Genomic DNA, 139,018 nt, shown 5'->3' on the forward strand with positions numbered 1-139,018 from the left:
CTGTTCTTAATTTCATTTCACCCTATCAAATTCTGTTTCACAGTCTTCCTCTCTATTCAACTTTGAAAGTGTTTGGATGCACCTGTTATCCATATCTAAGAGATTATAATCAACATAAGTTTAGTTTTCATTCTGAAAAATGTGTTTTCATAGGCTATAGTTTAGTTCACAAAGGGTTTAAATGTTTAAGTTCAACAGGTAAAGTTTACATAACTCCTAATGTCAAATTCAATGAGTTAGAATTCCCTTTTGCTCATCAGTTTAGTGTCTCTAGTTCTACTCAAACAAATTCAAACTATTCTACATCTACCAACCTCATTAGGAGTTTTCCCTTTGTGTCTGTCAAATCATCAAGGTCTTTTGATACAAATCCTGCTGATGGAAGTGTACCTACTGTAGTTTCCTGTGGTAATAACAGTCCCTGCTCAACAATTGGTCAGAATCATTTGACCTTATATTCTGCATCCTCAGAAACCTGAATTTCACCTTAATACACTGATTCATCAGCCACATTATAGAAATCAGCACCATCTTGTCCCTTAGTTATTGATTTTACCTCTTACCCAATGCTGTCCTCTCAATCTGCAAACAACTGTATTCCTGAAGTTGTTCCTGATCTATCACAGCAGTCTACTGCTCTTAATATTCCAAAAATAACTCAAAACACTCATCCAATGGTGACTAGAACCAAGTCTAACTGTCTTCCTCAGCCTAAAACCATTCTTACCTCTAGTTCACTTGTCAACCCATCCATCTCTTTAGTTGTTGCTGAACCAAGGTCTGTTAAAGAAGCATTAAGTACTGTTGAATGGCAGGCTGCAATGGAGAGTGAATTTACTACTCTACTCAAGAATAAAACTTGGTTTCTTGTACCCCCTACTGATGATATGAACATAGTGGGAAATAAATGGGTTTTTAGGATTTAACCCAGATGGCTCCCTCCAAAAGTACAAAGCAAGGCTGGTGGCAAAGGGTTTTCAGCAAACTCCAAGTCTTGACTACTTCGAGACCTTTAGCCAAGTAGTTAAGTCATCCACCATTCGCATAATTATTACTTTGGCTATCACTAATGGGTGGGATATTCAGCAAATTGACATAAACAATGCTTTTCTGAATGGTACTCTAAATGAGACAGTGTTTATGAAACAACCAGAGGGTTTTGAGCATCCTGAAATTTCTGGACATGTTTGTAAATTGGAGAAGGCTTTGTATGGGCTCAAACAAGCTCCTAGGGCATGGTTTGACAAATTAAAGGCTGCCTTGGTTGATAAAGGATTTAGAAACTCAGTGGCAGACTCTAGCCTGTTTATTTTTCAAGAAGGAAGCCAAATGACTTATCTTCTCATTTATGTAGATGATATTCTGATTACTTGAGGTAACAAGGAGTTTATTCATACTTTGGTTAGAGATCTTGATGCTCAATTCTCTTTAAAAGTTTTAGGATCAGTTCACTACTTTCTTGGAATGGAGGCCACTTGAATTGATCAAGGTTTGCATCTCAAACAAACCAAATATATTCTTAACTTACTTGCTAAAACAAGAATGGTCGATGCACACCCTTGTCCAACACCTCTTGCTATTGGGACCAATTGTTTTCTGGAGACAGTGCATGCTTTCAAGACCCTACTTTGTATAGGAGCATAATTGGTGCCTTACAGTATCTTACACTCACTAGACCTGATATAAGCTTTGTTGTTAACAAGCTTAGTCAATATTTGCAACCTCCCACAGAAATTCAATGGCAAACTTGTAAAAGAGTCCTTCGATATCTCAAAGGGACTTCAAATCATGGTATTCAATTTAGACCAGCAACATCAATGAGTTTTGAATGCTATGCTGATGCAAATTGGGGCAGTAACATTAATGATAGGAGGTCAACTAGTGGATTTTTCATTTTCTTAGGTCCAAATCTGATTCATTGGAGTTCTAGAAAGCAAAAGGTTGTTGCTTTGTCATCAACCGAAGCTTAATATAGAGCTCTAGCCAATACAGCAACTGAAGTTTCCTGGTTAAAAAGTCTTTTCTCAGAATTAGGCTTAAGTTTTCCAAAGTCCCCCATCATATGGTGTGACAATCTTAGTGTAGGAGCCCTAGCATCTAATCCTGTATTTCATGCTAGAACTAAACATATTGAAATAGATGCCCATTACATAAGAGATCAAGTTTTAGCCAAGCAACTTCTTGTTCAATATGTTCCTACTAAGCTGCAAATTGCAAATGTCTTAACAAAAGCTCTCTCCACTGCTCAGTTTCTTGAGTTAAAGGCTAAACTTAATGTTGTTGATCTGCACTTTTCCAATTAAAAGGTTATCTAAAGTGTTCAGATGTGGTGGTAGCTGCAATGTCAAAAGTTCTGTTCTTTTCTGCTTTAGTTTGATGACAATCTGCAATGCTCATTTCTGCTTTAGTTTGACGGCAATCTGCAATGCTCTGATATGGTGCTTTCTGTTTTATTGATAAACTGTTGTTCTTATGATTAGAAGTGTTCTGCTTCAATGGTGACTACCATGTAGTTTTATGGATTATGGATTGTGTGTGTGGGAATACTAATGTTGAAAGTTGTTGTGTGAGCTAAAGGTTGCTGCGTGTGTTGATTCATTTGGAAAATGGTGAATTACTATATGATGGAGGTTGTTGTGTAAACTGCAGGTTGATTGTGGCATCTGTCGACAGTTTTATGAAGTTTTATGATTTCCGGAGATTGTTGTGTAAAATGCAACTTGATTGTGTGATGATTTGTTTGTGAAATAGTGAGTTGGTAAAGTGTATTGGTGGTGAAATCTGTTGGCAGTTTTGTATCTTCTGCAGTCTTGTAGTGGTGCAGTTTGTGTATTGGTGGCGAAATCTGTCGGCAGTTTTTTTTTTTTTTTTTTTTTTGTGATTTCTGGTGACATGCTATCTTCTGCAATCTTCTGGTTGCACAATGGTGTTTGTAGTTTTACAGTTTACATCTTTGTGGACTGCATTAACAGTGAAGTACTGCTGAATGTGCTCTGTCTTGTATAGTGGAGTACTGCTGAATGTACTCTGTCTTGTAGTGGTGCAATTGTCTGTTGTGCAGATTGTAGTAGTGCAGTTTTCTGGTAGTATAGTGGTGTTTGTAGTCTTATAGTTTACAGCTTTGGTGACTACATTAACAGTGGAGTACTGATGAATGTAATCTAGTGAAAAACTGCTATTTGCAGTTTTACAGTTTGCAGTTTTACAGTTTGCAGTTTTGTGGTTTATGACTGAATTTTAAAGAGAATGGAAATGGTGAATGTAATCTGATGAAGACATGACCTGCTATTGTACTTGCTGCTGCTGAAGTTTTATTTTTTTGAAGGAGATTCATGTTTGAGTGGGCATGTGGATTAAAATGTCAGAATTCAGAAATCTGGACTAGGGAGTTCATTTTGAGTGGGCATGTGGATTAAAGTATCAGAATTCAGAAGATGAGGACTTAGTTGATATTTAGCTAAGTAACAACAAAACAGAGTCTTTTTGTGTCTCTCTTAAACAAAATACGCGAGCTTTCTTCTCCACTTTCCCCTTTTTCTCTTTACTTCATTCAGCTGCTGTCGTTACTTAAAAGTAGCTGCAAACCCTTATTGTGATTCATTCACTCATTTACTCAATTGAATATAGTAATTGAAGCTAAATTTGTTTCTCTTTTTCTTTCAATTTACAAATCTCTCAATTTAAACGTCTATTTTTGTCGGTAATCTGTCATTGTTGTAAGGAATAATTAATTCGATTAATATTTCTCAACCCACTTGTTGATAACTTTGGCATTAGCCTGTCAACCTCATTACTAATCCTGATTAGTTAAACATTATGAAATTATATTTTATTCATAATCAGTAATGATATAGATGAAGTGGGGCAAAATCTAGTTGATCGGGTTGGTATGATGCACCTGGAGGATTAAAAAAAGATGCTAATTAAATAGAGTAAGTAAGCTACTTTTTCTACTCAAATAATGACTTACTGACCATTTTCACTCATAGATTTTTAAAATATAATTTTATTATCCAAATTTATATTTTATTTTGATTTTGGTATCGTTGTAATCGTACACCACCACCATTCTCTTTCTTGATCATCACTCACCAAAACCTTTCAAACCCTATTTTCGTTGACCCCATCAATCACGGACAATCGAGCAATTAAGGTTTGCACAACCGCCCCTTTCAAGTCATATTTCGGTCAATCTCAACTATCAAAATCTAACTTTCTACCATTAAAAGACTCATCGACCTCTCCTCTTAAAAAATCTCAACTGTCTGGACTAAGTTTGCTCCATATTCGCTACTAAAAAATAAATTTAAGTAAGTATTTTTAAAGTTTATGGATAAGAAAGTACCATTAAACCATTATAGTGAAAAAAAATCGTTAACTCAATTAAATAAGCCGCAAGGTTCAAACAAAATTTAGTCCTGATTATTGTTTTGAAATAGGCACCGCGATATAAGCCTGTGAGAGAATGACGATAAATGAAAAAATAATTAGATTTTGTAAAAATATTCCAAGAAACAAAAATCTGGAATCTGGATATCTACTAGCACTAGCAGTAATAAATAATAATAAAGTATTAGTGTACAAATTATTGTTTTTGGGTTAGTTGGGTTATTAAATTCCAAATCCATAAAGCCTGTCAACCTCATGACTAATCCGATTAGTTAAACATTATTGAAATATATTTTATTCATAATCAATAATGATATGCAAAATCTAGTTGACCGGGTTGGTTTAGATGCAAAAAATCTATCACCATAAAAATATGGTCTCATCTCATGAGGTTGAGACCGCTGACAATTCATTAGACCTACACACATAAAAAAATAAGCGTAAAGCTTACAGAAAATATCGGGATGGTGTTTACTGTAAGCACTCCGACGCTCAAGTTAGCAAGACTGAAAAGATTATTTGATAAGAGTTAAGGAGAAGACGGATTATCAGGAGTCTTGTCGAAGGCTAGGACTACGGCGGAGGCATCAGGTTCTTGGAAACAAGAACTTTAGGAGCATATAGATGGTTTTAAGTAGTCTAGATTGACTATGGGAGATTTCCCCTTTTATGAGAGGGCAGACCTTTGTTTATATAGTGAACCCAAGGGATTGGAATCCTAGTAGGACACTAAGTCCTATTTTTGGAGATAATCCCTATAAAAAAAGAAATACGATTTCTTGACTTTATCAGATTTAGTTTAATAGTTTGAGTAAGATTTAGAATCTTAGTAGAAGAGGAGATCGAATGGGATTGTGATGTCCTATTTATGGACTGTTGTAGGCTAATGGGTTGAAACACAGTTTAACTTAACTTATAGGATAGCCCAACTCATAGAGTGGGTAGTTCACAAGGTGATTTTAAGCGTAGACCCAATCGGGATTAGGTTAAGGCTTTGGGCCGTAACATGTTTATTTTGTTATTAGGCCTCGTCAGGCTCAAGACGATTTTTGGCCCTAACAGTTGGTATGATACACCTGGAGGATTAAAAAAAGATACTAATTAAATAGAGTAAGTAAACGACTTTTTCCTACTCAAATAATGACTTAATGACCATTTTTCATCCACAGATTTTTAAAATGTTTATTACTCAAATTTATATGTGGCATCGTTGTAATTATATACCACCACCATTCCCTTCCTTAATCATCACTCACCAAAACCTCTCAAACCCTACTTTCGTCGACGCCATCAATCACGGACAATCGAGCGATTAGGGTTTGCACAATCGTCCCCCCTCAAGTCAAATTTCGGTCAATCTCAACCACCAAAATCCAATATTCTACCATCAACAAACTCACCGGTCTCTCCTCTTCAAAAATCTCAGCTATCTAGACCAAGTTTGCTCTATATTCGCTACTGAAAAATAAATTTAAGTAAGTATTTTAAAAGTCTATGTGTGAGAAAGTATCATTAAGCTATTATAGTGGAAAAAAGTCGTTAACTCATTAAATAAGCCAAAAAAAAAAAAAAAATGGGTTCAAACAAAATCTAGTCCTGATTATTGTTTTGATTAGAAAAATAGGCACCGCGATATAAGCTTGCGAGAGAAAATGACGATAAATGAAAAAATAATTAGATTTTGTAAAAATATTCCAAGAAACAAAAATCTGGAATCTGGATATGTACTAGCACTTGCAGTAATAAATAATAATAAAGTATTAGTGTACAAATTATTGTTTATGGGTTCGTTGGGTTATTAAATTCCAAATCCATAAAGCAAAAATATTCATATTTAATGATAAAAGCAGCATCAAGTGCTTTCTCACAATATTGCCGTAATTGTCACCGAAAGTATCATTTTGATTAAGAATTCTATACTAAATCGAACAACTACCAGTATTTCAACAATAATGGATAAAAATGCAAGGGCTAAAGATAACAAAAATTTTCTTGCCGTTAATAAACTATTAATAAACTCTTAAAATTTATGCTATTATAAGTTAATAAATTTTGCCAAAGTGTTCTCATACTATTTATTTTGACACTTAAAACTTATTATTAGGGGGGTTTTTGTTATTTCCAAAACCTCAGAGAAATCTATATTATTTTATCATACCTCAATATTGGAATTTATGTCACTAAACCATATAAATATAGGTTTAATTCGTAAATTCATGTTAATGAAAAAATTTAATCACAACAATCCCCCTAAGGTATATGATATAATAACAAAATTCTTCTGCGATTTCTGAAATGATAGAAATTCTCTTATCATTCAGTTTTAAGTATTAAAATAAAATGGTAGTAGGACAATTTGATAATATTTATTAATTTATAATACTAAAAAATATAACGGATCACTAACAGTTCATTAATAGTAGGAGGATTTTAATTATTTTGTAAATTTTAGGAGGATTTTTGTTTTTATATAATATCTTAAAGGATTACTCATTGACTCAAATTAAAATTGTTATTAAACAGCGTGCGCATGTTTTGAAATATTTATAAGTGACGTAAGATCAAGATCCCACTCTTCTATTAAAAAAAAATATATATTTGTCTTTTAGTGATAGAAAATGATAACGATGAAATCTTCCGTTTAGAGATTAAATCTACGTGTTAAAAAAAAAAATTGGTGCTATTTATCTTTTATTTTTATCTTATTAAACCTCATCTCTGAATATCCTATTAAGAGTTTTAGAGATATACTATACAACTTCAAAAGATCCAACCAACTAAATTGAAAAATACTGTTATTCTCTTCTTTATATCAAAGCAATAACCTACAACACTTACATACAACCGCGGATGCGGTACTAGTAGCCCACTCTCAAAATTAAAAAAAAAAATATTAATATGTACAATTTTTAGATTTTGACCCATCTTAACAGAAATATTAATAGACAAAAATATCAATGTGTAATTAGTTTTTATTTTGATCCACTATAACAAAAATTTTTGGATCCACCCTTGCTTACATATGAGTTAATTTCACATCAAATTTTATCAACACCCACCCAATTTCTCATCTTTTTTTCTTCTTTATATCCTCTTCTTACTTTTGACTTACTTTGCTTCCTTTACATGTTACAATTCATTATAACAGATAGATTTTTTATTCTTACAAGTTAATCCCCATCTATCTCAATTTTTTTCTAAATCATCCTCACTCCAATTACCATTCACCCCATAACAAAGAGATCTTACCCTTTTAACCTTTCTAATTTAAGGATCCATGGTTTAGCAAGCAAAAACAATATATTATATAACACAAATTCAAATTATATCAACTTAATTTGTAACTTAACCTCTTGACACATTTGTTTAGCCTTTGATCCATTGCAATCCAATGGTTGTTACTTGTTATGTCAACTCAATAGATTTTAAACTAGCTATATTATATTGAAGTAAATTGATGATTCTAACTTACTATCAAATTTTTAATTACAAATTTAAACTGATGTAACCTAACCTTAATAAGAAATTAACCATGTATCACATTGTCTATAAAAATATGTACAAATCAAAACAATTGATATAATTTTAGGAGTGGAAATTGTCGCGTCAAACCGTAAGGTTAGTTTAAGACATATAAATAGCATTAATTGTATATGAACTCAAATCTAATGGTATATATTCATGGTCCTGACGAGTATATATTAAAACATTTTGACTAGAGAATCAGCATCATCATCATCATCATCATTATTATTTGTGAAATTGTTATCCCACCTAAAAGGTTAAGTTAGTAAATGGGCTCAACAAATATAAGATCAATAGCTCCCTCACATCAAAAATGATTTTTTTATTTTTTATTTTCTTTATCCAATTTGTATATAAGAGTTCGAATTTGAAATCTTTGGCTTTAATACCATGTTAAATTGTCATTCCATTTAAAATCTTAAGCTAATAAGTGTGGACTCAACATATATTATATCAATATTCAATGCTTCTTTTCTATTCTTATTTATTTATTGTGCGAACAATTTACCGATGGGGTTACTGATACTGCAAAGGATATAATTGAATCCATAGATGATGAGACAAAACAACCACTTTTAAAATTATCGAAGGCCATCTTTTGGAGAAGTACAAGAACTTCCATACAGTGGTTCAAGCCATTCCAAAAGGAGAGGGAAGCTTGGTGCATTGGACTCTCACTTTTGAGAAGCTGAATGAAAATGATCCGGAGCCTCATGGAATTGTTCAGTTGGTGACTGGAATGACTAAAGATATTGATGCTCATCTTACCGAGTAGGCTTAGATCTATCTTGATGCGATCATAATCCAAGTTTCTTCCTTTGTGTTTTGCTTCACATAAGAGCTACTTTATTAATAAGTGGTTGGGGTTATGACTGTTCAATATTTATCATTAATGAAATTTATGTTGTCTGTTGTCTCCAACCTTTAAAATTTCTTTCCATCATTTTTAAATTTCTTATCCTTGATTAAGTTCAAACGGCATGGCATGCTTATCTATATTGGAGCAACATGAATGTTATGTCTAAATGAATTCGATTCGTATGAATACAACATGATTTAAAGTCAGAAAATGGGGGAACAACATTTTCACGTTGAGTAATCGAAGTACAATGTCACCCAACACTATGTGACACTAACAAATTGACCCAATTTTGTCACACACGTTAGTGAACCACATGTAAGAAAATTAAACATGAATTTTATCAACATTTAATCAATCAAGAAGAACATGATCTATTCATAATCAACAATATGTTTTAAGATCAACATATAAATTATAGAATACAAAATCAATAATTAAAGGTTATAAACAAATCTGTTTGTGCTATTATTTCTAATTCTTGAATTCCTTACATAAGAAGTGACAAGTTTTCCAAAAGCGACAAAAAGCGTATGCCTTTTTTTCTAATAAATCGCACTAAATGACGACTTACAATGGGTTAAATTGTTCTGATGCGTTTGGAAAGAGGACCTAACTAATTTTAATTTTGGTTAATTGGGCCTTCTCATTAAATGCTCAATAAACTCTAAAATCCATTAAAGGCACAATCTCACACTAATCTGTCCACCCAAATTATTATGATGAAGTGTATTAAGCAATCTTGGAATGATCACATAAAACTAGGGGTGCATACGAGCCGAGCCGAGCCGAGCCGAGTAGTGGCTAGTCGAGCTCGACTCAAATGTATTAGGAGCAGGCTCGAGCTCGAGCTTGGCTCGTTTAAAAAATAAATGGCTCGAGCTCAGCTCGGCTATTTATAAGGATTTAACAAAACGACGTTGTTTTGAACCCCTCTTCTTCTTCTTCTTCCACCGCCCTTCCCATTAACTTCTCAGTCGAATCTGCTGAGACCAAAATCCAACTCCTCATCTCCACCCAGTCATAATCTTCAGTCGATTTACGTCATGAGGAAACTACTCACCACCATCGGAGCCCACCCCACCGTCATCGAACTCGTCAGATCTTAGCTTTACCTCCGACCTCCTCTCCTGCGGCACCTATGTCAGTGGCCTTGACTCATGAGCTGAAACCTTACCGATCGATCTCACGAGCTCTCCTACTCGAATGACGTCTCGAGTGATTCGAACAGTTCGCGAACAGTTTGAATCGAGCTTGAAAAGCTTGACATTTTTCACGAGCTTGAAGTTGAGCTCGAACTCGTGAAATACTCGTTCTCCGACGAGTCGAGGCTGAGCTCGTCACGAGTCGAATCCGAGTAGCTCACGAGCTACTCAGTTCGACTACACCCCTACATAAAACTCATTTGAATATCTTATTTGGACTATACTTTAACCTGATTTTAAATAAAACAGAATTATAATTAATGTTAGCTTGCATTTATGAAAATTTCTAACAATTTATTGATGGACAAATGGTAAATACCCAAATATATATTTTTGCTTTTTCTTTATTCTCTCGTCCTTTCTCTATCTGTTGGCGACATGGTGGCAGCAGCAAGTCTTGGTAGCACATGGTGGCGAGGCCACGTGGCTCGTTGCATTCTCGTATGGCCAGCCTGGCTTGATCATAAGCCAACTGGTCGGCGGTGATCTCCAAAAGTGATGTTATTGAGTTTGATTATTTTCTTTATTGTTTTTTGTTTTGAGTTGGGTGATTTGTTTTGCTTTACAGCTTTAGGTTGAAGAATGGCAACCGAAAGTGACTTTTGGTAGTACGTGTTTGATGGAATGCCACGTTGAATTAATGTAGATAATGTGTTGTTTATGCGTTTAATGAAGTGGGCCTTTTGTTCAGATTTTGGAACTTGAGTTTAGGAAACAAACCTTTTTATTGGATTTTGAAGGTTGTCTTATATTTTTATAATAAATTTTTAAATGATCGACGGTTGGTGAGTGAGAATGCCCGATAAAACGAAGAAAGAGGGACAGTAGTTTTTCAATTCGTGCAGAACTTTTACATTGGTAAAATGGTAGAAGGCTAAAATTGAAGTTGACTGAGAGATTCTAAATTTGTCGTTAATTTCAGTACCGTCCGTTTTAGAAAATTGTGTTGATTTGTTACTATCGGATAGTCTTCGGTGAGATTGTTAATTAAGATAAACCCATGGGTGAAATTTTAATTCCCCCTCAGAAAGACAATGAAATATAAATAAAGAAAATAATGACAATATGATAGTTGAGAAAAAGAGAGAGAAAAAAAAAGTCAAGTATATCTAAGAAGGCATCACTTGATTTTGTATGATGTAACTAGATTGATTCTTTGAAGAGATAGACAAATTTTAAATATTACAGTCACCACCGAAACAAACCTTCGACAATTTTGAAAGTGGTCTTGAAGTTCTCATCATCTATGTCTTCTATTATCTGCTTAGAACTCTGAGATATCCCATCTATGGTTCACACACAAAAGTTAGGTAAACTCATAATTAAAATCTCATATATATATTTTGAGATGTAAGACTCTGTCTCTACTTCTGAAACATGATAGAGCGTCTCTGAAGGATAATTACCATAAGCAAAGAAAAAATCTTCCGCCCAACGAATATTGCCATCTATGCTAGACGGACTGTCGAGGAGAGAGGGTAAAGCAGTAAAGCGCAAAAGAGTTTCACTGCTCTAAACCCCGTCTAATTTATCGATAACTGATGGAATAGACTGTTGCAATTATGGCTTGATCACAGAATGCCTTGATTGAGCCTTGATTCCAGACAATTATGTTTCAATCAATCTCAAATCAATCACCCTAAAGCTATGTAATTAGGACTTTATTACAAGATTGCATTTCTATTCTTACACTCATAGATGGTAAAATCTAAGGTCAAATTTAGAGGGATTGGTCCTGTACGAAATGAGCCGTTGACAACCTGATAGACCTACACAAAGAGCACAAAAAGAGAACACGAAGGCTAGATAGACATTGGTGTGGTGCCTACCATAGACACTGTGACGCTCAAGTTAGTGAGACTGAAAAAAGGCTATTTGGTGAGGGCTAAAGGGAGACAATACTAAAATAATGCGCTAGTTCTTGGGTGCAAGAACTTCTAGAGCTTAGGTATTGCGGGTGATTTCTCAATGAATAATGAGGGAATTTGCCCTTGCTTATATAGTGAATTCAAGAGATTCGAATCCTAGTAGGACTCTGAGTCTCACTAGGTAGTTCTTAGGAAAGAGATAGGATCTCATTTCCTTATTTGGTTAAGCTTAACATTTATGATTGTAATCCAGGATCCTGATAAAAGTGGAAACAAAATAGGATTCTGCTTCCTATTTTGGATTGCTATGGGTTAGTGGGCTTGACCCAGCTTTGCTTAGCTTGCAAGATAGCCCAACTCATAGAGAGGGTAGTTCACAAGGTGGATTTAAGCGTAGGCCCAACCGGAATTGGGCTTAGGCCTTAGGCCGTTATTTGTATATCTTGTATGTTGGGCCTCGTCAAGCCCAACATGATTTTTGGTCCATACAATTTTTCCCCCACTCTCCAAGTTAAGGGGTACTTAACTTTGGAGAGTAGATTCAATTAGTCGCACATAAGATGCGAATGACCCGATATCCCTGTGTGTTGGATTGGACTTGGAATACTTGCCAATGCCCCTAGGACATAGACGGTTTGGTTCGTCCATGGTAGTCGAATCTAGCCGAACAAAGATCGTATACATATTCTGATGTTGAACCAGATATGGCCCAATTAGGCGATCGTTCGACTCGGCAACTTTTCCCGAAGGAATTTCATCAACTAGATCGTTTGAAGCACGAGACAACCTATTCGGATGCCTAAAAATGGGGGCATATGATGCTGTAACATCTATTGGGTTGGGAGAATTGGCCGCGTGGAGGGAGAGAGTCAACTGGCGCTATAACAATTTGCCTGAAACGAACCAGATGACTTCATATTTAAAAACATCAATCTTACTAGATTGTTGCTGGCATCTCTTGGAAGGATAGAGTGGTGCCGTGGGGCTCCTTGACTAATCATAGCCGAGCCGAATGGAGAAGCTAAGAAGATCTGGGAGTTGCAAGTTAGATGATCGGTAGTATCATACGGAACACGCATATATGTTGTTTGAGTCTCAAAGTAATGACAGTAAGGGTTTCAGATCCTCGAATGTACTAAAAGTGATGATTGCTCGAGTTGTGCCGTGTAGTGAAGGCCATGAGTTTCTCAAGGTAGGGTAAAAAATGTGCCACATGTTTCATCTCAGAAGTAGTACTTTCTTGTGCAAGAGGCGGGAAACAAAAAGTTTCTGCCTTCTGACTTCCAATCAAAACTTGCCACCTGTCTTCCTATGGAATTACTAGTATTTAAGGCAATGTTTCTTCATTTTGCACCCTATTTCAATTTATGTCACGTTCAAGAGAGAGAAGACCGAGAAACTCTTCGTTTTCAGGAAGCTTTGTGTTTTTTCCAGCCATTCTTCACGGTAAATGCTCTTTCCTTCTTCAATTTTTACTTGTTCTTCGTTTCATTTGTGCTTTCCGATGAGTTCTGGGCATTTAGGCATTGTTTCAGAAGTGTTTTGGTTTGCGTTGAGTGTAAAGGCTGAGGTTTTATAGAAAAAGTGGTTTTTGGGAAATTTTCGGTGGTTCTTAAGGAAGAGGATGGTTTTGGAGAAAAAAAGGTGGTCTCCAGTTTTGATCTAAAGTAAGAAGAAGAGGGGCACATTGGTATTTGAGGTTTAGGTTCATTGTTATAGTAGCGTTGAGTCGAGTTATGAGTTTCTTGATAATGTTGGAAGGGATACAATGTCCGAGTCGAGCGAAGATGTCTAGGGGTGACATATATGAAAACGCGCCCACCATGGTGGTTCTCCCTAAAGATGGTGAGGCGACTCCAATTGGAGGAGTGAATTTTGCTTTTCACATGGGGCACATGTCGAGCGGTCGCAATGCAGAGCCAAACATCGATGAGTCTAGCAACGAAGGCTCAGATAGCGAATCCGAATGGGAGAATGCAGTCAATATGGATCGTGCAGATGGGAGCGAAGCTCCCTTGACTAGTGGTGGTCATAGGGACAAGCAAAGCCGTTCCGGAGTTGGGATGCTATTTGATAATCTACCATCTAGGCTCGAGCCGGTGGAGATGACGAAGCTTAGGTATCTTGATTCCCTAGAGATGCAAGTGCTGACCAAACACGAGAGGGTGGACTGGTCCGTGTCGGGCTAAGTCAGTATCTATGAGGAGACCTTGGTAAAAGGGATGGGAAAAGATTGGTGCGTGAAATGCTAAGCCATTAGGGTGTTGCTCCGAGCCAATTGATGTCGAATGTCTGGCGACTGCTCATATCCATCGAATGTCTATGTGTGCGGCTCCGTATAGAATTTAGAGCCATAGATCTGCTCAATTAGTATTATTTGGAGGAGCACGACAATGAGAGAGGTAGATACCTATTTTTGTTACGGCACGACTAGAAGCATTTAATGATGTAGTTGAAGACGTATGACAAGAAGTGGAAGGAAGACTGCTTCTTTGTGAGGGGTGATTTAGTTTTCGACGAAGGTGGAGTGGAGGGTATTCCGTTCTTTTGGCAGACAACAGCTGAGTAAACTTTGTTTTCTATAAGTGTTGGTGTATTGAATCTCATTGTTTTTTCTTTTGTAAACTTGAACTACAACAAGGCGTTGCCAAGACTTCGTGCTGAGGAGAAGAACGGAGCCATTCTCGCATTTTCAAAAGAAGAGATGAATTATCGCCAAGTGTTGGACAAAGCAAATCTGAGAAGGAGCCACTTGTGGGGGTACGTCTCTGAAGTGCAGTAATGTACCTTGCTTCCACTTAGGAACCTATTGCTTACGTCCTGTTGGTCTGGCACAACAGCCTCATCATCTTTGGTAGGTCCATTCAACCCACTAACCTGCGAAGAATTTTTTCTTGCAGAGGAAAGGATGACGAGAGAGTTCAGAGTCCCGACTGTGAATGAGATCAATAAGAGGCACCGAGCCAAGTCGGCTAGGAAGAGAAAAAGACCAAAACTAGGTGGACCTTCCTCGGTTGCAGTCAATGCGAGTTTGAGCCGTACGTTTCACCCACTCAAAAGGTGGTGTCGACTCCAACGGTTGTAGTGTTGGATGGCGATAGTGTTAAAATCATCATCCAGTCCGATGTTTGGGCCTATTTTGACACTTTTTTTGTCAGAGCTGTGTTGGAATCTTTCATGCTGCCTGAAGATGAGCGTTAGCTTAGGAGGATCGGTGTAGCTAGCGTAGACAGATAAACGGACCATGACTCTTCTCTGCCAGGTATCCAAGAGTTTGTTCTATTCCCGCATTTCTTATTTTTACACTTGATTTAATTTCTTGCTTTCTCTTTGGTTGTAGGCTCTTTTTAGGGGTGTCCATCTTCAAAAGTTGGTCATCTTGCTAAAAAAGATGAATAGAGACCTGGAGAGGCATAATAGGGAGTTTGCTGATTCCAACTCTAAGTTGGAAGGTAAGTTGCACATCAAATAAGAGAGGGAGAGAGAGTCCGAGAGGGTCCATGCATATCTTATGCACCATCTATAGAAGACCTAAGCCGAGTGAGAGGCCGAGGGGCTTCTTTGATTAGGAGGTTGGAAATAAATTCTGTAGAAGCGGTGTTGAAGACTCGCTCGGAGCTAATGGAAGAGTTTAAAGAAGGAAGGCAGGCGAATGGGAACCGGATGAAGACATTACAGAGTACAAAGCCTTCCTTATCGAGTAGGGAATTGGATTCGAGCTGGACGTCGGAGTTGTCAAGCCTGTCATGTCTGAGGCCAAACAAGGGGAGCAAGGAAATGGGTCGAAGGAGCAGCAGGATATGTTGGCCATGCAGGAGACTCACTCTACTATGGAGCACGCTGAGCTGAACAACAAAACTACTAAAGACGCTCAGCCTTAGTTGAGTTTAAGTTAGTAATTTTTTGTGACAAATGTTATTCCAACTTTTGTAAGTGTCGAGTACACTATTTTTTAAGTGTTTAGTGCCTAAATGATGAATTCAGCCGTTGAGGCATTTAGTTTTTTCAATGATAGGGGCTCGACCCTGTTTTTTTCTTCTTTTGATTTTTTGTTTTAACTAAGTGTTGTGGATGTCTGCGATTTGACTGTTTGAGGCCTTGATTGCATGTTACGGGAATGTTCCCTATAGCCCTTGGGGCGTTTATTGTGAACAAACATTTAAAACACTTTGAAAATATTGAATAATACCTCGATTTATTGATGAATAAAGAGAAAACAAGTTTTCCTTGGGGTAGACTTTAAGTTAAATAAAAAAATTAGGGGGAATGGACAGGCCCACCTTGACCCCTATTTGAATGTTCCCTAAGTACTATGGGTGATGGGCTGAGCTGAGACGAGACTATCATAAGTGATAGGCTTTCAAGTGTGTTGCGTTCCAACTGTTGGTGATGTTTTTGCCTTCTGGTGATTGTAGCCAATACGCTTATTTCCCAACAACTTTGGTGATCTTGTATGGTCCTACCCACGTGGGGCCGAGCTTGCCAACTCCTAACTCTTTTGTGTTTTGATACACTTGGCGTAGGACCCAGTTGACAACCTTGAAGACCTTGGCTCATACATTCTTATTGTAGTTCTGAGCCATCTTTTGTCGGTAGACAACACTACGGATGAGTACTTGGTCTCTTAACTCATCAGCGGTGTTGAGGTTTTGACAGAGTTGTTGTCTATTGGAATCTTCATCCATCCACTAGAGCAGAGCCGAGGGACCAACACTTCTATTGGTATTACTGCTTCTGAACCATAAGCTAAAGAGAAAGGTGTTTCTCCCGTGGAAGACCAAGCCATAGTGTGGTAAGACCATAGTACACCTAGGAGCTCATCTGCCCAAGCTCTTTTGGCTTTCTAGAGCCTTCTTTCATTGTTTAGAGGATGGTCTTGTTAGACGATTCAGCTTGCCCATTCGCTTGGGGGTAGCATGGCGTGGAGAAGCTTAGTTTGATCCCTTACATCTTGCAAAAGTCTTAGAAGCCGAAGCTTATGAACTATGAGCTGTTGTCGGTGAAAATCTCCTTCGCCAGCCCAAATCGACCAATAATGTTCTTCCACAAAAAAAATTTTTACTTCTCGGTCTCTGATTTTGGTGAAGGCCTCGGCCTCAATCCACTTAGTGAAGTAGTTTGTCACCACGAGCATGTAGACTCATTGCCCTGATATGGTTGGCAGCTTACCCATTATGTCCATTCCCCACTTCATAAAAGGCCAAGGGGTAAGAACGAAGTTGAGTCGTTTTGAGGGCTAGTATGATATTGGAGCAAAATGTTGGTAGCTATCACAATGCTTGGAGAATTTGGCTAAGTCGGAACGCATTGTGGGCCAATAGTATCCCATTATGAGAGCTCGATTGGTGAGGTTGCGTTGCCCGACGTGGTTGCCACACTCGCCTTCTTGGAGCTCTGTGAGCGAATACTTTGCTTTTATCGGGGTGAAGCATTTAAGGTATAGACCCGAGAAAGATCTTCTGAGTAGGCGACTGTCATAGACTAGTAATGATATCTCCTTCGGGAGAAGTTAAGACCAGCTCTAGACTGCTACCATTAACATTACTTGAGTTGTCTACCGAGAGGACCTACTTGGATGAGATTTTGTTTGTCAGGCATAAGAGCTCTCTCTCCACCTGAATGGAAGTGATAGGTGCAAAGTTGGCGATAAAGTCAACTAGTACTTGAGATTTGATAGTAGTGTGGGGTTGGAAGGAAATGTCAAACTTGCTCAGCTTTACTGTCTATTGGATAAGCCTACCCAAAAGATCTAGTTTGTGGAGGATCTTCTTAAGGGGGTAGGAAGTCAATACTACGATCGAGTGGCATTGGAAGTACGGTCTCAACTCCTTTGGGGCGGTGATAAGAGTGAGTGCGAGCTTCTCGAGTTGACTATATCGTGTTTTGGCATCAAGTAGAGACTTGTTGGTGTAGTAGATTGACACTTGCTTTCCTTCCTCTTCTCGAATCAGTATGGCGGAGATGGCACATAAAGACATGACTAAGGAGGTGTAGAGTTGTTCCCATGTTTTAGGTTTAGAGAGTAAATGAGGTGATATTAGGTACTTTTTTAGATGAGTTAATGCTTCTTCACATGTTGAGGTCCGCTCGAACTTTTTGGACTTTTAAAGGAAGCAAAGAAGAGGTAGCACTTCTCTATCGACTTGGAGATGAATCGAGTTAGAGCGGTTATTCTTCTAGTGAGGCGTTGAACATATTTGATGTATGTAGGAGATTTGATGTTCAAGACCGCCCTAATATGATCTGGATTGGCTTCGATCTCGCATTGTGTCACCATGTAGCCGAGAAACTTATCAGATGAGATGCCAAAAGAGCATTTGGTTGAGTTCAGCATCATGTTGTATTTCCGTAGCACCTCAAAGGCTTGTCTGAGGTTGTCGAGGTGTTGCTTGGCGATCAATGACTTCACCAACATATCGTTGATGGACACTTCCATGGAGTCCCCTAGCAAGATGGCGAACATCTTGTTCAAGAGATGCTGGTAGGTAGAGCCGATGTTCTTCAAGCTGAATGACATTACTTTGTAATAGTAAATACCTCTCTTGGTGATCAAGGCAGTCTTTTCCTGGTTGTCTGAGTGCATCAGAATCTGATTATAGCTCGAGAAAGCGTCCATGAAGCTTAATAGCTCATGCCCAACGATCGTGTCCACTAACATATCTATGTAGGGGAGAAGGAATGAGTCATTTGGGCAAGCCTTGTTCAGCTCAGTGAAATCGATGTAGACCCTCCACTTCTCGTTCTTATTTTTAACAACCATCACGTTCGCCAACTAGTTTGGATAGTGAACCTTTCGAATTGAGCCATTTCCTAACAGCTTATTTACCTCCTCATTAATTACTTTGTTCCTCTCGGGGCGAATTTCCTTCTCTTCTGCTTCATAGGAGGATGGTTTAGGTCGGCGTTTAGCTGATAGATAATAGCTTTAGGATTGTTCCCGTCATGTCAGTGTGGGACCATGCAAAACAATCTTGGTTTTGTTTAAGGAAGTCAACTAACTTCTCTCAGATATCAAGTTGGAGTTGTGCCTCTATTTGAGTCTTGTAATCTAGGTGATCGGGGTGTATCTACACTTCGTCTAGCTCCTTAATGGTCGGCTCGTCCCGCTTAGCTCCTCCAGCCATATGGGTCTATAATTGCTACATGTTTCCCCATTTAGTCTTGAAGATGTTCTGATAGCAATCTCTAAAAGCCTTTCGACCCCCTTTTATCTCCTTAATGCTCCACTTGGTGGGGAACCGAATGGTTTGGAAAGCCTTTCGACCCCCTTTTATCTCTTTAATGCTCCACTTGGTGGGGAACCGAATGGTTTGGTAGAAAGTGAATGGGATGGACCGCATGCCGTGGATCCATGGTCGGCCTAGTATCACGTTGTACTGAGAAGGTGTGTTTACTATCATAAAGGTAGTATGGAGATTGATTCCCTTGGCGTAGACTGGCAGGGCTATCTCCCTTGTAGTATACTTCTACTCTAAACTGAAACCAACGAGGAGAGTGGATCACCTGTTTATACTAGACTCCTCTAATCCTATAACTGTAACTCCCACATTGAGGTACGTAACTTAACTTATGCCCTTATACCCTTAGTTGATTTTTTTTTTTTTTTTTTTGTTAAAGTTATTTTGAGAAATGTGAAGAAAATGCCTTAAAATTTCATTAGGGGTAAAATGGTCTTTTCACTCATAATTAGTTGAAAAAGTGGAGAGTGAAAAGAGATAGAATATCATGGAGAAGTTAATAAAAATGAGGGCATTATTATAATTGACTAAGGGATATAAATGGAATTTCATAGAAAGTGCAAGGGCAAAATGGGGAAGTAGAAGTAATAAATGAGATATCTTGGGTTCATTCTTGAAAACCCTATCATTCTTTACTCCCTCACATGCCACTTTCATCTCCAAATTCTCTCATTTTCTTCATCAAATTTCCAAGGAAATTTAAAGGATTTTTGGTTGGATTTTGGTAGATATTCAATCCTAAGCATCCAAAGGTAAGAGTTTTTGCAATATGATTTGAGATTAATTTTTAAAGTGTTGAATTCTTATAGTTATATGCTTAGGGTTTAAGAAGGAGAGGAGATCTACCCAAAGAGAGAGTTTCTAGTGTGGAACTACCTAAGATCAAGGTAAGTAAATCCAACCCTAAGTTTGATTTGAGTAATTGTAGGGATTTGTACATATATGTATGTGCTTATGTTTTTGAGAAGTTTTGATGAGATTGATGCTTGATGATAATTAAAATGTAGCCATAAGAATGTAGACTTTGCCTATATGGTGATTGATGGAAGTTTGGTTGAATTTAGAAAGAGTTTGAGTAGACTTTATGGAGTGTATTTTCCTGTTCAGGTTTAGTTTTGATTTAATTTAGTTTTTTTCCGAACATTGGTGGCTTGAGAAAGAAGTAGAAGTGTAGCCAAATTAGAGTTTTGAGTATGCATGCAATTTGTTTGATGAAAATCCTAAGAGAAAACATGTTACCATGGTTGCCCTGTCACAGCCGTGACCTTCTGAGTGATTTTTAGACATTGAATTGGGTTGAGACCTAAACATAAAAGTTGTATCACTTTTTCTAAGCTTTAAAACGAGACCAAGATCGTAGCAATCCGATGTGTATAACTCAAGATATGTCTTCTTGAATATTACATGTGCAGAATGACTACCTCAAAATATTTTTAGTCTAATAATCTATGATTGATTTCAAGTATGAGAATGTTGTTGGTAAAAAATACTAGTTCTCTAATGATATTTTTATATGCCATAATGCATTCTCACATTCTCACATTTGCATTTAGAAAGAATAGCAAAGAATGAGCATAGTTCCATGCACATACACATGGATGAGAATAGTAAAGAATAAAGAAAAAGAAAGAAAAGAATTAAAGGTAGAAGTATTATCTAAAGAAAGATACTTAAAGAAGAATTCAAATCTGAAATTTTACTTAAAGAAATGTAAAAAGAAAAGAGAAGTGAAGGTTGTTGTGATGGGGAACCCGTGAGTGACTGAGAAGAATAGTCCCACATACACGCCGCCTTTAGTGAGCAGCCTCAGAATCAAAAAGAAGTAAGTGTACAATTCGTTAGAAGTGTATGTGGATGAGAACTGTACCAAAGAATTTACCTAAATGCACGTCGCCTTTAGTGAGCAACCTCAGAATCAGAAAGAAGAGTTGTACAGTCTGATAGAAGTGCATGTAGATGAGGATTGTACCCACTCACATGGCTAGGATTCCGAATCCATGCCTCCATCGAGTCCAATCAGCATAGAAAGAAAGAATAGAAAGAAAGAATAGAACAGAAAGAACAAAACAGAACAGAAAAAAAGAAAGAAAGAACAGAACATAAAGAAAGAACAAAACAGAAAGAAAGAACAGAACATAAAGAAATAAAGAACAGAACAGAAAGAAAGAAAGAGTAGAACATAGAAAGAAAGAACAGAATAGAAAGAAAGAAGAGAAACAGAAAACAGAAAAGAAATTGCATTCTTTATGCATTTATGCAAATGCATCATGGCATTCATATTATTCAGAATTAGTTTCTCCAGTTCTGCTTACTTGTTAGTAAGTGAGAAACAAGAATATAGAAAGAACAGAGAGAAAGAAAAAGAGTATAGAAAAAGAAAGAAATGTGTTGTAAGGAAAGAAATTCATAAGTTGAACAACGGAGAGAAAGGAGTAGCCTAGTGGGTTTACTTACTGAGCAATTAGTGCTCACCCCATTGTTTTCAATGTTTTTGCAGGTAGTAGATGAGAGGCGGTCGAAAGGAGTGTCAAGAAGCGGAAGGAGCAAGCAACACTGTCAAGACTATTTCGAGAAGTTTTGTTACATGATGTAAAGTTTTGTTTAAAAAACAAATTGGGCCCATTATTTTAAACTCATCTACATGTATATTTTCTTATATATATTTAGTGAGTTTTACTATTATTTTACGAGTATTCTAGCTAGAAAGAAAGCATAACAATGACCTTTGAAGGCATCTAGGAACATAATGTTCGCTAAGGAGCCAATATCTACGAGGATTCTCTTCATTAGTATGTTTGCGATCAGTAAGGTGATGACAAGTGCATCATGATGGGAGTTCAAGAGCAGTGTGTTGTTGATTTTCGCAAGTGTATGAAATCGTACAAGTAATAAAGTGTAAAATTACAGATATCAAACCCAAGGGAATTACTATTATCAATTACCAATTAAACTATCCTATTACTATTTGATCAATCCAAATTGTATCAAGGAAAATCTAAACTAAATTAACAATTGAATTTAAAAAGAAAACTGAAAAGAGAACAATTAAAACAAACCTTTGGGTTAAAACAAGATGACTAGACCTAGGGCATAGATTTCACGCCAACTCTTATTCATATGTATTAATCACTTATGCTAATTTTATTAAGCTTTTCCTACAGGTCAAACTCCCTAAATTTCCAATAACTTTCTCTCGAACAATTATCAAATTAACCCCTAATTACTAACCCAAATTATCTCTAATCAAATTTAAGCAATTGGAGATCATTACGCTATATGGAGTTGACCAAAACCTCACAAATCGCGGTAACCTATCTCTAGCCTTCGCTCAACCTATGGTTTTATTACTATAGACCAACTAAGTATCATCTCTCGATCTCAACCTAGTCCATTAGTTCATTTAATTCTTGGGCCCTTAAGAATCAAAAGCATTAGGTATAATAGTAAAACTTAGGAAGAATTCTTAATAAAAATTAACAATCAAAGATCAATACATAATCAAGAGATTGGGCTACATCTTAGTACTAGAGAATAAATTTAGTTCATAATAAACATGAAAGAAACAATCATCGATCTTTATTAAAACAATCATCATGAGTTTACAAGAAAAGAACAAGGAAAACTTCTCTATATTATGAATCAAAGCTGCAGAACTTCTGTTACTTCTCTTCTCTGTAGATTTTTCTCTCCTTTTTCTCACCAAAGAATCCCCCAAATAATGCTAAAAGACTTCTATTTATATCCTACAAGGGTTAGGGTTTTATTTTTTTTTAATTCTATCTGGTTTAGGACTCTTAGCCCTATTCTCCTACCTAAAAACAGATAACCAGTTTTTAACTTCTGTGACTATGCCCCGACACTGTGTTGCGGCATAGTAGCTACTAGAAAAAGTGTGCCGTGGCACTGTGCTATGGCACAACAGCTAGTGGCCAGAGTGTACAGCGGCATTATGCTGCAGCACAATAATTTCTTCTTCTTCCCGTATCATTCCAATGTTCTTTAGAGATGGTGATTTTTAAACTTGATAACGATGAAATTTGGAAAATTGGTAAATATATTTAATGTATCCCTCTGAATCATATTTCCAACAATACAAGAATTGTCTTAATCCAATTTCTACAGCTCAAGATATTCTCAAAAGACCGAGGCATGCTCAAGCTGTAACGTAATCTAGAATCTTCTCTTTACTTCAACTTCCATAACTTCTTCAATTCAACTCAAATTCTCGATCCGTTTGTTTCCACTCATCACTTTTCCATTGCCAACATGATTCTTCATCCGAGCATAACATTTAAGTACTAGTAGCCTTAAAAACACTCAAAAACACCCCTGATCCCGTAAAAGACAATTATGAAAATATTAAGCGATTTTACCAAATTAAGCCTAATTTCCCACAATTAATCCCCATAAACCTCTAACTAAATGTGTATTTTCAAACTCTTATCATAGTGTTGTTTCATCATCAATGAATTTGATAGTTAAATTTGTTGGTCTCTGAATGGATGATCGGGGATGATGATGTTCAGGCTTTGCTGCAGCTCTTGCATGGCGCTTGGTTAAGGAGTAACTTACATCACTTACTTCTGACCCTCCAGAGATCATACTACACATCTTGTCGGTAGGTGGCTATCGGTGGCTGTGTAACCGGATGGTTCTTACTTGTGAAGGTGGCCTTTCCTTTATTTGTTAGAAAATCTTATAGGTGACTTCTCTTTAGTAGCTCCACAACTTCGAGGAGAAAGGCGATGCAATTGGCGGTGACATGCTCGTGGTCTCTGTGGTATTCACACCACTTGGTAGTATCTCACTTGGTCTCGGAGTGTGGCAACTTTGCCGGCCATCTGACGACCTTCCCCATCTCTTTCATCATCGCCACTATTTATGCGGGCTCAATGTTTAAGTTATAATCCGACATCTTATACTTGTTGGTCTGGACGTTGGCTCTATCGATGTGTCAAGCTGGTTGGCGCTCCTGTTGGCGTCTACTGTCGCAGACCGGACCTCTCCTGACTCGATATGGCTTGGTTGGTTTATAATCATAACGCCTATCAAGTTGGCAAGGGTGACGGTCATCAGTGTTGCTAAGCTTGATTTGATGGGCCTCATCCTCCTGCCATCTTATTTCTAACTAGGTGCAAGCCAACACATCCTCCATAGTGTTACAATTGAACTTGGTGAGTTCCTTGTACAACTCACCGTCGGGGAGGAATCCTTTTCTAAATGCATCCACTACGGTTTCTTGATTGTAGTAAGGGAAATAGACTTTCTCACGGTTGAAGCATCCTATATATTCTCAGAGGGGTTCCTTGCAGCGTTGGCGAATCAGGTAAAGGTTGTCGGATAATTTTTCCACCTTTTTGCTGTTGGTGAATTGTTCCATGAAAGTGTCCGTGAGTTGGGTGAAGGATGAATTGGAGCTGTTAGGAAGGTTGGTGTACCATTGGAGTGCTGGTCCCATAAGGCTAGAGTCGAAGCTCCTGCACATGCATGCTTCGCAGAGATCTTATGGTATGGCTGCAACGAACATGCGTTGCTTATAGGATGCTATGTGGTCTTCTGGGTCAGTGGTTCCATCATAGAGCCTCATACTGGGGAAGGTGAATTTCCGTTTTATCTCTATGACGGCTATAGTGTCTATGAGTGGTGAATTAGCATAGCTTTGGAGTTAACTCTTCTTAAAGGGTGTGGGTATGTCAGGAATACGTTGGATCATGACTTCCATATCAGCAAGCCGATTGGTTAGTGTTTGTTTAAGGGGGGTCGACATTGGGTTGTATAGGTTATTGAGGAACTGAGGGAAAATATTAGGGTTGCCATGTATGGTGGAGCTGAGTGAGGCGGTTTGGGTAGTGGTGTCGGCTAATGATTGCATTGAATATGTTTGCGAGATAAAAAGGGCTTTTAGTTGTTGGATTGGGGTAGCTTGTGTGCATGTTTCAGTGGAGGAGAGGTTGATGGGTTGAATACTATCGGCTCGGCTTGGCTCGTCTTGGCTCAGCTCGGCTATGGGTGTTGTGGTGGTTAGAGTCGTATTGTGGTAGGAAGGTTTCATGATGATGCCATGATCTAGGGTGGAGAATAGTTGTCGGGGATGAATGGGCAGCCGAGAAGAGGTTGCACGATGCTGATTTAAAGACCAATCCAAAGAATAGAATTAGGCTACCTGTTCTTGGAGAGCTTGATTCTCCACTTGGACAACAACGTTTTAAGCCTCTAGGGCCTGATACTTTTCGTTGCTTTTTTGCACTAGCGTGGTGAGAGTTGCAATTTGAGCCGTGATGTCGGGCGTGGGGGTTTCAATGTCGTCAGTCATCATGGCTGAATGGAGGAAAGGCAGAGATAGCAGGTCATTTTGAATCGAACGATTGTCAAGGCCCCACATTGGGCACCAAACTGTAGACGGTAAAATCTATGGTCAAATCAAGAGGGACTGATCTTGTACGAAGTGAGCCATTGACAACCTGGTAGGCCTGCACAAGCGCACAAAAAGAGAACACGAAGTCTAGATAAAGACTGGTGTGGTGCTTGCCGTAAATACTCTGATGCTCAAGTCAACAAGGCTGAACAAAGGCTATTTGGTGGGGGCTAAAGGGAGAGAATACCAAAATAATGCGCTAGTTCTTAGGAGAAAGAACTTCTAGAGCTTAGGTATTGTGAGTGATTTCTCAATAAATAATAAGAGAATTTGTCCCTGCTTATGTAGTGAACCCAAGACGTTCGAATCCTAGTAGGACTCTGAGTCCTACAAAGTAAAGGAGTCGTTCTTAGGAAAAAGATATGATCTCTTTTTCTTATTGGGTTAAGCTTAACATTTATGATTGTAATCTAGGATCCCGATGAAAGTGGAAAAAGAATAGGATTCCGTTTCCTATTTTGGATTGTTGTGGGCCAGTGGGTTTGACCCAGCTTAGCTTAGCTTGCAGGATAGCCCAACTCATAGAGAGGGCAATTCGCAAGATGGATTTAAGCGTAAGCCCAATCAGAATTGGGCTTAGGCCTTAGGTAGTCATTTGTATATCTTGTATGTTGGGCCTTGTCAGACCCAACACGATTTTTGACCCATACAACACTCACACTTTTTGTATAAATTGAACAATGTACAAGCGTACAAATGAGTATACTGAAAATACTTTCTCCTGCAATCTCTTCTTGGCATACTCTCTCTTCTCTGCCACTCTTGCCATCTTTTTCTTCAAACTCTGACAATAATCCTCTCTTACCATTAAAAATGAGAGTAAAACTTAAAAATGGGAACAAATTAATAAATTTACTGAATATTCTCACGATTTCCCTTTCACTCCAAAGTGACCTTTCTTTGGCTGCGAAAACTGATTTGTTTAATGACTAGTAACACATGAAGATTCATCAGTTTTGGCTAATATGGAAGATCCTAATGTAAAGCTGTCAAAAAGATATGAGTGCAGAAAATCATATCCAAAGACCAATTCAAAACTGCATGATTTTGGAGGATAACGCCAACTGCAAATCTGAGAAACCGCATGATTTTAGAGGATAACGCCAACTGCAGGACCATTTGTATCAGATTTTATGGGATTCATTTCTTTAATTTTACTTCTTTAAAAACTCCTCTTGTAATGCCTAAGGTTCACGTTGCCTATCATTGAATAAGAGACGTATCAATTTACACTTTCTTCTTCCTCTGTTTTATCTTTTTTCTTCTTGGTATCAGAGCCAGAGTGAACCTTAGGCAACAAACCACAACTCTTTCTTCCGCTCATCATGGCTACACTATCTCTCAATGTTGGCAACTTCATCACTCTAAGACTCACTCCAAATAACTACCCCTTGTGGCGTGAGCAAGCATTAGCTCTTGCCGAAAGCCAAGAATTAGTGGGACATCTCACAAATGAAGATCCTGCACCAAACAAATGTGTCATACCAGACCCAAGCAACTCTTCAGATGCAGAAAAAACAAATCCTCAATTAACAAATGCTTTCATTACATGGCGAAAGTCTGATCATCTTCTTCGAGGGTGGATCATTGGAACACTCTCTGAGGAAGCTCTCAGCCTCGTCGTTGGTCTTGATACATCACATGCAGTTTGGGAGGCTCTCAAAAATGCATATGCCCAAGAATCACAAGAACGTGAATTCACTTTGTGCCAACAGCTTACCTACCTTCGAAAAGAAGACCACACAACAATCATAGATCACATCCTAACCTTTAAAGGTCTCTGTGACAATTTAGCAGCAATTGGGAAGCCAATTCCAGACCAAGAAAAGGTATTCTGTCTTCTTACCAGTCTTGGTCCGCAATATGAAACATTCACAATAACCATGTTAAAACCTCCACGACCATCCTATTCTGAGTTGGTTTCTCAACTCCAAAATTATGATCAAAGGCGAAATTGGTTTTCTAACCACATCGACGTTCAGGCATCAACACTCACACATCCAGTAGCATTTTATGGTAAAAAACAGCAACGTTCTTAATCAAACAACTCAGGATATCGTGGACCAGCACAAACATTTACGTCAACTGGACGTGGATTCCAAGCACAGCAAATCAATGATTCAAGGCAAGCCTATAACTCCTCTCCTTCAAGTGCACAACGCCGACCTCCACCACCAGGTGAATGTCGCATGACACCTTCCGAAAGGGAGAAATATCGTGATCAGCAATGTCAATACTATGGAATGATGGGCCATATTGCGAAGATATGCTGGTGGGTACCAAAAAAATCAACTCCTGAAAATGAAATCCCACAAGCACTAGCGGCATTGACATTGGACAATACCATAGCAGACACAGAATGGACTACCAACACCGGAGCTTCTAATCACATGACAGGTAAGTCAGGTATGTTAACTAACATTTGTCATTACTCTGGTTCCGATTCAGTGTTAATAGGAGATGGATCTTCCATGCCAATTCTTGCGATTGGAGACTCTTATATAAAACAAAAAAAATCAGCCTTACCTTTAAATGATGTGTTATTAGTTCCTAATCTAAAAAAGAATCTGCTCTCTATAAGTCAGCTAACCACTCAGTTTCCTATTAACTGTGAATTTTCTAATGTGGATTTTTGTGTTAAGGAATGGGAAACAGGACAAGCAATGATGACAGGGAAACGCAAGGGTGATCTCTATGTCCTATCTACTTCACCAGAACTTTATTTTTCTAATCGCTTCAAGTCAGTCACAGCATAGGTTTGGCATCAACGCCTCGGCCACCCTCAATCTTCAGCTTTGCAAATGTTAAAAAATAAAGGGTTAATTGATGTTGTAGGGACAACAAAATCACAACATCTTTGTGATAGTTGTCAACTAGGAAAGCTTAGTCGTTTACCTTTTTCTTGTTCGGAACATTCGAGTACAAGTATTTTTGAAAAAATTCATTGTGATTTGTGGGGACCTGCTCCTATTCTTTCTATTGCTAAATTCAGATATTATGCTTGTTTGGTTGATGATTTTTCAAAGTATACATGGATTATTCCTTTACGGCAAAAATCTGATTTTTTCAATGCATATCTAACCTTTGAAAAATATGTTGCTAGACAATTCAACAAGCAGATAAAAATCTTTCATTCCGATGGAGGAGGTGAGTTCGTTAATTCCAAACTATCAACTCATTTTCTTTCCACGGGCATTGTTCACCAAATATCAGCTCCATATACTCCCGAGCAAACTGGTATGGTTGAAAGACGACATAGAATTATAAGAGAATTAGGTATGACTATGTTGTTTCATTGTGGTGCTCCTTTATTTTTATGGGTAGAAGCTTTTTCTACAGCGGTATATCTCATGAATCGACTACCATCATCAACTCTCAATTTTGAAACCCCATATTTTGCATTGCATGGAAAATATCCGATTTATTCATCACTTCGCGCCTTTGGATCTAAGTGTTTTCCCTACACTTGGGACACAAGGCGTCACAAGTTTGATCCTAAAACTCTTCTTTGCATCTTTGTAGGCTACAGTGAAAAACATAAGGCTTATAAATGTTTTCATCCATCAAGCAAAAAATTTTTTATCTCCCGGCATGTTGTCTTTGATGAGCAAATTTTTCCTTATAGGCCTACAAATAATTCTTGTAAGTCAACGGCAAAGCCATTGGCTATAAATATTTTTGACACTTGGTTACCACATACTGATATTCCTCTTTATGCAGGGACACATTCAGCCTCCTCCACAGCTCCATGTTTAAGTCCCTTACCACAACTTCAAGACACAACAACAATCCCACAAAATTCCATGTCACCCGAACCCTCACCACAACCTCTCCTCAATGTAGTCCCTCAAACCACCACAGGAAATTTTGAAAATGACCTTCCCGAAATTGATAACAGCATTGACACATTTGAAAATCCATCCCCACATGAGACACAAACACTAGGAACCTTAGAAATACCACATATTGTAGCCCCACAGCCAACAACCACATCAACAGGATCACCAAATCCAACATCTGCCTCTTCAGGAAACATACATCCCATGGTCACTAGAGCAAAACTAGGTGTGGTAAAACCCAACCCTAAGTATGCTTTGACCACAATCACCTCTGACAATGTACCACGTGAGCCACAAAATATCAAAACAGCCTTAGCACACCCTGGTTGGAAAGCAGCAATGGATGAAGAGCTTGCTGCTCTTCATCAAAACAAAACATGGATACTCGTTCCTTGCACATCTAACATGAATGTCATTGGTTCAAAATGGGTATTCAAGTCAAAACTCAAGCCTGATGGAACTTTAGATCGACTCAAAGCACGTTTGGTTGCAAAAGGATATCATCAAGTTGGTGGAGTAGACTACACTGAAACTTTTTCTCCTGTGATCAAACCAGGAACAATTCGGATGATTATAACTATTGCTCTTGTTAAGCAGTGGTCTATTCGACAACTAGATGTAAAAATGCCTTTTTGCATGGCCAAATTTCTGAAGATCTTTATATGCGGCAACCACCAGGAATGGTAGACCTGGAACATCCAACATATGTTTGTAAACTACAAAAAGCACTCTATGGGTTAAAACAAGCACCACGTGCTTGGTTTGATCGATTTAGTGCTTTTCTTCTTAAATTTGGATTTTTTTGTAGTTTAGCTGATCCTTCATTATTTGTTTTTCACTCTGAATTTGGTTCACTAATCTTACTACTTTATGTGGATGACATATTGCTTACAGGATCTACACCAGAACTTGTTGAAAGGTTCATTATGTTATTAAGCAGTGAGTTCGCGATGAAAGATTTGGGACCAATTCACCACTTTCTTGGAATGGAAATCACGACAACAAATAGGGGGCTTCATCTATCTCAGTCCCACTACACCCTTACCATACTTGAACGCTCCAATATGGTAGATTGCAAGCCAATGAGTACACCTCTTGAAGCTAAAACCAAAACTTCTTCCAATGAAATTCTTATAGAAGACCCAAGTTACTATCGAGGTCTTGTTGGAGCATTACAATATCTTACACTCACTCGCCCAGATATTTCATTCAGTGTTAATTATGTATCCCAATTCATGCATACTCCCACAATGACACACTTAAAAATGGTTCGACGTATCCTATGATATGTCAAAGGAACAATTGAAATGGGATTACATTTTTCTTCACATAGTAAACTTGATCTTTTTGCTTTCTCAGATGCAGATTGGGCACGGTGTCCTACTACAAGACGATCAACTACAGGCTACTGTACATTCCTTGGAGGAAACCTCATCTCGTGGTGTGCAAAAAAACAACACACCATTTCGCGATCAAGCACGGAAGCAAAGTACCGCGCCATGGCTAACACAGCAGCCGAACTCCCATGGCCAACACAGCAGCCGAACTCACTTGGATGACATTCATTCTCAAAGATCTTAGAATTACAATAACATCTCCTCCCATACTCTATTGTGACAACCTCGGTGCTCTTTATATGACAGTTAACCCTGTATTCCATGCCCGAAGCAAACACATAGAGTTAGATTATCATTTTGTGCGCGAACGAGTTGCACGTGGACTGCTTATCACTCAACATATCTCCACTGATAACCAAGTTGTTGACCTCTTCACAAAGTCAATGTCAAAAGTAGCCCTTCAATATTTTCGAAACAAACTTTGCCTCCAACCCCGGCAAAGTTTGAGGGAGGGTATTAGTAACAAACCAAAACCACAGCTCGGCACACTCAACATTAGTGAGAGTCAATGGAGCAATAAGGAAGCACAAGATTCTTGGAGAAAAAAGGGGGAAGACTCTCACAATGTTGCCGAAATCAGTGGAGAGACGTTGATGGGTATTGGAGCTCTGACGGCAATAAGTTTAAACCAAAATGATGATCCAGCAAATCCAAAAAATCAGGAAAAATCATATCAACATGAAGATTCATCAGTTTCGACTAATATGGAAGATCCTAATGTAAAGTTGTCAAAAAGATATGAGTGCAGAAAATCCTATCCAAAGACCAATTCAAAACTGCATGATTTTGGAGGATAACGCCAACTGCAAATCTGAGAAACTGCATGATTTTTGGAGGATAACGCCAACTGCAGGACCATTTGTATCAGATTTTATGGGATTCATTTCTTTAATTTTACTTCTTTAAAAACTCCTCTTGTAATTCCTAAGGTTCACGTTGCCTATCATTGAATAAGAGACGTATCAATTTACACTTTCTTCTTCCTCTGTTTTATCTTTTTTCTTCTATAACCACCTAATAAGTAAATCCGTAAACTGATTTTGTGGCAAGATTGTGGGATGCACTATTTTTTGCTGTCATAATGTATCTAAGTAAAATTTCTTTTCCAAATTTAGATAAAAGGATCCTACAATTAATAGAAAGATAGAATTTCAAATAATAATTAACTTCATACCGGTTGAACTGGTAATCAATTAAAAGAATCGACAATTAACGCAATTAGATACGAAACCATCGACCATTAGCACAAATAAATAAAAATAAAAAATACAAATAGACAATTAATCTCAATTAAATAAAAATAATATTCATGATCAACCACTATACTCATTCCTTTTTACTTTGTGCTCATTACAGGTGAAGGATATTATTAAGGATTACAACAAACAATGACAACGACATTATTCATGAACGCAACTAAAAGAATATATTTGAATCATTTTATTCATTGATATATCAATACTTTATTAGATCATGTAGAGAAGTCATATGTTGGTCGTACCTCATACCTATTGTCAAACATAATTTCTTAAGCTATACTATAAACCACTAGGTCTAGTGGGTATTACTATTAGTGAGGTTTGCTTTCTTTTTGTTTTTTTAATTTAATTATGTCCAAATTCAAAGGGTTCATTCTACATGCAAACATTTTTGTATTCATATATATATATATAGATTCAATTGAATATTAATAAAACTATATTAGAAAAAAAAAATATAAAGCAAAATAGTTGTTATCGTTGTTATGGGATAATTACAAATGATTTTGTGTCGCCGTTGAAGAATATATGATTAAATTGATGAGAGAATATAAATTTTAAAAATGATTTAAATTCATTTATTTGTGGTATAAATGATGAAGTAGTCGCATGCTATTCTAGATTTTTTCTTGAAGGGATAGAAGTTGTGATCTGGTTAAAGTTGTAGCAATACCTTGTGAATTAATTTGTAATAATTAGGTGAGAAAGGAAACAAGAACAAAGTAATTATGAAATTAAGGATGGCAGCTTAAAAATCGTGGTCAAATTAGACATATGTCTAAGTCAAAGGGTCAGTTTGTTAGTTATCAAAGAAATGTGGACCAGCTGTAATATTAATGAATGATGTCGTTCTGTAAAAGTAGTTAGAATTGGCTAAAGTACATAGTTCATCACTAAGCAGTTTATCTTGTTAGTCTGTTTACTCTTTAGGGGGCGTTTGGATCATATAATGTTTTATTATAAGGGTAAGTTATTTTATCAAAAATAAAGATCACCTTGAAGATTACTGGAAATATTTAGAAAATGTATTTGGTTGGTTTGAATAAATTGGTGAATCATATGTTTGGTTGGGGGGATGAATGTGTAGGTATGTTATATAGATTACTAAATTGCCCTCCTTTTAAATATTAATGCAATAGTATTTTTTGTTATTGATTTTAAATCAATTTTTTAAAATTGAAATTTTGCGAAAACACCCTAGCCATATAAAGCTTTAATTTATGACAAAATCACCTCTACCTAGCCCAAGCCACTACCGATAGCAAGCACCATCGCCAGCCGCCACCAGCAGTCAATAGAATGGCGTACGATTGGCCGTATATGGCTGATTAATTACGCCCTGCCACGTTAGCATTGTGAGAAAAAGTTTGTGAGCTAGGGTTGTTGGTGTAGTAATTGTGAATCTTAAAGAGAAAGATAATTTTTGAGAGAAAAATTCTGATATTTACTTCTCAGTAACTGAACTTATTACAATTAATGAAGCTCAGCTCACCTTTATACAAAGAATATTTGGTGAGTGAGAGAAACAGAAAACCGTGAGTGAGTGAAACAGAATTTAGTAAAGTAGAGTTGGTAAAGGCAGAGTAAGACGATGGGCAGAGAGAGACGACACCGTTTCTGCTCAGGTGGAGAAGAAAAGGTGAAGGCAGAAACGGTTTACAATAAATGGTCAACATGCTCCCTCAAACTAGATTGCTACTTCCCACTGTTATTTCCAGCATCATGTACTAACATTCCCCCTCAAAGTAAACACCTCTGGTACTGCTTATACTTCTGGGAAAAGAATGCCACTTCTGGGAAAAGAATGTCACTGTGTTCTGGACTTCAGCCTTTTAACTCGATTAAGTAGTTCAGCAATTTAATACCAATACAAGAGCCAACCAAACAATCTTGCTTCTTGCTAAGAACATCAAACACCATTGCAACCCAAAAATCAAAAGCACATCAAACACTGTTGCTCCAATCTGTTACACCAAACACCATTGCTCCAATCTGCATTTTCAAACACCATTGCAACCCAAATACCAAATGCACATCAAACACCATTGCTTCAATCTGTGTCATCAAACACCATTGCTCCAATCTGTTGCATTCTACACTATTTTGCATTGTCAACATTCACAATTCTACATTTTCAACATGCACAACTCTTGCAATTTCAACACCAAATATCAGTACACCAATCTGCATTTTTATCATACACAATTTCTTGTATTTTCAACATACACAACTCTTGCATTTTCAACATGCACAACTCTGCATTTTCAACCCCAAATATCAGTACACCAATCTGCATTTTCAACATACACAACTCTTGCATTTTCAACATGCACAACTCTGCATTTTTAACACCAAACACTAGTGTACTACTCATTGCACCATTCTACAGCATGTTAAACACCACTTTTTTCTGCAACATCAAAACCATTGTAACATTCTGCAGCATCAAACACTTCTGAAATATAGCTAGAATTGCCAACTTTGACTGGGACTACAACTGTATTGCTATCAGCACTGTTGGTTACAGCAACAACATTGAGTTTGTCCCTTAAAGTATTAAATTGAGAGATTGACAAGGCCTTAGTTAAAGCATCTGCAATTTGCAATTTAGAAGGCACATATTGCACAACAATGTTCTTGGCAAGCACTTGATCTCTAATATAGTGAGCATCAATTTCGATGTGCTTGGTTCATGCATGAAAAACAGGATTAGCAGCGAGGGCTCCAGCACTTACATTATCACACCAAATAATCGGGGAAGAAGACAAGCTTATGCCCAACTCTGAGAACATACTTTTCAGCCATGCAACTTTAGTGGCAGTATGAGCAAGAGCTCTATATTCAGCTTTGGTGGAAGATAATGCAACTATTTTTTGTTTTTGGGAACTCCATTGAATAAGGTTAGGTCCTAAGAATACACAATAGCCACTTGTAGACCTCTTATCATCAAGGCTACTTCCCCAATCAGCATCAGCACAGCATTCAACACCTAATGTTACAGCAGGTCTGAACTGTAAACCATAATTTTAAGTGCCCTTGATGTACCTTAACACTTTCTTACAGGCCTACCACTGTAGTTCTGTTGGGGCTTGCAAGAATTGGCTAAGTTTGTTGACAAGGAAGCTGATATCTGGCCTTGTTAACGTCAAGTACTGCAGGGCTCCAATGGTGCTCCTATATAGTCTAGGATCATTAAAAGGAGCACTATCAGTGGCAAATAATTTTACTCCAATAGCCATGGGTGTAGAGCAAGAGTGAGCATCCAACATTTTTGTCTTGATTAACAGATCATTGATGTATTTGGACTGTTTCAGGTGAAGTCTTTCATTTGTTCGAGTAGCTTTAAGACCAAGAAAGTACTTCATTGACCTAAGAGTCTTTAAAGCAAATTTGTCATTCAAATCCTTCACAAGTTTATTGGTAAATGACCCATTTGAACCAGTGATGAGTATATCATCCACATAGACAAGAATATAGGTTACTTGAGTGTTATTCTTAAGAATAAAGAGGCTGGAATCTGAGACTGAATTCTGAAATCCATGAGACAAAAGGGCTTGTTTTAACTTGTCAAACCAGGCTCTTGGTGCTTGTTTAAGGCCATAAAGAGCCTTTTGAAGTTTGCACACATGAGAAGGATGGTGTAGGCTTGCAAACCCTTCAGGTTGATGCATATAAACTACCTCATTCAACTCTCCATTGAGGAAAGCATTGTTGACATCAACTTGTTGGATGTCCCAACCATAGGTGATAGCAAGACTTAAAATGATTCTAATAGTGGAAGGCTTAATAACAGGGCTAAAGGTCTCAAAGTAGTCCAAACCAGGAGTTTGCTGGAATCCTTTGGCTACTAACCTAGCCTTATACCTTTGTAAAGAGCCATCAGCATTAAATTTGGTCCTGAATACCCATTTACTGCCAACTACATTCATATCAGGAGTCATAGGAACAAGGGACCAGGTATTATTCTTAACCAATGCATCAAATTCACCTTGCATGGCCTCTTTCCATTCTGGACAACATAGGGCCTCTTTCAGTGAAGATGGTTCAGGATGCACAGTAGACTGTCCTGAAATGATAAGAATAGTTTTGTTGGAGGCTGCAGTAGCTTTGGCCCTTGTTATCATTGGGTGTGCATTACCAGAAACTTGAGTACCAGTAGGAACAGTAGAGAACTGTGATGATTCCAAGTCAACCTCAAGTAAACAAGTGGGTAAAGTGGAGCTAGTGGTAGAAGGGTGAGAATCTGAAAGTTGAAACCTAGCTAAATCTACTTCAAGTGAGCAGTTTGGTACTGAACTATTGGGTTCATATAGGGTGTTAGATACGTGTTTAGATATTGGACCTGTATTAGAAGAAGGAGTAGAATCTATGATGTGTAATGATTCTGAGGAATGTTGTGATTGAAGATCAATAATAGGTTCAGGACAAGGATTAGGTGCTGCTGTAGAAGTCTCTTTCCTAAAAGTTGTGATGGGAATGGTTGGAGGACAATTCCGTGCTGGAGAACTTTCAACAGGAGCTGGAATGCTTGTATCAGCTGAGGAAGAAGGAATATGAATAGGTACAAAGGGAAAAATAGTTCCAGTGGGCATGTTTACAGCAACTGAGTGACTAGGAGAGACATTTTTGGAAGGACTAGATGAAGAACAAAAATCAAGAGAGAATGGAAACTCAAATTCATTAAAATGAACATTTGGAGTAATAAAGACCTGTCCATCAGCCCTAAGACATTTGTATCTTTTGTGGACAACACTATATCCTAGGAAGACACACTTGGTAGAATGAAAATTGAATTTGTGTCAGTTATAGTCTCTAAGAAAAGGAAAACATGCACAGCCGAAGACTTTAAGAGAGGAATACAAAGGAGTAAAACAAAATAACTTTTGGTAAGGAGAAACAAAATTTAAAACAGCTGTAGGCATTCTATTTATTAAGTAAACAGCTGTGTCAAAGGCATTCCACCAATATTGTAAAGGCATTGAAGCATGAGCAAGTAATGTTAAGCCAGTCTCGACTACATGCCTATGTTTTCTCTCACTTTTCCCATTTTGTTGATGCACATATGCACATGAATGTCTATATTGAATTCCTGTTTTGTTAAGATAAGGAATTAACCCTTTGTATTCACCCCCTTGGTCAGATTGAAGACATTTGAGCTTAAGACTAAACTGCCGTTCTACTAAATGATGAAATTTAATGAAAACTGATTGAACTTCAGCTTTTGTATGCAAAGGAAACAACCAAGTAAAACGACTAAAATCATCAATGAACTGAAGATAATACTTAAAACCCTCAACTGAAGCAATGGGTGTAGGACCCCAGACATCACTATGGACAAGTTCAAGAGGTTGAGTAGTTTTAGAAGAGGAGATAGGAAAATGATTTCTTTGTAGTTTTCCAATTTTGCATGCATCACAATAGGGAAGAGTTGAAACAGATTTTGATTTATGAATTTGTGACATAATTTTAGAAAAGACCTCAAGATGTGGATGTCCTAGACGTTTATGCCATGTTAAACTGGAATTATCAATATTATAATTGATGTGATGAGCTAAGGGAGAACAGTTTGACATACTAGGTGATGAACCAATGACATTGTTTTTATGACTGAGATGTTCATATTCATGTGAACTAGTTAACAAGCCATGCTTAGGAAGCACTGAATCAGAAACAATGTTATCATTAGGTGAAATAGTTGACAAATTATGCTTATTAACTACAGAATCAGAGACATATAAGCTGGTTGATGCATTATGTTTATCAAGCACAGAATTAGAAGCATATAAATTAGTGGATGCAGCATGTTTATCAAATGCAGAATCAGGAACATGAGTAACATTAGCATTATCACAACTAGAAATATTGGTAGAATTATTGGTGATTTTATACTCAGAGAAGTGATTACAAGTATTTAACTCAGGTTGCTTGAGTTTGCACAATTTACAATTTGAATCACAAGATAGTGATGCAACCTGACTTGAAGAAGACATAGACAGTGATGATGACTCTGTTGACCATGCAAAGATCAGATCAGTAGGTTAAACTGTCAGAAGTAAAAGCTAGGAGGTGTAGACGGCTCTTTTACAAACGACGTAGTTTTGAATCTAAAACTGAAATCTGTTATATCAGTTCACTGAGTTCAGCTCGTGTATTTTGAGCTAAGTATAAATTGAGAACTTGTTGTAAAGATGAATTAAGTTTTCAATACAAAATACAATTGAAAGCAGTTACGCTTTTCATTCATTTTGCTTTGAATTTGCTCTCTCTGAATCTTTTTCACATGGTATCAGAGCCTTTGATTCATGTCAATGGCTAGCGATTCTTCATCAATTCCATCGCCTCACAGCGTAGAAGGAATGATGCGTGACTCTGTAAATCGAACCATCTCGGTTTTTGCTTCAAGCTTACAGGTCATAAATCCCAAATTAACACGGAATAACTACCGTTTTTGGAGCTCACAAGTACTCTTCACAGTTGGATCGCATGAATTGGAAGATCATTTGCTAGGTAGGTTTCCTTGCCCTTCGCCACTTATATCATGTAATTCTGCTGTTGGTAATGATCAAACTTCAATTGGTACTGAGTCTAGGGCAAGTGATGAGTCAATTAATGAAAGAATTAACCCAGCATATGTTCAGTGGAAGAAAACTGATAAATGCTTAGTGAGTTGGTTGTTGGCGTCCATTTCATAAGACATGTTCAGATATGTCTCTAAATGTAGGTTTTCTACTGAAATTTGGTTAGCTCTAGAGAGTGAATTCATTACTGATTCAAAGGCAAGAGCCTTACATCTCAAAAACTTACTTCAAACAACACAAAAAGGGAATCTTACTATAGGAGATTATGTGAAGAAAATGAAGGGGATTGCAGAAAGCTTGGCTGCTAGTAGCTTAGTTATATCAGATGAAGACTCGATACAATTTGTTTTAGATGGTTTAGGGCCTAAGTACGATGCTGTGGTGGTTAATCTCACTTCTAGACTTGAGTCTAAAGTTGACTCTATTACCTTACAAGAAGCCCAATTCCTGCTCCAAAAGTATGAAATACGCCTGGAAAAATTTAACTCCATTGATCTATACAACAGTTCTGCAAATGTAGCTCTGACCAAAAATTCTGGTGGTTTTGGTTCTTTGATCAGTAATTCTGGTGGTTTTGGTGGTACTAATTCAGTTGCTCAGGTTAATCATAGTAATCCTAAGCCAGTATCTGATAACTTCCTTGGAATTGAGTCTTCACTAAACTCGTTGAGTAGTCCTCACTATCCTCAAAACTATACTGTCCCATCTGCACAGTCTTTTGTTCCAGCTATGCAACAACCATTTGTTTACCATGGAGCTACTAATTTTGGTCCCAGATATCCTAGTCAAGTGGCTTATGGAAGAGGAAGAGGAAGAAACAATGGAAGAAATAGGTTAATTTGCCAGGTCTGTAATAAAGTAGGGCATTCAGCAATCCAATGTTACCACAGATTCAATTCAACCTATAATGGTAATCTGCAGACAACTATGAACTCTTCTCAAAGCTATCAGAATCCTTATCGCTCTGGTCAACCATCTCAGCTTCCTACCAACATCTTGCATGGTCAATTAACTCAGCAGACTAGTTCTAACTATCATCCNTGGTTTAGGTCTGAGGTAACGTGATCAGTTGCACCTGAATCCATATACCAAGCTGGATCCTAAGTATTGACTGAAGAAGCAGTCACAGAAGCTGGAGGATTGTTGTGAGCTGAAGAAGAAGTTTGATAAGAAGCCAAATGAGCTTGGTTTGCAGGACACATTTGCTGACTTGGAACAGTATTAGTAAAAGTAGGTGAAGTAGGTTGTTGGAGGTTCTGAGGAGGACCAGCAAATGTCTGATGCTGATGTTGAACTCCAGTAAAGGTGTTATGTTGCTGCTGTATCCCATAGTCAGGATGACCAGAGAATGGAGCAAAATTGGGAAAATGACTTCCAAAATTTGCAGAAGCACCTGAGTATTGGTAACTTGCAGAAGGATTAGCTGGATGACCACCATAAGAACTAGCATATGAAGGCAGATGTTGTGGTGTTGAGTTACTGAAGAACTTAGCTCCAAAAGGGTGACTAGAAACTCCATATTGAGGAGGAGCTCCATTATAGGTAGAATTATACCTATGATAACATTGAACTGCTGTGTGACCAACTTTACTACAGACTTGACAAATTGGTTTTCCTCTACCATAACCACGACCTCTGCCTCTTCCAAAATTGTTGAAACCAGTAGTCTGAATTTGATTCATAGGAAATGCAGTGTTGTACTGATTGACTTGACCAGTAAGAGGTGTTGCATCTGCTGAAAAGTGTTGATGTGGTGTTGAATTGACAACAGCATGGAGAATAGGAGGAAAGCTATTAACTGAAGCAGGAGCTCTCAACGAATTGACTGGACCAGTGGCTGAATTAGTAGGATGAGGAACTTGAAGAGCAGAGTTACCAGTGGAGGCAACATGTATAGATCCTCCTTGAAAGTCAATTGTATTAAATTTATCCAGTCGCATTTCATACTTTTGTAACAGATACTGTGCTTCTTGCAGTGTGACTGAGTCAAATTTTGACTCTAATCTTGAAGTCAGATTTACTACTACTGCGTCAAACTCAGGTCCTAAACCATCTAGCACATGTTGAAGTAGTTCCTCATCAGAAACAACCTGACCACTGGCAGAAAGACTTTCAGCTATTCCTTTCATTTTCTTGATGTATTCACTGACATCTAAGTTTCCTTTCTGAGTATTCTGGAGAAGATTCTTTAAATGTAAAGCTCTTGCTTTGGAATCACTTAAGAATTCTCGCTCAAGTGTGAACCAAATATCCGTCACAAACTGACATTTAGACACATAACTGAACATACATTCTGATATCAAAGCTAGCAACCAAGTAACTAAGAACTTATCAGTTCTTTTCCAAGCTATATAGGATGGATTGATTTTTTCCTTGGTTAGGGTTTCCTTTGAGCTAACTTCTTCAAGATCAGAGGGATTATCAGAATCTGAAGTAATTAAAGGTGAAGGACAGGGAATTAAACCTATGAGATGATCTTCAAGTTCGTGAGCTCCAACCACGAAGAGAACTTGCGATCTCCAGAATCGATAATTATCGCGATAATTCTCTTGTAAGCTTCGGATGAACAACTTGAAGACTTGAAGGGAACGCTGAAGTGTATGAATTGAACAAATTAGGTGTTCCATGTTGCATTGAGCTGGTAAAGTTACTTGATCCAGGAACTTTAGCCATTGACGCTAGTCAAGAGCTCTGATACCATGTAAATCTTAAAGAGAAAGATGAAAAATCCTGATATTTTCTTCTCATTAACTGAAGAAGTTACAATTAATGAAGCTCAACTCACCTTTATACAAAGAATATTTGGTGAGTGAGAGAAACAGAAAAACCGTGAGTGAGTGAAAACAGAATTTAGTAAAGTAGAGTTGGTAAAGGCAGAGTAAGACGATGGGCAGAGAGAGACGACACCGTTTCTGCTCAGATGAAGAAGAAGTTATAAAGGCAGAAACGACACCGTTTCTGCCTTTTACAACAAATGGTCAACAGTTTCAAGGGTAAAATGATTAATTGCTACTTCTTTTGTAGAAAGGACAATAAAAGTGTGTAGAGGTCTAGAGGAGAAGGTCATTTTGCGGAAAAAAGGAATATAATATGCTTTGAAATTATTGAAGAACTAGTTGAAAGTCCTATGCACTGCGCAAGTTTGCTTATGATATTGGTTTTGACACTTGTTTGAACAATTAGATGTTTCAACTGGTTGATATCTAATATTGAGGTATATATATTATATAGGTCTATCAAATTAAAGATTTTAATTATATATAGCTTTACATTATGATTTCATTGTGTGTGGTCATTTCTTAGCATCAAAATCTCTAACGTTTAGAAATGATGTCATTTCATATATTGTTTTAAACAACTTATCATTTTTTTTAAATGTGGTTCAACCACAATTGGAAAGGTCTACAGTTATCTAAATTCATCGTATAATATATCAAATTAAAGTCATGTCTGTCTAATTTTCAAAAATTAAAACCACTCATCAATTGGATCTTCACTGAGCAAGTTATGGCCCATCTATTATTGACTATTCAATAGAAACCAAGAAACAGGGGAAACCAAAATGTGTGCGATAATAAAATGAATGATTCAAAAATAGCTCTACAGTTATTCAAATTCAATGTATAATATATCAAATTAAAGCCCTTTCTGTCTAGTTTCCAAATATTCAAACTGTTTGTCAATTGGATTTTATTGAGCAATTATAGTCGATTTCCTACTAACTGTTTAGTGGAAACGGAGAAACGGGGGAAATAGAAATGTATGTGATGATAAAATGAACTATTCAGAAATTGGTCTACAGTTATCCAAATTCAACGTATAATATATCAAATTAAAGACCTATCTGGCTAGTTTTCAAAGATTCAAACTGTTTGTCAATTGGATTTTTATTGACCAAGTTATGGTCAATTGACTACTGACTGTTCAGTGGAAAATGAGAAACAAGGGAAACCAAAATGTGTGTGATGATAAAATGAATGGTTCAGATGTGGGCCCATAGTTATCCAAATTCAATATATTATATTCAAATTAAAGGCTTGTCTGTGTAGTTTCTAAATATTTAAACTGTTTGTAAATTGGATTTTTATGGCGAAAGTTATAGCCAATTTACTACTGACTGTTCAATAGAAACCAAGAAACAGGAGAAACCGAAATGTATGTGATGATAAAATGAATAGTTCAATAGTTGGTCTATAGTTATTCAAATTTAGCATATAACATAATAAATAAAAGCCTTGTCTGTCTAGTTTCCAAATATTCAAACCGTTCGTCAATTGGATCTTTATTGAGCAAGTTATGGTTAATTTACCAACAAGGGAAACCAAAATGTGTGTGATGATAAAATGAATAGTTCGGTAGTGGGTCTATAGTTATCCAATTTCAGCGTATAATATATCAAATTAAAAAGTTCTATCTGTCTAGTTTTCAAAGATTAAAACTGTTCGTCAATTGGATTTTAAATAAGCATGTTATGGTCAATTTAATACTGACTGCTCAGTGGAAACCGGGAAACATGAGAAATAGAAATGTGTGTGATGATAAAATAAATTGTTCAGAAATTGGTCTATATTTATCCGAATTCAACGTATAATATATCAAATTAAAGTCATGTCTGTCAAGATTCCAAAAATTCATACTGTTTATTAATTGGATTTTTATTGAGCAAGTTATGGTCAATTTATTACTGACTATTCAATGAAAACCAAAAAATAGGGGAAACCGGAATGTGTGTGATGATAAAATGAATGGTTCGGCTTTGAGTCTACAGTTATCCAAATTCATCATATAATATATCAAATTAAATCCATGTTTGTCTAGTTTTCAAAGATTAAAATCACTCATCAATTGCATTTTCAATGAGCAAGTTATGGCCCATCTATTACTAACTGTTCAATGGAAACTAAGAAATAGGGGAAACCAAAATGTGTGTAATGATAAAATGAATGGTTCAGAAATGATTCTACAGCTATCCAAATTCAACGTATAATATATCAAATTAAAGCTCTGTCTATCTAGTTTCCAAATATTCAAACTGTTTGTCAATTGGATTTTTATTGAGTAAGTTATGGTCAAGTTCCTACTGACTGTTGAGTGGAAACCGAGAAACGGGAGAAACCAAAATGTGTGTGATGCTAAAATGCATAGTTCGGCAGTGGGTTTATAATTATCCAAATTCAACATATAATATATCAAATTAAAGGCCTGTCTATTTAGTTTCTAAATATTCAAACCGTTCGTCAATTGGATTTTTATTGAGCAAGTTATGGTCAGTTGACTACTGATTTTTAGTGGAAACTGAGAAACTGGGGAAACAGAAATGTATGTGTGATAAAATGAATGGTTCAGCAATCGATCTACAGGTATCCGAATTCAGCATATAATATATCAAATTAAAGTCTTATTTATCTAGTTTCCAAATAGTCAAACCGTTTGTCAATTAGATTTTTATTGGGTAAGTTATGGTCAATTGATTACTGACTATTCAGTGAAAACCGAGAAACGGGGGAAACCGAAATGTGTGTGATGATAAAATAAATGGTTCAGTTGTGGGTCCACAATTATCCAAATTCAGTGTATTATATATCAAATTAAATTCCTGTCTATCTAGTTTCCAAATATTTAAACCGTTATCAATTGGATCTTTATTGAGCAAGTTATAGTCAATTTAATACTGACTGTCTGGTGGAAACCAATAAATGGGAGAAATCGAAATATGTGTGGTGATAAAATGAATCATTCGAAAGTGCGTTTATAGTTATCCAAATACAGCGTATAATATATCAAATTAAAGTCATGTCTATCTAGTTTCCAAAGATTCAAACCGTTCATCAATTGGATGTTTAGTGAGCAAGTTATTATCAATTTACAACTGACTGTTTAATGGAAACAGAGAAACGGGAGAAACCGAAATGTGTGTGATGATTAATGAATAGTTCAGTAATGGATCTACAATTATCCAAATTTAACGTATAACATATCAAATTAAAGCCCTGTATGTCTAGTTTCCAAATATTCAAACCGTTGGTCAAGTGGGTCTTTATTGAGTAAGTTATGATCAATTTATTACTGACTGTTCAATGGAAATCGAGAAACGAGGAAAACCAAAATGTGTGTGATGATAAAATGAATGGTTTGATAGGGGGCCTACAATTATCCAAATTCAGCATATAATATATCCAATAAAATCCCTGTAATGATATAGTATAATCTAAATAGAGTTACATCTTTCATCTTACAATAAAATAGAACGGTTCAACTTATGGATACAATTCTATAATACAATTGTAAAAGACTTATTGATAATGAATAATGGTTCAACATCTGATCAAAACGGTATTGTATTCACTAAAAAGAACATTACAATATTACAATTGTTAATGAATAATTGTTTGGCATCTGGTCTCTTGTAATTCTATAGTACAATCTAAAAAGATTTGCATCCTCTTACAATTAAACAAATGGTTCGACTACTTGCTATAATTCTATAGGTCAATGAATAATTGGTCAACAACTGGACTCTTGTAATGCTATAGTAACATGTAAATAGAGTTACATCTTCCCTCTTACACTAAAACAGTATAGTTCGACAGCTGCCTCAAAATGGTTCCAATGAATAAAAATGGTTCAACATCTAACTACAATAACATATTAGTCAATAAATTGCAACAACACCTGAAATTTTTTCATTTCTAACAAAACATATACAGCAATAATAAACCACATTTACAGAGGCATAGATAACTAAATACATTAACCTTGGTAGCATATAATTTGCAACACCGGCAACAAATATTATGATTCGACTAAAAGTATATACCTAGATTAAAAAAAAAAAAAAGGTTTAATAATACACTGGCCAAACCAAAAGAAAACAATTACAAATAGCAATTAAAAGTCCAATACCTCTCTTTCTTCACATAAATCATGTAACAAGTGATAATATATCCAAATATATATATTATTCAAATAAATGTGTCCTTTTAAGTGATACAACGTATCTCTTCAAATTCAGAAAATTCAACAATATACCTTATCAATTTATTATTGTTCGCATTGATTCATGCATAGTAATTATAACCAATATTAATTATACATCTACCCTTTCAAATTTTGTGCCCTTTCACATCAATTTATTATTGTTGGCATTTATTCATGCATAGTAATTGTAACCAATATTAATTATACATCTACCCTTTCAAATTTTATGTCCTTTCACATTCTGTACCCTCCACAATCAATTAGAGCGAAATAATAAAGCCAATGTATAATTAGAAATAAGTTATCATGAATGTAAACATATAATCATAAATCATTTATTATGAATGTGAAGAGTTTCTATTGATCTATTTAATATAATAATAATAAAACATTTAACATCCACAAAATATTGAATGTATCTGTTATTAATAGTAATAATACAAAACAACATAAACCAACAACATGGTGACCTTTGGAGCAAATATAGCCTGAACCAATAACATGCTGACACTTGTAGTAGTTATAAAGTCCTATATGATGTTCAAACAATAACTGCTTCGGGATTATATAGATATATAAATATAGATAGATAGATGATTGTTATGTGTGACGAGGGTCTATTGAAATGTTTTAATCTTTTTTGGATGTTTGGAAATAAAAGATGGGCCGACTTGCATCTACTCATAATTTACCGTAAAGACAATTTGGTATCTAAAAGTGTAGAAATGACAAACAATCACTTTCCATTGGGTTTCGTTAGGAATTTCTGTCAGCTAAAGCATTAAAATGTCCTTGAAAATCTTCTCTGAATTTAGGAATTTAGGCCATTAAAATGTTAAAGAGAACAAAAAAAAAAAAAAAACACACACACACACCCGGTCACCCCCAGTAACAATCGTTTCTTTCTCGCCTCTTCTCTGCCGATTCCTCACCCACACCGCCGCTCCTTTCTCCCAACATCTTTTCCACAATCGTCGGTCCTGTCTCTCCCACCGTTAACCCACAACCCCACCCTCTATCCCTCCCTAAGCAGCAGCCGCCCCTTTCTCCGTCCCTAATCCACAGCCACCGTTCCATTCAAATTCTTATGAGCAACACAAATTCGACATTTTTGGCAAGAAACTGAAGGACAAAGAGTTAAATTTTGATATGGTGTCTCTTTTCGTTAAGAGATCTCATGACCTTCAACGAAAACTATCACCTTCACCAGCCCTCACTCTCTTCATTCTCGGGCCATTCTGTTACCGGACTCACCATGATAACTTTCCCTCTACTCTTTCTCCATCATCATCATCATCAATTGGCCCGGCACGGCCGCAATCTTTTGTCAAAACAATCCGCTCAATGGTCCTGGAATCCTATTACAAACAAACCCATCTCTTATCATCCCCCTCCCAAGCTCAATCTTTACAAAAACACCGACTCTTTGACCCACGAACAGGCCATTACTGTGGTTGCTTCACTCGCTAATGAAGCGGGTTAGATGGTGGCACTCAGTTTCTTTCACTGGGCGATCGAGTTTGCTAAGTTTCGTCATTTTACGAGGCTTTATATAGTGGCCAGCCACGACGTTGATTAATAATCGGAATTTTAAGAGACCCCATGAGGTTATGCAGTGTATGGTAAGGAGTTTTGCTGTAATTTGGAGATTGAAGGAGGCGTTTAGCATGGTTATTGTCTTATTGAGGTTTCAAATCATGGGTTGCCGTTGGTTTCCGGCACTTTTAATTGTGTTATGGGGATTGCTTGTGCAATGGGTTTGGTTGGGGTCGCGGAGAAAATGTTTGAAGAAATGTGTGAAACAGGGGTTTGTCCTTATTCTTGTAGTTATAAATTTTGATGGTTATTGCATATTGTAAGTTAGAGAGGCGGTAGGTGGTTGAGTGCAATGATTGAGAGAGCACTTCTTGTTGATAATGCTACATTAACATTGATTATCACTGCTCAGAAGGGTTTTGTGAGTACAGCGTTTTGGTATTTTGACAAGATGATTGAAGCGGGTTTGAAACCGAATTTGAGCAATTTTACGGCTTTGATTAATGAGTTTGTTAAGAAGGGTAGCATTAAGCAAGCGTTTGATTAATGGGTTGTGTAACAAGGGGAGAATGGAATCGTGGCTGTGGATTAGGGTCGGAGGAAAGGACGCGGCTGTTGGTCAGAGAGAGATGGAGGAAGAAGCGACAGTGTGGGTGAGGAATCGGTAGAGAAGAGGGGATGTAAAGAAAGAAACGATTGTTACTACTTACAGGGGTGACTGGTTGGGTTAGATTGGGTTTTTTTTTTTTTTTTTTTTTATTTGAATTATTTATCAATTAATATATACATTTATTATTTCACATAATTAATAATTCAACATTTTAATGGCCTAAATTTGAATAAGTGATTTAAATTCATAAGCCAAGATATATATATATATTTTAAGAAAAAGCCCAAATAATAGTATCTTTTACAAACTTACAGGGACAAATTGGTCATTTCACTAATTCACAACAACTTCATGGTATACTAGTAATTTAATGTAAATGATGTGGCTATTTATGTAATTGATTGACTTACCATAATTTAATTAAAAAAACTATAATATCAACCTTTTAAGGGCATTCTAGTCTTTTTTAGGACTATTGTCCTTTAGCTCACAAAAATTCTTACTGAAAAGTGGTTGTTTGTCATTTCTAAACTTTTAGGGTACCAAATTATCTTTACAACAAGGGTGGGTGCATTGGTTTGCCTATAAAAGATGAGAGAAAGAGAGTTGAATGTGAGGGGATCTAGAAAAAACAAGGGTATTGTGGGATGCCTAGGGATGGCAAGTCCTGGGTTCAAGGCTGGGGATCAATAGACTCTTGCAAGTTTATGTTAGAATTTTTTTTTTTTTTTTTTTTTCCTTGATACGATAATTGATCATCCCTTGATACAACCCGAATTCAAGACCGAAACACTACCATGCGCCTCTATTATAATTTTAGCTAAAAGAATTTTTAACTATCGAAAAATTTTGGTACTCATCCAACGACTTCTTTTCTTTAGCATATAAGATACTTAGTGTAACCAAATTGTATAAAAGCCTAATGTAGAATGAAGAAGCGATAAATGTTTGTTTTTAGCTTCATGTATACCTCTTTTAGTTAATTTATTATTGATATAATGAATTTATTTTACTAGAGGAAACTTTATTTTTCAATATGACAATGATAAAACTTCAGGCAAAAATTAAAACTTGGGCAATTAAAAACACAGAATGATAATTACTGATAAGTTATTATAATTATAACTATTATTATTTAATAATAATTGTCGGGTTGAAAATAATAGGACCAGATCCGATTGAGAAAAAGGCCCAAAGAAAAGGGGTTAAATCCAATTTAAAGGTTAAAGGCCCAGAGGCCTACTAACCAAAGAATTTCGGTCAATAGTCATTACCCAAATAAAAGCGAAGTGGAGACAAAAAGGATGGCATACAGAACAGGCATGCCCTGTGACTTAAAAGAGGTAGTATGCACCCATGCCTCAAGTTTAGGAATTAAGGAAACCACCCATAACTGCCCACTACCAAGGGTTAGACCTGGCAAACAGGCAGGCTAAGCGGATAAGGGTCGAGTAGTTGCAAATTACAAGTAAACAGTAAGGGTGAGCACAGGTAGCGGGTAGAACTGGAACCTGGGGGTAGAATCGGAACCAGAATCGGAACCTATCTGGAATCGGCACTGTGCGGTTAAGTTCCGATTCCAATTTTTTGGAATCGACACTATGCAGTTTCGGTTTCTATTCTTGTGTGTGGAGGAACCGGAACCAAAACCTGGAAAAAGGGTACCCTGTTTGGAATCGATTTTTGGAACCTGTTTAGAACCTGTTTTGGAACCTGTTGGAACCTGTTTTGGAACATGGACTGCAATGAAATATTTGTGAAATATGAATAATGGGGGGTTTCTATTATTTTACATATAAAAAAATTTAAAATAGAAAAAGTTAAATTTTTGGAATAACCTAATTAAATAAATATACTAATACAATTATACTTATTACATATAAATTACACCATATTAAAAACTTTAATATATTATAATATATTAATATTAAAATTTTGATTAATTAAGTGAATAATTGGAATTATGATCCAATTAAAAGTGTTTTAAATTTTTAATGATATTTATAACATTACAGTATAAATTTATAGTACAATTACTTAATTAGTTAATTAATTGTAACATTACATCAAAATTAAATGATCACTTAATTAATTATAATATTATGTTATAAATAAATAAATAATAATATTATATTAAAGATTTATAATATGATTACTTAATTCATTATAGTATGATTACATAATTAGTTATAACATTACATAATCAGATGATTATTTAATTGATTATGACATTATATTATAAACATTAATGGTAACATTACATTATAAACAAATGATTACTTAATTAAATAATCTGAAATTTAATTAATTAAGCATTACATTATAGTTAAATGATTACTCAATTAAATTATAACATTATTATATTACATTATATTATGATCACTTAATTAATTATAACATTACATAGTTAAATGATTACATAATTAGTTATGAATTTATAACATTACATTATAAGCATTAGTAATTTACTATATTATTTCATTACTTAATTAAATGATTAAAAATTTAATTAATTATAACATTACCTTATATATTTATAGTATGATTACTTAATCAATTATAACATTCCATTATAAACATTAGTATATTAATTAAATAATTAGAAATTTAATTAATTACAATATTAAATTATAGATTTATAGTATGATTACTTAGTTCATTATACTATTACATTATAGTATGATCACATAATTAATTATAATATTATATAATTAAATAATTACTTAATTAATTATGACATTATATTATAAACATTAGTGATTTACTAATTTATACAATACTTAATTAAATGATTAGAATTTTATAAATTTTAACATTATATTATAAATTTATAGTATGCTTACTTAATTAATTATAGCATTCTATTATAAACAATATTATAATATTCATTTGAATTATTAACAATTTAATTAATTATAATTAAATAGTATATTACTTAATTAATTATAACATTACAATTTACATTGTAATATGATCACTTAATTAATTATAACATTACATAATTAAATGATTACTTAATTAATTATGACATTATATTATAAACATTAAACATAAGTAATTAATTAAATTACTAGAAATTTAATTAATTATAACATTACATTATTGTTAAATAACTATTAAATAATTATAAGTATTTATAACATTACATTATAATTTATAATTACCTAATTAATTACAATATTACTATATTACATTATAAACATTATTAATTTATAATATTAAATTTCCAGGTTATGAGTTATATTGGGCACAAATGAATGAGTAATCAAAATTTGTTAGGGGTATATTTGTAAACTTTTAAGGTATTTTTGTCATTTTTTAAATTAATAGGGGGTAATTGATATTTTATAGGATACCCGGGAAAAGAACCGAAACCTGCATTTTAGGTTCCGGTTCCGGATTTTTTTTTTTGGAAACCTGCACTCTGCAGCTCTGGTTTCGGTTCCCTCAGAAAATGCAGAGTACTCAGAATCGCTCACCCCTAGTAAAGAGGCACAAGTAAAAAAAAAATTCATGGGTAGGAAAATGCATGACATGTGCCCGCCCGTGCGACCCACAAAAAATGTAAGTTTTTTCATTTATTTTACTAGGTTTTACCATTACCAACGGCATCTTGAGCCCCCAGAGTCTTCTTTTTCATTCCTTGTTCTTCTGTCACCAAAACAGGGGAGACATGCAAAAGCGTAAAGAATTTTGAAGAAAAATGTCAAACAGACTATGGCTTGGACCCTCAAATCGATTACTTTCAAGTCTCATTTACTTGTTTTCTTGGTCTTTGTCTCTTCCTTATTTGTTGCACAAGCTTTGTAGTGTATTGTTATTAACTCGTTTGTTGAAAACAAGGTGTTAGAAGAAGCGAGGAAGCATAAGAAAGAGTCATCAAGATCCACAAACTCGTTGCACTTCAAGCTTCAAAAACCCATTTCAAAAGGAGAGTCCAAGGTCAAGAATACCCTCCACAACAAGGCCAAGAAATGTTGGTGGAGAAATGCTGTGTAAGGCTACTGCAATACGACGAAGTTGAGAGTGTGTGCTGAGTGAGTTAGGTTTTTACTTTTTAAATTTTCTATTTCTCAGCGCATTTTTTTTTTTTCTTTAATTTAAGTGCAAGTACCCGTGGGTATTGCCCGGCCCACCCATTTTTTTCACAGGCGAGCTGAGTACAGGTAATTTTCAGACAAGTAATTAATGGTGTTACCCATACCCGCTCGTTTGGACTAGGTACCCATTTACTCATGGGTACGGGCAACACTTGGCCAGGTCTACCAAGAGTGCCTATGTAAAGGAGGATAAACTCGGTCGAGCTCGAGTTGAGCTCGATAAAGCTCGATCAAACCACCATTTATCCGGGTTTAATCGAGCCAAGTTCCCTTTTTTTACAGCAATCTGCCTGCGTACAACATTTCATATTTACATCCAATGTTGAATTAACTATGACAGTTTCAAACATTACAAAATGTCTATTACCTTACAAAATCGAAAAACAGTTCTGAATATATACAAATAACATTCCTAGGAGATTACCGATTTCAGACTGCCTGGTTCACGATTTGGGATTTGGGGGTCTTTGATTGCGATTTGGGATTTAGGGCAACTGGGATGAGGAACTGAAATTGACGCTCTGTTTTGGTGTATCATGTTATTTCAAATTTACACTTTTTTTTTGGGGGGGGGGGGGGGGGGGGGGGGGGGGGGGGGGGGGGGGGGGGGGGGGGGGGGGGGGGGGGGGGGGGGGGGAGAATTGTCATTTTTTAAAACTTTTTTCACTGGAAAATATCAGTTTAACACCTAATAGTTTAAAAAATCACCAAAACACCTTGTGAAGTGTACAGTGCTTAATCGAGCTGGACCAAGCTCGTGAGCCCATGAGCCGAGCCAGGCTCGGGAGCCCACGAGCCGAGCTTCACTGTGTTCGAACTCGACTCGGTTAACCAACCAAGTACGAGTCGAGTCGAACCGAGCCTTATCGAACCTAGCTCTAAACGAGCTTTTATCGCAGCTCGGCTCGTTTACAGTCCTAGGAACTGGAACTGGAACCTGAAAAAAAGAACCTGTAGCCGGTACCCAGCTTGGAACCTGCTTGGAACCTACAGCAGGTACCCTATTTTGGAACCTAGGCTGAAATAAAATATGTGAAGAATGGAGGATCTATTGTAATTTTACATATAAAAAAATTAAAATGGAAAAAGTTAAATTTTTACAATAACCTAATTAAATAATTATACAATTATCCTTATTACATATAAACTACACCATATAAAAAACTTTAATATATTAATATTAAAGTATTGATTAATTAAGTGTATAATTTGAATTAAAACCAATTAAAAGTATTTTAATGTTATTAAAAAATTGTTTTTGAATAGAATAGTATATTTGATTGAATAGTAATATAATATTTAGTTATTTACTTCAATTATCAAATTCTTAGTAAATTAGTAATTAATTAATTATAAATTGATAAACATTAATACATTAGTATTTAAATGATTACTTAATCAATTATAACATCACATTATAGTTAAATAATTATTTAATTAATTATAACATTTCGTTATAATTAGTACAATACTTAATTAAATGATTAAAAATTTAATTAATTATTATATTACATTAAAGATTTATAATATGATTATTTAATTCATTACAACATTACATTATAATATGATCACATAATTAATTATAACATTACATAATTAAATGATTATTTAACTAATTATGACATTATATTATAAACATTAGTAATTTACTACATCAGTACAATACTTAATTAAATAATTAAAAATTTAATTAATTATAACATTACATTATAAATTTATAGGATGGTTACTTAATTAATTATAACATTACGTTATAAACAAATAATTACTTAATTAATTATAACATTCCATTACAAACATTAGTACAATACTTAATTAAATGATTATAAATTTAATTAATTATAATATTATATTAAAAATTTATAGCATAATTACTTAATTTATTATATCATTACATTAGCGTATAATTACATAATTAATTATAATATTATATTAAAGATTTATAACATGATTACTTAATTTATTATATCATTACATTAGAGTATGATTACATAATTAATTATAAAATTACATAATGAAATGATTATTTAATTAATTATGATATTATATTTAATTTATTATATCATTATATTAGAGTATGATTATATAATTAATTATAACATTACATAATGAAATGATTATTTAATTAATTATGATATTATATTATAAACATTAGTACAATACCTAATTAAATGATTAGAAATTTAATTAATTATAGCATTACATTATAAATTTGTAGTATGATTACTTAATTAATTATAACATTATATTATAAACAACAGTACAATACTTAATTAAATGATTAAAAATTTAATTAATTATAACTAAATAATTGCTTAATTAATAATAACATTATATTATATTATAATCGCTTAATTAATTATAACATTAAATAGTTAAATGATTACTTAATTAATTATAAATTTATAACATTATATTATAAACATTAGTAATTTACCATATTAGTACATTACTTAATTAAACGATTAAAAATTTAATTAATTATAGCATTAAATTATAGCATTTATAGTATGATTATTTAATTAATTATAATATTCCATTATAAACATTAGTATAATACTTGATTAAATGATTAGAAATTTAATTAATTATAATATTAAATTATCGATTAATAGTATTATTGTTTAATTAATTAAATTAATTATTTGTATTTTGGTTCTAATTGAGGAATTTTATATGAATTGTGAATTCAAACGTTGCCTAAAGATTAGGGGATTTATGAGTCACATTGGACACAAATGAATGAGTAATCAAAATTTGTTAGGGGTGTATTTGTAAACTTTTAAGGTATTTTTGTCATTTTTTAAACTAATAGGGAGGTAATGATTTTTTACAGGATACCCGGGAAAGGAACCGAAATCTGCATTTTAGGTTCCAGTTCCTTGACTTTAAGAACCTGCACTATGCAGTTCTGATTCCGGTTCCTTTTTTTGGGAACTTGCACTATACGATTCCGATTCCGACTCCAGTTCTCCTAAAAAATACAGGATACTCGGAACTACTCACCCCTAAACTGAACATTGAAAAAATAAATAAAATACAACCATTTCTTAAAGAACTCATGCTGGACACCAATCATAAATGATTGCCCTCACTCAGGACACACAAAAACACCCGACAATAAATTGTCGACTGCCACATGATTATCAAACAATAAAAACTTGGTCCTCATTTCAATTTTGTTTTTTTTTTTTTTTTCTTTCAGTTTTTATAGGTGACAAAAGATCATTATAAACAAATTACAAAACTTATATGGAGTATCCCATAATCTAAATCATCCATGATTCAAACTTTCACATACAAACAGATTTAAAGATCTGTCATTATCATGCCTTCCCTCATATCATACATTGCCCCATGCACTGGTTGCTACGTGCACAATTATGTTCTTCGTTTGGGTAGAAAAACAACAACTGGAAGCTAGAAATATACACTGGGAAAACACAACCCCTTTGATAGTAGATTGACCAAGCTTGGAAAAAGTTTAAAGCTATTTTCATTCTGATACTTCTCTTTCTATGAAAGTAATTGGCATCAAAATTCTCACAACTCCTTTCATAAAAAAAATAGAACAGAACGAGCAAACACCGAAATATACATATACCCAGTTTTGCTAGCTAAAATCTCAATATTAAATCACCAATTCACAAGTTCAAACTAGTAAAAGGACTGAATCATTTTCACAAGCCATCCCCACAGCTCACAAATGGCTTCAAGAATGCATTCTCGCAGGCCAAAACTTAGCCATTCTAATTATTGCAAATTGTTTCATTCTATTGCATAAACTTAACATTCATCTATAAACAAGAGCAGAACAGATGTAGAAGAAGATATATATTGTTGCTTTCAAATTTGAGAAGAAATGAAATAAATGAAATTGAATCAAGGAACAAAAAGTTGTTTTTTTTTTTTTTTTTTTTTTTTTTTTAAAGTACAAGAAAAATACAAGAAAGACTAACCAAATTTTGACTTGAGGAACAGTTGAATCGGATGTTTTCTTGTTAAGCCTGAGATGCTCTGAAATATGGAAAGATTATAATGGTATTTTTAAAATTTGAGAAATCAGGATATACGATTTTAGGTGAATATGTTCATGATTGCAAGTTGAAAGCGAAATAAGAAATAATCTCCATTGTTCTCTATTAGAGGATACAAAAGGAAAATGTTGAAAACAAAAGAAAGTTGTTCTCACCTTTCTTTTGTAAAATGTAAAAGAAAATTGATTATTTTTCTATTTTACAGGAAAAAAAATTGAAAACAATAACCAAACATATATGTCATGAACTCCCAGGACTAAATTTTGGCAAAAGAAGGAAAATGAAAACAAAACCAAACAAGACCTACTATCTATTAAAATAAACAACTTAAGAATTACATTCAGACATTACAAAAGGAAAAATAAGCATGGTGTAAAACTTATAAAATCAAGACGCATTCAATTTTTATTCAAATTCAGACCCATTCAATTTTCAAAAATAAATACCACGTTAGGGATGTAAATACCCCAGGCCTGGGCCGGACACACCTGGCCTTGAGGCCCAGGTTTGGTTACGATGAACAGGGTTTTTTTTGAAATTTTACTTTATAGGTGGGTTCTGGATGTAACTTTTAGGGGGTTATTAAAACTTTTACAATAAAAAAGGCAGCTGAATGTTATTTTTGGGGGGTTTTTAGAAACTTTTTAGGGGGTTTTTGTCATTTTGCATAGGGCTATATAAGTTTTACAAATCTTATATAATGTACCTGGCCCAGGCTTACTGCTAAACCCGATCCCGGGCCAGCAGATTATATATACCCAGGCTGGGCCAAATACAAGCCCGGCCAGGCCAGCCGGATTTTTTTCACATCCCTATACAACGTTAGCTAAGTGCTCAGAATTTTATTTAATTAAAAGCCACCAATTCAACTGGTTGTGAGGTTGGGAAAATCCAAATTTACACCAAAATTTTTATAGGTAGTTCAAACTATTGGATGAGGGCTTCTGGAATTATATTATAATCTTAAAATGAAAAAATTCTATGACAATATACAAATGTTTTTCTATAAATATTTGTAACCTCATTATTCATAACTTAGGTGGGGTTTGTGACAGTAACGATCATACCTATCCAGAAAGTCAACACACATGCACACATCAAGAAGGGGGCTTTTTATCATATCCCACAAGCTCCCAAATATCTCAGGCAAAGCAAACTTGTGACATCATACAAGGCGAAATGTTCATTATAATGCAAAGCTTAACTCTACCTGTTCTACTAGGCAGAGAACAACTGACCAATCAAGAGGAGTGTGTATGCCACACGTCATGACGTTGTATACTCTAATTGGTCAGTCACACATAGGACAAGCATATTGAAGACGTTATTCTGATAATAATATTTCATCACGCTTGATTAATTACACGGAAAGAAACTTTGAATTGTGGTTGGGTAAGAGTTTCAATTTTTGTGAAGGGACACTATTATCATCTTGACAAAAGGCTTTATAAATTAAATATAACATTATCCATACCAATATTTACCAAAAAGAAAATATCAACATAGTAATGCTATCTAGACATTACTTTTACCCGAACTTAATACACAAAATATCAATTGACTTAATTCATGAACTTTTCAGAGAAACAGCAAAAGCACATTAATTCATCATTATGCAAAATCCATTGCTTAATACTCAATAAATGAAACAAAAATCATAGAACTCAAATAACAAAATGGAACATATATGAAACGAGTAACTTACCACTTTATATGTTGCAGTGTAACCAGACATACAAAGTTGTAATGCTCCGAAAGGAAGTAAAGCAAGTAACTGGGATCTATAAAGAAGCAACATTTTGCTTCTTGCGTGGTAGTTTCTCTTCCTCATCATCTGATTTCCCACATGGCAATTTCTCCCAGATTGCAACTTTCAAAGATTTCCTAGTCTCTGGAGAATACACCAAAGAGACCCCGCACTTTATCACCTTGCAACAATCTATGCGTTTATTATTTAAATCCTCAACATAAAATTGTATATACACCTCACTATAGGAAGGATAATCCCATTTATTAATATTTGAAGAAAGCATATTGGAATCATATCCCAAAAATATGTGATCTGAGTCAATGTAATGGGATCCAATATCATAGTACCAACCCTTCAAAGTGCCACGGTAAAGGATCGTCATGTCATTTTTACTTCTGAGCTTGCAATCATAGTGAACAACCAAACCATGGCCTTCGTCATAATAGTTTCGAAACTCTACAACAACACATATGATGAAACTAACAAAGTCAGGATTGAACCAACCTGATGGCAGCTGGATATTTATAGAAGACCCCAAACTTATATAGTTAAACCACTGTGGGATTTCAGTTCCAGGGAAACAGATACAAACACTAGGTCTTGAGTAGAGTTCCTGTACGAAAAGAAAAATCATTCACTTTAACATCAAACTTATTTTCAAAGAAATCAAATCATGTTAAATGGGCAAGAGTAAAGAGACATAATACTCTTTCAAGCTTACCATTGTCATATGCGGTATTTTCTGTATAGCATCTTCAACAATATTTTTTACAGCACTTTGATCTAGTTTGAAACAATTGCTAAAGTTAACTCTCACTGGTCTTTGATTAGTAGCTGGGAGAACTGATAAACCCGATTCCAATGCCGAGCAACCTGGTGCATCAAGAGATTCTAAACTACAAGGAAGCTCTGGTAAGGATTTAAGTAGCTCGCAATAGCCTAACTCAAGATAAGATAACTTAGAAAGGTGATTGATGCTTGTTGGAATGCTCTCGAAATTATTCCCACCTAGAAGTAAAATACTAAGTGAGGATAACTGGCTCAAAAGATTGGGTAACTCCATGAGACAACAATTAGCAAGATTTAGTTCCGTCAAATAACGCAAATTTACAACGGATGATGGTATTTCTTTTATAGCAAGTGTCTTTGCTTCAAGCACTTTCAAAGCTTCTAAATCTCCTACATAGTTGGGCAATCTATCAAGTTCTGCACATCCTGATACATTAAGATGTTCAAGAGACTTCAGCTTAGAAATACTGCTTGGAAGACTCTTAAGACTTTTGCAATGCCTAAGATTCAAGATAGCAAGCTTATTGAGATGCCCAATAGATGAGGAAATTTCAAACAAACTTGTGCACCCTTCTAGAATCAAGTTCTCCAACTTTGGTGCAAATGAGAGATTTGGAATTTGGATTAGATGCTTGGAGTGGCTGAGTTTCATATCCCTTAAGTTATCAAAATGCTGTTAAAAAAATTAAAAAAAAGAGTAATGGAAATAAATTAATTAGCAATTTGATCTTCATAATTAAAACAGAGAATACCATGTAAAACATCATTAGCACTTTGATCTTTATAATTAAAACAGAAGAGTACCATGTAAAATATTAACATATACCTGCACAACAGTCCAAAGTTGTTCAACATTGCTATAAGACATGTCAAGTGCGACAAGATTCTCTGGACGAAATTTTGACTGCAATGACTTCAATGGGCATCCATGCCAATAAAGGTACCTTAAGTTAGAGAAAACAGATTCAAGGCCTTGGGGAACATGCACCTTGCTGATATTGTCCTCTTCAGAGTGTGAGTTATATAATTTCAGGAATCTCAGTTTACGCATTTTGGAGAAAGCATGATGATTTAAATGTATATCTCTTACTTTAGACATGTCCAAGCATATGCCTTCAATTGCTTTACTCCCCTAATAATCAAGAAAAGACGATAAGTTAGCAACACAAATTTAAACAATTAAGTGGTAAAGGTGTCAAATAATTTATTCTTTTCAACTTTTCTTTCATTATAATAAAATATAAGGCATGCAACTAAACCTACCCAAGCCCTTCATTGCAAACTGATGTATTACTAGAACTGACATAAACAAAACAAAAATGGGAAGTTCATGCCTTCAACTCTTACCGTATTTTTTTTCAATACATTAGATATATCCACATGATGCCACAAACGACTGCGTTTGCCAGGATCTATTGAGGATTCTCTCCGGATAATTTCTTGACCCATTTCTTGAAGCAAATCATGCATTGTTACCTTGTTGTTTGATACCATTACAAGACACTTATCAATGAGAACACTGATTCCAATTTCTGCAAAGAAGCCACTTGCATTCAAGAACTTTATTACAAAATCTCTATTCTCCCATTTAAGGAAACATGCAATATCCAAGAATATATTCTTCTCATCATTATCTAGTCCATCATAACTTATTTTTATCACCTCATAGACATCATAACAAGAAGTTCTCTCGAGTGTATTTATTGCACTTAACCATACTGTATTTCTCTTGCCACGTAGAAAGGAACCCAACACTTTAAGACCTAATGGTATGCCTTTAGCATATTTTACAACCATATTCGACAGGTCATTATAAAGAAAAGTTGGATGACTCTGTTGAAAGGCATACCAACTAAAAAGGCAAAGAGCTTCATGATGAGATAATGCCTTAAGCTCGTATATATTTTCCACTCCATAATTTGTAAGCAATTGTTTATCCCTTGTTGTTATAATAATTCGACTACCTAGACCCAAGCAATTAAGATCTCCAACTAAAATTTTTATTTGTTCAAAAGATGTCAGATCATCAAAAACAATGAGAACCTTTCTATGGGAAAGCTTTTGTTTTATAAATGTGAATCCTATGTTGGAATGTTTCTCCTTTAATATTTCAGAGAAAAGTTCTTGTCGCAAGGGAGTTAACCCGTTAGGACTCTCTGATTCTTCCCTAACATTAAGAGCAAAGTAAGAATCGTCAAATTGATCCAAAACTTCATCAAATACAGCTTTGGCAAGAGTTGTCTTGCCTATACCACTTCTTCCCCAAATTCCTACAATGCAAATATCTTTCGACCAAATACTTAGCAGAGATTTCATTCTTTTTATGCTTGGTTTCACTCCAATCACATCCTTGTCATCACTCGAGCACATATCATTCAATTTCTTCAAAGAAAATTCAACAATTTCCGCTATAGCTTTAGATTCATCCCTAAAAATGTTGAAAACAAACAATATCAAAATATAAAATAAATCAAAAAGAGACAAACGTAATTTTAATTCGAATTGGTGATTTCAATTAAGATTATACTTATTAACAATGTGGTATGTAAGAAATTTAATTTCACAAAATGGGGAATACGAACTATAGAAACGAAAAGTATATGAAAGAATAAATAGCAAAAAAATAAATAAATAATTTAAAAGAATTAATTGTAAGTTAGCTTTTACCTATCCTTTACATCAAAGCCAGCTAGATTCCCCACTTCCCGCAAAGCATTCCGCCAATTCTTCTTCTTATGCTTATCAAATCCATCCCCAAATTTCCCAGATAGGTTCCTCACATCTGATGGATCTACATAACAGTAAACTGGCACCACAATCTGACCGTACATGTTCTTGCATTCAATAATCTCTACAAGTTCCTCAAGACACCATGCGGAAGATACATAGCCTTCTGAGAATACAACAAAAGAAATTTTCGATTCTTTAATTTCATTGAAAAGAGGTTGCGAATATTCATCTCCTCTCTCAATTTGGTAATCACAGAAAGTTTCAATGTGACTGCGACACAAAGCTTCATAAAGATGACTGATAAATTTTTTATGGGTATCGACGCCCGTAAAACTTAGGTAAACATCATACTTCCCTGATGCACGAGAAGAAGAAGGACAATCAGAAGCCGCCATGAAGTTCATTCCCATAAAAGACTTCAATAATCAAAGAAGTCATCAACTCGAAAAGTCGTCAGGTTGAGAGATTCTTCAGATCGAGCTTCAAAGACTCTTCAAATAATCGAAGACGTTGTCAAGTGGAAAGATTCTTTTCGGATCGAGTCTCGGATCTTCAGATCAAGTCTTCGAGCTTCACATTTTTACCCTTACAAGCAAGACAATATATAGACAAGTTTCTTGAAGCTTAACTACATTTTGTATTTTCCTGTGGACCATTACCATATATTATATAATATAAAATTAAATTAAATTAAAAATATATAATTGATTATCTAATTAATAAATTAAAAATACAGCCGAGCAAGTCAACCGTTTGTCATAGACAAGAGGGTTGTTATACCCACCCCAGGGAGATAAAAACAAGTCTTCGATGGCCCATGGGCCATGGTTTCTTAAAATAGGGAATTTTTTTGTCCTTTTTAGGCTGCGTACAGTTAGAAGTTTGCATTTGGTTCGAGATAATACAAGATTAATCATAAAATCTTTACTTAATTTTTAAAATTCTCTTATTTAGTTATCAAATAATAAAATATTACATAATCTTTTATTAAATTAAAATTCTCTTATTTAGTTATCAAATAATAAAATATTACATAATCTTTTATTATAAATAGTATTTACAGTTAATAATATTGAAAATAACTAGATTACTTTTTTAGGGGTGTTAATTGAAATTATCAAGGTTATCTTAATTTTGACCCTATTTTGCTCATAATCTTTTATCATTTTTGACACATTTACACTCATAAATCTACTAAATAACAATTACTCAAACCTCTTACATTTGAGAATTTAACTAAAACATCACAGGCACAAACAAGTTTAAAATTTGACAAAATAACCCAATCACCCAAGACCACCACAACCCACTAGCCACCACCATTAGCCGCCGACGAAAGTCATCATATCGGCGCAAGATCGATAAGATCTTCCTAGTCGTGTGCCAGTAAGGATGTTTCCGACCATAGATTTGTGATCCATGGCTAGAAACGTCCAGATTTGGCTATTTCATGGCCAAAGATGTGGCCATGAAATGTCATAGATCTTGCTGTGAAAAGGCCAGATCTTTGGCTGTGAAATGGCTGCCGTTTCACGGCCAAAGATCTAGCCTTTTCACGGTCACATCTTTGGCCGAGAAACGGCGATATTCACGGCCATATCTAGTCATTTTTTATCCATGATGCATGGTTGGAATAGACCCTACTGACGTACGACCAACCAGATCTAGCCAATTGTGTGCCATTACAGGGGTTGTTGGGAGTGGCTTAGGGCGGGTGGGGGTGATTTTGCTACAAATTAAAGTTTTATATAGTTGGGGTGTTTTAGCAAAATTTCAAATATAGAGGGTTAAAAGAAATAATATAAAAAATAATATAATAAAATAATAATTATTATTATTATTTAAAAAGGAGGGCAATTTAGTAATCTATATAACATACCCACTTATTTATCCTCTAAACCGAATATATTATTATAACATACCCACCAATTTATTTCAACCAATCAAACACATTTCTCTAAATATTCCTTAATAATCTATCTTTCCAGTAACACAACATTCCCTGAATCAAACGCACCCTAATAGTCTATCTTTCAATTCGGTATATTTTGTCATTATAGACACCGAGGATGGTATTTTAATATTATTTTTTTAATCCTATTTTTGTTCCAATTTTACTCTTAATAAAAATTCAATCCCCCTTTTTGATGTCAATAATAATTAATTCAACATTTCAACTTGTTGAATGACTTTCTTTAACATCGTTAATTAATTATTTGGACAAAAATTAATTATATATATATATATATATATATATATATATATATATCTAAATATTTTGTAATTGTTGCCAACCAAACACCCCACATGAATCAAACATAGTAATAATTTATACCTAGTAATCTTTAGGGGTTATTTAGATTAGGGGTATATAAGATAACTAGGATAATCTTCGTTTATTTTGTAAGATTCTTGTGTTTGGTTTGCAAGTAATAAAATATTATGGTAATCTTTTATTACAAATAGTGTTTACTGTTGGTAATGTGGGAGGTAATCTTGTTACCTTGTTAGAGGGTGTTATTAAACATTGTCGAGGTAATCTGAATTTTCTACCCATTTTGCCCTTAACTAAAAACCATTTTAGACACAATTGATCTCAAATGTCTACCAAATAACAATTTACCTAGCCCTTTATATTTGAGAAATTAGCTAAAATACCCCAACCATAAAAAAATTTAAAAGTTAACAAAATATCCCCAACCACCCAAGACCACTACCGACATCAATTGTCGCAATGGTACACGACTAGTGGGATCTGGTTGGTTGTGCTCCCGTACCTGAAATGGCCAGATCTATGGCTGTTTGACGGTAAAGATATGGCCGCGAATAGCTACAGATCTAACCTTTTCACGATCAAATTTGTGCACATTTTTCGGCCACATCTTTGGCTGTGAAATGGCCATAAATCTGGCCATTTTCTAGCCATGGATTTGGGATCCATGGCCATTTCCAACTTTGTCGATGCACGGCCGGCCATACACGGCCAGTCGTGTGCCATTTCATTGACTGTCGACGGCAGCCAGCAGTGGTGACTAGCTGCCAACAATGGCTTTGCGTAGGTGGAGGTAATTTTGCTACAAATTAAAATTCTATATGGTTGGGGTGTTTTAGCAAAATTTCAAATGTAGGGAGTTAAAAAATGATTCAAATAATAATAATAAAAAATACTATTATATTAGTAGGCAATTTAATAATCTATATAATATACCCACCCATTTATCCTCCTAACCAAAATATATTATTCACCAATTTATTTGAATCAGCCAAACACATTTTTTAAGCATTCCTAGTAATCTTCAAGGTGATCTTTCTTTCCGTTAAATATAATATGTTCTTATAATAAAACATTATATGAATCAAACGCCCCTTTAAGGTTATCAATCTCAGTGGTATTCCTATATTTTTTTAATAAAATATTGTCCAAACGAAATGTCTCTATATATACACACACACCCCACACGAACCAAACACAATAATAATTTATACCCATTTATCTTTACAATTATCTATCTCAGTGGTATTCTTATATTTTTGTTAATAAAACGTTGTTGGAACCAAGTGTTCCCAAGGGCAACTAATGATTTAGGGAGGTACATAATATATTTGCAAAATCTTGAAGGGGTTTAAAACTTCCTTATCTCATTGTTGGTTAATTAAAAAAACCCCAGATAAGAACATTAAAGCACGTCAAATAATACTTCTAATGAACAAATGATTGACAACAGTTGATCTAGGGTTTTTTTTTCATGTTGTTTTGTAACTACAGAAAATACCAAAAACACCCATTAAGCTTGTGCCTAAAGCAATACGCCTATAACTGTAACATTATTCCGGAAAACAAGAAACTTCAAGCACTTTTTTCAGTTTCTGAATTTATTATATTATTAAAATTTTCATTTCAAGCAACCATGTACGTGCACTTGTCCTTTGTGTTATTTGTCTTTTTTTGAACTCAATAATACAAGCTCTATTCCAGGGCCTCTAATTGTTTTCCTTTGCAGAAATCCCACGTTTAGTCAGAACAATGCGTGTTAAAATTAAAGATTATTCAAAAAGTGAAATCACACTCATTAATTTGCATGTTATGAAATATGAAACAGTATAAGAACACATGTGCACATGCATATGGTTGAAAAGTATAATAACGTCTTCATTTGCATGTAAAATATGAAAATTACAATAAATATCATGGTAAGTTAGTATCGTATATAAAAGCTTAAACTCGTAAACGAGGGTTCAATCAATATTAGACTAATATGCCTACTTACATTAAACTTGAATTTTTTTCTTTTTTTTTCTAATTTATATGTGGAGATTCTAACTTGAGACCTTTAGTTTTAATACTATGTTTTTTTGAAAAATTCGATGTTTCAATTCACTGATTACTACTACAAAGTTATAGACATTATTTAGGGAGAATACTATCTATTGAATTTTCTAATTATGTGATCAGTTACATATTACACAATATACTGATATAATTAAAAAACTACAGAATACCAAGAGCATCTCAAGACTAACAAAAATGGGAGATTACAAAGTAAATCTCAACATATATAACTCACATGTTCGTAAATAAAAAATATTCACATGCTTGTGCATAAAAAAGAGCAAGTAATCTAATCTTCCAATGAAGGATTTTATTTGACAAGCAACGATAGACAGACTATTCAACAACATGCTATGTGTGTAAATGTTGAAAATGGACAACACGATACCTTTCTGAATTTCCTGTTGTGGCGACCTGCCTTTAAGCCTATAAAAACTCCATGCAATACGCCATTTCAACTCCATCACTAACCTTCAAACTCTCCTCAATTTCTCTATTCTTTTCTTCAGTCTCCTTATAATCATCAAGAAGAAATTAATGGCAAAACCTATGAGTTCTCTCATTCTTTTACTTATTTCAATCCTCTTCGTTACTTCATCTTTAGCAAGTCCTGTGACCTACGATGTGGTCAGTTTAGGAGCCAAAGCCGATGGCAAAACTGACTCAACACAAGCTTTTTTAGCTGCATGGACTAAATCCTGTGGCTCGACTGAGGCCGCCACCATTTACGTGCCACAGGGGAGGTTCTTGCTGGGCAAAGTTAAGTTTAAAGGCGAATGCAAGAACAATGAAATTACCCTACGTATTGATGGCACTCTTGTGTCTCCATCAGATTATAACGTTATTGGAAATGCTGACAACTGGATTCTTTTCGAACATGTTAATGGCGTTTCTATTAATGGTGGCACTCTTGATGGCCAAGGTACTGGCTTGTGGACTTGTAAGAAGACAGGGAAAAGTTGCCCCAGTGGTGCCACGGTAAGTTTAAGGATTGATGTTTATGTACTAAAGTATCTTCCATTTTGGGTAAAATTATTATCTTAACAAGCTTCCATTCTTGGGTTTAATGTGCAGACGCTGGAGTTCAGCAACTCGAACAATATTGTGATAAATGGATTGACATCGTTGAATAGCCAAATGTTTCATATTGTTATCAATGGATGCAACAATGTGAAAGCCCAAGGGGTTAAGGTTTCAGCCTCAGGCAACAGTCCTAACACCGATGGAATTCATGTGCAATCATCGAGCGGTGTTACAATCTTGAACTCCAGGATTGGGACTGGTGATGATTGTGTTTCAATTGGCCCTGGTACTACCAATTTATGGATTGAGAATGTTGCTTGTGGTCCTGGCCATGGGATCAGGTAAAAATTTGAAAAACAAGACAATCAGATATGGTTATTTCTAATTAATTGTAGTATTGTCAGTTTGTGATGTTACGCTATTGTTGCAGCGTTGGTAGTCTTGGCAAGGAACAAGAAGAGGCTGGAGTGCAAAATGTGACCGTAAAAACTGTAACATTTACAGGTACTGCAAATGGAGTGAGGATAAAATCTTGGGGGAGACCTAGCAGTGGTTTTGCTAGAAACATTCTTTTTCAACGTGCCATCATGAACAATGTCCAGAATCCTATTGTTATTGATCAAAATTACTACCCTGACGAAGAAAACTGCCCTGGACAGGTAACATCACCACAAGTTTATACATGGATAACTCATTTCATATAACTGTTCCTATATATTTTAAGACTCGACGTAACGAAAATTCATCCTTCACAATACAATATTTTCAATGTCTTCGGTTTACTTGAATTATATATGTAACAGGCTTCGGGGGTTAAAATAAGTGACGTGACATACCAAGATATTCATGGAACATCTGCGACCGAAGTTGGTGTTAAGTTTGATTGCAGTTCGGAGAATCCATGTTCTGGCATAACCTTGGACGACGTAAAGCTCACTTATCAGAATAAACCAGCTGAAGCTTCATGCCGCCATGCTGATGGATCTGCTTCCGCTTTCGTTCAGCCCAATAGCTGTTTGGTGTAGTGAAAAATACATGAAGTCGTTTGCATTATAAGAATATGCTATAGATGGCGAAAATCGTTATTGTGTCTTTTTATTGTATATTGCCACAAGACGTTGTTGTACGTTTTACAATATTAATTATTATATATTCAAGCTATTACTCTTCGATAGTTGCCCCAGAAGAATATTAACTATAAGGCATACACATGACAATACGAGGCCAAAGAGATTTGAAACAACATAATAAACTTTTATTTTTCTGAAAAATCCATCAAATCTTTTTCTAATAGTAAAGAAACAACCGAAAATGGAAACTGAAGATCACTAAATAAGATTGAATCGCTATAAATTTTTTTAGCTGCAATATAATCTTATTTGCCAATCCATATGCTTCCATCTCTATTTTTGAGAAATCATATTATAAATATTCTTCTATTTGGTAGGGATTATGGTTATGGAGAACGGGGTAGATGAGTTTTAAGGGTTGAAAAATGAGTTTTGATTAAGGGTTTAAGGCTGTGAATGAGGGCATTTTCGTCCTTTAAAATTGCGTTGAATGAGAAAGTGCTATTTTGTGAGATACTTTTCCAAAAGAGTAATACTACACTTACAAAGAAATTTTACAAAGATCTTCATACAAAGTGATGTGACAAAAAATGAATGGAAGAGTGAATTTAATGAGTTTGACTTTTTGTTTCACTCTTCCATTCATTTTTTACTACTTCGCTTTGTATGAAAATTTTTGTAAGATTTCTTTGTAAAGATAATATTATTATTTCCAAAATGGCTAGTTCTCGATTCTCAACCTAAAATAGGGCCAAATAATATTATATAATTTCTCTCTATGTTTTCAGGAAGCTTTTGTACCATTTAGCTGAGTCTTGGGGGATACGCCGATACGGGTTATACTGCAACGTTTTGAGGAAGCTTTTGTAACATTTGCATTTCAATCTATTAGGCCCCTCACGTAAACTCTGAAATTTATTTTTTATCCGATTGAATGTGAAGATTCAAATATGTAACCTTTAACTCTAATACCATATTAAATTGTTAATCCACGTGAAAGCTTTAAGTTAGAAAGTAATAACCTACCAATTATGTTGCGTCAATAGCCAAAGTTGTGTCAAACTTTTTATTATCATGATCTAGTCAGCAAGTACAAAAGTATATAACAGTTGTGGCTTATTCAATCCTTTAGGTTTATAGGGTATTCAATAAACTTTAAGGATTATTTTAAATATACGCACAAACTAGTTTGGATATCCCAATTGCTAAAAGAAAAAAAATATTACATAACAGTTGTCCGAATTTAATTCGCTATAGCTTAAAATGCATGTAGCAGGCCACATCGTTATATAGTTATCTCCATCATGCCATGTCCTAGCTAGTTATAGAAAAAGACAAAAACCATCAAAGCTGCCAAAACTCCACACCATAGCTGTTAGTATCCTACGATACCCGATACGTATCATATGATACGATTCGATACAGGTCACTAACGATACGTATCAGAGAGTGTATCCTAAACCATTCGATACGTTGATATGTATCCTACGATACGATACGTATCCGTTCGTATCCTTAAAAATATCGATATAAATCGATACGACTTTATTAATTTGGGCCAAAGATACAAAAAAAATTTCGGGTCGAAGCCGGGTCACCCAACCTAATTCACTAAAACCTGTCCAAATTTACTTATTTTGCATGAAGAAAGTGAAGAGGAATATGTATTGCCCATTTTACATGATAATAATAATATAAGTAGAGATATAGAGATTGACATTGATCTTGGAATTTTGTGATTAATTTTGATTACGTAATACCGTAATTTAAAGTTAATAATACCACAAAATTCTTTAATTAATCTTTGAGATTATATTAATTTTTAGAAAATTTTGATTATTTTATTAATTTTTTTAAAAAGGCGTATCTTACGATACGATACGATACGTGATACACGATTCAAAAATTAGGTTTTCGATACACGATACGATACAAGATTTGATAACCATGCTTCACACATTTTAGACTTTAATATTTTTAACTTAATTTATTTTTCCTCTTTCTTATACTGAGCTAAATTCAACTGCATGGAGCTCATCCTGTTGTGTTAAATTGTCATCTAACATGAACAAACAAAATTTTCTTTTGTGATCCACACCATATCCCTTTGAATAAAGTATTACAATCTCACATTCCAATATAAAGAATAAAACAATTAAAGAAATATATTTCAATGAAATATGTATGTGCACTCGTCCTTTGTGTTATTTGTCTTTCCATGAATTGTTATAAGAAGTATTTAAAATGTTTCCATGATTTTGAAATGTTTATTTATTTATTAATTGATAGGTTTCTCATCATCAAAAATGTTTTTTAATAATTAAAATATTATTTGATTAGGTCAAACAGTAATACCATGTCTTGACCAAGTCAAACAGACTATAATAAACATCGATAAAAATGTTTTTAATAATGAAAATGTATTAAGTTAGTTTAATTGTCATTATTAGTAACTTTTATTTGCACCTAAATGTTAAAGATTATTCATATTCATTTGAATGACATATGTCCACATGCCTATGGTTGAAAAGTATACATCCTTATTCAAAAAGGTAATCAAGATAGACAACATTTTCATCTGCATGTAAAATATGTAATCTTCCAATTGCTAATTTGGATAATGAAATTTTAGTTGACAAGCAAGATAGATTATAATGTTATTGAAAATTCTGGAGATAAAACCCCAAGGGATTGGCCTAATGGTCAAGAATGTTTGCTTCCGTCATAAACTTTTTAGGTTTAAACTATTTTAAGGTCACTTACTACATCTGTGGTTTACCTTGGAACATTAGGCTTATAAGATATTCAATGAATATCAGAGATTAATTGAGATGCATTCAAACTAGCCCGAACACTTTGATCATGAAAAAAAAAAAAAAAAAGTAATACTCTTAATATTATAAATTTAAACCTCAAGAGGTTGGCTTGGCAGTAAAGAGGATTTGCTCCCTTCTTTGAGTTCCTGTGTTCAAACCTTGGAACTACTTACCACAATAGCAATATGGATTACCTGATCCTTTGGGCTTGTATAGTGTTTAATAGATTTTTAAGATTAGTTGAGGAGTATAATAAGTTGGACTAGACACCCTGACTACCAAAAAAAAATTCTGGAAATTAGCTTCTCTTTGAGCATGTTAATGACATTTCTATTAACATGCAATAATATTGTGATAAATGGATTACCCTCATTAAATAGTTAGATGTTCCATATTGTTATCAATGAATGCAAGTATGCTACAATATGAAAGCGCAAAGGGTTAAGGTTTCAGCCTCAGGTAACAGTCATAACACCAATCAAATTCATGTGCAATCATCCAGTACAATCTTGAACTTTAAAATTGGAACTGCTGATGATTGTGTATCAATTGGTCCCAAAAGTGGGGAGAGTGTGGGATCACACATCACTTGCTTGTGAAAGTGTGAAGTGCCATATAAGTGAAGGTTCCTTACCCACCTGCGAGGCACCTTTTGTAGTATATGGGCTGCAAGAGGACAAAACTGTGAGGCTTGTGAGCTCCGATGTGCCGGGCCAAAGCGGACTATACCTTGCAGGAGGTGAGGCATTACAATTATCCCAAACCTCAAGAAATTCTTTTAATATTCCCTCATCAAGAATAAGATATTCTCTCAACGGGTCTTAAGGTTTCAGCCCTCAGGCAACAGTTCATAACACCAATCGAATTCATGTGCAACATTCAGCGTACAATCTTGAACTTTAAATTGGACCTGAGGTTGTGTATCAATTGGTCCCAAAAGTGGGGAGAGTGTGGGATCACACATCACTTGCTTGTGAAAGTTGTAAGTGCCATATAAGGAAGGTTCCTTACCCCCTGCGAGGCACCTTTTGTAGTATTGGCTGCAAGAGGACAAAACTGTGAGGCTTTGAGCTCCGATGTGCCGGGCCAAAGCGGACAAACCTTGCAGGAGGTGAGGCATTACATATCCCAAACCTCAAGAAATTCTTAATATTCCCTCATCAAGAATAGATATTCCTTCAGATTTCACTCAAGATCTATAAAAGAATAACATATTAAAAGCAATGCATTGAAACCAAACATATAGAAACAAAATATATGTACAGATCATTGAACCAAACACGTAGAAACAAATGAGATCTGAGAATCGTATTGTAGATGTAATCTTTTAATTTACCTTTTGAGTTAGATTTCTTCCTCTTCCTCTTCAATCCTTGGGAATTTGATTCCTCTTCCTCCTCTCGAATAATATATTTTCTTTATATATGTTAATGTTGCCAAAAAGGAAACAAAATTCAGCTCATTAGGATTTTAAATAAGAACATAAACAACAAATAGCATTATTATAGCACTTTTGTCATCGTTGTTTTTTTTTTTTTTTTTTTTTTTCTTTGCTTAATTATTAATTTAATTCATTGTAAAGTGACAACTGTTTATCAACGAAACTTTTATATTTTTAAAAATACAATGGGACTCAGTGGTGACCACCCGAATTTTGCTTAAACCTAGACCAAATGCTCTCAATTGTAATAAATCCAATCTCAATGAAAAATACAAATTATAAAACAAAAAAATAATACAACACTTACAAACTTTTTATACAAACTCTCATGCAAACTGAAGTAACAACTTTGCATGGTTGTCATGGAATTTCTTTAATTATTTATTTATTTTTAATTTAAAATCACATATTATTCTTTTGCACATCAGTTTATATGAAAAAATTGTAAATACAGTATTACTCAAAACAAAAAATTAAAAAGACGGGCCTCATATAACATTTTCCTTTTAACTTTTAACCAAATTCTCTCTCTCACATCTCTTCTTCTATTTGTCTCTCCCCATTTTCATATGGTTTATCTCTCTACATCATTTGTATCTAGTTCTATCACCCAAAAAAAAAAAATTCATTTCTACCTTTCACTTAGACTTGTTTTATTACTTTATAGCTGGAGTGAAGAAAAAAAAAAAATATATATATATTATAGATGATAGATAGATAGATATAGATAGCTAAAAGGAGACATTACTTTAGTTTCACAATGAAAGATAAACAAAAACATAATAAAAATTCTGATATTTCAATTTATTTATTTAAAAAAATGCATTTTTAACCAATTTAATTATTTTTTGTTCAATTAGTAGTCTTAATGTAAGTCCTTGTAGCACACATTAAAAAAAAAAAAAAACAAAAAAAAACTCTAAAACTTACAAGAAATTATTTGAAACAATTATGAACAAGAAATTAAAGAAGTAACAAATGTTTATGGTATATAGTAAAGAGGAAGAAATTACCTTGAAATCTTCAATCTCTGGGGAAGGTTCTTCTTCCTCCTCATTGATCTCTGTACAATAAATGGATCCCACACTCTTTCACATTGCAACAGGCTATGCGTTTATTATTAAATCCTCAGCATAAATGGATGGTAATCTTATCATAGTAACCAGAGGGACACATGGAAATAATATCCCTGAATATGTGATCTGAGTTAACATTTTCAGGTCCACTATTAGTGCCAACCCTTCAAAGTGCCATGGTATAATACTATCTCATCGTTAGTTTGAGCTTGCATTCACAGCCAACAACCAAACCCTGGCCCCATTGTGATAGTTTCGAAATTCTACAACAGCGCACATAGCAAAATTAACAAAGCTGGGATTCAACCAATTTGATGGCAGCTCGAGATTTATCGAAGACCTGAACTTCGAGTGCTAAACCCTCTGGAATTTTAGTTCCTGGGAAACAAATACTAGCACTAGGTCTTGGATAAAATTCCTGTACAAAGAACATTATTACAAGAAATTAAATGTCAACTCTAACACTTATATATATAATAGTAAAATTAATTAACAGCATCTAGCTATTTAAGAGAGGACCTTATAAACTTCAAACCGCGGAATTTTCAGTAGAGGATCATTCATAAAGTCTCCAGTGCATTTTGGTCCAGTTTGAACAAACTGATGAAGTTAACTCTCACGTTTCCCAAATAAGATCGGTAAGGAATTGATAAACTTGAGGTTGCTTCCAATGTTGTCAATTGTGTGCATCTATATATATATCGTAGCTGATGGAAGCTCGGTAAGGATTGAAGCCTCTCGCAGTAACCCAATTCAAGATAAGACACTTAGAAAGGTGTATGATGCTAGTTGGAATTCTCTCAAATTTGTTTCTGCCTAAAAGTACCTTTTTAGGAGAGTAACTGACCAAGACTATTAGGTAACTCCCTGATACAACAATCGGTCAGATTTAGTTCCATCAAGATCGCACACATAATTGGATGAGAGTACCTTCAAATCTTCCAAATTTCTCAATCAAATCCATCAAGTTTTGAACAGCCCAGATTAAGATGTTGAAGAGATTCAACTCGTAGATATTGCTGGAGATTCTCTAGCCTTGAACATTCTTCAAGATTCAATTTAACTAGTCTAGATAGATTCTCTATGATGAGGGCAACTTTCTATTGCAGTTCTATCTAAAAAAACTCTGTATGTCCATGACACATCTGGAAATGTCCTGAGATTTGAGCAATAAGAAAGAATAACTTTCCTGAGAGATTGTGAATGAATGCCCTTGGAAGACTAGAAAGACTTTTGCAGCATTTCAGATTCAAGATAACCAGATTGTTGAGATATCGAATAGATGAGCAAATCTCAGACAATTTTGTACAACCTTCTAGAATTAAGCTCTCCAGATTTGGCAAGGTGAGAGGTCTGGGATTGAGTAAATTTTTGGAGTAACTGAGGTTGATACTTTTTAATTTTTAAATCCTGTAAAAAAAAAAAAAAAAAAAAGAGAGTAACAATAAAATTAGCATATATATATATATCATCCTTATAATTTATAACAAAATTGTAATTTAATACAAACTATACCTGTGATCAGTCCAAAGTTGTTCAACATTAGTATAAGGCATGTCAAGTACGACAAGGTTTTGTGTGATTAAACTTCAATGCAAGGGATTCACGGGCATCCATGCCAACAGAAGTATCTCAGCTTAGTGAAAGGAGATTCAAGGCCTTGAAACATCAATTTTACTGATGTTATCCTTTCACAGTAAGAATTATATATCTTCAAGAATCGTAGCCTTTTCATCTCTCGAAAACATGAGGATTAATTCTATCTACTTCCTTCAACATGTCAACCATATGCCTTCAATTGCTCTAGTTCCCTAATAAACAAGAAAACAATGTTAGGCATCAATTCATTAAAGCTTACTTTACATTTTAGTGGTTCAAATACGACATCTTTTTTAAGGAAATTATATAGGATTCTTAGAAGATAATTTCCAAAATTTAATAATGATATACATAGCATGATGTACATGTGTGCGGTGTTGTTGTATAACATGAATGCAAAAGTAATGTCTTTGATCTTACCGTAGATTCCTCCAGTATAGGATAAATATCTTTGGATGCCACAAACGACTCCAGTCTTCAGGATATTGAGAGAATTCTTGTATAATTCCCTTACCCATTCTCGAAGTAAGTCATGCATTATTATCTTCACTTGACACACTTATGAGACATTTGTCGATAAGAGCTCTATTTCACAAGTTGGGCCGGAGTTATCAATATCACAAATTTAATTACAGAGCTTTACTCTCCCTTTCAAAAAAACATGCAATATCTAGAAAGATACCTGTTGCTTAGGATCTAATCTATCATAACTGACTTTTAGCACGTCTTGAATACCTTCCAAGGCATTTTTGTAGTTTATTTGTGACACTTTCCCAAACTTCTTTTTGCCAAATAAAATGGAACCCAACCAGGAGCTAATGAACACCATTTGCATACTTTATTACCCTTTTCGACAGCTCAATAACCTGAAGGTGGACTTTTGTTAAAGGCATGCCAACTAAAGCTGAGAAGCTTCATGATGAAACAATCTCTCAACCTTGTATATATTAGTGTTCATCCACTCCACAATTCTTAAGCACTTGTTTTTTCTTGTTGTTATAATGCGACCTTCCTAAACCGAACCAATTAAGATCCCCAATCAAATCTGTTATTTGTTTTTGGGACTCCACATTATCAAAAACAATGAAATTCTTTTTCCCCAAGTCTTTTCTTTGTTAACTCGCAAGCTAGATGGGCTTTTTCATCCTGTAAAATTGCAGAAAAAAGATCTTTCTGCAAAGTGGAGTTGTAACTCAGCACAAAAATAATCATCAACTCCTTAAAGATTTTGTTGGATACAGCTTTGCAATAGTTGTTTTCCTATACCACCCATTCCCCATATTCCTACTTTGAGAACCCCCTTTGCTATAAGTTCAATTTTCTTGATGCTGGATTGTATCCTACTAAATCTTGTCATAATGACTTGGGTACATAGAATCAATGTCCTCCGAACATTTCGACAATTTCCTGTATACGATCATATTCGGCCTACAAATATAGAAATCAACAATGAAAAAAATTGTAAACAATCAAACTTACATTATTTAATTCTATTAGTTAATATCGATAAGTAAATATGATCAAGACAATTTTAAAATTCCTCCCTTCAAAGTTGTTATTAAAATATTAATTAGAAATTGACTTTTTTTTTTTTATGAATGGGGTGTCAGGGCCCGCTTACGAGCAATCTTCAGGACTATTGAACACTCTACAAAGTTAATGCTTAAGATAAGCCACAAATAATGGATAAGTGTCTAAGTATTTTAAACCTAAGAAATTAATGAAAAGAACAAACCTTCTCGACCAACCACCATTGGTTGGCCTAATGGTAAAAAAGCAGAGGGGTCTAATGGGTTTCTAATTCGAGTCCCCCTAGCACTAATAGGGGTGGCCCCAATTGAGAAGATTTGCCCGTACATTACTTCAAGACATCAAAGATTAGTTGAGATACACGCAAGTAACTCGAACACGCACAATCACAAAAAAATAATAATAATAATAATTTTGACCTCAACAACAACCCTTAGGTTAGAAAAATGACATTTAACTTACTATTAATCAATCGAAGGGACGCATTAAGAGATCTATCAACTATGAATTTCAATAAAATAAAACATATAACTAAATAAAAGTAATTCATAGTGAGGATGTAAGTAACACTTACTCATGGCAACTAACGGCCAGCCAGATAAGTTTGCGCTTCCGTCAAAGCATTCTCCATTTCTTCGTTAAACTCTGTGCAAACGTTTGTAAATTAGCAAATCCACTCCAAAAGTTCCAGTTGATTTCTACATCTGATGATCTACGAGATAAAAGACCTGGTATTACGAGTTACCATTCATATTCCTTCGTCCATTAATGATCTCCCGAAGTTCTTCAGAGCACCTCTGGAAATCCATAGCGTTCTGAAAAAATGATAACCGAAATCTTTGATTCTCAATAACATTCAAAAGACGATGACGAATTTCATCTCCTCTATTAGTTGATATCAATAAGTTGAAATATTCGCCCGAATCAGAGCTGCCTAGAGATGGCTGGTAAATTGTAGCGGGTGTCCTCGGCCTCTAAAACTAAGAAAAACATCATACTTTTCTTGAGGAGAATCCAGATGAAGACCATCAACTTCGACTGATGAGAACGGCTACCTTTTTAAATCAGTTGGCAGAATATCAAGAACTCTACTGATCGAGAAATTACCCAGATCCAACACGCAGAATCCTTGTTACAAAGTGTTCAGATGAGAAGAGAGAGATTGGTCAATACCATCTTCAATAATGTACCATGCTTCACCTTCAACGAAGCCTCATTCCAATATTCAATTAATTTTGGGCATACGCAGGCACTTCGTGGAAGTGCTCTGACATGTCTCCCCTTGTAGCCTTGACTTAGCAATAAAGACAAGTATCCAGTGGTGTTGGAATTATTATTAATACGCAAAAAAAAAATTAATAGCTTAATTGAATTGTAAAGCCGTCCCGTTTGTTGAATTTAGTAAGTGTTAGAAAATTGATTTATACCTCGTAACTAATAAGCACGTAGATATGTAAAGCGTTTTGAGGTGTTACTTTCGGAGACTTGAACATACAATTTTTGGACAATCCCTTAGACGGGTAAATATTATCGTCTACCACAAAGATTTGTTTCTGTAAACTTAAAGAGAAGATGAACAATCCTGATATTTTCTTCTCATTAACTGAAGAATTACAATTAATGAAGCTCAACTCACCTTTATACAAAGAATATTGGTGAGTGAGAGAAACAGAAAAACCGTGAGTGAGTGAAACAGATTAGTAAAGTAGAGTTGTAAAGGCAGAGTAAGACGATGGGGCAGAGAGAGACGACACCGTTTTTGCACAGATGAAGAAGAAGTTATGAAGGCAAACGACACCGTTTCTGCCTTTTACAATAAATGTCAACATGCCCACTCAAACTATCTACTTCTTCCCATGTTATTTCCAGCATCATGTGCTAACATTCCCCCTCAAAAAAACACCTTTGGTACTGCTTATTCTTCTGGGAAAGAATGCCACTTCTGGGAAAGAAAATGTCACTGTGTCTGGACTCAGCCTTTTAACTTGATTAAGTAGTTCGCAATTAATCCAAACAAGCCAACCAAAAATAAATCTTGCTTCTTGCTAAGGACATCAAACACCATTGCAAGCACGTCAAATACCATAGTTTCAACAATGCTGCATTTTCAAACACCATTGTTCATCTGTTACATCAAACATTATTGCTCCAATCTGCATTTTCAAAACTATTCTGCATGTCAACATTCACATCCTACATTTTCAACATGCAAACTCTTGCAATTTCAACACCAAATATCAGTATATCAATCTGCATTTTCAACAACACAACTCTTGCATTTCAAACAACCATTGCAACCCAAATACCAAATGCACATCAAACACCATTGCTTCATCTGTGTCAACACCAAATATCAGTATATCAATCTGCATTTTCAACATACACAACTCTTGCATTTTCAAACACCCTTGCAACCCAAATACCAAATGCCATCAAACACCATTGCTCAATCTGTTACATACAAACATCGTTGCTCCAATCTGCATTTTCAAAACTATTCTGCATTGTCAACATTCACAATGCTACTTTTCAACATGCACAACTCTTGCATTCAACACCAAACATCAATAATACCAATCTGCATTTTCAACATACACACTCTTGCATTTTCAAACATGCACAACTCTGCATTTTAACACCAAAACACCAGTGCTCTGCATTTTCAACACCAAAACACCAGTGCACTTGCTCATGCACCATTCTGCAGCATGTTAAACACCACCTTTTTCTGCAACATCAAACTACTGTAACATTATGCAGCATCAAAACCATTCTGAAAATAGACTAGAGTTGCCAACTTTGTCCTGAACTACAACTGTATTGCTGTCAGCACGCTGATTACAGCAACAACACGAGTTTGTCCCTTAAAGTATTAATTGAGAGATTGACAAGGCCTTAGTTAAAGCATCTGCAATTGCAATTTAGAAGGCACGTATTCACACAATGTTCTTGAGCACACTTGATCTCTAATATAGTGAGCATCAATTTCGATGTGCTTGGTTCTGCATGAAAAACAGGATTAGCAGCAAGGGCTCCAGCACTTATATTATCATACCATAATCGGGGAAGAAGACAAGCCTATGCCCAACTCTGAGAATTACTTTTCAGCCATGCAACTTCAGTCGGCAGTATGAGCAAGAGCTCTATATTCAGCTCGGTGGAAGATAATGCAACTACCTTTGTTTTGTCGGAACTCCAGTTGAATAAGGTTAGGCCCAAGAATACACAATAGCCACTGTAGATCTCCTATCATCAAGGCACTTCCCCAATCAGCATCAGCATAGCATTCAACAGCTAATGTTACAGAGGTGCTGAACTGTAAACCATAATTTTGAGTGCCCTGATGTAGCCTTAACACTCTCTTACAGGCCTGCCACTGTAGTTCTGTTGGGGCTACCAAGAATGGCTAAGTTTGTGACAGGGAAGTGATATCTGGCCTTGTTAAAGTCATACTACAGGGCTCCAATGGTGCTCCTATATAGGCTAGGATCATTAAAATGAGCACTACAGTGGCAATAATTTTACTCCAACAGCCATGGGTGTAGAGCAAGAGTGAGCATCCAACATTTTGTCTTGACTAACAGATCATTGATGTATTTGGACTGTTTCAGGTGAAGGCCCCTCATTTGTTCGAGTAGCTTCAAGACCAAGAAAGTACTTCACTGACCCAAGAGTCTTTAAAACAACACTGTCTTCAAATCCTTCACAAGTTTATTGGTAAATGACTGATCTGAACAGTGATGAGTATTATTCTAAGAATAAAGAGCTGAATCTGAGACTGAATTCTGAAATCCATGAGGACAAAAGTGCTTGTTTTAACTTGTCAAACCAGGCTCTTAGTGCTTGTTTAAGGCCATAAAGAGCCTTTGAAGTTTGCACACATAGAAGGATGTGTAGGTTGCAAACCCTTCAGGTTGATGCATATAAACTACCTCATCAACTCTCCATTGAGGAAAGCATTGTTGACATCAACTTGTTGGATGTCCTAACCATAGGTGATAGCAGACTTAAAATGATTCTTTAGTGAAGGCTTAATACAGGGCTAAGGTCTCAAAAGTAGTCCAAACAGGAGTTTGCTGGAATCCTTTGGCCCTAATCTAGCCTTATACCTTTGTAAAGAGCCATCAGCATTAAATTTGGTCCTGAATACCCATTTACTGCAACTATATGTCATATCAGGAGTTATGGGAACAAGGGACTAGGTATTATTCTTAACCAATGCACTCGAATTCCACCTGCATGGCCTCTTTCCATTCTGGACAACCTAGGGCCTCTTTCCATTCTGAAGATGGTTCAGGATGCACAACAGACTGTCCGAAATGAGAAGGACAATTTTGTTGGAGGCTGCAGTAGCTTTGGCCTTGTTATATTGGGTGTTGCATTACCAGAAACTGAGGACCAGTAGGAACAGTAGAGAACTATGGTGGTTCCAAGTCAACCTCAAGTAAACATGGGTAAAGTGGAGCTAATGGTAGGAGGGTAGGATCTGAAGTTGAAAACTTGGTTAAATCTACTTCAAGTGAGCAGTTGGTACTGAACTATCGGGGTCATATGGGGTGTTAGATATGTGTTTAGAAATTGGACCTGTATGAGAAGAAGGAGTGGAATCTGTGATGTGTAATGATTCTGAGGAATGTTGTGATTGAAGATCAGTAATAGGTTCAGGACAAGGATTAGGTGCTGCTGTAGAAATCTCTTTCCGAAAAGTTGTGATGGAATGGTTGAAGGACATTTCTGCTGGAGAACTTTCAACAGGAGTCTGGAATGCTTGTATCAGCTGAGGAAGAAGGAATATGAACAGGTACAAAAGGAAAAAACAGTTCCAGTGGGCATGTTACAGCGAGTACTGGGAGAAAACATTTTCGAAGGACTAGACGAAGAACAAAAATCAAGAGAGAATGGAAACTCTAATTCATAAGAACATTAGGAGTAACAAAGACTTGTCCATCGGCTCTAAGACATTTGTATCCTTTGTGACCACACTATACCTAGAAGACACACTTGGTTGAATGAAAAATGATTTGTGTCGGTTATAGTCTCTAAGAAAAGAAAACATGCACAGCCGAAGACTTAAGAGAGGAATACACAGGAGTAAAACAAAACAACTTTTGTAAGGAAAACAAAAATTTAAAACAGGTTAGGCATTCTATTTATTAAGTAAACAGCTGTGTCAAAGGCATTCCACCATATTGTAAAGGCATTGAAGCATGAGCAAGTAATGTTGAGCAAGTATGTAAGCCATCTCGACTACATGCCTATGTTTCTCTCACTTTTCTCATTTTGTTGATGCAACATATGCACATGAATGCTATATTGAATTCGTGTTTGTGTTAAGATAAGGAATTAACCCTTTGTATTCCCCCCTTGTCAGATGAAGACATTTGAGCTTAAGACTAAACTGTCGTTCTACTAAATGATGGAATTTAATGAAAACTACTGAACTTCAGCTTTTGTATGCAAAGGAAACAACCAAGAAACGACTAAATCATCAATGAACTGAAGATAGTACTTAAAACCCTCAACTGAAGCAATGGGTGCAGGACCCCAGACATCACTATGGACAAGTTCAAGAGGTTGTGTAGTTTTAGAAGAAGAACAGGAAAATGATTCTTTGTCGTTTTCCAATTTGTCATGCATCACAATAGACGAAAGTTGAAACGATTTGATTTATGGTGACATTTTACAATTTAGAAAAGACCTCAAGATTGGATGTCCTAGACGTTTATGCCATGTTAAACTGGAATTATCAATATTATAATTGATGTGATGACTAAGGCAGAACAGTTGACATAACTAGGTTGATGAACTAATGACATTGTTTTTATGACTGAGATGTCATACTCATGTGAACTAGTTAACAAGCCATGCTTGGGAAGTGCTGAATCAGGAAACATTGTTATCCTAGGTGAACTAGTGTGACAAATTATGCTTATTACGTATAGAATCAGAGACATAAAGCTGGTTGATGCATTATTTTTATCAAGCACAGAATTAGAAGCAATAAATTAGTGGATCTATGTTTATCAAATGCAGAATCAGAAACATGAGTAACATTAGCATTATCACAACTGGAAAAATGGTAGGAATTATTGGTGATTTTATTCTCAGAGAAGTGATTACAAGTATTTAACTCAGGTTTCTTTCTTACACAATTGACAAGTTGAATCACAATCAGTGATGCAACCCTGACTGTTAGAGAAGACATAGACAGTGATGATGACTCAACGTTATCACAAATGGATCCAGACTCTGTTGTGGCAGACTTAGATTCTGCTGTTGAAGTATTAGACTGCTGCTGTAGAGACACTAAACGTGTGAGTAAAAGAACCAATAACAGGTTGTTTAGACTAGACAGATTGGAAAGAAGGAATGAGGGAAGGTTCAGTTGATAACAAGCTAGCTTTAAGTTCCCTGCAATAAGATGTCTTGTAACCATATCCTAACCACAACAACAATTAGAAGTGAATTCACAGCCACTTATTACCTTAGTAAATTTAGAAATGCTAAGAAGATTCTTTGTTATCTAGGAACACATAGTACATTTTTTAGGGTAGCATTTTGATTGAAGTGAACTAGGTAATGTAAAGCCAATATGAGAGATATTTAGGAAACTCACCACTTCCGACTTGGAGTTGCTCAGACCATCATAGTTCCTACTGATCTTTAGCTGGTCAGGTCTGAGGTAACGTGGATCAGTTGCCACCTGAATCCATATACCAAGCTGGATCCTGGAGTTTGACTGAAGAAGCAGTCACAGAAGCTGGAGGATTGTTTGAGTCTGAAGAAGAAGTTTGTAAGATGACCAAATAGCTTGGTTTGAGGACAATTGCTGACTTGGAACAGTATTAGTAATAAGTGGAAGTAGGTTGTTGGAGGTTCTGAAGAGGACAGCAAATGTTGGTGCTGATGTTGAACTCCAGTAAAGGTGTTATATTGCTGCTGTATCCCATAGTCAGGTAGACCAGAGAATTGATCGAATTGGGAAGATACTTCCAAAATTAGCAGAAGCACCTGAGTATTGGTAACTTGCAAAGGATTACTGATACACCATAAGAACCAGCATATAGGCAGATGTTGTGGTGCTGAGTTACTGAAGACTTAGTCTCCAGAAGTGTGACTAGAAAACCATATTGAGGAGGAGCTCCATAAGGTAGAATTATACCTATGATAACATTGAACTGCTGTGTGACCAGCTGTCTACAGACCTGACAAATTGTTTTCCTCTACCAAACCACGACCTCTGCCTCTTCCAAAATTGTTTGAAACCAGTAGTCTGAAATTGATTCATAGGAAAGGCGTGTTGTACTGATTGACTTGACCAGTAAGAGGTGTTGCATCTGCTGAAAAGGGTATGTGGTGTTGAATTGACAACAAACATGGAGATTAGGAGGAAACTATTAACTGATGCAGAGCTCTCAACGAATTGACTGGACCAGCAGCTGAATTAGTAGGATGAGGACTTGAAGAGCAGAGTTACCAGTGGAGGCAACATGTCAGATCCCCCTTTAAAGTCAATGGTATTAAATTATCCAGTCGCATTTCATACTTTTGTAACAGATATTGTGCTCTTGCAGTGTGACGGTCAAATTTTGACTCTAATCTTGAGTCAGATTTATACTACTGCGTCAAACTCAGGTCCTAAACCATCTAGCACTGTTAAGTAGTTCCTCATCAGAAACAAACCTGACCCACTGGCAGAAAGACTTTCAGCTATTCCTTTCATTTTCTTGATGTACTCACTGACATCTAAGTTTCCTTTTCTGAGTATTCTGGAGAAGATTCTTTAAATGTAAAGCTCTTGCTTTGGAATCACTTAAGATTCTCGCTCAAGTGTGAAACCAAATATCCGTCACAAACTGACATTTAGACACAAAACTGAACAAACATTCTGATATCAAGCTAGCAACCAGTAACTAAGAACTTATCAGTTCTTTTCCAAGCTATATAGATGGATTGATTTTTTCCTTGGTTAGGGTTTCCTTTGAGCTAACTTCTTCAAGATCAGAGGGATTATCAGAATCTGAAGTAATTAAAGGTGAAGGACAGGAATTAAACCTATGAGATGATCTTCAAGTTCGTGAGCTCTCCAACCACGAAGAGAACTTGCGATCTCCAGAATCGATATTATCGCGATAATTCTCTTGTAAGCTTCGGATGAACAACTTGAAGACTGAAGGGAACGCTGAAGTGTATGAATTGAACAAATTAGGTTTCCATGTTGCATTGAGCTGGGTAAAGTTACTTGATCCGAACTTTAGCCATTGACCTAGTCAGAGCTCTGATCACCATGTAATCTTAAAGAGAAGATGAAAAATCCTGATATTTTCTTCTCATAACTGAAGAAGTTACAATTATGAAGCTCAACTCACCTTTATACAAAGAATATTGGTGAGTAAGAACAGAAAAACCGTGAGTGATTGAAAACGAAATTTAGTTAAGAGTGAGTTGGTAAAGGCAGAGTAAGACGATGGGCAAGAGAGAGACGACCCGTTTCTGCTCAGATGAAGAAGAAGTTATAAAAGGCAGAAAGGACACCGTTTCTGCCTTTTACAACAATTGGTCAACAGTTTCAAGGAAATGATTAATTGCTACTCTTTTGTAGAAGGACAATAAAAGTGTGTAGAGGTCTAAGGAGAAGGTCATTTTGCGGAAAACAAGGAATATATATGCTTTGAAATTATTGAAGAACTAGTTGAAAGTCCTATGCACTGCGCAAGTTTGCTTATGAATTGGTTTTGACAACTTGTTTACAATTAGATGGTTTCAACTGGTGATATCTATATTGAGGTATATATATTTATAGGTCTATCAAATTAAGATTTGATTATATAGCTTACATTATGATTTCTATTGTGTGTGTCATTTCTTAGCATCAAAATCTCTACGTTTAGAAATGATGTCATTCATATATTGTTTTAAACACTTATCATTTTTTTAAATGTGGTTCAACCACAATTGGAAAGGTCTACAGTTATCTTAATTCATCGTAAATATATCAAATTAAAGTCATGTCGTCTAATTTTCAAAAAAAAAAAACCACTCATCAATTGGATCTTCACTGAGCAAGTTATGGCCCATCTATTATTGACTATTCAATAAAACCAAGAACAGGGGAAACCAAAATGTTGCGATAATAAATGAATATTCAAAAATAGCTCTACAGTTATTCAATTCAATGTATAATATCAAATTAAGCCCTTTCTGTCTAGTTTCCAAATATCAAACTGTTTGTCAATTGGATTTTTTAGCAATTATAGTCGATTTCCTACTAACTGTTTAGTGGAAACGGAGAAACGGGGGAAATAAAATGTATGTGATGATAAAATGAACTATTCAGAAATTGGTCTACATTTCCAAATTCAACGTATAATATATCAAATAAAGGACCATCTGCCTAGTTTTCAAAGATTCAAACTGTTTGTCAATTGGTTTTATGACCAAGTTATGGTCAATTGACTACTGACTGTTCATGGGAAAATGAGAAACAAGGAAACCAAATGTGTGTGATGATAAATGAATGGTTCAGATTGGGCCCCATAGTTATCCAAATTCATATATTATATTCAAATTAAGGCCTTGTCTGGGTAGTTTCTAAATATTTTACTGTTTGTAAATTGGATTTTTATGGCGAAGTTATAGCCAATTTACTATGCTGTTCAATATAAACCAAGAACAGGAGAAACCGAAATGTATGTGATGATAAACATGATAGTTTCAATAGTTGGTCTAAGTTATCAAATTTAGCAATAACATAATAATAAAAGCCTGTCTGTCTAGTTTCCAAATATTCAAACCGTTCGTCAATTGGATCTTTATTGAGCAAGTTATGGGTTAATTTACCAACAAGGGAAACCAAAATGTTGGTGATGATAAAATAATATTCGGGTAGTGGGGTCTATAGTTATCCAATTTCACGTATAATATATCAAATTAAAAGTTTCATCTGTCTAGTTTTCAAAGATTAAAACTGTTCGTCAATTGGATTTTAAAATAAGCATGTTATGGTCAATTTAATACGACTCAGTGTGAAACCGGAAACATGAGAAATAGAAATGTGTGTGATGATAAAATAAATTGTTCAAAATTGGTTCTATATTTATCCGAATTCAACGTATAATATATCAAAGTAAGTCATGTCTGTCAAGATTCCAAAAATTCATACTGATTTATGATTTGATTTTTATTGAGCAGTTATGGTCAATTTATTACTGACTATTCAATAAAACCAAAATAGGGGAAACCGGAATGTTGTGTGATGATAAAGAATGGTCGGTCTTTGAGTCTACAGTTATCCAAATTCATCATATAATATATCAAATTAAATCCATGTTTGTCTTAGTTTTCAAAGATTAAAATCACTCATCAATTGCATTTTCAATGAGCAAGTTATGGCCCATCTATTACTACACTGTTCAATGGAAACTAAGAAATAGGGGAAACCAAAATGTGTGTATGATAAAATAATGGTTCAGAAATGATTCACAGCTATCCAAATCAACTTATACTATATCAATTAAACCTGTCTATCTAGTTCCAAATATTCAAACTGTTTGTCAATTGGATTTTTATTGAGGTTATGGTCAAGTTCCTACTGATGTTGATGGAAAACGAGAAACGGAGAAACCAAAGTGTGTGATGCTAAAATGCATAGTTCGGCAGTGGGTTTATAATTATCCAAATCAACATATAATATATCAATTAAAGTCCGGTCCTATTAGTTTCTAATATTCAAACCGTTCGTCAATGGATTTTATTGAGCAAGTTATGGTCAGTTGACTACTGATTTTTAGTGGAAACTGGAAACTGGGGAAACAGAAATGTATGTGTGATAAAATGAATGGTTTCACAATCGTCTACAGGTATCCGAATTCAGCATATAATATATCAATTAAAGTCTATTTTTAGTTTTCCCAATAGTTCAAACCGTTTGTCAATTAGATTTTATTGGGTAAGCTTATGGTCAATTGATTACTGGACTATTCAGTGAAACCGAGAAACGGGGGAAACCGAAATGTGTGATGATAAAATAAATGGTTCAGTTGTGGGTCCACAATTATCCAATCACGTGTATTATATATCAAATTAAATTCCTGTCCTATCTTTTCCAAATATTTAAACCGTTATCAATTGGATCTTTATGGAGCAAGTTTATAGTCAATTTAATACTGACTGTCTGTGTAAACCAATAAATGGGAGAAATCGAAATATGTGTGGTGATAAAATGAATCATTCGAAAGTGCTTTATAGTTATCCAAAACAGCGTATAATATATCAAATTAAAGTCATGTCTATCTAGTTTCCAAAATTCAAACCTGTCATCAATGGATGTTTAGTGAGCAGTTATTTCAATTTTACAACTGACTGTTTATATGGAAACAGAGAAACGGAGAAACCGAAATGTTTGATGAATTAATGAATAGTTCAGTAATGGATCTACAATTATCCAAATTAACGTATAACATATCAAATTAAAGCCCGTATGTCTAGTTCCAAATATTCAAACCGTGGTCAAGTGGGTCTTTATTGAGTAAGTTATGATCATTTATTACTGACTGTTCAATGGAAATCGAGAAACGAGGAAAACCAAATGTGTTGATGATAAAATGAATGGTTTGATAGGGGGCCTACAATTATCCAAATTCAGCATATAATATCCTAAAATCCCTGTAATGATATAGTAATCTAAAAATAGAGTTAATCTTTCATCTTACAATAAAATAGAACGTTCACTTATGGATACAATTCATAATACACATTGTAAAAGACTTTTGATAATGAATAATGGTTCAACATTCTGATCAAACGGTATTGTTTCACGTAAAGAGAACATTACATATTACAATTGTTAATGATAATTTTGGCATCTGGTCGTCTTGTAATTCTATAGTACATCTAAAAAGATTTGCATCCTCTACAATTAAACAAATGGTTGGCTACTACTTTGCTATAATTCTAAGGTCAATGGATAATTGGTCAACAACGTGACTCTTGTAATGCTATAGAAACTGTAAATAGAGTTACATCTTCCCCTTTACACTAAAACTGTATAGTTGCGACAGCTGCCTCAAATGTTTCCAATGAATAAAATGGTTCAACATCTAACTCAATAACATATTAGGCAATAAATTGCAACAACACCTGAAATTTTTTTCATTCTAACAAAACATATACAGCAATAAACCACATTTACAGAGGCACTAGATAACTAAACTACATTACCCCCTTGGTAGCATATAATTGCAACACCGGGCAACAAATATTATGATTCGACTAAAGTATACCTAGTTAAAAAAAAAAAAAAGGTTTAATAATACACTGGCAAACCAAAAGAAACAATTACAAATAGCAATAAAAGTCCAATACCTCTCTTTATTCACATAATCATGTAACAAGTGATAATATTCCAAATATATATTATTCAAATAAATGTGTCCTTTTAATGATACAACGTATCTCTTCAAATTCAGAAATTCAACATATACCTATCAATTTATTATGTTCGCATTGATTCATGCATAGTAATTATAACAATATTAATTATACATCTACCCTTTCAAATTTTGTGCCCTTTCACATCAATTTATATGTTGGCATTTTCATGCATAGTAATTGTAACCAATATTAATTATACATCTACCCTTTCAAATGTTTATGTCTTTCACATTCTGTACCCTCCACATCAATTAGAGCGAAATATAAAGCCAATGTATAATTAGAAGATAGTTATCATGATGTAAACATATAATCATAAGCATTTATTATGAATTAGAAGAGTTTCTATTGATCTATTTAATATAATAATAAGTAAAACATTTAACATCCACAAAATATGTGAATGTATCTTTATTAATAGTAATAGAATCAAACAACATAATACCACAAACATGGTGACACTTTGGAGCAAATATAGCACCTGAGACCAATAACATGCTGACCTTGTAGTAGTTATAAAGTCCTATATGAGTGTGTCAAAGACTACTGCTTCGGGATTATATAGATATATAAATATAGATAGATAGATGATTGTTATGTGTGACGGAGGGTCTATTGAAAATGTTTAAAATTTTTTTGGATGTTTGGAAATAAAAGATGGGCCGACTTGCATCTACTCATATTACCGTAAAGACAATTGGTATCTAAAAGTGTAGAAATGACAAACAATCACTTTCCATTGGGTTTCGTTAGGAATTTCTGTCAGCTAAAGCATTAAAATGTCCTTGAAAATCTTCTCTGAATTTAGGAATTTTAGGCCATTAAATGTTAAAAGAACAAAAAAAAAAAAAACACACACACACACACCCGTCACCCCCAGTAACAATCGTTTCTTTCTCGCCTCTTCTCTGCCGATTCCTCACCCACACGCCGCTCCTTTCTCCCAACATCTTTCACAATCGTCGGTCCTGTCTCTCCCACCGTTAACCCACAACCCCCACCCTCTATCCCTCCTAAGCAGCAGCCGCCCCTTTCTCCGTCCCTAATCCACAGCCCCGTTCCATTCAAATTCTTTGAGCACACAAATTCGACATTTTTTGGCAAGAAACTGAAGGACAAAGAGTTAAATTTTGATATGGTGTCTCTTTTCGTTAAGAGATCTCATGACCTTCAACGAAAACTATCCTTCCCAGCCCCACTCTCTTCATTCTCGGGCCATTCTGTTACCGGACTCCCCATGATAACTTTCCCTCTACTCTTTCTCCATCATCATCATCATCAATTGGCCCGGCACGGCCGCAATCTTTTGTCAAAACATCCGCTCAATGGTCCTAATCCTATTACAAACAAACCCATCTCTTATCATCCCCCTCCCAAGCTCATCTTTACAAAAACACCGACTCTTTGACCCACGAACAGGCCATTACTGTGGTTGCTTCACTCGCTAATGAAGCGGTTAGATGGTGGCACTCAGTTTTCTTCACTGGGCGATCGAGTTTGCTAAGTTTCGTCATTTTACGAGGCTTTATATAGTGGCCAGCCACACACGTTGATTAATATCGGAATTTTAAGAGACCCCATGAGGTTATGCAGTGTATGGTAAGGAGTTTTGCTGTAATTTGGAGATTGAAGGGAGCGTTTAGCATGGTATTGTCTTATTGAGGTTTCAAATCATGGGTTGCGTTGGTTTCCGGCACTTTTAATTGTGTTTGGGGATGCTTGTGCAATGGGTTTGGTTGGGTCGCGGAGAAAATGTTTAAGAAAATGTGTGAAACAGGGGTTTGTCCTTATTCTGTAGTTATAAATTTTGATGGTTTTGCATATTGTAAGTTAGAGAGGCGGTAGGTGGTTGAGTGCAATGATTGAGAGAGCACTTCTTTGTTGATAATGCTACATTAACATTGATTACACTGCTCAGAAGGGTTTTGTGAGTACAGCGTTTGGTATTTTGACAAGATGTGAAGCGGGTTTGAACCGAATTTGAGCAATTTTACGGCTTGATTAATGAGTTGTTAAGAGGTTAGCATTAAGCAAGCGTTTGATTAATGGGTTGTGTAACAAGGAGAATGGAATCGTGGCTGTGGATTAGGGTCGGAGGAAAGGAGACGCGGCTGTTGGTCAGAGAGAGATGGAGGAAGAACGCCAGTGTGTGAGGAATCGGTAAGAAGAGGGGATGTAAAGAAAGAAACGAGGTACTACTTACAGGGGTGACTGGTTGGGTTAGATTGGGTTTTTTTTTTTTTTTTTTTTATTTGAATTATTTATCATTAAATATACATTTATATTTCACATAATTAATAATCAACATTTTAAGGCCTAAATTTGAATAAGTGATTTAAATTCATAAGCCAAGATATATATATATATTTTAAGAAAAAGCCCAAATAATAGTATCTTTTCAAACTTACAGGACAATTGGTCTTTCACTAATTCACAACAACTTCTGGTATACTAGTAATTTAATGTAGATGTGTGGCTATTTATGTAATTGATTGACTTACATAATTTAATTAAAAAAACTATAATATCAACCTTTTAGGGCCTATAGTCTTTTTAGGACTATTGTCCTTTAGCTCACCAAAAATTCTTACTGAAAAGTGGTTGTTTGTCATTCTAAACTTTTAGGGTACCAAATTATCTTTTACAACAAGGGTGGGTGCATTGGTTTGCCTAAAAGATGAGAGAAGAGAGTGAATGTGAGGGGATCTAGAAAAAACAAGGGTATTGTGGGATGCCTAGGATGGCAAGTCCTGGGTTCAAGGCTGGGATCAATAGACTCTTGCAAGTTTATGTTAGAATTTTTTTTTTTTTTTTTTTCCTTGATACGATAATTGATCATCCCTTGATACAACCCGAATTCAAGACCGAAACACTCCATGGCGCGCTCTATTATATTTAGCTAAAAGAATTTTAACTATCGAAAAATTTTGGTACCATCCAACGACTTCTTTTCTTTAGCATAGAAGATACTTAGTGTAACCAAATTGTATAAAAGCCTAATGTAGAATGAAGAAGCGATAAATGTTTGTTTTTAGCTTCATGTATACCTCTTTTAGTTAATTTATTATTGAATATAAGGAATTTATTTACTAAGGAAACTTATTTTTATATGCAATGATAAAACTTCAGGCAAAAATTAAACTTGGGCAATTAAAAACACAAAGATAATTACTGATAAGTTATTATAATTAAACTATTATTATTATAATAATTGTCGGGTTGAAAATAATGACCAGATCCGATTGAGAAAAAGGCCCAAAGAAAAGGGGTTAAATCCAATTTAAAGGTTAAAGGCCCAGAGGCCTACTAACCAAAGAATTTCGGTCAATAGTCATTACCCAAATAAAAAGCGAAGTGGAGACAAAAAGGATGGCATACAGAACAGGCATGCCCTGTGACTTAAAAGAGGTAGTATGCACCCATGCTCAAGTTTAGGATAAGGAAACCACCCATAACTGCCCACTACAAGGGTTAGACCTGGCAAACAGGCAGGCTAAGCGGATAAGGGTCGAGTAGTTGCAAATTACAAGTAAACAGTAAGGGTGAGCACAGGTAGTCGGTAGAACTGGAACCTGGGGGTAGAACGGAACCAGAATCGAACCTATCGGAATCGGCACTGTGCGGTTAAGTTCCGATTCCAATTTTTTGGAATCGAACCTATGCATTTCGGTTTCTATTCTTGTGTGTGGAGGAACCGGAACCAAAACCTGGAAAAAGGTACCCTGTTTGGATCGATTTTTGGAACCTGTTTAGAACCTGTTTTGGAACCTGTTGGAACCTGTTTTGGAACATGGACCAAGTGAAAATTGTGAATAATGAATATGGGGGGTTTCTATTATTTACATATAAAAAATTTAAAATAGAAAAAGTTAAATTTTTGGAATAACCTAATTAATAAAATACTAATACACATTATACTTATTACATATCATTACACCAATTAAAAACTTTAATATATTATAATATATTAATATTAAAATTTTGATTAATTAGTGAATAATTGGAATTATGATCCATTAAAGTGTTTTAAATTTTTAATGATATTTTAACTACAGTATAAATTTATAGTACAATTACTTAATTAGTTATTAATTGTAACATTACATCAAAATTAAATGATCACTAATTAATTATAATATTAGTTTATAAATAAATAAATTATATTTATTAAAGATTTTAATATGATTACTTAATCATTATTAGATTACATAATTAGTTATAACTTACATAATCAGATGATTATTAATTGATTATGACATTATATATATAACATTAATGGTAACATTACTTATAAACAATGATTACTTATTAATATCTGAAATTTAATTAATTAGCATTACATTATAGTTAAATGATTACTCAATTAAATATAACATTATATATTACATTATATTATGATCACTTAATTATTATAACATTACATAGTTAATGATTACATAATTAGTTATGAATTTAAACTTACATTATAAGCATTAGTAATTTCTATATTATTTCATTACCTTAATTAAATGATTAAAAATTTAATTAATTATAACATTACCTTAATATTTATAGTATGATTACTTAATCAATTATAACATTCCATTATAAACATTAGTATATTAATAAATAATTAGAAATTTAATTAATTACAATATTAAATTATAGATTTTAGTATGATTACTTAGTTCATTATACACATTATAGTATGTCACTATTAATTATAATTTATATAATTAAATAATTACTTAATTAATTATGACATTATATTAAACATTAGTGATTTACTATTTATACAATACTTAATTAAATGATTAGAATTTATAAATTTTACATTATATTTAAATTTATAGTATGCTTACTTAATTAATTATAGCATTCTATTATAAACTATATAATATTCATTTGAATTATTAACATTTAATTAATTATATTAAATAGTATATTACTTAATTAATTATAACATTACAATTTACATTGTAATAATCACTTAATTATTATAACATTACATAATTAAATGATTACTTAATTAATTATGACATTTATTATAAACATTAACATAAGTAATTAATTAATTACTAGAAATTTAATTAATATAACATTACATTATTGTTAAATAACTATTAAATAATTATAAGTATTTATAACATTACATTATAATTTATAATTACCTAATTAATTACAATATTACTATATACATTAAAACATTATTAATTTATAATATTAAATTTCCAGGTTATGAGTTTATTGGGCACAAGAATGAGTAATCAAAATTTGTTAGGGTATATTTGTAACTTTTAAGGTATTTGTCTTTTTAAATTAATAGGGGTAATGAATTTTATAGGATACCGGAAAAAGAACCGAAACCTGCATTTTAGGTTCCGGTTCCGGATTTTTTTTTTTGAAACCTGCACTCTGCAGCTCTGGTTTCGGTTCCCTCAGAAATGCAGAGTACTCAGAATCGCTCACCCCTAGTAAGAGGCCCAAGTAAAAAAAAATTCATGGGTAGGAAAATGCATGACATGTGCCCCCCGTGCGACCCAAAAAAATGTAAGTTTTTTTCATTTATTTTACTAGGTTTTACCATTACCAACGGCATCTTGAGCCCCAGATCTCTTTTTTCATTCCTTGTTCTTCTGTCAAAAACAGGGGAGACATGCAAAAGCGTAAAGAATTTTGAAGAAAAATGTCAAACAGACTATGGCTTGGACCCTCAAATCGATTACTTTCAAGTCTCATTTCTTGTTTTCTTGTCTTTGTCTCTCCTTATTTGTTCACAAGCTTTGTAGTGTATTGTTATTAACTCGTTTTGTTGAAAAACAGGTGTTAGAAAGCGAGGGGAAGCATAAAAAGAGTCATCAAGATCCACAAACTCGTTGCACTTCAAGCTTCAAAAACCCATTTCAAAAGGAGAGTCCAGGTCAAGAATACCCTCCACAACAAGGCCAAGAAATGTTGGTGGAGAAATGCTGTGTAAGGCTACTGCAATACGACGAAGTTGAGAGTGTGTGCTGAGTGAGTTAGGTTTTTTACTTTTTAAATTTCTATTTCTCGGCGCATTTTTTTTTTTCTTTAATTTAAGTGCAAGTACCTGGGTATGCCCGGCCCACCCATTTTTCCACAGGCGAGCTGAGTACAGGTATTTTTCAGACAAGTAATTATGGTGTTACCCATACCCTCCGTTTGGACTAGGTACCCATTTACTCATGGGTACGGCAACACTTGGCCAGTCTACCAAGAGTGCCTATGTAAAGGAGGATAAACTCGGTCGAGCTCGAGTTGAGCTCGATAAAGCTCGATCAAACCACCATTATCCGGGTTTAATCGAGCCAAGTTCCCTTTTTTACAGCAATCTGCCTGCTTACAACATTTCATATTTACATCCAATGTTGAATTAACTATACAGTTTCAAACATTACAAAATTCTATTACCTTACAAAATCGAAAAACAGTTCTGAATATATACAAATAACATTCCTAGGAGATTACCGATTTCAGACTGCCTGGTTCACGATTTGGATTTGGGGGTCTTTGATTGCGATTTGGATTTAGCAACTGGGATGAGGAACTGAAATTGACGCTCTGTTTTGGTGTATCATGTTATTTCAACTTTACACTTTTTTTTTGGGGGGGGGGGGGGGGGAGTAATTGTCATTTTTTAAAACTTTTTTCACTGGAAAAATATCAGTTTAACACCTAATAGTTTTAAAAAATCACCAAAACACCTTTGGTGAAGTTTCTTAATCGAGCTGGACCAGCTCGTGAGCCCATAGCCGAGCCAGGCTCGGAGCCCACGACCGACTCACTGTGTTCGAACTCGACTCGGTTAACCACCAAGTACGAGTCGATCGAACCGAGCCTTATCGAACCAGCTCTAAACGAGCTTTTATCGCAGCTCGGCTCGTTACAGTCCTAGGAACTGGACTGAAACCTGAAAAAAACACCTGTACCGACCCAGCTTGGAACCTGCTTGGAACCTACGCAGGTACCCTATTTTGGAACCTAGGCTGAAAATAAATATGTGAAGAATGGAGGATCTATTGTAATTTACATATAAAAAAATTAAAAGGAAAAAGTTAATTTTTTACAATACCCTAATTAATAATTATACATTATCCTTATTACATAAACTACACCATATAAAAAACTTTAATATATTAATATTAAAGTATGATTAATAAGTGTATAATTTGAATTAAAACCAATTAAAAGTATTTTAATGTTATTAAAAATTGTTTTGAATAGAATGTATATTTGATTGAATAGTAATATAATATTAGTTATTTACTTCAATTATCAAATTCTTAGTAAATTAGTATAATTATATAAATTATAAACATTAATACATAGTATTAAATGATTACTTAATCAATATAACATCACATTATAGTTAAATTATTTAATTAATTAAACATTTCGTTATAATTGTACAATACTTAATTAAATGATTAAAAATTTAATTAATTATTATATTACTTAAAGATTTATAATAGATTAATTTAATTCATTACACTTACATTATAATATGATCACATAATTAATTATAACATTACATAATTAAATGATTATTTAACTAATTGACATTATATTATAAACATTAGTAATTTACTACATCGTACATACTTAATTAAATAATAAAAATTTAATTAATTATAACATTACATTATAAATTTATAGGATGGTTACTTAATTAATTATAACATACGTTATAAACAATATATTACTTAATTAATTATAACATCCATTACAAACATATACAAACTTAATTAAATGATTATAATTTAATTATTATAATATATATTAAAATTTTATAGCATAATTACTTAATTTATTATATCATACTAAGCGTATAATTACTAATTAATTATAATATATATTAAAGATTATAACATGATTACTTAATTTATTATATCATTACATTAGATTATGATTACATAATTAATTATAAAATTACATAATGAATGATTATTTAATTAATTATATATTATATTATTTATTATATCATTATATTAGAGTATGATTATATAATTAATTAAACATTACATAATAAATGATATTTAATTATTATGATATTATATTAAAACATTAGTACAAATACCTAATTAAATGATTGATTTAATTAATTTAGCATTACATTATAAATTTGTAGTATGATTACTTAATTAATATAACATTATTTATAAACAACAGTACAAACTTAATTAATGATTAAAAATTTATTATTATCCTAAATAATTGCTTAATTAATAATAACATTATATTATATTATAATCGCTTTAATATTATAACATTACTAGTTAAATGATACTTAATTAATTATAAATTTTAACATTATATTATAACACATTAGTAATACCATATTAGTACATTACTTAATTAACGATTAAAAATTTAATTAATTATAGCATTAATAGCATTTATAGTATGATTATTTATTAATTTATATTCCATATAAACATTAGTATAATACTTGATTAAATGATTAGAAATTTAATTAATTAAATATTAAATTATCGATTAATAGTATTATTGTTTAATTATTAAATTAATTATTGTATTTGGTTCTAATTGAGGAATTTTATATGAATTGTGAATTCAAACGTTGCCTAAAGATTAGGGGATTTATGAGTCCATTGGACACATGATGATGTATCAAATTTGTTAGGGGTGTATTTGTAACTTTTAAGGTATTTTGTCATTTTTTAAACTAAAGGGAGGTAATGATTTTTTACAGGATACCCGGGAAGGAACGAAATCTGCATTTTAGGTTCCAGTTCCTTGACTTTAAGAACCTGCACTTGCAGTTCTGATTCCGGTTCCTTTTTTGGGAACTTGCACTATACGATTCCGATTCCGACTCCAGTTCTCCTAAAAAATACAGGATACTCGGAACTACTCACCCCTAACTGAACATTGAAAAAATAAATAAAATACACCATTTCTTAAAGAACTCATGCTGACACCAATCATAAATGATGCACTCCAGGACACACAAAACACTCCGACAATAAATTGTCGACTGCCACATGATTATCAAACAATAAAAACTGGTCCTCATTTCAATTTTTTTTTTTTTTTTTTTCTTTCAGTTTTTATAGGTGACAAAAGATCATTATAAACAAATTACAAACTTATATGGAGTATCCCATAATCTAAATCATCCATGATTCAAACTTTCACATACAAACAGATTTAAAGATCTGTCATTATCATGCTCCCTCATATCATACATTGCCCCATGCACTGGTTGCTACGTGCACAATTATGTTCTTCGTTTGGGTAGAAAAAAAACAACTGGAAGCTAGAAATATACACTGGGAAACCAACCCCTTTGATAGTAGATTGACCAAGCTTGGAAAAAGTTTAAAGCTATTTTCATTCTGATACTTCTCTTTCTATGAAAGTAATTGCATCAAAATCTCACAACTCCTTTCATAAAAAAAATAGAACAGAACGAGCAAACACCGAAATATACATATACCCAGTTTTTGCTAGCTAAAATCTCAATATTAAATCACCAATTCACAAGTTCAACTAGTAAAAGGACTGAATCATTTTCACAAGCCATCCCCACAGCCACAAATGGCTTCAAGAATGCATTCTCGCAGGCCAAAACTTAGCCATTCTATTATTGCAATTGTTTCATTCTATTGCATAAACTTAACATTCATCTATAAAACAGAGCAGAACAGATGTAGAAGAAGATATATTTGTTGCTTTCAAATTTGAGAAGAATGAAATAAATGAAATTGAATCAAGAACAAAAAGTTGTTTTTTTTTTTTTTTTTTTTTTTTTTAAAGTACAAAAAATACAAGAAAGACTAACCAAATTTTGACTTGAGGAACAGTTGTCGGATGTTTTTGTTAAGCCTGAATGCTCTGAAATATGGAAGATTATAATGGTATTTTAAAATTTGAGAAATCAGGATATACTTTTTAGGTAATGTTCATGATTGCAAGTTGAAAGCGAAATAAGAAATAATCTCCATTGTTCTCTATTAGAGGATACAAAAGGAAATGTTGAAAACAAAAGAAAGTTGTTCTCACCTTTCTTTTGTAAATGTAAAGAAAATTGATTATTTTTCTATTTTACAGGAAAAAAATTGAAACAATAACCAAACATATATGTCATGAACTCCCAGACTAAATTTTGGCAAAAAAGGAAAATGAAAACAAACCAAACAAGACCTACTATCTATTAAAATAAACAACTTAAGAATTACATTCAGACATTACAAAAGGAAAAATAAGCATGGTGTAAAACTAAAATCAAGACGCATTCAATTTTTATTCAAATTCAGACCCATTCAATTTTCAAAAAATAATACCACGTTAGGGATGTAATACCCCAGGCCTGGGCCGGACACACCTGGCCTGAGGCCCAGGTTTGGTTACGATGAACAGGGTTTTTTTTTGAAATTTACTTTATAGGTGGGTTCTGGATGTAACTTTTAGGGGGTATTAAAACTTTACATAAAAAGGCAGCTGATGTTATTTTGGGGGTTTTAGAAACTTTTTAGGGGTTTTTTTGTCATTTTGCATAGGGCTATATAAGTTTTACAAATCTTATATAATGTACCTGGCCCAGGCTTACTGCTAAACCCGATCCCGGGCCAGCAGATTATATATACCCAGGCTGGGCAAATCACGAGCCCGGCCAGGCCACGGATTTTTTTCCCATCCCTATACACGTTGCTAAGTGCTCAGAATTTTATTTAATTAAAGCCACCAATTCAACTGGTTGTGAGGTTGGAAAACCAAATTTACACCAAAATTTATAGGTAGTTCAAACTATTGGATGAGGGCTTCTGGAATTATATTATAATCTTAAAATGAAAAATTCTATGACATATACAAATGTTTTTCTATAAATATTTGTAACCTCATTATTCATAACTTAGGTGGGGTTTGTGCAGTAACGATCATACCTATCCAGAAAGTCAACACACATGCACACATCAAGAAGGGGGCTTTTTATCATATCCCACAAGCTCCACATATCTCAGGCAAAGCAAACTTGTGACATCATACAAGGCGAAATGTTCATTATAATGCAAAGCTTAACTCTACCTGTTCTACTAGGCAGAGAACAACTGACCAATCAAGAGGAGTGTGTTGCCACACGTCTGACTTTGATACTCTAATTGTTCAGTCACACATAGGACAAGCATATTGAAGACGTTTTCTGATAATAATTTTCATCACGTTGATTAATTACACGAAGAACTTTGATTGTGGTTGGGTAAGAGTTTCAATTTTTGTGAAGGGACACTATTATCATCTTGACAAAAGGCTTTATAAATTAAATATACATTATCCATACCAAATTTCCCAAAAGAAATACACAATAGAATGCTATCTAGACATTACTTTATACCCGAACTTATACACAAATATTCAATTGACTAATTCATGAACTTTTCAGAGAAACAGCAAAAGCACATTAATTCATCATTATGCAAAATCCATTGCTTAATACTCAATAAATGAAACAAAAATCATAGAACTCAAATAACAAAATGGAACTAATAAAACGAGTACTTACCACTTTATATGTTGCAGTGTACCAGACATACAAAGTTGTAATGCTCCGAAAGGAAGTAAACAAGTAACTGGTCTATAAAGAAGCAACATTTTGCTTCTTCGTGGTAGTTTCTCTTCCTCACATCATTATTTCCACATGGCAATTTCTCCCAGATTGCAACTTTCAAAATTTCCTAGTCTCTGGAGAATACACCAAAGAGACCCCCCACTTTATCACCTTGCAACAATCTATGCGTTTATTTATTTAATCCTCAACATAAAATTGTATATACACCTCACATAGAAGGATAATCCCATTTATTATATTTGAAGAAAGCATATTGAATCATATCCCAAAAATATGTGATCTGAGTCAATGTAATGGGATCCAATATCATAGTACCAACCCTTCAAAGTGCCACGGTAAAGAGCGTCATGTCATTTTTACTTCTGAGCTTGCAATCATAGTGAACAACCAAACCATGGCCTTCGTCATAATAGTTTCGAAACTCTACAACCACACTATGATGAAACTAACAAAGTCAGGATTGAACCAACCTGATGGCAGCTGGATATTTATAGAAGACCCCAAACTTATATAGTTAAACCACTGTGGGATTTCAGTTCCAGGGAAACAATACAACACTAGGTCTTGAGTAGAGTTCCTGTACGAAAAAAAATCATTCACTTTAACATCAAACTTATTTTCAAAGAAATCAAATCATGTTAAATGGCAAGAGTAAAGAGACATAATCTCTTTCAAGCTACCATTGTCTATGTCGGTTTTTCTGTATAGCATCTTCAACAATATTTTTTACAGCACTTTGATCTAGTTTGAAACATTGCTAAAGTTAACTCTCACTGGTCTTTGATTAGTAGCTGGGAGAACTGATAAACCCGATTCCAATGCCGAGCAACCTGTGCATCAAGAGATTCTAAACTACAAGGAAGCTCTGGTAAGGATTTAAGTAGCTCGCAATAGCCTAACTCAAGATAAGATAACTTAGAAGGTGATTGATGCTTGTTGGAATGCTCTCGAAATTATTCCCACCTAGAAGTAAAATACTAGTGAGGATAACTGGCTCAAAAGATTGGGTAACTCCATAACAACAATTAGCAAGATTAGTTCCGTCAATAACGCAAATTTACAACGATGATGGTATTTCTTTTATAGCAAGTGTCTTTGCTTCAAGCACTTTCAAAGCTTCTAATCTCCTACATAGTTGGGCAATCTATCAAGTTCTGCACATCCTGATACATTAAGATGTTCAAGAGACTTCAGCTTAGAAATACGGCTTGGAAGACTCTTAAGACTTTTGCAATGCCTAAGATTCAAGATGGCAAGCTTATGAGTGCCCATAGATGAGGAAATTTCAAACAAACTTGTGCACCCTTCTAGAATCAAGTTCTCCAACTTGGTGGCAAAGGAGAGATTTGGAATTTGGATTAGATGCTTGGAGTGGCTGAGTTTCATATCCCTTAAGTTTCAAAATGCTGTTAAAAAAATAAAAAAAGAGTAATGGAAATAAATTAATTAGCAATTTGATCTTCATAATAAAACAGAGAATACCATGTAAACATCATGCACTTTGATCTTTATATTAAACAGAAGAGTACCATGTAAAATATTAACATATACCTGCACAACAGTCCAAAGTTGTTCAACATTGCTATAAGACATGTCAAGTGCGACAAGATTCTCTGGACGAAATTTTGACTGCAATGACTTCAATGGGCATCCATGCCAATAAGTACCTTAAGTTAGAGAAAACAGATCAAGGCCTTGGGGAACATGCACCTTGCTGTATTGTCCTCTTCAGAGTGTGAGTTATATAATTTCAGGAATCTCAGTTTACGCATTTTGGAGAAAGCATGATGATTTAAATGTATATCTCTTACTTTAGACAGGTCCAAGCATATGCCTTCAATTGCTTACTCCCCTAATAATCAAGAAAAGACGAAGTTAGCAACAAAAATTTAAACAATTAAGTGGTAAGGTGTCAAATAATTTATTCTTTTCAACTTTTCTTTCATTATAATAAAATATAAGGCATGCAACTAAACCTACCAACACCCTTCATTGCAACTGATGTATTACTAGAACTGACATAAACAAACAAAAATGGAAGTTCATGCCTTCAACTCTTACCGTATTTTTTTTCAATACATTAGATTATCCACATGATGCCACAAACGACTGCGTTTGCCAGGATCTATTGAGGATTCTCTCCGATAATTTCTTAGACCCATTTCTTGAAGCAAATCATGCATTGTTACCTTGTTGTTTGATACCATTCAAGACCTTATCAATGAGAACACTGATTCCAATTTCTGCAAAGAAGCCACTTGCTTCAAGAACTTTATACAAAATCTCTATTCTCCCATTTAAGAAACATGCAATATCCAAGAATATATTCTTCTCATCATTATCTAGTCCATCTAACTTATTTTTAACACCTCATAGACATCATAACAAGTTCTCTCTAGTGTATTATTGCACTTAACCTACTGTATTTCTCTTGCCACGTAGAAGGAACCCAACACTTTAAGACCTAATGGTATGCCTTTAGCATATTTACAACCATATTCGACGGTCATCATAAACAAAAGTTGGATGACTTTGTTGAAGGCATACCAACTAAAAAGGCAAAGAGCTTCACGATGAGATAATGCCTTAAGCTCGTATATATTTTCCACTCCATAATCTGTAAGCAATTGTTTATCCCTTGTTGTTATAATAATTCCCTACCTAGACCCAAGCAATAAGATCTCAACTAAAATTTTTATTTGCTCAAAGATGTCACATCATCGAAAACAATGAGAACCTTTCTATGGGAAGCTTTGTTTTATAAATGTGAATCCTATGTTGGAATTTTTCTCCTTTATATTTCAGAGAAAAGTTCTTGTCGCAAGGAGTTAACCCGTTAGGACCTCTGATTCTTCCCTAACATTAAGAGCAAATAAGAATCGTCAAATGATCCAAAACTTCATCAAATCAGCTTTGGCAAGAGTTGTCTTGCCTATACCACTTCTTCCCCAATTCCTACATGCAATATCTTTCGACCAAATACTTAGCAAGATTTCATTCTTTTTATGCTTGGTTTCACTCCAATCACATCCTTGTCATCACTCGAGCACATATTCACATTTCTTCAAAGAAAATTCAACAATTTCCGCTATACTTAGATTCATCCCTAAAAATGTTGAAAACAAACAATATCAAATATAAAATAAATCAAAAAGAGACAAACGTAATTTTAATTCGAATTGGTGATTTCAATTAAGATTATACTTATTACAATGTGGTATGTAAAAATTTAATTTCACAAAATGGGGAATACGAACTATGAAACGAAAAGTATATGAAGAATAAATAGCAAAAAAATAAATAAATAATTTAAAAGAATTAATTGTAATTTAGCTTTACCTATCCTTTACATCAAAGCCGCTAGATTCCCCACTTCCCGCAAAGCATTCCGCCAATTCTTCTTCTTATGCTTATCAATCCATCCCCAATTTCCCAGATAGGTTCCTCACTGATGGATCTACATAACAGTAAACTGGCCCACAATCTGACCGTACATGTTCTTGCATTCAATAATCTCTACAGTTCCTCAAGACACCATGCGGAAGATACATAGCCTTCTGAGAATACAACAAAAAATTTTCGATTCTTTAATTTCATTGAAAAGAGGTTGCGAATATTCATCTCCTCTCTCAATTTGGTAATCACAGAATTTTCAATGTGACTGCGACACAAGCTTCATAAAGATGACTGATAAATTTTTTATGGTATCGACGCCCGTAAAACTAGGTAAACATCATACTTCCCTGATGCACGAAAGAAGAAGACAATCAGAAGCCGCCATGAAGTTCATTCCCTAAAAGACTTCAATAATCAAAGAAGTCATCAACTCGAAAAGTCGTCAGGTTGAGAAATTCTTCAGATCGCTTCAAAGACTCTTCAAATAATCGAAGACGTGTGTCAAGTGGAAAGATTCTTTTCGATCGAGTCTCGGATCTTCAGATCAGTCTTCGAGCTTCACATTTTACCCTTACAAGCAAACAATATATAGACAAGTTTCTTGAAGCTTAACTACATTTTGTATTTTCCTGTGGACCATTACCATATTATATAATATAAAATTAAATTAAATTAAAAATATATATATGATTATCTAATTAATAAATTAAAAATACAGCCGAGCAAGTCAACCGTTTGTCATAGACAAGAGGGTTGTTATACCCACCCCGGGAATAAAACAAGTCTTCGATGGCCCATGGGCCATGGTTTCTATAAATAGGGATTTTTTTGTCCTTTTTAGGCTGCGTACAGTTAGAAGTTTGCATTTGGTTCGAATAATACAAGATTAATCAAAATCTTTACTTAATTTTTAATTTCTCTTATTTAGTTATCAATAATAAATATTACATAATCTTTTATTAATTAAATTCTCTTATTTAGTTATCAAATAATAAAATATTACATAATCTTTTATTATAAATAGTATTTACAGTTAATAATATGAAAAACTAGATTACTTTTTTAGGGGTGTTAATTGAAATTATCAAGGTTATCTTAATTTTGACCCTATTTTGCTCATAATCTTTTCATTTTTTGACACATTTACACTCATAAATCACTAAATACAATTACTCAAACTCTTACATTTGAGAATTTAACTAAAACATCACAGGCACAAACAATTTTAAAATTTGACAAAATAACCCAATCACCCAAGACCACCACAACCCACTACCCACCACCATTAGCCGCCGACGAAATTCATCATATCGGCGCAAATCGATAAGATCTTCCTAGTCTTGTGCCAGTAAGGATGTTTCCGACCATAGATTTGTGATCCATGGCTAGAAACGTCCAGATTTGGCTATTTCATGGCCAAAGATGTGGCCATGAAATCATAGATCTTGCTGGTGAAAGGCATCTTTGGCTGTGAAATGGCTGCCGTTTCACCCCAAAGATCTAGCCTTTTCACGTCACATCTTTGGCCGAGAAACGGCGATATTCACGGCCATATCTAGTCATTTTTTATCCATGATGCATGGTTGAATAGACCCTACTGCGTACGACCAACCAGATCTAGCCAATTGTGTGCCATTACAGGGGTTGTTGGGAGTGGCTTAGGCGGGTGGGGGTGATTTTGCTACAAATTAAAGTTTTATATAGTTGGTGTTTTTAGCAAAATTTCAAATATAGAGGGTTAAAAGAAATATATAAAAAATATATAAAAAATAATTATTATTATTTAAAAAGGAGGCAATTTAGTAATCTATATAACATACCCACTTATTTATCCTCTAACCGAATATTTTTATAACATACCCACCAATTTATTTCAACCAATCAACCACATTTCTCTAAATATTCCTTAATACTATCTTCATTTCCGTAACACAAACATTCCCTGAATCAAACGCACCCTAATAGTCTATCTTTCAATTCGGTATATTTGTCATTATAACACCGAGGATGTATTTTAATATTACTATGATAATCCTATTTTTGTTCCAATTTTACTCTTATAAATTCAATCCCCCTTTTTGATGTCAATAATAATTAATTCAACATTTCAACTTGTTGAATGACTCTTTACACCTCGTTAATTATTATTTGGACAAAAATTATATATATATATATATATATATATATAATTATATATATATATATATATTATATATATCTAAATATTTTGTAATTGTTGCCAACCAAACACCCCACATGAATCAAACATAGTAATAATTTATCCCTAGTAATCTTTAGGGGTTATTTAGATTAGGGATATAATACTAGGATAATCTTCGTTTATTTTGTAAGATTCTTGTGTTTGGTTTGCAAGTAATAAAATATTATGGTAATCTTTTATTACAATAGTGTTTACTGTTGGTAATGTGGGAGGTAATCTTGTTACCTTGTTAGAGGTGTTATTAAACATTGTCGAGTAATCTGAATTTTCTACCCATTTTGCCCTTAACTAAAAACCATTTAGACACAATTGATCTCAATGTCTACCAAATAACAATTTACCTAGCCCTTTATATTTGAGAAATTAGCTAAAATACCCCAACCATAAAAAAATTTAAAAGTTAACAAAATATCCCCAACCACCCAAGACCACTACCGACATCAATTGTCGCAATGGTACACGACTAGTGGGATCGGTTGGTTGTGCTCCCACCTGATGCCAATCTATGGCTGTTTGACGGTAAAGATATGGCCGCGAATAGCTACAGATCTAACCTTTCACGATCAAATTTGTGCACATTTTTCGGCCACATCTTTGGCTGTGAATGGCCATAAATCTGGCCATTTTCTAGCCTGATTTGGGATCCATGGCCATTTCCAACTTTGTCGATGCACGGCCGGCCATACACGGCCAGTCTTGTGCCATTTCATTGACTGTCGACGCAGCCAGCGTGGGGACTAGCTGCCAACAATGGCTTTGCGTAGTGGAGGTAATTTTGCTACAAATTAAATTCTATATGGTTGGGGTTGTTTTAGCAAAATTTCAAAGTAGGGAGTTAAAAAATGATTCAATAATATATAAAAAATACTATTATATTAGTAGGCAATTTAATAATCTATATATATACCCACCATTATCCCCTACCAAAATATATTATTCACCAATTTATTTGAATCAGCCAAACACATTTTTTAAGCATTCCTAGTAATCTTCAAGGTGATCTTTCTTTCCGTTAAATAATATGTTCTTAAAAACATTATATGAATCAACAGCCCCTTTAAGGTTATCATCTCAGTGGTATTCCTATATTTTTTTAATAAAATATTGTCCAAACGAATGTCTCTATATACACACACAACCCCACACGAACCAAACACAATATAATTTATACCCATTTATCTTTACAATTATCTATCTCAGTGGTATTCTATATTTTTGTTAATAAAACGTTGTTGGAACCAAGTGTTCCCAAGGGCAACTAATGATTTAGGGAGGTACATAATATTTTGCAAAATCTTGAAGGGTTTTAAAACTTCCTTATCCATGTGTGGTTAATTAAAAAAACCCCAGATAAGAACATTAAAGCACGTCAATAAACTTCTAATGAACAAATGATTGACAACAGTTGATCTAGGGTTTTTTTTTTCATGTTGTTTTGTAACACAGAAAATACCAAAAACACCCATTAAGCTTGTGCCTAAACAATACGCCTATAACTGTAACATTTTCCGGAAACAAAACTTCAAGCACTTTTTTCAGTTTCGATTTATTATATTATTAAAATTTTCATTTCAAGCAACCATGTACGTGCACTTGTCCTTGGTGTTATTTGTCTTTTTTTGAACTCAATAATACAAGCTCTATTCCAGGCCTCTAATTGTTTTCCTTTGCAGAAATCCCACGTTTAGTCAGAACATGCTGTTAAAATTAAAGATTATTCAAAAAGTGAAATCACACTCATTAATTTGCATTATGAAATATGAAACAGTATAAAGACACATGTGCACATGCATATGTGAAAAGTATAATACGTCTTCATTTGCATGTAAAATGAAAATTACAATAAATATCATGGTAAGTTTAGTATCGTAAAAGCTTAAACTCGTAAACAGGGTTCAATCAATATTAGACTAATATGCCTACTTACATTAAACTTGAATTTTTTCTTTTTTTTCTAATTTATATGTGGAGATTCTAACTTGAGACCTTTAGTTTTAATACTATGTTTTTTTGAAAAACGATGTTTCAATTCACTGATTACTACTACAAAGTTATAGACATTATTTAGGGAGAATACTATCTATTGAATTTTCTAATTATGTGATCAGTTACATATTACACAATATACTGATATAATTAAAAAACTCAGAATACCAAGACCATCTCAAGACTAACAAAAATGGAGATTCAAAGTAAATCTCAACATATATAACTCCATGTTCGTAAATAAAAAATATTCACATGCTTGTGCATAAAAAAGAGCAAGTAATCTAATCTTCATGAAGGATTTTATTTGACAAGCAACGATAGACAGACTATTCAACAACATGCTATGTGTGTGTAATGTTGAAAATGGACACACGATACCTTTCTGAATTTCCTGTTGTGGCGACCTGCCTTTAAGCCTATAAAAACTCCATGCAATACGCCATTTCAACTCCATCACTAACCTTCAAACTCTCCTCAATTTCTCTATTCTTTTCTTCAGTCTCCTTATATCATCAAGAAGAAATTAATGGCAACCCTATGATTTCTCTCATTCTTTTACTTATTTCAATCCCTTCGTTACTTCATCTTTAGCAAGTCCTGTGACCTACGATGTGGTCAGTTTAGAGCCAAAGCCGATGGCGAAACCGACTCAACACAAGCTTTTTTAGCTGCATGGACTAAATCCTGTGGCTCGACTGAGGCCGCCCCATTTACGTGCCACAGGGGAGGTTCTTGCTGGGCAAAGTTAAGTTTAAAGGCGAATGCAAGAACAATGAAATTACCCTACGTATTGATGGCACTCTGTGTCTCCATCAGATTATAACGTTATTGGAAATGCTGACAACTGGATTCTTTTCGAACATGTTAATGGCGTTTCTATTAATGGTGGCACTCTTGAGGCCAAGGTACTGGCTTGTGGACTTGTAAGAAGACAGGGAAAAGTTGCCCCAGTGGTGCCACGTTAAGTTTAAGGATTGATGTTTATGTACTAAAGTATCTTCCTTTGGGTAAATTATTATCTTACAAGCTTCCATTCTGGGTTTAATGTGCAGACGCTGGAGTTCAGCAACTCGAACAATATTGTGATAAATGGATTGACATCGTTGAATGCCAAATGTTTCATATTGTTATCAATGGATGCAACAATGTGAAAGCCCAAGGTTAAGGTTTCAGCCTCAGGCAACAGTCCTAACACGATGGAATTCATGTGCAATCATCGAGCGGTGTTCACATCTTGAACTCCAGGTTTGGGACTGGTGATGATGTGTTTCAATTGCCCTGGTACTACCAATTTATGGTTGAGAGAGTTGCTTGTGGTCCTGGCCATGGGATCAGTGTAAAATTTGAAAAACAAGACAATCAGATATGGTTATTTCTAATTAATTGTAGTATTGTCAGTTGTGAGGTTACGCTATTGTTGCAGCGTTGGTAGTCTTGGCAAGGAACAAGAAGAGGCTGGAGTGCAAAATGTGACCGTAAAAACTGTAACATTTACAGGTACGCAAATGGAGTGAGATAAAATCTTGGGGGAGACCTAGCAGTGGTTTTGCTAGAAACATTCTTTTTCACGTGCCATCATGAACAATGTCCAAATCCTATTGTTATTGATCAAAATTACTACCCTGACGAAGAAAACTGCCTGGACAGGTAACATCACACAAAGTTTATACATGGATAACTCATTTCATATAACTGTTCCTATATATTTTAAGACTCGACGTAACGAAAATTCATCCTTCACATACAATATTTTCAATGTCTTCGGTTTACTTGAATTAATATGTAACAGCTTCGGGGTTAAATAGTGCGTGACATACCAATATTCATGGAACATCTGCGACGAGTTGGTGTTAAGTTTGATTGCAGTTCGGAGAATCCATGTTCTGCATAACCTTGGACGACGTAAACTCACTTATCAGAATAAACCAGCTGAAGCTTCATCCGCCATGCTGATGGATCTGCTTCCGCTTTCGTTCAGCCCAATAGCTGTTTGGTGTAGTGAAAAATACATGAAGTCGTTTGCATTATAAGAATATGCTATAGATGGCGAAAATCGTTATTGTGTCTTTTTATTGTATATTGCCACAAGACGTTGTTGTACTTTTACAATATTAATTATTATATATTCAAGCTATTACCTTCGATAGTTGCCCCGAAGAATATTAACTTAAGGCATACATGACAATACGAGGCAAAGAGATTTGAAACAACATAATAACTTTTATTTTTCTGAAAAATCCATCAAATCTTTTTTCTAACAGTAAAGAAACAACCGAAAATGGAAACTGAAGATCACTAAATAAGATTGAATCGCTATAAAATTTTTTAGCTGCAATATAACTTATTTGCCAATCCATATGCTTCCATCTCTATTTTTGAGAATCATATATAAATATTCTTCTATTTGGTAGGGATAGTGTTTATGGAGAACGGGGTAGATGAGTTTTAAGGGTTGAAAAATGAGTTTTGATTAGGGTTTAAGGCTGTGAATGAGGCATTTTCGCCTTTAAAATTGCGTTGAATGAGAAAGTGCTATTTTGTGAGATACTTTTCCAAAAGAGTAATACTACACTTACAAAGAAATTTTACAAAGATCTTCATACAAGTGATGTGACAAAAAATGAATGAAGAGTGAATTTAATGAGTTTGACTTTTTTTTCACTCTTCCATTCATTTTTACACTACTTCGCTTTGTATGAAAATTTTTGTAAGATTTCTTTGTAAAGATAATATTTTATTTCCAAAATGGCTAGTTCTCGATTCTCAACCTAAAATAGGGCCAAATAATTTATATAATTTCTCTCATGTTTTCAGGAAGCTTTTGTACCATTTAGCTGAGTCTTGGGGGATACGCCGATACGGGTTATACTGCAACGTTTTGAGGAAGCTTTTGTAACATTTCTTTCAATCTATAGGCCCCTCACGTAAACTCTGAATTTATTTTTTATCCGATTGAATGTGAAGATTCAAATTTAACCTTTAACTCTAATACATATTAAATTGTTAATCCACGTGAAAGCTTTAAGTTAGAAAGTAAAACCTACCAATTATGTTCGTCAATAGCCAAAGTTGTGTCAAACTTTTTATTATCTGATCTAGTCAGCAAGTACAAAAGTATATAACAGTTGTGGCTTATTCAATCCTTTAGGTTTATGGTATTCAATAAACTCTTCCGGTTTCGTTCAGCCCAATAGCTGTTTGGTGTAGTGAAAAATACATGAAGCTGTTTGCATTATAAGAATATGCTATAGATGGCGAAAATCGTTATTGTGTCTTTGTATTGCATATTGTTACAAGACATTGTTGTACGTTTTACAATATTAATTATTATATATGCAAGCTCATTACTCTTTGATGGTTGCCCGAGAAGAATATTAACTATAAGGCATATACATGACAATACGAGGCCAAAGAGATTTGAAACAACATAATAAACTTTTATTTTTCTGAAAAATCCATCAAATCTTATTCTAATAGTAAAGAAACAACCGAAAATGGAAACTGGAGATCACTACATAAGATTGAATTGCTATAATTTTTTTTAACTGCAGTATAATCTTATTTGCCAATCCATGTGCTTCCATCTCTATTTTCGAGAAATCATATTATAAATATTTTACTATTTGGTAGGGATTATAGTTATGGAGAATGGGGTAGATGAGTTATAAGGGTTAAAAAATGAGCTTTGATTAAGGGTTTAAGGCTGTGAATGAGGGCATTTTCGCCCTTTAAAACTGCGTTGAATGAGAAAGTGCTATTTTGTGAGATGCTTTTCCAAAATGGCTAGTTATCAATTCTCAACCTAAAATAGGGCCAAATGATATTATATAATTTCTCTCTATGTTTTGAGGAAGCTTTTCTAACATTTGCATTTTAATCTATTAGGCCCCTCACGTAAACTCTGAAATTTATTTTTTATCCAATTGAATGTGAAGATTTGAATATGTAACCTTTAACTCTAATACTGTTTTAAATTGTTAATCCACGTGAAAGCTTTAAGTTAGAAAGTAATAGCCTACCAATTATGTTGCGTCAATACGAAAAGTTATGTGAAAGTTTTTATTACCATGATCTAATCGGCAAGAACAAAATTATATAATAGTTGTGGTTTATTTAGTTCTTTAGGTTTATAAGTTATTCAATAGATTCCAAAAATTATTTTAAGTACACGCGCAAATTAGTTCGGATATCCGATTACCAAAAAAAAGAAAAAAATTACATAACATAACAGTTGTCCGAATTTAATTCGCTATAGCTTAAAATGCATGTCGCTGGCCACATCGTTATATAGTTATCTCCATCATGCCATGTCCTAGCTAGTTATAGAAAAAGACAAAAACCATCAAAGCTGCCAAAACCCCACACATTTTAGACGTTAATATTTTTAACTTAATTTATTTTTCCTCCTTCTTATACTGAGCTAAATTCAACTGCACGGAGCTCATCCTGTTGTGTGAAATTGTCATCTAACATGAACAAACAAAATTTTCTTTTGTGATGCACACCATAACCCTTTGAATAAAGTGTGACAATCTCACATTCCAATATAAAGAATAAAACAATTAAAGAAATATATTTCAATGAAATATGTATGTGCACTCGTCCTTTGTGTTATTTGTCTTTCCATGAATTGTTATAAGCAGTATTTAAAATGTTTCCATGATTTTGAAATGTTTTTTATTTATTAATTGATAGGTTTCTCATCATCAAAAATGTTTTTTAATAATTAAAATATTATTTGACCAAGTCAAACAGTAGTAACATGCCTTGACCAAGTCAAACAGACTATAATAAATATCGACAAAAATGTTTTTAATAATGAAAATGTATTAAGTCAGTTTAATTGTCATTATTAGTAGCTTTTATTTGCACCTAAATGTTAAAGATTATGCATAATGTAAAACCACACATTCATTTGAATGACATATGTCCACATGCCTATAGTTGAAAAGTATACATCCTTATTCAAAAAGGTAATCAACATAGACAACATTTTCATCTGCATGCAAAATATGTAATCTTCCAATTGCTAGTTTGGATAATGAAATTTGAGTTAACAAGCAAGATAGATTATAATGTTATTGAAAATTCTGGAAATAAAATCCCAATGGATTGGCCTAATGGTCAAGAAGGTTTGCTCATTTTATAGACTTTTTGGGTTCAAACTACTTTAAGGTCACCTATCATATCTGTGGTTTACCTTGGAACATTAGGCTTATAAGGAATTCAATGAATCCCAGATATTAGTTGAAATGCATACAAACTAGCCAAACACTTCGATCATTAAAAAAAAAAAGTTAATATTATAAATTTAAACCTCAAAGAGGTTGGCTTGGCAGTAAAGAGGATTTGCTCACTTCTTTAAGTTTCTGTGTTTAAACCTTCGAACTACCTACCACAATAACAATGTGGATTACCTGATCCTTTGGGCTTGTATAGTGTTCAATGAATTTCTAAGATTAGTTGAGGTGCATATTAAGTTGGACTGGACATCCTGATTACCAAAAAAAAAAAAAATTCTGGAAATTAGCTTCTCTTTGAGCATGTTAATGACGTTTCTATTAACATGCAATAATATTGTGATAAATGGATTAACCTCATTAAATAGTTAGATGTTCCATATTGTTATCAATCAATACTAGTATGCTAAAATGTGAAAGCGCAAAGGGTTAAGGTTTCAGCCTCAGGCAACAGTCATAACACCAATCGAATTCATGTGCAATCATTCAGCGTACAATCTTGAACTTTAAAATTGGACCTGGTGATGATTGTGTATCAATTGGTCCCAAAAGTGGGGAGAGTGTGGGATCACACATCACTTGCTTGTGAAAGTGTGAAGTGCCATATAAGTGAAGGTTCCTTACCCACCTGCGAGGCACCTTTTGTAGTATATGGGCTGCAAGAGGACAAAACTGTGAGGCTTGTGAGCTCCGATGTGCCGGGCCAAAGCGGACTATACCTTGCAGGAGGTGAGGCATTACAATTATCCCAAACCTCAAGAAATTCTTTTAATATTCCCTCATCAAGAATAAGATATTCTCTTCAGATTTCACTCAAGATCTAGTAAAAGAATAACATATTAAAAGCGATGCATTGAAACCAAACATATAGAAACAAAATATATGTACATGATACATTGAACCAAACACGTAGAAACAAAATGAGATCTAAGATGGAATCGTATTGTAGATGTAATCTTTTAATTTACCTTTTGAGTTAGATTTCTTCCTCTTCCTCTTCAATCCTTGGGAATTTGATTCCTCTTCCTCTTCCTCGAATAAATATTATTTCTTTATATTATGTTAATGTTGCCAAAAAGGAAACAAAATTCAGCTCATTAGGATTTTAAATAAGAACATAAACAACAAATAGCATTATTATAGCACTTTTGTCATCGTTGTTCTTTTTTTTTTTTTTTTTTCTTTGCTTAATTATTAATTTAATTCATTGTAATGTGACAACTGTTTATCATACGAAACTTTTATATTTATTAAAAATACAATGGGACTCAAGTGTGACCACCCGAATTTTGCTTAAACCTAGACCAAATGCTCTCAATTGTAATAAATCCAATCTCAATGAAAAATTACAAATATAATAAAAACAAAAAAATAATACAACACTTACCAACTTTTTATACAAACTCTCATGCAAACTGAAGTAACAACTTTGCATGGTTGTCATGGAATTTCTTTTAATTATTTAATTTATTTTTAATTTAAAATCACATAATTATCTTTTGCACATCAGTTTATATGAAAAAATTTGTAAATACAGTATTACTCAAAACAAAAAATTAAAAAGACGGGCCTCATATAACATTTTCCTTTTAACTTTTAACCAAATTCTCTCTCTCACATCTCTTCTTCTATTTGTCTCTCCCCAGTTTTCATATGGTTTATCTCTCTACATCATTTGTATCTAGTTCTATCACCCAAAAAAAAAAAATTCATTTCTACCTTTCACTTAGACTTGTTTTATTACTTTATAGCTGGAGTGAAGAAAAAAAAAAAAAAAATATATATATATATATATAGATAGATAGATAGATAGATAGATAGACTAAAAAGGGAGGCATTACTTTAAGTTTCACAATGAAAGAATAAACAAAAACATAATAAAAATTCTGATATTTCAATTTATTTTATTTAAAAAAATGCATTTTTAACCAATTTAATTAATTTTTTGTTCAATTAGTAGTCTTAATGTAAGTCCTTGTAGCACACATTAAAAAAAAAACAAAAACAAAAACAAAAACTCTAAAACTTACAAGAAAATTATTTAGAAACAATTATGAACAAGAAATTAAAGAAGTAACAAAATGTTTATGGTATATAGTAAAGAGGAAGAAATTACCTTGAAATCTTCAATCTCTTGGGGAATGGTTCTTCTTCCTCCTCATTGATCTCTGTATACAATAAATGGATCCCACACTCTTTCACATTGCAACAGGCTATGCGTTTATTATTTAAATCCTCAGCATAAAATTGGATGGTAATCTTATCATAGTAACCAGAAGGACACATATGGAAATCATATCCCATGAATATGTGATCTGAGTTAACATTTTCAGGTCCACTATTATAGTGCCAACCCTTCAAAGTGCCATGGTATAATACTATCTCATCGTTAGTTTTGAACTTGCATTCACAGCCAACAACCAAACCCTGGCCCTCATTGTGATAGTTTCGAAATTCTACAACAGCGCACATAGCAAAATTAACAAAGCTGGGATTCAACCAATTTGATGGCAGCTCGAGATTTATCGAAGACCCTGAACTTCGAGTGCTAAACCACTCTGGAATTTTAGTTCCTGGGAAACAAATACTAGCACTAGGTCTTGGATAAAATTCCTGTACAAAGAACATTATTACAAAGAAATTAAATGTCAACTCTAACATCATTATATATATAATAGTAAAATTAAATTAACAGCATCTAGCTATTTTAAGAGAGAGACCTTATAAACTTCAAACCGCGGAATTTTCAGTAGAGGATCATTCATAAAGTCTCCAAGTGCATTTTGGTCCAGTTTGGAACAACTGATGAAGTTAACTCTCACGTTTCCCAAATAAGATCGGTAAGGAATTGATAAACTTGAGGTTGCTTCCAATGTTGTGCAATTGTGTGCATCTATATATCGTAGCTGACATGGAAGCTCGGGTAAGGATTGAAGCCTCTCGCAGTAACCCAATTCAAGATAAGACAACTTAGAAAGGTGTATGATGCTAGTTGGAATTCTCTCAAATTTGTTTCTGCCTAAAAGTAACCTTTTTAGGCAGAGTAACTGACCAAGACTATTAGGTAACTCCCTGATACAACAATCGGTCAGATTTAGTTCCATCAAGATCCGCACACATAAATTGGATGAGAGTACCTTCAAATCTTCCAAATTTCTCAATTCAGGAAATCCATCAAGTTTTGAACAGCCCGAGAGATTAAGATGTTGAAGAGATTTCAACTCGTAGATATTGCTCGGGAGATTCTCTAGCCTTGAACATTCTTCAAGATTCAATTTAACTAGTCTAGATAGATTCTCTATTGATGAGGGCAACTTTTCTATTGCAGTTCTATCTAAAAATAACTCTTGTATGCTCCATGACACATCTGGAAATGTCCTGAGATTTGAGCAATAAGAAAGAATAACTTTCCTGAGAGATTGTGAATGAATGCCCATTGGAAGACTAGAAAGACTTTTGCAGCATTTCAGATTCAAGATAACCAGATTGTTGAGATATCGAATAGATGAGCAAATCTCAGACAATTTTGTACAACCTTCTAGAATTAAGCTCTCCAGATTTCTGGCAAGTGAGAGGTCTGGGATTTTGAGTAAATTTTTGGAGTAACTGAGGTTGATACTTTTTAAATTTTTAAGATCCTGTAAAAAAAAATAAAAAATAAAAAATAAAACAAACAGAGAGAGATTAACCAATATAAATTAGCATATATATATCATCCTTATAATTTATAACAAAATATTGTAATTTAACTACAAACATATACCTGTGTATCAGTCCAAAGTTGTTCAACATTAGTATAAGGCATGTCAAGTACGACAAGGTTTTGTGGATTAAACTTCAACTGCGAGGGATTCACCGGGCATCCATGCCAACAGAAGTATCTTAGCTTAGTGAAAGGAGATTCAAGGCCTTGGGAAACATCAATTTTACTGATGTTATCCTTTTCACAGTAAGAATTATATATCTTCAAGAATCGTAGCCTTTTCATCTCTCGAAACACATGAGGATTTAATTCTATCTTACTTCCTTCAATCATGTCAAACCATATGCCTTCAATTGCTCTAGTTCCCTAATAAACAAGAAAACAATGTTAGGCATCAATTCATTAAAGCTTACTTTTACATTTTAGTGGTTCAAATACGACATCTTTTTTAAGGAAATTATATAGGATTCTTAGAAGATAATTTCCAAAATTTTAATAATTGAATATACATAGCATGATGTACATGTGTGCGTGTGTTTGTATAACATGAATGCAAAAGTAATGTCTTTGATCTTACCGTAGATTCCTCCAGTATAGGATAAATATCTTTGGGATGCCACAAACGACTCCAGTCTTCAGGATATTGAGAGAATTCTTGTATAATTCCCTTACCCATTTCTCGAAGTAAGTCATGCATTATTATCTTATCACTTGACACACTTATGAGACATTTGTCGATAAGAGCATCTATTTCACAAGTTGGGCCGGAGTTATCAATATCACAAAATTTAATTACAAGAGCTTTACTCTCCCTTTCAAAAAAACATGCAATATCTAGAAAGATACCTTGTTGCTTAGGATCTAATCTATCATAACTGACTTTTAGCACGTCTTGAATATCCTTCCAAGGCATTATTTGTAGTTTATTTATGACACTTTCCCAAACTTCTTCTTTTTTGCCAAATAAAATGGAACCCAACACAGCCAGAGCTAATGGAACACCATTTGCATACTTTATTACCCTTTTCGACAGCTCATAATAACCTGAAGGTGGATACTTTTGTTGAAAGGCATGCCAACTAAAAAGCTGAGAAGCTTCATGATGAAACAATCTCTCAACCTTGTATATATTAGTGTCATCCACTCCACAATTCTTAAGCACTTGTTTATTTCTTGTTGTTATAATGAATCGACTTCCTAAACCGAAACAATTAAGATCTCCAATCAAATCTGTTATTTGTTTTTTGGACTCCACATTATCAAAAACAATGAGAACTTTTTTACACCCAAGTCTTATCTTTGTTAACTCGCAAGCTAGATCGGCTTTTTCATCCTGTAAAATTGCAGAAAAAAGATCTTTCTGCAAAGATGTGTTAACATCAGCAAAAAAATAATCATCAAACTCCTTAAAGATTTTGTTGGATACAGCTTTTGCAATAGTTGTTTTCCCTATACCACCCATTCCCCATATTCCTACTTTGAGAACCCCATTGCGTAATAAAGTTCAATTTTCTTGATGCTTGATTGTATTCCTACTAAATTCTTGTCATAATGACTTGGGTACATATGAATCAATGTCCTCCGAACATCTTCGACAATTTCCTGTATACGATCATATTCGGGCCTAACAAATATAGAAATCAAACAATGAAAATATATGTAAACAAATCAAACTTACATTATTTTAATTCTATTAGTTAATATCGATAAGTAATAATTGATCAAGAAATTTCTCCCATATGATTCTCCCTCTTCAAAGTTGTTAGTTAAAATAAATTAATTAAAAAGTGTCTCATTTAACCCGCCATTAATCTAATCGAAGTGCCGCATTACGAGATCTATCAACTATGAATTTCAATAAAAATAAAACATATAATTAAATAAAAAGTAATTCATAGTGAGGATGTAAGTACACTTACTTTTTGCCATCTAAATGCCAGCCAGATAAGTTTGCTGCTGCCGTCAAAGCATCCCTCCATTCCCTCCTTAACGTCTCAGAACGGTTGTCATGCTTAGCAAATCCAACTCCGAAAGTTCCAGTTTGATTTCTTACATCTGATGGATCTACGAGATAAAAAACTGGTATTACAATCTGCCCATTTTTTTTCTTTTGTCCACTAATGATCTCCCTAAGTTCTTTGAGGCACCATTTGGAAGATCCATAGCGTTTTGAAAAAATGATAACCGAAATCTTTGATTCTCTAATTACATTCAAAAGAGATGACCAAATTTTCTTTCCTCTCTTAAGATCTTTATCAATAAAAGTTGAAATATTCGCCCGAATCAGAGCTCCGTAGAGATGGCTGGTAAAATTGTAGCGGGTGTCGCCTCTAAAACTAAGAAAAACATCATACTTTTCTTGAGGAGAATCATATGAAGCCATCAACTTCTACTGATGAGAACGGCTCTTTTTTAGATCAGTTGGCAGAATATCAAGAACTTCTACTGATCGAGAAATTACCCAGATCCAACACTCAAAAATCCTTTTACAAAGTGTTTAGATGAAAAGAGAGAGATTGGTCAAATACCATCTTCAATTATGTATCATGCATTCACCTTCAACGAAGCCTCTTTCCAATTTTCAATTAATTTTTCGTGGAAGATGATCTCTTTGTAGCCATTGACTTAGCATAAAGACAAATTATCCCGTTGGTGTTAGTAATAAAAATATAAATAATTTGGATTCTTAATTACGCAAAATTAAAATAAAAAAATTAATATGCTTAATTAAATTGTAAAGCCATACCGTTTGTTTGAATTTATTAAGTGTCAGAAAATTAATATTATAATGGATAAACGGGATCTAAAAGTTAGTAACATTTAATGGGTAAAACTTTTGTTTGATGGGGGAAAATGATGAATTGATACTTCCTAGACTTTTGCAGAAGGGACAATAGAAGTGTGCAGGGGAGCAGGTTTGTTCTGTGGAAAAAACGGAATTGGCTTATAATAGTAATATGCTTTGAAATTATTGAAGAGTGATTGCTACGTGTCTATTGAAAGGTTTAATCTTTTTGGGATGTTTGGAAATAAAAGATGAGAGAAAGAGAGTTGAAAGTAAAGGGATCCAGAAGAAAACAAAGGCATTGTGGGATGGCAAATCCTGGGGTCAAGGCTGCTGATCGATACACTGTTCCAAGTTTATGCGTAACCAAATTATATGAAAGCCTGATACGGATAAGGTCGAATTAAGAAGTGATTTTTATTTTTTTATTTATTTTTTCTCAGTTGATCATGACGAGCAAATTTATACGTACTTTAACTAATTTCTTAAGACTCTAAAACTATTAATTGAATAAGAACTCCAGTGATCACTCCTATTAGTGTCTAAGAAGACTCAAATTCAAAAACTTATAAAATCTTTTTTTACTCTTTTACCATCACACTACCTAATAGTGATTAAAAGTGATAGATGTTTGTTTGTAGAATATAATTTGAATTTGAAAATGTGTTTAGTAAATTTTTGAAAAACATTTTCTGAAAATATTTAGATTATTTTTTAACCCCTTACATTTGTTAATTTAGCTAAACACCTTTTACAATAAAATATTAAAAATTAACAAAAACATCTTCACCCATCCAATAAATACCGACAACCGGCCACCATCGTCAGAGAGTGGTTGAAAGTCGCTGGAATAATGCATGACCGATGGATCTAGCCGATTGTACGTCGATTTGGCATTTTTCAGTCAAATCTACGGCCAAAGATCTGGTAGTTGACGACCAGATCTTGCCATATCTAGTCATCAACAACAACTATAGATCTAACAGGAAAAAGCTAAATCGACACACGACTGTCATATCCAATCGGTCATACGCCATTCCAACATATTCAGGTCACCTTTTGACAGTAGTAGCCGACTACTAGGAATATATGGGTAAATGGATAATGGTGTTTTTGTCAATTTATAAATATTTATTATTAAAAGTGTTTAATTAAATTAACAAATCTAAAAGGTTAACAAAATGAAAATATTTTAAATTGAATAGAATAGGATTAAATTTTCATAATATTGAAATAAATATATATTTTAAATAGGATTGGATAAGGTAGGCTTCGAAAAAAATGATACAATCACAGGCAAGAGAGTTGTTAGAGCATTATCAAGTCAAAAAGACGTGTGAAAAAGATTGCTACATGGAAGAGATTGTTGTCATAGTTAGGTTCACCGAAATTACTAATACACCCTACTGTTCACACAAAATTCCCTATAATGTTCACAGAAAATTACAGTAGACCCTGCACTGTTTACAAAAATTATAAATGTACCCCATAAGGTTCATAAATTACAAATATTCTCTGCACTGTTCCTAAAATTATAATTACATAATATTTTAAATAGGAAATTGTCCACAAATAACATCTACTTCATACAAGTTTTCATATTAAAATATTCGAATTACTTTTGTTTTTAGTTTCATATATAACTCCTTTGGTTAATTTATATAATGAATTTATTTTACTACAAGAAACTTTATTTTCAGTATGACAATGATAAAACTTAAAGCAAAAATTAAAATTTTAGCAATTATAAACATAGAATGATCATTACTGATAAGTTATTATAATTATAATTATAACTATTACTATTTAATAATAATAATAAGAAGAATAATTATTATGTAATAGAACCAGATCTGATTGAGAGAAAGGCCCAAAGAAAAGGGATTGGATCCAAATTAAAGGTTAAAGGCCCAAAGGCTATTAACCAAAGAATTTGGGTCAATCGTTATTACCCAAATAAAAGCGAAGCGAAGAGAAAAAGAATAACATACAACCATGCCCTATAACTTAAAAAGTGTATTTGGGTCAAAAATTGTATTACTTAAATTATTATATTAATAGAAGGATATATTACTTTGAAAATACTTTTTATTAGAATAATAAATTAATAGGTATGTTACATAAATTATTAAATTACTTTTCTATTTTAATATTAATATAATATATATATATATTTTTTTTAATCATTTCATTTGACTTCTTACAATTAAAATTTCGCTAAAACAATCTAACTTATAGAGAACTTTACTTTGTGACAAAATCACATCCACCCAACCCAAGCCATTGCTAACAGTCACACGACCGACCGAATCTCGTTGAGCATGAGTTGATATGAGCGCTTTCAACCATATAAATGGTTGAAAATAACCAAATGGTCGTCGATCTGGCCAAAAATGGCTAGATCTATTCCTACATCCACAACCATGGATTTGGCCATTAACAACCATATATATGATCGAAAACGGCCATATCTACGCTTGCAACCATTTCCAATGACTTTTGATGTCAAACGACGATAACTGATGATGGTTGGCCAGCTACAAACAATGGTGGCTAGTGGGCGACAATGGTCCTAGATGACCTACAATTTGTTTTAGGTATAAAGACATTTTTGTCTAAAAACTTAATTAAATAGAGGTAAAATTGTAATGACAAATTCATGTATATAAATTTCAAAATAAGGGTATTTTTATCCAAAAATTTCATTAATAAGAAATAAAATTATTAAAAAAATAAGTTTACCTACTAATCTTAAAATACTTAAAAAAATAGAGGTAATCAGATTTTCTCTTATATTACCAATAGTAATTACTATTGGTTTTGAAAGATTACCAAAATCTTATATTATTTAACAGCTAAACGTAGTAATCAAGTAATATAAGATGATCTTACCTCAATAATTTTATACTACCCCCAACCAAACACACCCAAAGAGGTCATGTCAAGTTTATGAATTATGAAAACCACCCATAACTGCCCACCACCAACCAAGGGTGCCTATATACAAGAGGATAAACCAAGGGCAAATGACAGGATGAAGAGTCCGATTTCCTTCCGTTCTATGTTTAATTTCTAATTCAATATTGGTCATTCCCCATTGTCAATATAATTAGTTACTCATTCTTTGTACTTTCTTTCATTAGAGAAGCAATGCAAAAACTACGAGTGTGTTTGTTTTATTATTTTGAGTAATATTTTTGAAATATTATTATTAAGTTGAGTTGAGTTATTATTACAAAGTAGGATTTAAAAATTAACAAAAAAAAAAAAACCCTTAGGTCTTTTAATTTAGCTAAACACCTCCAATAATAAAAAGTTTATAAATTGAAAAAAAAAAAAACATCACCACCCATCAACAATTGCTAGATTCCACCCACTACTGCTAGAATCTGGTCGGAATCTTGTTTAATTGCGTATGACCAACCAGATCTAGCCGATCGTGCACCGCTATGACCTTTTCCGACCAGATCCACCACAGATCTGATCAGACAAAGGCAAATCTAGTCGTTGACGACCACATCTAGCCGTCAACGATGGCCAAAGATATGATCGTCGTTGTTCAACGATAATCAGATGTGACCAAAGATCTAGCCGCCAAAGACTAGATCCACAGTGAATTTGACCGAAAAAGGTCAAATCAACTCACTATCAACCAAATCCAACCAATAGTGTTCTATTACACCAGATTTTGACCACCTTTCAACAGTGGTTGTCAAGAATCTGACAAATGTGGATAGGTGAGAGTTTTTTTGTCAATTTATAAAACTTTTTTGTTAAGAGTATTTAGTTAAATCAACAAACATACAAGGATTTAAAATAGTTAAATATTATAAAATATGATTTTGAAAATAGGAAAAACAAATGTACCTTCTTTTAGAATAGGAACAGGGTATTTTCAAAAAAAAAAAGAAACAAACGCAGCCTACTTATCTTGGGGGTTACAAATTTGACTCCAATAACAATATTAACAGTAACAATTATTATTGGGTGCATTTGGTTTAGTATTTTGGATAGGATTTTGGAGATAGTATTGGGTTATTGGATAGGGGAGTATTACGAGGTAAATTTTAAAAATTTGTGAAAAAGCCCTTAGGTTTACTAATTTAATTAAAGACCCTAACATATAAAATGACAAAAACACCCCCACTACCTGCAGTGCCAGAATCCGACCACCACCGCCGGAATCTAGCCGAAAAATTTCGTTACGGCACAAACCGGTCAGATCTGTGCCGTAACACGTCGTTATGACCTTTTCCGGCCAAATCCATAGTAGATCTAGTCGAAAAAGGCCAGATCTATGGTCTTTTATGGTAGTCGACGGCCAAAGATGTGGCCGTCGTTTTCGGTCAACGACGGCCAGATCTGGCCTTTTCCGGCCAAATCCGTGGTGGATCTGGCCGGAAAAGGCCACATCGGTGAACTTTCGGCCATTTCTAGTCGGAAGTTAGGCCATTGTACAGATTCCGACTATCACCGACAGTGGTTGCCGAAATCTGACAAGTTGGGTTGATGGGGGTGTTTTTGTTAATTTTTAAACTTTTTTTTAGGGGGTATTTAGTAAAATTAATAACCTTATGGGATTTAAAAATAATTAAAAAAAATAGAGTAATATTTTTGAAATAATGTGCCAAACATTATTTGGAGAATAGGATCCAGAATATGGATAAAAATATTAAGCCAAACACAGCCATTGTTATTATTATTATTACATCATTGTCTCAAACCAGGACCCACCAAATTCAAAATCCGAGCAAAATAATCGTTAACATAAAGAATCGAATGCCTTTTACGTAGGCAACAGATAATTAATCTCATCATCCTCATCTCCTAAACTTGGCTAAAGTTAGACTTATGCAACAGTACGACAAGCTCAACATCCATGAACTAAGAATCACACTTATCACAATTTTAAGAAACTCAACTGAGTAGAAATAGAAAGTACAAAAGGATAACATTGACACAAAATCTGAATGAGAAGAAAGAAAATAAAATTATGAAGAGATGCCACACCAAATGAATGAGAACTAATTCTAAGAAGAGGTTTCGATTGAATTTAACTCTGCATGCCTTAATTCAGAAAAGAATAAAATAAAACATCAAATCGGTGCTAATGAAGAACTGAACATTGAAAAAATAAATAAAATAAAACCATTTTTTAAAGAACTCATGCTGGACAACAATTATAAATGATGCACTCCAGGGCACACAAAAACACTCAGATAATAAACTGTCGACTCCCACATGATTATCAAACAATAAAAACTGGGTCCCTTCATTTCAATATTTTTTTCTTTTTCAAATTTTATAGGTGACAAAAGATCATTATAAACAAATTACAAAACATATATGGAGTATCTCATAATCTAAATCATCCATGATTCAAACTTTCACATACAAATAGATCTAAAGATATGTCATTATCATGCCTTCCCTCATATCATACATTGCCCCATGCATTAGTTGCAACGTGCAAAATTATGTTCTTCATTTAGGTAGAAAAATAACTGGAAGCTAGAAAAAAACACTGGGAAACCGCAACAACTTTGATACTAGATTAACCAAGCTTGGAAAAAGTTAAAAACTATTTTCATTCTGATACTTCTCTTTCTATGTAAGTAACTGGCATCAAAATTCTCACAACCCCTTTTGTAAAAAAAATAGAACACACCAAGCAAAAACCAAATATACATTAATACATACACCAGGTTTGGCTAGCTAAATTCTCAATATTAAATCACCAATTCACAAGTTCAAACAAGTAAAAGGACTGAATCATTTCCACAAGCCATCCCCACAGCTCACAAATGGCTTCAAGAATGCATTCTCGCAGGCCAAAACTTAGTCATTGTAATTATTGCAAATTCTTTCATTCTATTGCATGAACTTCACATTCTTCTATAAACAAGAGCAGAACAGATGAAAAAGAAGATATATATTGTTGCTTTCAAATTTGAAGAATAAATGTAAAATGAAATAGAATTAAGGAACAAAAAGTTTTTTCTAGACTAACCAAATTTTGACTTGTTGAACAGTTGAATCGGATGTTTTTTTAAAGCTTGAGATGCTCTAAAATATGGAAAGATTATAATGGTGCTCTTCAAATTTGAGAAATCAGGATATACGATTCTAGGAGAATATGTTCATGGTTTCAAGTTGAAAGAGAAATAAGAAACAATCTCCATTGTTCCCTATTAGAGGATATAAAAGGAAAATGTTGAAAACAAAAGAAAATTGATTATTTTTCCATTTTACCCAAAAAAATAAATAAATAAACAAAAATAAATAAATAAAACAATAACCAAGCATAAATGTTATAAACTCCAAAGACTAAATTTGAGCAAAAGAAGGAAAATGAAAACAAAATCGACTAAGACCTGATATCTATTAAAATAAACAACTTCAGAATTACATTCAGACATTACAAAAGAAAAAATAAGCATATTGTATGAAAGAAAAAAATAAGCATTTTTTACAAACTTATACAATCAAGACGCATTCAATTTTTATTCAAATTCAGACCCATTCAAATTTAAAACATAAATACCACGTTAGGGATGTTAAAACCCCAGGCCCCGGCCGGGCTCCCCTGGGCCCAAGACGGATACACCCGGGCTTTAGGCCCAGGTTTGGTTACTATGAACAGGGTTTTTTTTGTAAATTTACTTTATAGGTGGGGTCTCGATGTAACCTTGAGGGTGTTATTAACACTTTTACATTAAAGAGGTAGCTGCATGTAATTTTTAGGGGTTTTTAGAAACTTTTTAGGGGTTTCATGTAATTTAACATAGGGCTGTATAATATTTCACAAATCTTATATAATGTACCCGGGCCCAAGCTTTACAAGCAAAACCCGAGCCTGAGCCTAGGGTTTATATATACTTGGGCTGGGCCACACATGAGCCGGGCACCCTGGGCCTAGGCTGGGCCGATTCAAGTTTTTTTTCACATCCCTATACAATGTTAGCTAAGTGCTTAGATTTTTTATTCAATTAAAAGCCACAAATTCAATGGGTTGTGAGGTTCGGAACATCCAACTTTACACCAAAATTTTTATAGGTAGTTTAAACTATCGAATGAGGGCTTTTGGAATTATATTATAATCTTAAAATGAATAAATTCAAAACCTTATGACAATATACAAATGTTTTTCCATAAATATTTGGAACCTCATTATTCATAACCTTTGGTGCGGTTTTTGACTATAACGATCATACCCATCCAAAAAGTCAACACACATGCACACATCGAGAAAGGGGCTTTTTATCATATTCCACAAGCTCCCAAATCTCTCAGGCAAAGCAAACTTGTGACGTCATACTAGGTGAAATGCTCATTAAGTCATTATACATGCAAAGCTTAACTCTTAGGTAGAGATCCAACCTAAATAATAGGGGGAAGGCCACACACTTGTTGATTTGAGAACCATTAACTAACTGTTTAATTAAGATATAGTTTCTCTCCAGAATTTCTAAACTTGTAAACTTTTCGAAACTACTCCGATAACACGTACCTGTGTTCTCTAAAATTTTCTTTATTACTTGTGTTGAAATCACAGATAACTTGTAAACTTATCTAAACTACTCCGATAACAAGTACTTTTTTACGTAACGTATGCCCATCTTTTATGCAACTGACCAATCAAGAGGTGTGGATGCCACACATCATGACGTTGTATACTCTAATTGGTCGGTCACATGTAGGACAAGCATATTGAAGACTTTATTTTGATAATAATATTTCATCATGCTTGACTGATTACACAAAAAGGAACTTTGAATTGAGGTTGGATAAGAGTTTCAATTTTTGTGAAGGGACTCTATTATCATCTTGACGAAAGGCTTCATAAATTAAATATAACATTATCAATACCAATATTTACCAAAAAGAAAAGATCAACACAGTAATGCTATCTAGATATTACTTTCACCCAAATTTAATACACAAAATTTCAAATTGACTTACTGAGGTTTTGTAACAAACTTTTCAGTGAAACAGCGAAAGCACATTAAACATCATAATGCAATAAAAAACCAAATAAATCAATGCAATGCATAACACAAAATAAAACCATTTAATCCCAAATAGGACAACATTAAAATGAGTCATATTTTAAGAAATCAATTAACAAAAGATCATATGCAAAACATCTTAAATTACAAATTAATGATATTTCAGAATTTCAAATCATTACTTGGCATCAACTATACATACGCCTTACAAGTTTAATTTATATTTACCTTTCATAGAATTAAACTAATGTAAAATTATTGAAAGATGTATGGTAATTCATCATTATGCAAAATCCATTGCTTAATACATGAAACAAAAATCATAGAACTCAAATAACAAAATGCACATATATGAAACAAGTAACTTACCACTTTATATGTTGCAGTGAAACCAGACATACAAAGTTGTGATGCTCCAAAAGGAATTAAAGCAAGTAACTGAGTTCTATAACGAAGCAACATTTTGCTTCTTGCGTGGTAGTTTATCTTCCTCATCATCTAATTTCTCACATGGCAGTTTCTCCCAGATTGCAGCTTTCAAAGGCTTCCTAGTCTCTGGAGAATACACCGAAGAGACCCCACACTTTATCACCTTGCAACAATCTATGCGTTTATTGTCTAAATCCTCGACATAAAATTGGATATCCAATTCATTATAGGAAGGGTAATCCCATTTATTAATAATTGAAGAAAGCATATTGGAATCATATCCCAAAAATATGTGATTTGAGTCAATGTAATGGGGTCCAATACCATAGTACCAACCCTTCAAAGTGTCACGGTAAAGGATCGGCATGTCATTATTACCACTGAGCTTGCAATCATAGTGAATAACCAAACCATGGCCTTTGTCAAGATAGTTTCGAAACTCTACAACAACGCAAATGATGAAACCAACAAAGTCAGGATTGAACCAGCTTGATGGCAGCTGGATATTTATAGAAGACCCCGTACTTATATAGTTAAACCACTGTGGGATTTCAGTTCCAGGGAAACAGATACAAACACTAGGTCTTGAGTAAAGTGCCTGTACAGAAAAAAAAAAAAAATCATTCACTTTAACATCGAACTTCTTTTCAAAGAAAATAAATCATGTTAAATGAGCAAGGGTAAAGAGACATAATACTCTTTCAAGCTTACCATGGTCATACGCGGTATTTTCTGTATAGCATCTTCAACAATATTTTGTACAGCACTTTGATCTAGTTTGAAACAATTGCTAAAGTTAACTCTCACTGATCTTCGATTAGTAGCTGGGAGAACTGATAAACCCAATTCCAATGCTGAGCAACCTGGTGCATCAAGAGATTCTAAACTACAAGGAAGCTTTGGTAAGGATTTAAGCCTCTTACAATAGCCTAACTCAAGATGAGATAACTTAGAAAGGTGATTGATGCTTGTTGGAATGCTCTTGAAATTATTCCCACCTAGAAGTAAAATACTAAGTGAGGACAACTGGCTGAGAGCATTGGGTAACTCCATGATACAACAATCAGCCAGATCTAGATTCGTCAAATAACACAAATTTACAATGGATGACGGTAATTCTTTTATAGCAAGTCTATTTGCTTTAAGCACTTCCAAAGCATGTAAATCTCCTAAATAGTTGGGCAAACTATCAAGTTTTTCACATCCTGATAGATTTAAATACTTAAGAGACATCAGCTTAGAAATACTGCTTGGAAGACTCTCAAGACTTGTGCAATGTTCAAGTTTCAAGATAGCAAGCTTATTGAGATGCCCAATAGATGAGGAAATTTCAAACAGACTTGTACACCCTTCTAGAATCAAGCTCTCCAATTTTGGTGCGAATGAGAGATCTGGGATTTTGATTAGATGCTTGGAGTGGCTGAGGTTCATGTGCCTTAAGTTATCAAAATGCTGTAACAAAAAAAAATAAAAAAAAATAATAATAATAAAAGTAATGGAAATAAATTAATTAGCACTTTGATCTTCATAATTAAAACAGAAGAATACCATGTAAATATCAAAACATATACCTGCACAACAGTCCAAAGTTGTTCAACATTGCTATAAGAGATGTCAAGTGCAACAAGATTCTCTGGACAAAAATTTGACTGCAATGACTTCAATGGGCATCCATGCCAATAAAGGTACCTTAAGTTAGAGAAAACAGATTCAAGGCCTTGGGAAACATGCACCTTACTGGTATTGTCCTCTTCATATTTTGAGTTATATAATTTCAGGAATCTCAGTTTATGCATCCTCAAGAAAGCATGAGGATTTAAATGTATATCTCTTACTTTAGACATGTCCAAGCATATGCCTTCAATTGCTTTACTCCCCTAATAATCAAGAAAAGACGATAAGTTAGCAACAGAAATTTAAACAATTAAGTGGTAAAGGTGTAAAATAATTTATTCTTTTCAACTTTTCTTTCATTTTTATAAACTATAAGGCATGTAACTAAACCTACCCAAACCCTTTATTGCAAACTGATGTATTACTCAACCTGACATAAACAAAACAAAAATAGGAAGTTCATGCCTTCAACTCTTACCGTATTTTCTTTCAATACATTAGATATATCCACATGATTCCACAAACGACTGCGTTTGCCAGGATCTATTGAGGATTCTCTCCGGATAATTTCTAGACCCATTTCTTGAAGCAAATCATGCATTGTTACCTTGTTGTTTGATACCATTACAAGACACTTATCAATGAGAACACTGATTCCAATTTCTCCAAAGAAGCCACTTGCATTCAAGAACTTTATTACAAAATCTCTATTCTCCCATTTAAGGAAACATGCAATATCCAAAAATATATTCTTCTCATCATTATCTAGTCCATCATAACCTATTTTTAGCACCTCATAGACATCATCACAAGAAGTTCTCTCTAGTTTATTTATTGCACTTAACCATACTGTATTTCTCTTGCCACGTAGAGAGGAACCCAACACTTTAAGAGCTAATGGTATGCCTTTAGCATATTTTACAACCTTATTTGACAGGTCATCATAAACAAAAGTTGGATGACTCTGTTGAAAGGCATACCAACTAAAAAGGCAAAGAGCTTCACGATGAGATAATGCCTTAAGCTCATATATATTTTCCACCCCACAATTTGTAAGCAATTGTTCATCCCTTGTTGTTATAATGATTCGACTACCTAGACCCAAGCAATTAAGATCTCTAACTAAAATTTTTATTTGTTCAGAAGATGTAACATCATCAAAAACAATGAGGACCTTTCTATGGGAAAGCTTTTGTTTTATAAACGTGAATCCTATGTTGGAATGTTTCTCCTTTAATATTTCAGAGCAAAGTTCTTGTCGCATGGAAGTTAATCCGCTAGGACTCTCTGATTCTTCCCTAACATTAAGAGCAAAGTAAGAATCGTCAAATTGATCCAAAACTTCATCAAATACAGCTTTGGCAAGAGTTGTCTTGCCTATACCACTTGTTCCCCAAATTCCTACAAAGAAAATATCTTCCGACCCAATGCATAGCAGAGATTTAATTCTTTTTATGCTTGGTTGCACTCCAATCAGGTCCTTGTCATCACTTGAGCACAAATCATTCAATTTCTTCAAAGAAAATTCAACAATTTCCGCTATAGCTTTAGATTCATCCCTAAAAATGTTGAAAACAAACAATATCAAAATATAAAAGAAATCAAAAAGAGACAAACGTGATTTTAATTCGAATAGGTGATTTCAATTAAGATTATACTTATTAACAATGTGGTATATAAGAACTTTAATTTCACAAAATCGGGAATACGAACTATAGAAACCAAAAGTATATGAAAGAGTAAATAGCAAAACATAAAAATTGGAAGAATCAATTGTAAGTTAGCATACCTATCCTTTACATCAAAGCCAGCTAGCTTCCCCACTTCCCGCAAAGCATTCCGCCAATTCTTCTTCTTATGCCTATCAAAGTTATCCCAAAATTTCGGATTTAGCTTCCTCACATCTGATAGATCTACATAACAGTAAACCGGTACCACAATCTGACCGTACATGTTCATGCATTCAATAATCTCTACAAGTTCATCAAGACACCATGCGGAAGATGCATAGCCTTCTGAGAATACAACAAAAGAAATCTTCGATTCTTTAATTTCATTGAAAAAAGGTAGCGAATATTCATCTCCTCTGTCAATTTGGTAATCACAGAAAGTTTCAATGTGATTGCGACACAAAGCTTCATAAAGATGACTGACAAAATTTTTGTAGGTATCGACGCCCCTAAAACTAAGATAAACATCATACTTCCCTGATGCACGAGAAGAAGAAGGAGAATCAGAAGCCGCCATCAGGTTCCTTCACTTCAAAGACTTCAAATAATCGAAGAAATCATCAACTCGAAAAGTCGTCAGGTAGAGAGATTGATCAGATCGAGCTTCAAAGACGCTTCAAATATCGAAGAAGTCGTCAAGTTGAGAGATTCTTTTTAGATCGAGTCTCGGATCTTCAGATCATGTCTTTTGAGCTTCACAGTTTTACCCGTACAAGGAAGACAAAGTATAGACAAGTTTCTTGAGGCTTAACCTGCTAGTGGAGTGGTGGACCATTACCATATAATATAAAATTAAATTAAATTAAAAATATCTAAGTTATATAACAATTTTGTAAAATTAAAAATACCGGAGCAAGTCAACGGTTTGTCACAGATAACTGATAAGAGGGTTCTTATGGCCCACCCCCGAGAAATAAAAAAGCTTCAATGCCCCATGGTTTCTGAAAAGTTATATCTCCCTGTTAGGGAATTTTTTATACTTTTTAGTGGGCTTTTGGATGGGAGTGATATTTGATAACCGAGATAATATTTTTTAAAGTAGACCGACGACGACGAAAGTTGGTTGATTCGTAAAAAATTATTTTTGGAATCAGATATGTCAAACAGTGGCATCTAGGGGGTAAGTTACCCGGAATATTAATCCCTTGAGGGGAGGGGCTGTTATTAAAACTTTCTCCTGGTAATCCAATTTCATGTCTCATGTTACCCTTAAACAGTTAGCATTTAGTCCAAATTAGTCTTATATTTGTTAATATTTATAGAACGCCAAAATTCACTCATGTAGACCATTTTGTCCTTACTTTTTAAATTTTTTGAACGACATTGCTCTTGTTATTATCATTATTTATAGAAATGCCACGAAATGTTGTTGTACCCTGATCTGGCCACCATCGCCAGCCACCATCAACTGCTGCTAGAGACTGCCAAAAGTCGCCAAATGACATATGATCGGCCAGATATAGTCAGTCGTGCGCTAGTGAGGCATTTTTCGCCGCTGGTCAAACAGTGACATTTGGGCGGTAAGTTGCCCGGAATATTAATCCCTTAGGGGGAGGGGCTGTTATTAAAATTTTCCCCCAGTAATCCAATTTTATGTCCCATGTTACACCTAAACAGTTGAGCATTTAGTCCAAATTAGTCTTATATTTGTTAATATTTAAAAATGCCAAAATTCACTCACGTAGACCCTTTTGTCATTACTTTTTAAAATTTTCAAATGACATTGCCCTTGTTATTGTCATTATTTACATAAATGCCACGAATTGTTGTTGTACCCTGATCTGGCCACTATCGCCAGCCACCATCAACCGCCGTTGGAGGCTGCCAAAAGTCACCAAATGGCGTACAACCGACTAGATATGGCCGGCCGTACGCTGGTGAGACCTTTTCCGGCTATGATCCATGGCAAAAAAACAATTAGATCTAGTAGTTTCAAGGCCAAAGACCTTGCCATTTTACGACCAAATCTATGGCACTGTCGACGGCCGCTAGCGGTGGTGGTTGGCTGCCGACAGTGGCTTGGGGTGAGTAGAGATGTTTTTGTTAAGTTTAAAAAGTTTTGGTTAATGGTGCTAAATCTGAAAAGTAGAGAGTTAAAAGAAATTATTCAAAAATAATAATAAAAAATACTATTATATTAATATTTAAAAAGGAAGGCAATTTAGTAATCTATATAACATACCTACTCAGTTATCCTCCCAACCAAACATATTATTCGCAAGTTTATTCGAACTAACCAAACACTTTTTCTACACATTCCTAGTAATCTTCAAGGTAATATTTCTTTTTGTTAATATAATATTCTCCTATAATAAAATATTATATGATCCAAATGCCCCCTTAGGGTGTGTTTAGTTGGGGGTAATCTCTCATTATTCCAGTAATGTCATATTATATAGATTGTAATATAAATACCATAATTTTCTTAGGTATTCTAAGATTACTTGATAATCTCAATTTTGTTACAATTTTACCCCTAATTAATAAAATTTTTCGATAGTATTGCCCTTTATTTTGAAAACAATTTATAAGAATATTCATACACTATTTTATTATTATAAACAAGATTTTTAAAACATTATTACTCTTGTACTTCCACCAAATTACTCAAGACCACATTTAGATCTGGCCTCCACCACCGACTGTTGTAGCCGAAAAGGCATATGACCGATCGTATCTAGTCGACCGTGCGCCGATCTGGCGAAATTCGACCAGATCCATGATCGTTTATTTAGTCGAAAAGAAGTAGCCAGATCCATGGATCTGGCCGTTAGAAACAACCAAATCAGCGCATGGCCAGCGATAATACTTTTACAAATGCCCCCTTAAGAGTAACTAATGATTTAGGGAGGTACATAATATTTTTGCAAAATCTTGAAGGGGTGATAAATTATAAAAGCCCTAGATAAGAATATTAAAGCACGTCAAATAATACCTCTAATGAAGAAATGATTGGCAAAGGTTGATCTCACTCCAATATAAATGACAATAGATATAAATGGTAGCATCGGAGTTAACAGGAGATAGATATAATGACAATAGATAGATTTCACTCCAATTGGTCACAATTGCTCAAGTGAAGATATATGAATATATATTTATAAAATAGTATTTGGCATCTATATGTGACCTAAAAAGTCACGCTCATGTCAACTTAACAAGTACCTAAAAGACAAAGTGTATTTGCTGTCAAGCTTATACTGTCTCAAAGATATTTATACCAATTCTATCTCATTTTAAGAGATAAACGGATGAGAGCTCTCCATATGTCAAGACAACTTGCAAAACACTCGTTACATTGGTCTCAAAAGTGTATGAATGGGCACCTCTCTTCATGAAAAAATGGGACTGAGCATATGAGAGCTAGACATAGATTTGATCTTTATTATCTTTCTCTGTAAACAAAGTTTTTTCTCTATCTTTGTATGCCTTACGGACAATATCATAGAAATAATCCGAGAATGGAAAAATAACAATGGATGTAGGATTTGCTTTAAGCATCTGAACCACTTTAAAAATCTCTCTTGTCAATCTTTTATTTATATTTTCTGCAAACATATATAATCTCAGTACTATATTCAAATCTCATGAATCCATCACATGTAATTTCTAAGATTTTCTTAATACTTTACACGTGCGAGTCATTGGTATCAAAATCAAACATCGACAATATGAAATATAGTTATAAAGCCAAGTGGCATTGGAATAATATAACTTTTTATTTCTTTAAATAATCGAACAAATCTCTTTATGATAATAATGAGGCAAGCTTTAAACAAGCATTTAAAATTACAAGAATAAATAAGATTAAATGGCAGTAACTATTTTGAATTGCTAAATAATCTTTGTCAGCAACTCATACGCTTCAATCTCTAAGCATTTATGTGAATAAATAAAACTTAGAATTAGTTGTATTAACCTACTTACTTGGTTGCACTATGGATGGAATACAAATGTTCACGAATAAAATCAATCCAAAATTGATCTTTTAATATAACATCAAGGGGTAGGTCCGGATTATTGGTAATACCTAAATAGAAAAGGACACAAAGACATATTGTTAATGTTGTTTTAATGTTTTATCATAATAGATTTAATCACATAAAATTAAATACTTTAGAATCCAATATATAATTACAAGAGCTCCATTTACCATTCTCAGTAATGTAGATGGGATGATTTTGGTAATTCTCCTTGACATATATCAAAAGTTTTTCGAGTCCTTTTGGATAAATAAAAATGTATCCACCATTATTTTAAAACCCGACCCATTGTGAGATCCAATAAGATGATAGGGTCACGGGTTAACCGGTTCAACCAGTTGGATTGATGACGTCAGCAATAATTTTATTTTACAAAAATGGAAAATTAATCCCTTAAATTTTAGTATATTACAGAAATATTCCTAAAAATTTTAATTAGTCCCTAAAATTTTTATGTATTTAAAATCCCAAAAAAACTACCAATTAATCCCTAAACTTTTGACATATCTCCAAAACACCCCTAAAAATTACAAGGAGTCCCTTTAAATTTGAAATATTACAAAACCTCCCTGAAACCTAAACCAGACCAAAGAAACTGTCGGATCCTGGTCGAACTAGTTCGACCAGCCGATCCGATCTGGGTTTTAAAACAGTGATATCCTCCTGCTCCTTTAGCCTAAAAATGTGAAGTACTGATTAGTACAAAAAAAGAAAAAAAAATTAAAACTAAAAATTGAAAAATAAAAGAGAGTTATAAATTAGAAATAATAATATAATTTCATATCCACATATATACCTGTGGAACAATAGGAACTCCATTTCTCTCCGCTGCGACAATCACACAATACCAAGAAAATATATCATCAAATTTCTTTAAATTTTGAGATAAATATAATTATATGAATATAAAATAAAAACATTTTTATAATTTAAACTTACTTGTAGTATTAACGAACTAGTCAAGGGCCTCACTGCCAAAAGTTATATTGACTTGTGGTGGGGCAGTGAAATTTATTAGAATGTTCTCAGTAGCCTATCCCTTACAATTTCTTTCATAATTTTTGGATAATCTCCACCAGCCCAACTCAAAGTCCTTTGCTCTTTTGGTTGCTTGTTTATCTTCCAATGAATCTGAAAATGGCACATAATATGGTCCTGTATGGGTGATCCCAATTTTTCCCCCTTGTTTTAGCTGGAAACGGTCTTTGTACAGTCTAACAACAGCTGCATGGGCAAGTAGAATTTTGTGGGATACAATGTATAAAATAAGATCATTTCCTTCTTTACACCTTGTTCTATCTGAGCATCTATAAAATGGACCAAATCCCATATCAATCTTGCTAAATAAAATGGCTCAATCATTGTAATCCAATACTTTACTCTTATCTCCAAATGCTTTGAAACAAATTTCAGCAGAGTTTTTAAAATCATCCCTGAAACCAAATCCAAACCAAACTATGCTAAAATTTGTTTCAAAGCATTAGGAGATAGAGTAAAGTATTGGATTATAATGGTTGAGCAATTTTTTTTTTTTCGGCAAGATTAAGCTTTGATAAGGGATTGGGTCCATTTTATAGTTGCTCAGATAGCTCATGGTGTAAAGAAGGAAATTTATCCACAGAACCTTATATTGTATCTCAGAACTTTCTACTTGCCCATGTAGCTGCTGCTAGGCTCTACAGAGGCCATTTCTAGCCAAAACAAGGGGGACAATTGGGATTACCCATATAGGACCATATTATGTGCCATTTTCAGATTCATTGGAAGATAACCAAGCAGCAAAAATGCAATGGAGACACCGGTGCGATGACATTGACTGAAGGCTGTAAAATCTATGATTACAGAATGGACTAATCTTATGAGGTTGACGCCACTAACAATCTTTAAACTTACACGCACAAAGAGATAAGCACAAAGCTCATTGGAGACATCGGTGCGGTGACTGCTATAGACACTCTGACGTTTAAGTCAGTAAGATTTAAAAGGAAATTTATGAGGGTTCAAGGAAGGAAGAGTACCAGAATCTTATTAGAGCTTAGGACTACGGCAAGGGGAGGCGCTGGCTCTTGAGAGCAAGTACTTTAGGAGCAAGGTGGTATTGGATTTGAATGAATAATGATAGGGTAGACATCTGTTTATATAGTGAGCCAAAGAGGCTTGAATTCTAGTAGAACTCTGAGTCCTACTTAGAGTAAGAGTTTGAATTAGGAAGGAACTTGTGTTACTTTCCTTTTATCAATTAAGAAATATCAATTCATGTAAGATTCGAAATTTTGGAAGAATTAGAAAGTTGATAGGACTCCAAACCCCATTCTGAAATAGGAAGGAGCTAATGGGCTAGAGTCCAAATGGGCCTATGATAAGGCTCAGTTCGTGGAGTAGCTTTGATCGTACACAATGCCATCTCAAGAACATTTGTAACCCTAGACAAGAGTTACTTTGGGGCCCTTTTAATAATATAAACATATATTAAAAAATTATTTCAAATTTATTTTTCTTGCCTTTTGAGATGCAAAATCACTAATTAAATTTTTGTATTCAAGTTTAGAACCAAATTTTTTTCAATTGATAATATAGCCAAATTACCTGATCTTTTTTGTGAGGGCGGAGGTGGACGACAGGCTACCAAGGTCAGGTAAGTGAGGGGTTTTGGGAAGGGGGTTGTGGGGATGAAATGGTGGTGTTGGGGAAGGTCAACGACAGTGGATACGTGCCGGAAATGGCTGTCGCACGGGGTGAAGAATGAAAATGGGTTGCGAAAATCAGCAAAAATCGGCCAAATTGGGGGTTTTCAAGTTGGGAAAACGTTTCGAAAATGATTAAGTGATGAATCCGGTCGATTTTGGTGAGAAAATTGATCGGAATCATCACTTTAATGCCGACAACGACACTATGGCGGTGTAAAGAGGTGGAGATGCAATGTTTTCATCATTTTAGGGATCGAATGGGTGTTTTGAAATTTTAGACATTTAAATATTAGTTTAGTTAATTTAGGGGTGTGAATGGAAAATATGAAACATGGGTTTTTTGTAATTTTATGTAAAAAAAATTATAATGAATTTGGGCATTTTTGGCCTTTTGTATAAAAAATTATAAATTTTTTTAGGTCCAATGATATTTTTTCAAATCTATTTGAAAAAATTTTAAAATAATTTTGGACCCTTTTTTGGGGCTTTTTTTTGGGGGCCCTAGGCAGGTGCCTCACCTACCTATCCCTTGGGCTGGCCCTGATCGTACAATAACCCAATCTTATGAAATGTGCTAACTTGGAGAAAGACGTGGGCCTAAATAGGATTTTGGCCATGGCCCTGGGCCATAGATTGGGGATTGGGTCATGGCACTGGGCCATGTGTTGTTTGTTTTGTGTTTGGACTGGTAAGGCCCGTTACAATTCGTGTTTAGACTTGATAAGGCCTATTATGATTTTTGGACCATACATTGACCCACTTGTATATGGAGATTATCCAAAAATTATGGAAGAAATTGCAAGGGATAGGCTATCAAGCTTCACCGATGAAGATAAAAGGATGGTAAAAAAAATCTTATGATTTCATCGGAATAAATTTTTATACAATTCGCTACGCTGAGAACATTCCAATAAATTTAATTGCCCCACCACGAGTCAATATGGCTGTTGGTAGTGAGACCCTTGATCAGCTTGTTAATACTATAGGGGGAGAACGACTTATCCATACCTAAGATTTATCGTAACGACAAGTTGGTACCCAAAAGGTTTTGAAATGACAAATAGGTACTTTCCGTCATGTTCTGTTAGTGATTTCTGTTTATTACTGTTTATTAATAGTGAAAAGACTAAAATACCCTTAAAAGTTTGAATTTTAGTTTTTTATAAATTTAAAAATTTCAAAAAACCCCCTAAGTTTACAAATTTCACTAAATACCCCAATAT

General features: G+C 34.2%; 4 protein-coding genes across 7 annotated transcripts; 1 reads left to right on the forward strand and 3 right to left on the reverse strand.

Annotated features, from left to right (window-relative positions):
- Nucleotides 1-55,023: 55,023 nt before the first annotated feature.
- LOC116130918 (disease resistance-like protein DSC1) lies at nt 55,024-61,702 on the reverse strand. 4 transcript variants are annotated; one of them, XR_004128163.1, is made up of 6 exons: nt 61,040-61,700; nt 59,720-60,800; nt 59,199-59,504; nt 58,305-59,045; nt 57,539-58,196; nt 55,024-55,813 (listed from the first exon to the last, which is right to left on the reverse strand). XR_004128163.1 is itself a non-coding variant. In XM_031416611.1 (6 exons), exons 1-6 carry the CDS (start codon nt 61,510-61,512, stop codon nt 57,615-57,617), a joined length of 2,820 nt encoding a protein of 939 aa, XP_031272471.1. In that variant the 5' UTR covers nt 61,513-61,702; the 3' UTR covers nt 55,840-57,614. The 4 variants fall into 4 exon arrangements, 3 of the variants coding, with proteins under 3 accessions (XP_031272471.1, XP_031272460.1, XP_031272475.1); XM_031416611.1 differs by lacking the exon at nt 55,024-55,813 and having other exon boundaries at nt 55,840-57,724; nt 58,088-58,196; nt 61,040-61,702; XM_031416615.1 differs by lacking the exon at nt 55,024-55,813 and having other exon boundaries at nt 57,827-57,978; nt 58,088-58,196; nt 61,040-61,702.
- A 4,224-nt stretch (nt 61,703-65,926) lies between these two features.
- Nucleotides 65,927-67,480, forward strand: LOC116130871 (polygalacturonase-like). Its single transcript, XM_031416570.1, has 4 exons — nt 65,927-66,410; nt 66,507-66,796; nt 66,886-67,114; nt 67,259-67,480. The coding sequence occupies exons 1-4, from the start codon at nt 65,970-65,972 to the stop codon at nt 67,478-67,480; spliced, it is 1,182 nt and encodes a 393-aa protein (XP_031272430.1). The 5' UTR covers nt 65,927-65,969.
- Nucleotides 67,481-70,714: 3,234 nt separating this feature from the next.
- On the reverse strand, nt 70,715-119,112 carry LOC116130882 (disease resistance protein RPP2B-like). Its single transcript, XM_031416582.1, has 10 exons — nt 118,478-119,112; nt 118,115-118,182; nt 117,136-118,031; nt 116,619-116,924; nt 115,576-116,493; nt 114,972-115,468; nt 113,885-113,905; nt 71,678-71,738; nt 71,518-71,537; nt 70,715-71,151 (listed from the first exon to the last, which is right to left on the reverse strand). The coding sequence occupies exons 1-8, from the start codon at nt 118,939-118,941 to the stop codon at nt 71,708-71,710; spliced, it is 3,201 nt and encodes a 1,066-aa protein (XP_031272442.1). The 5' UTR covers nt 118,942-119,112; the 3' UTR covers nt 70,715-71,151; nt 71,518-71,537; nt 71,678-71,707.
- Nucleotides 119,113-127,677: 8,565 nt separating this feature from the next.
- LOC116130893 (disease resistance-like protein DSC1) lies at nt 127,678-131,824 on the reverse strand. The gene is made up of 5 exons (XM_031416593.1): nt 131,185-131,824; nt 129,874-130,954; nt 129,353-129,658; nt 128,493-129,233; nt 127,678-128,379 (listed from the first exon to the last, which is right to left on the reverse strand). The coding sequence occupies exons 1-5, from the start codon at nt 131,640-131,642 to the stop codon at nt 127,798-127,800; spliced, it is 3,168 nt and encodes a 1,055-aa protein (XP_031272453.1). The 5' UTR covers nt 131,643-131,824; the 3' UTR covers nt 127,678-127,797.
- Nucleotides 131,825-139,018: the final 7,194 nt, after the last annotated feature.

This window comes from Pistacia vera, unplaced genomic scaffold (genome assembly GCF_008641045.1).
Source record: "Pistacia vera cultivar Batoury unplaced genomic scaffold, PisVer_v2 Contig1061, whole genome shotgun sequence".
NCBI classification, from domain to species: Eukaryota; Viridiplantae; Streptophyta; class Magnoliopsida; order Sapindales; family Anacardiaceae; genus Pistacia; species Pistacia vera.

Excerpts from the sequence above, each read along its gene's own strand:
- LOC116130871 (XM_031416570.1), top strand. The coding sequence starts at position 65,970 with ATGGCAAAACCTATGAGTTCTCTCATTCTTTTACTTATTTCAATCCTC. Across the intron at positions 66,411-66,506 it reads GTTGCCCCAGTGGTGCCACG|ACGCTGGAGTTCAGCAACTC; the intron begins GTAAGTTTAAGG and ends TTTAATGTGCAG. Across the intron at positions 66,797-66,885 it reads GGTCCTGGCCATGGGATCAG|CGTTGGTAGTCTTGGCAAGG; the intron begins GTAAAAATTTGA and ends CTATTGTTGCAG.
- LOC116130893 (XM_031416593.1), bottom strand. The coding sequence starts at position 131,642 with ATGGCGGCTTCTGATTCTCCTTCTTCTTCTCGTGCATCAGGGAAGTAT. Across the intron at positions 130,955-131,184 it reads GGCTTTGATGTAAAGGATAG|GGATGAATCTAAAGCTATAG; the intron begins GTATGCTAACTT and ends CAACATTTTTAG. Across the intron at positions 129,659-129,873 it reads ATGTATTGAAAGAAAATACG|GGGAGTAAAGCAATTGAAGG; the intron begins GTAAGAGTTGAA and ends CTTGATTATTAG.
- LOC116130882 (XM_031416582.1), bottom strand. The coding sequence starts at position 118,941 with ATGGCTTCATATGATTCTCCTCAAGAAAAGTATGATGTTTTTCTTAGT. Across the intron at positions 118,032-118,114 it reads ATTGATTCATATGTACCCAA|GAATATGGGGAATGGGTGGT; the intron begins GTCATTATGACA and ends TTCTCAAAGTAG. Across the intron at positions 115,469-115,575 it reads CGCGGTTTGAAGTTTATAAG|GAATTTTATCCAAGACCTAG; the intron begins GTCTCTCTCTTA and ends TTCTTTGTACAG.
- LOC116130918 (XM_031416600.1), bottom strand. The coding sequence starts at position 61,512 with ATGGGAATGAACTTCATGGCGGCTTCTGATTGTCCTTCTTCTTCTCGT. Across the intron at positions 59,046-59,198 it reads AACTTTGGACTGTTGTGCAG|CATTTTGATAACTTAAGGGA; the intron begins GTATATGTTAAT and ends TTTTTTTAACAG. Across the intron at positions 58,197-58,304 it reads AAATACCGCATATGACAATG|GAACTCTACTCAAGACCTAG; the intron begins GTAAGCTTGAAA and ends CTTTTCGTACAG.